This window comes from Triticum urartu, chromosome 3A, assembly GCF_056163025.1.
Source record: "Triticum urartu cultivar PI428250 chromosome 3A, HENAU_Tu73, whole genome shotgun sequence".
NCBI classification, from domain to species: Eukaryota; Viridiplantae; Streptophyta; class Magnoliopsida; order Poales; family Poaceae; genus Triticum; species Triticum urartu.
In genome coordinates this window covers 545,337,639-545,481,817 of record NC_141875.1, presented here as the reverse complement: position 1 = coordinate 545,481,817, position 144,179 = coordinate 545,337,639, and positions in this window count along the sequence as shown.

The following is a 144,179-nucleotide window of genomic DNA, read 5'->3' as shown; positions in this document are numbered from 1 at the left end:
CGTGGCCGAAAACCGCACCTCATTTGGACTCTCCTAGCTCCCTCTACTTCTATTTAAAGCCCCCTCCCAAAATTCGCGGATCTCCTCTCTCCCAAACCCAAAAAATCCCCTCGCCGCCGCCGGACCAAATCCTGCCGATGGACGTGTCCGCCTCGCTCCCCCGGCCTGTCTCCGCCTGCCACGTGGCACTCGGCGCTCGCCGCCGTCGCGGCCCGCACGGGCCCGAGGCCGGCCCTCCCGCGCTGCCTCCCGGGCCGCGCCTCGCGCCGCCGTCCTCCTCCAGCCCGCGCCGCCCCTCTCCTCGCCCGCCGGCCGCCGCCCGCCGGATCTTCGCCGGCGCCGACCTCCGCTGTCGCCCGGCCCACTCCGCCGCCCGGCCGGCCTCGCCTCCACACCGCCGCCCGAGCTCCGGTGGCCGCCGCCCCCTCCATGCCGCCTTGCCCTCGCCTTCTCCTCGCCGGCCCCGGCCACCAACGAGCTCGCCGGAGCTACAGTGCGCGCCGCCGCCTCGGTTCGCGCGCCGGGTCAAACCCTAGATCTCGGGGTGATTTTTTTCGTCTATGTCCCGAAATTCCAGATCCAAGTGCTCTTGTTCGTAGCTCCATAACTTTGCATCCGTAGCTCCGATTCATGCATATAGCATATCAAAATGTTCATCTCAGAGAGTACATCATTTCATTCCATTGCATAATTTTCATTTGAGTTCATCTTGATGCCCGAAATGCTTCTAGAAGAGGGGTACTTGAGATTATTGTCAGATCTACTACTCCATTTAGGTTTTTGTCATTTTTGCCATGATTAATGTGTGCATGATATGCCCTGATGTTCTACATATGTTTTGTTAAGGGTTTTGTCATCTTTCCAGAGGTGCAACCCATGTATTTTTGTGATGAGTGTGGTGACTAGTGCAAGCTTGCAAAGTGGTGCACTTGTTAATTCTGATTTCAGGGACTTAGCAATTCCACAAAGTCCTGGAGCAGTTTATCTCATATGGCCTTATGTTCATGTTGTTTCCTAGTGATCCGTGCCTATTTTGAGGATGATCAGTAAGGATGTTTTGTTAATCTTGTAGTGATCTATCCATCCATTTCTTTTTTTGCATTTATGGAGCAACCTAGCTTGAGTCAATCGAGCTCTACTTTTGCTACTTTGTGAATCTAGGCAGATTGTCAACTTGTTTGCAATTTTGCCGATGGTGTTGTAGTTGATCCGTGCAGGATATGCTATAGTTCTTGCCATGTCTAGCTTGCATTTTGTGCCTTCTTAATGGTTGTATGCTTGTCTTGCCATGACATGCACCATAGCGAGTGCGTCGAGCTCGTGAACATGCCTACTTGATATCTGTGTCAGCATGTGCCAGTTTTCACTAAGTCTGAAAACTGATTATGTTTTTTGCGATGTTCACGCGCTTGTTATTATATTTTCTGATCCCTTTTGGCTCAAGGTCACTAAGGGACTTTTGTTAAGCTATTTGAGTAGCTCCATGCCATGTTTTACTTTGCCATGTTCAGGTCCTGTAGCATGTAGTTTTGTTGCTCCGAAGAGAGCTACCTGATCTGAAATTCCAGACAAGTGTTAATTTCACTAAGTCTGAAATCTGTTTGCCATATGCATTTTTGCCATGCTTGTTTGAACCTGTTAATGGATGAATTGGCCTTAGTTCACTGCTAGACTTTTGTTAAGCATCTTGAAGTCATCCCTGCCATGTATTTTTTTTGTCATGTTTGAGTGTTGTAGCATGTTCATCTCAGTGCATTTAGGTGCCTACTTGCTGTAAATCGCAGACCGGTGTCATATTTGAATCGCTTGCCATTTCCAAACCGTAACTCCGATTCCGACGTTCTTTATATCGTTTTCAAGCGATTTCATCTCATATTTCCATTGGCACACTTGGATTTCCATGTAGAGGCCAGGTTCTTGCATTTCCTGTCACATCTTGCATTTTGCATCCCGCATAGCATATCATCATTGCATCATATTGTTTGTCCTTACACGTGGTTGATTGTGTCTTTGTTGCTTGTTTGTCTTGTTTGGGTAGAGCCGGGAGACGAGTTCGCTAACGAGGAGCCCGTTGAGTTTGCTTTCGAGGATCCAGTCAACTCTGACAACTGTGCAGGCAAGATGATAATACCCTCGAAATCACTACTATCTTTGCTATGCTAGTTTTGATCGCTCTTTTGCTATGCCATTGCTACGATGCCTACCACTTGCTTTCAAGCCTCCCAAATTGCCATGTCAAACCTCTAACCTACCTTGTCCTAGCAAACCGTTGATTGGCTATGTTACCGCTTTGCTCAGCCCCTCTTATAGCGTTGCTAGTTGCAGGTGAAGATTGAAGGCCTTTCCTTGTTGGAAAATTTATTTACTTGTTGGGATATCATTATATTGCTATGTTATCTTAATGCATCTACATACTTCGTAAAGGGTGGAAGGCTTGGCCTCTCGCCTAGTGTTTTGTTCCACTCTTGCCGCCCTAGTTTCCGTCATATCGGTGTTATGTTCCCGGATTTTGCGTTCCTTACGCGGTTGGTTTATAATTGGAACCCCTTGTTAGTTCGCCTTGATTAAAGCTTTTCCAGCAATGCCGAACCTTGGTTTTACCATTCGCCACCTAGCCTCTTTTTCCCTTGGGTTTCCGGAGCCTGAGGGTCATCTTATTTAAACCCCCGCCCCCGGGCCAGTGCTCCTCTGAGTGTTGGTTCGACCGAGTAGACTGCGGGCCCACCTCGGGGCAACTTGAGGTTTGGTTTTACTCGTAGGATGTCTCATCTGAGTGTGCCCTGAGAACGAGATATGTGCAGCTCCTATCGGGATTTGTCGGCACATTCGGGCGGTGTTGCTGGTCTTGTTTTAACCTGTCGAAATGTCTTGAAGAACCTAGATACCGAGTCTGATCGAAACGTCTTGGGAGGAGGTCTATTCCTTCGTTGACCGTGAGAGCTTGTCATGGGCTAAGTTGGGACTCCCCTGCAGGGATTTGAACTTTCGAAAGCCGTGCCCGCGGTTATGGGCAGATGGGAATTTGTTAATGTCCGGTTGTAGATAACTTGAACCTTAACTTAATTGAAATGAATCAACTGAGTGTGTTACCGTGATGGCCTCTTCTCGGCGGAGTCCGGGAAGTGGACACGGTGTTGGAGTAATGTTTGTGCAGGTTGTCCTCTAGTTTCTCGCTCGTGCTTTGCCTCCTCTTCTCGCTCTCTTTTGCGAATAAGTTAGCCACCATATATGCTAGTCGCTTGCTGCATCTCCACATATATTTACCTTGCCTTTCCTATAAGCTTAAATAGTCTTGATCGCGAGGGTGCGAGATTGCTGAGTCCCTGTGGCTCACAAATTACTATTACACCAGATGCAGGGCCTGATGATTCCGCTCCAGGAGACGCGCTTGAGCTCAAGTGGGAGTTCGACGAAGACTCTCAACGTTACTATGTTTCCTTTCCCGATGATCAGTAGTGGTACCCAGTTGGGGGTGATTGGGACCATGTCGCATGTTGGGTTATCTTTTATTTTGGCGCCGTAGTCGGGCCATGAGTGCTTTGGATGATGTAATGTTATTTATGTACTTGATTGATGTGGCGAGTGTAAGCCAACTATGTTATCTCCCCTTTTTATTATCTATATTACATGGGATGTTGTGAAGATTGCCTAACTTGCGACATATGCCTTCAATGCGATTATGCCTCTAAGTCGTGCCTCGACACATGGGAGATATACTCGCATCGAGGGTGTTACACCCCTAGTCTGGGAAGGTCCTTTAGGACGCAACCTCATCATCACCCTTGGGTGAGGCAGAGTGAGCGGGCAGTGGAGAGATGCTAGCCATCGCCTTTGAGTCTAGCGAACCCTCTGTCGGGGATCGCAGGAGCCGTCGCGGGCCGGACTGTAATGGCATAGTTTAAACATATTAATATTATAAACTGGAAAGGCCAGGTATTGGGAGGTGCATAGGGTTTTGGTACTTACGAGGCAGCCCGAGGCTTGGTCCGGGGCATTCGCTCCGGACTGCTTTCGACATCCCATGTGGAGTTATCCGCAAGGGAGCCCTTCCCCCTCTTAGGCGCCTTCGCCTCCAGATTCATGGAGGCCTCTCTTTTCTTCTTTCCCCCCTCCGGGGGAAGCCGCCTTCTTCTTCCTCCTCGCCGTCTTCTTCAGCGACCGAAGAGTCAGTATCGTCTTCGGACGATATATCCGAAGCACCCTTTCGGCGAAGGCCACTCCTGCTCCCTTTGGCCATCTTCTTGGCGTTCTTCTCCGGCACATCATAAGACGCCGGAAATAGCATCTTTGTTAGGAGTGGGGTTTCCTCATCTTCGAGAAGTGGAGCTGAACAATTAATCCACCCCGCTATGTCAATCTAGGCCTGAAAATTGATAGGAAGGCTTAGACTCCTTCCAAAAATATGGCATTAAAGGCTATACATTGAATACATGAAAGAGCTTACCGAATTTGCATGGCGCTTTAAGCTGCGCCCACGATCTTTGGTCATGGGCAGTGGTGTCTCGCCGGCCCTGAAGAGCACTTTCTAGATATCTTCGTGCATTGTGCTGAAGAGCTCTAGTAGTGTCTGGTGCTTGGCTGGATCGAACTCCCACAAATAGCAAGTCTGGTGTTGGCACGGAAGGATCCAGCGAATGAGCATAACCTGGATCACGTTGACAAGTTTGATCCTCTTGGTTATCATGTTCTGAATGCACGTCTGGAGCCCAGTCAGCTCGCTCGAAGAGCCCTAAGCGAGGCCCTTCTCTTGCCAGGAGGTGAGCCGTAGCGGAGCTCCGGATCGAAATTCGGGGGCCGTCGCCTAGTTGGTGTCGCATGGCTCGGTGATGTAGAACCACCCTGACTGCCACCCATTCACCGTCTCCACAAAGGATCCTTCGGGCCATGTAACGTTGGGTATCTTGCTCACCATGGCGCCTCCGCACTCTGCTTGTTGGCCTCTAACCCCCTTCGGCTTTACATTGAAAGTCTTCATCCATAGGCCGAAGTGAGGCGGGATACGGAGGAAGGCCTTGCAAACAACTATGAATGACAAGATGTTGAGGATAAAGTTGGGGGCTAGATCATGGAAGTCTAGCCCGTAGTAAAATATCAGTCCGCGGATAAACGGGTGGAGGGGGAATCCCAGCCTATGGACAAAATGTGCGAGAAACACAACCGTCTCATGGGGCTCTAGGGTAGGGACGATCTGTTCTTCAGCCGGGAGACGGTGAACGATCTCCTTGGCCAGGTATCCGACCTCTCGAAGCTCCTTGATGTCTTTCTTCCTAACAGAAGAATCCATCCACTTGCCACCAGCTCCGGATCCAAACATGGTTGGAGTGTTTTCTCCAGCGGGGGAAGCTAGGGCTTGGGTGCTGGAGCTCTAGAATGGATGGGCAGAGGAAGGAGAAGGCAGGGGTGAGTGAGGATGAATCCTTATCCCCTTATAAAAGCCGCGAATATCAAACACCTTCCTGCTCGCCTTAAAACTCGCCTATTCCCGAGGGCTGTGTAAACGACACGGTTGGGTTACCCATGCCCGTATTGATGAGAATCCTGTAATAAGGGGACACGATCTTTGCTTAGACAAGACGTGCCAATGGAAACCGCATCTCGAAACACGGGATGGCAGAAAAAATGGTTCGATATAGTGACCGGGCAGACGTGATGTCCTATTGTAAAAAAGTTGTCAGCAGATTGGTTTCATAAAATATCATATTCTCTCTACGATTGTGTGTGGTGTGTGTTACAGGTCCGGACACGATCAATTCGTCCGAAGACTATTTTGGAGTTCGGAAGGAGGAACCTGCCTTGCAATGCCGAAGACAGAACTACGCGCCGGATATCTTGTCATTGAAGCCAGGTTTAGGGGCTACTCAAGGAGTCCTGGACTAAGGGGTCCTCGGGTCTCCGGCCTATCAACCATGGGCCGGACTGATGGACTGTGAAGATGCGAAGACCGAAGACTGTACCCGTGTCCGGATGGGACTCTCCTTGGCATGGAAGGCAAGCTTGGCGACCGGATATGTAGATTCCCTTCTTTGTAACCGACCTTGTGTAACCCTAGATCCTTCCGGTGTCTATATAAACCGGAGGAGTTAGTTCGGATAGGGCAGATTCATTATCATAGCCATACCAGCTAGACCTCTAGGGTTTAGCCATTACCATCTCGAGGTAGATCAACTCTTGTAATACTCGTATTCATCAATATCAATCAAGCAGGACGTAGGGTATTACCTCCATAGAGAGGGCCCGAACCTAGGTAAACATCGTGTCCCCTGTCTCCTGTTACCATCGACCTTAGACGCACAGTTTGGGACCCCCTACCCGTGATCTGCCGGTTTTGACACCGACACCAGCCCCTTGTGACAATTGCGGCAATATGATATCGGCAGGTATCCGCGACCACCTATGGGATCGGGTGGCCCTTTGCTGGTACGGCTGGGGGACGTCGCGTTGCACAAAGAGCAGATTAGCGCACGGCAGCATGGCAGAGAGCACACAAGCAATTTACGCAGGTTCAGGCCGCTGCGAGGCGTAAGACCCTACTCCTGGTTTGGTGGATTGATGGTGGAATGGGTGTGGTGGTGCCTAGTACACTTTCCCCGCAAGGTCTCCCTCAGGGCCGCAGTGACTACACGCATATGGTGGCTTGGGTTTGTCAACTTTCCAACCTTCTAACCCTTCCTACGAGTGCTAAGGGGCCGAGTAGGGTGCGCCCTCCACCCTTGTGGTCTCCTGGTGGGTGATACGTTTCCAACGTATCTATAATTTTTGATTGTTCCATGCTATTGTATTATCCGCTTTGGATGTTTATATGCATTAATATGATATTTTATATTATTTTTGGGACTCACCTATTAACCTAGAGCCCAGTGCCAGTTCCTGTTTTCCCTGTTTTGGAGTTTCGCAGAAAGGAAATACCAAACGGAGTCCAAATGGAAAAAAACCTTCGCGGTGATTTTTCTTGGACCAGAAGACAACGAGGAGACTTGGAGATGAAGTCGGAGGATCCACGAGGCGACCACAAGGACAGAGGGCGCGCCCCCACCCTTGTGGGGCCCTCGTGTGCCCCCTGGCCTAATTTCTGTGCCTATATATTCCCATATATCCCCACACCAACAGAGGCATCCACAAAGCACTTTTCCACCGCCGCAACCTTCTGTACCCGTGATATCCCATCTAGGGACCTTTTCCGGCACCCTACCGGAGGGGGATTCGATCACGGAGGGCTTCTACATCATCTCTATTACCCTTCCGATGAAGGGTGAGTAGTTTACCATAGACCTACGGGTCCATAGCTAGTAGCCAGATGGCTTCTTATCTCTCTTTGATTCTCAATACCATGTTCTCCTCGATGTTCTTGGAGATCTATTCGATGTAATACTTTTTGCGGTGTGTTTGCCGAGATCCGATGAATTGTGGATTTATGACCATCTTATCTATGAATATTATTTGAATCTTCTCTGAATTCTTATATGCATGATTTGATATCTTTGTAATTCTCTTCGAACTATCAGTTTGGTTTGGTCAACTAGATTGGTTTTTCTTGCAACGGGAGAAGTGCTTAGCTTTGGGTTCAATCTTGCGGTGTCCTTTCCCAGTGACAGTAGGGGCAGCAAGGCACGTATTGTATTGTTGCCATCGAGGATAAAAATATGAGGTTTTCATAATATTGTTTGAGTTAATTCCTCTACATCATGTCATCTTGCTTAATGCGTTACTTCGTTCTTTATGAACTTAATACTCTAGATGCATGCTGGATAGTGGTCGATGTGTGGAGTAATAGTAGTTGATGCAGAATCATTTTAGTCTACTTGACATGGACATGATGCCCATATTCATGATCATAGCCTTAGATATCATCATAACTTTGCGCTTTTCTATCAATTGCTCGGCAGTAATTTGTTCACCCACCGTATTATTTTCTATCTTGAGAGAAGCCTCTAGTGAAACCTATGGCCCCCAGGTCTATTTTCCATCATATAAGTTTCTGATCTACTATTTTGCAATCTTTACTTTTCATTCTATAAACCAAAAATACCAAAAATACTTACTTTACCATTTATCTATCTCTATTAGTTCCCACTTTTGCAAGTAACCGTGAAGGGATTGACAACCCCTTTATCGCGTTGGGTGCAAGTTGTTTGATTGTTTGTGCAAGTATTCGGTGACTTGTGCATTGTCTCCTACTGGATTGATACCTTGGTTCTCAAACTGTGGGAAATACTTATCTCTACTTTGCTGCATCACCCTTTCCTCTTCAAGGGAAAACCAACACAAGCTCAAGAAGTAGCAGGAATAATTTCTGGTGTCGTTGCCGCCGAGATCTACGCCATGTTAAGACATACCAAGTACCCGTCATAAACTCTCATCTCTTGCAGTATATTATTCACCATTCGCCTCTCGTTTTCCTCTCCCCCACTTCTAAAATGATTTTCGAAAATATTTTCCTTTTCTTGGCCTCTCTTCTGTTCGTCTTCTTTGCTTGCTTTTTGTGTGCTCATGTGTTGGATTGCTTGCTTTGTACCGATGGCTCAAGAGAATACCAAATTGTGTGACTTTTCCAAAACCAATAATAATGATTTTATTAGTACATCGTTTGCTCTTGCTACTAATGTGGAATCTTGTGACATTAATGCCGCTTTGCTGAATATTGTTATGAAAGACCAATTTTCCGACCTTGCTAGTGAAGATGCCGCATCCCATCTAAACAATTTCGTTGATTTGTGTGATATGCAAAAGAAAAAATATGTTGATAATGATATTGTTCAATTGAAGCTATTTCCGTTCTCGCTTCGAGATCGTGCTAAAACTTGGTTTTCATCTTTGCCTAAAAATAGTATTGATTCATGGAATAAGTGTAAAGATGATTTTATTTCCAAGTATTTTCCTCCCGCGAAGATCATCTCCCTTAGGAATGATATTATGAATTTTAAGCAACTTGATCATGAACATGTTGCACAATCTTGGGAGAGGATGAAATTGATGATACGAAATGGCCCTACTCATGGTTTGAATTTGTGGATGATTATACAATTTTTTATGCCAGGTTGAATTTTGCTTCTAGAAATCTTTTAGATTCGGCTGCGGGAGGCACTTTTATGGAAATTAATTTAGGATAAGCTACTAAACTCCTAGACAATATTAAGGTTAATTATTCTTAATGGCATACCGAAAGATCTTCCACTAACAAAAAAAGTGCATGCGATTGAAGAGATTAATGTTTTGAGTGGAAAGATTGATGAGCTTATGAAATTATTTGCTAGCAAGAGTGCTCCTATTTATCCTAATGATATGCCTTTGTCTACTTTGATTGAGAATAATAATGAATCTATGGATGTGAATTTTGTTGGTAGGAACAATTTTGGTAATAACGCGTATAGAGGTAGTTTTAATCCTAGACCGTTTCCTCTTAACTCCTCTAATAATTATGGTAATTCCTACAACAATTCTTATGGTAATTATAATAATATGCCCTCCCATTTTGAGAATAGTGTTAAAGAATTTATGAGTTTGCAAAAGAATTTCAAGGTTTTGATTGAAGAAAAATTTCTTAAGATTGATGATTTGGCTAGGAACGTGGATATAATTTCTGTTGATGTCAAGGTTGTCAGAATCGCCATTCTGTTATACGATTCTACGACTTTACGTTCCAAACTAACCCCTATGATTCTACTATTTTAGTTCATAGAATCTGCGTTTCTACGATCCTGATAGTGAAGATTCTATGATTTGCGATCCTACCATCAGTGCTCCGATCCGATTCAAAATCGCGATTCTGACAACCTTGGTTGATGTTGATTCTTTCAAACTTAGATCTATTCCACGAAAGCATGATATCAATGAGTGAGGGAGTCTTGGACTAAGGGATCCTCGGGTGTCCGGCCTGTTATCTATGGGTCAGACTGATGGGCTGTGAATAAACCTGAGGATGGTTTAGAAACTAAACCATTTCTGGACCTAACCCGAACAAATAAATATGGCAGCCCAACCTGAACTAAACTGTTTGATAGTTTCCTTAGCCCAACTAAAACCAAACCTGTTTCATCTTTTCACCCAAACTGAACCAAACCTAATGGCAACCTGTGGGTTGGAACCATCAGCTGAAATTGGTTAAAATTGTTCGCTCAAATTCGTTGAGCGCTGGGCTGTGGTCAACTTGTGAATTACTAGAGGTTGGTAAAGCATACAGTACATACTCATCAAATTTACAAGAGCAAGCCAACTCGTGGTCACCACACACACGGACACGAGCAATGTCAGTCAGATGCTCTGTGGTTGAGGAGCTGGGCGACATGGGCCGCTACGGCAGCACCAACATGACCTGCTCCAGCCACCCCTCTGTGCCCTCTTGCACGCCTCGCTCTGTCTCCCTTATCGCCGTCCCGATGACCACCGTAGCCGTTGCTCATCATCAGGCGCTCTGTTGTGGCCTCCACGAACAGGCGCCCCCTGCCAAGAGGGGCAAGCCGCCCGTGCCGGTGACCTCTGTCTATCCAGAGGCACCGGACAACCTGCTGGGAGCGCTTCGCGGCGCTTCCATCGACGAAGAGCACCGCACTATTATGAGTGCGGTGATCAAGAAGGTTTAGTCCGCCAAGAGTGGACGGACTGAAGCATGTGCTAGCCTTCTAATAGGCTTTGAGGTAAGTATTTAAAATATAGGAAAGTATTACCGCATAGGCAGTTGCCCCAGATGCTCTGTTTGGTGTTCACAAAGAAAAGCCAAATAGAGGATCAAATAATATCTGCAGGAGTCTAATACAAGTATGTCTATATGCATATGCAGGCTTCGCTGCTGACCTTTGCCGCACTGACTGCGAGGTCGCCGCACTGAAGCAGAACCTCGAGCGGTCCGAGAAAGAACTTGGCCTTGCCAAGAGGCAGCTCGAGGAGAACAAAGGTAAGTAATACCTTGTCTATATATATATATGTATATATATATAAAGATGTGGTTGCAAAATGATAGGATCATCATGGATGTGCCAGGGGCCACGACCGAAGTGGCGACCCTGAAGCGAGCACTGTCCGAGGCCGAAAACAAAGCGGCCGAGGAGCGCACCGAGCGGGAGAAACAAGAGGCACGGGTGGGCGAGGTGCAGCAAGAGCTCCAGGCTCTCGTGAAGAAGCACGAGACTTTGGAGCTTGACTCGAAGACGCGAGAGTCCGAGCTTGCCGCGGCCCTCGAGAGCACAGAGCATGGCAAGGCTGAAGCCCAAAAGGCCCTCTAGGAAATCGAGGCGATGAGGAAGATACAGCGGGTAAGGAATTCATTATGCAAAGCAAGCATGTGAAAGTAAATTACTTGTTACTTACCCAAGTACGGAGCTCTCCAGGAGCATTCGCAGATTTGCCCCGCAGCGTGTCGGATGCCGCAAAGTACTACCAGGCCAAGGAGGGAAGCTCGACAGAGAAGTTGTTCTGGTCTCAGTATACTGGGACCGAACACCCAATGCGTGTGAGTGACCAGCTGAAGCAACTGGTCGAGCTGCATAAGGCGACCGAACAGGCCATGAGGGGCCTTATAGTCCGGATGTGGCCTGGCGACTCCCTTCCCAACAGCTACTTCGGCCTGGTGAGGCGTCTTGTGGATGCCTGCCCACAGCTGGAAGTCATAAAGCGGTCTGTCTGCATCGAAGGTGCACGTCGGGCTTTTGCCCGTGCGAAGGTGCACAGGGCCAAGATGGACGCCGAGAAGCTGGTGAAGGAGGGGCTGCCGCAGGGCAAGGAGCATCGCCACCCTAAAATGTATTATGAGGGTGTCCTGAAGGGTACCCGTCTTGTGGCGGACGAGTGTGCGAAGGATGTAATTTTTGAATGAACTTGCTCGTGTGATCCTGTATTATGAAAACTTGTTCATGTCCGCTATGCAACGCTTGTTTGAATTTAAAATATTGCCTTCTGTGCGGCTGTTTATCAAATCTAAGAGATGGCCAGTCGTCGGCTTCTACCCCCATGCCACGAGTGCTGGGGTGTTTGGGATAAATCTGAGCACTCTTTTTCCCATTGTTGGGTCCTTCGAGGGAGGTGCTCAGCACAACGAACAAGGCAATCGGATTATAATGCTTTATCACTCTCACTTAGACATAGAAGTCTACAATCTTAAATTTTGGCGAAGCCCCTAGTATTCGGAAGGCCGAATTTGGGGCACTATACACGCCTAAGCCGGACAAAGCCGACTCCTCACCCTACGCGGCATAAGTCTTTAGGGACTCGAGACCTCTCGAACAGCGACCAGCTCTCGCCTTATCATGACAGTCAGTTTTAGCTTTCTCTACTGAGGTGCTTGCCCAGATGAACCGGGGCACAATCGTAGTAGTTCTCCCAGTGCTACCTTAGCCGATATAGTAGAACATAAGGTACCAAACCATGGGAGCCGGGCAAACCCAACTATTGACCCAAGACATGATTCGGAGCTAATGCATATAATGCTATAAGTTCGGGGTGCCGCACTGTCGAAAGTGTTCGGACTTCTCACGCCGTATTATGGGGTACGCTTAAGCTCCTGGCGTATTTGTCGTACTAGAGTTTACCGGTGCTGAATGTTATGAATGAACATATATATATATATATATATATATAAAAGAATAGAGAATGCGATAATAGTCTAGTGCTATGCATTGTTTATTCAAAAAGGTGCGTCGAAGCAGAATGATACAAGTAGTGCGATAAGCAAAAAGTAGGACTATTTGACATGTCCCCTCCAAGGGCAAGCTGAGTAATGGTATTTAAAGCATGTATTTCACTCGTTATCAGAGACCACCTGGAGTTCCATGGTGCGACATAGCTTTCTGCCTCCTTGGTTGCTGTATCGTGTGTCCGGCAATCGTACTACCGGACGGGGTTTCCAGAGAGTAAAGTCCTGAAAGAGAGAAAAAATAACAAAGCGGGAAGCCCCTAGTGCGGTTGAGCCACGTTTTAGGGCGGTCCATAGTCGTGCCCCCACCTATGCCCATGGTATTTTCAATGCGTAATTATGTATGTGTGGCACAGATTTCGCCGTTTGGCTGGGACTGGGTGGGGGCCGCATTGCTATGCGAGCTTGGAACGTGCCAGGCGGTCTTGTTGCAGATTACTTCGGGCTCGCTTGATGGTGTCCGGGTGTTTAATCACCGAACTGGTGGATTGCCTGAAGAGGCTGCTTTGTGCTTCTGCTGCGAGGGCTGCAGTGTGCTCCTCCGTGCGGAGAGAGCGCTCTGTGTTTCCATTGGCTATGATGACCCCCCCGAGGTCCTGCATCTTGAGCTTGAGGTATGCATAATGCGGTACCGCATTGAATATCGCAAATGCGGTTCGCCCGAGCAGTGCATGATAGCCACTGCACAACGGGACTAAATCAAAGATTAACTCCTCGCTTCGGAAGTTATCCGGGATCCGAAGACCACTTCCAGTGTGACTGAGCCTGTGCAATGGGCCTCTACACCTGGTATGATGCCTTTGTAGCTCGTTTTTGTGGGTTTGATCCTTGAGGGGTCTATACCCATTTTGTGCACTGTGTCCTAATAAAGCAGATTCAGGCTGCTGCCGCCGTCCATAAGGAATTGAGTGAGGTGAAATCCGTCAATGATTGGGTCTAGGATGAGTGCGGCGAATCCGCCATGACGGATACTAGTGGGGTGGTCCCTGCGATCGAAGGTGATCGGATAGGAGGACCATGGGTTGAACTTTGGGGTGACTGGCTCCAACGCATATACGTCCCTTAGCGCACGCTTCCGCTCCCTCTTGGGGATGTGGGTTGCGTATATCTTGTTCACCATCCGCACTGTGGGGGGAACCTCTTATGTCCTTCGGTGTTCGGCGGCCGAGGCTCCTCCTCGTCATCGCTATGTAACCCCTTATCTTTGTTTTCGGCATTTAACTTGCCGGCTGCTTGAACACCCAACATTCCCTGTTGGTGTGGTTGGCTGGCTTGTCGGGGGTGTCGTGTATTTAACACGAGCGATTGAGTATACGGTCCAAACTGGACGGGCCCGGAGTGCTTCTTTTGAATGGCTTTTTCCGCTGACCGGGTTTAGAGCCTCTGAATCCGGCATTGACTGTTGTATCCTTGGTATTGTCGTTGTTGATGCGGAGCTTGTGTTTTTTGCGACATGACCTGCCATTGCTATCCTTGGTATCTAAAGTACCATGGTTCACTACAAAAAAAAAGACACATCTTTGACATTTTGGGCCAAACGAAAACATTTTCTGTCATACATATGACACTTCTATGACGATAATTGTGACAAAACCTGGTATCATCATAGATGTGGTGGGCTCATACTTCTATGATAAAAAATCATGACAGAAAATGGGCTTTTTGTCCTGGGCGGGTCGGAGACACAACTGCATGACATTCTTTGGGCCGTCCATGACGGCAAAAACCGTGGTAGAAGCAAGGGCGAGGAAAATTTCGGGGAGTTCCCGGTTACGGTGTGAGGTCGGGGGCCGAGTGATGCGCGTTTCTCTCGTACACGTACGCGCGTGTGTGAGAGGCGTTGGCTCTAACTGAACCCAAGAGAGGCGTTGGGCTCTAACTGAACCCGAGCGATTGCACTGCAGGCTACGCGTTAATGAACCCGAGCGAGCGATCGATGGCTGTTAACTGAACCCGTTCGAGCGATTCCTTCGCTACTGCTGCTAATTGAAGACGATCGATGCTTTCTCTGGATGAACAGTGAGTGTTGCGGGGGGTGGGGGGGTGGATGAATAGTTCCCGGTGGGGGTGGATGAACATGTCCCCATGGTGTTGCCTCTGGATGAACAGGACCCCGATCGATCGAGCCGGTTGGGGCTGGATGAACAGGACCCCGTGGAGGGTTGGATGAACATGACCACCCCGTGGAGGGCAGGATGAACAGTAGACGGTGGAGGGCAGGATGAACAGTAGCCTGTGGAGGGGTGGTTGAACAGGAGCCCGTGGAGAGGGCTAGTTGAATAGTAGCCGGTGGAGTAGCGCGCGGTGGAGGCTGGATGAACAGGGGCCCGTGGATGAACAGTCACAGGTGGAGGCTGGAGGAGGTCGACGGTGGATGAACAGTAGCTCGTGGAGGCTGGAGGGGGTCGACGGTGGAGATGAACAGTATCCCGCGGAGTCCCGTTTTGCGGTACGCCACACCCCTCCCGATGAACAGGACCCCCGTTTCGACCGTAGTGCTCCAACACAAGTCTGTTTCCTCCGTTTTGTTGTACGCCACACCCCTCCCAATGAACAGGACCCCCGTTTCGACCACAGGAGGTCCGTTTCCTCCGTTTTGCGGTACGCCAGACCCCTCCCGATCAACAGGATCCCGTTTCAAACATGGCCGGTCGAACACAAGGCCATTTCCTCCATTCTGCGATATGCCAGGCCTCGTTTCCATCACCTGTTCCGTCCAAGCCCTCCCGATGAACATGACGCATTCCGTTGCCTCCCCATGAACACGATGCATTCCGTTGCCTCCCCATGAACACGGCGACGACGCTGTTTCTCCGTTCCGACCTAGCCATGTACACGAGCCCTGGCCGTACGTATGCGTGAGTAGGCGTTCGAGACCCCGCCCGTATGTACACATACGTGGCCGTATTTTCTTTCTTGCACCCTGGCCGCTGTACGTACGTGTACATGCTACATGAGCGCCTCTACTACGACATGTGTGCGCCTCTACATCCACCAGTATATATGTATGTACACGTTCGCGACCAGAATGACAACGCTACGTACGCTTCGACCAGGTGGGTCCCGACTGTCAGGCACTTCCTTGCGTGCGAAGATTTAGTTGGTGGGTCCTAGTAGTCAGGGGCAAACATATTTTTCGCAAAATACAGTGGCCCGGCCGGTGGGTCCCGGCTGTCAGGTGGAGGAATAATTATTTTCCACGTAATAAGGAGGCACTTCCTTGCTGCGGACGTGGACCCAGCTGTCAGCCTCTCCACGTACAGTCCACGTTCAATGGAAGCCGTTCCTTGACCACGCCGCGCCGAGAGCACCAGGGCGGTGGACGACGGCGAGGCCTAGGAAGGGGATGACATGGGGCCGGGGAAGACGCGGCAGTGGATGCCCACGCGTAGAGGAGTACGAGGTTTCACTGGTTCGCTGCGGTGTGAGGCTGCCATCGCCGCAGAATAACAGGGGGTGTGGGTGAGTAGAGGGATGGCCTGGCCAGCAGTGGGAGTAGTAGGGGGCGGTGAGGCCTCCGCCGCATCGCAGCCGGCCATGGGAGGCAGGAGCATGAGGCACGACCAGCGCTGGTTTGGGCGGCTGGAGCAAGAAGACCAGAGGTTGAGGAATCACTACGGCCATTGGATGGACATCGTACGGTCACCGGAGCTAGAATCGTGCATATTGCCTAAGTTGACAAAGCCCTCGATCACCGTCAACTTTGTAGAACCACAAGTCAGCCTCCCACCAAGGTGGGTCCCAGCTAGCAGGGGGTATTCATTTTTTTGTGTGTAATGAGGCACTTCCGGTGGGTCCAAGCTGACAGCAGGGGGAACATTTTTTCGTGAAATACGGTGGCCCGTCGGGTGGGTCCCAGCAGTCAGGGGCAAACATTTTTTTCGCGATATACTGGTGGGCGTCTGGTGGGTCCCTGTTGTCAGGTGGAGGAATAATTATTTTCCACGTAATAAGGAGGCACTTCCTTGCGGCTGCCATGGACCCAGCTGTCAGCCTCTCCATGTACAGTATTCTTCCGATGGAATTCGGTCGTTGACCACATTGACCACGCCGCGCCGACAGCACCACAGTGGTGGACGACGGTGAGGCCTAGGAAGGGGATGACGCGGAGCCGGGGAAGACACGGCAGTGCATGCCCACTCCTAGAGGAGTACGAGGGTTCACTGGTTCGCTGTGGTGTGAGGCTGCCGTCGCCGCAGAATAACAGGGGGTGTGGGTGAGTAGAGGGATGGCCTGGCCAGCGGTGGGAGTAGTAGGGGGCGGTGAGGCCTCCGCCGCATCGCAGCCGGCCACGGGAGGCAGGAGCATGAGGCACGACCAGCGCTAGTTTGGGCGGCTGGAGCAAGAAGACCAGAGGTTGAAGAAGCACTACGGCCATTGGATGGACATCGTACAGTCACTGGAGCTAGAATCGTGCATATTGCCTAAGTTGACAAAACCCTCCATCCCCGTCAACTTAGTAGGCCCACAAGTCAGCCTCCCACCAAGGTGGGTCCCAGCTAGCAGGGGGTATTAATTTTTTTGTGCGTAATGAGGCAGTTCCGGTGGGTCCGGGCTGACAGCAGGGGGAACATTTTTTCGCGTAATACGGTGGCCCGTCGGGTGGGTCCCAACGGTCAAGGGCAAACGTTTTTTTCACGATATACCGGTGGGCGTCTGGTGGGTCCCTGCTGTCAGGTGGAGGAATAATTATTTTTCACGTAATAAGGAGGCACTTCCTTGCGGCTGCCGTGGACCTAGCTGTCAGCCTCTCCAGGTACAGTATTCTTCCGATGGAATTCGGTCATTGACCACATTGACCATGCCGCGCCGACAGCACCTCGGCGGTGGATGATGGCGAGGCCTAGGAAGGGGACGACACGGAGTCGGGGAAGACGCGGCAGTGGAAGCCCACGCGGAGAGGAGTACGAGGGTTCACTGGTTCGGCTGCACTATCATCGCCGCAGAATAACAGGGGGTGTGGGTGAGTGGAGTGGAGGGATGGCCTGGCCAGCGGTGGGAGTAGTATGGGGGCGGTGAGGCCTCCACGGCAGCACAACCGGCCACGGGAGGCAGGAGCATGTGGCATGACCAGCGCTGCTTTGGGCGGCTGGAGCAAGAAGACCAGAGGTTGAAGAAGCACTATGGCCGTTGGATGGACGTCGTACGGTTAGTCGAGCTAGAATCATGCATATTGACTAAGTTGACAAAGCCCTTCATCCCCATCAACTTAGTAGGCCCACTATACTGGGTCCCAGCTAGCAGGGGGAGTATTCATTTTTTTGTGCGTAATAAGGAGGCACTTCCTTGCGTGCGAAGATATAGCTGGTGGGTCCGAGCTGTCAGCGGCGGTAACGTTTTTTTCACGAAATACAGAGGCTGTTTCGGTGGGTCCCAGATAACAGGTGGAGGAAATCATTATTTTGCGCGTAATAAGGAGGCATTTCCTTACGTGCGGCCGTGGACCCAGCTGTCAGCCTCTCCACATACAGTCCACTTCAGATGCATGTCGGTCGTTGACCACGCTGACCACGCTACGCCGAGAGCACCATGGCGGTGGACGACGGCGAGGCCTAGGAAGGGAACGACACGGATGCAGGGAAGACTCAGCCGTTGTTTTTGTTTCCCATGCGAAGGGGAGTACGACTGTACGAGGGTTTACTGGTTCGTCTGCCATCGCCGGAGAATAACAGTGGGTGTGGGTGAGTAGAGGGATGGCTAGGCCAACGATGGGAGTACGGTGGGGCGGTGAGGCCTGCATGATAGCACAGCCGGCCGCGGGGAGGAGGGAGCAGGCAGTCCTGCTGGCGCTTGTTTGAGCGGTTGGAGCAGGAAGAGCAGAGATTGAAGAAGCACGACGGCCGTTGGATGGACATCCAACAGTATACAGGCCATCTATGGAAAGCCTCAAATCTGTGGAAAACAGCATACATCCCATCTACCATTATTTCAAATAATTTACAGCCCATTTGCTAATTCTTACGGGTTTTTTTGGAGCCCATATTCTTTATGTTAGCATTACAGCCCATATTGTGGCCACGGTTAAAAAATTATACAAAATTTTGCATATGTCGGTGCGGTCTGAACTGTTTTTAATCCCGAAATTTCGAGTCACATTCAGAATGATTTTAAAAATAAATGTATATCAATATAAAATCCAATAAATTGTCCATGCATAAAAATCAATGCAATTTAAAATCTCGAAATGAAAAAAAGATATTTGAAAATAATTGCCGGTTTGATGTGTTTTAAAAATGTACATCCCATTTCTCATTACTGATAGGCCATTTTCTCGGCCAGCCGAATGAAGCTCTCCTCGTCTTGAAAGATTTGCAGCCCAACAGGCCTAATAAAGCGACTTACTTGACAAATCACAAAAGAACTGGGCTAGCCATTTTCAGAAAGAAAAAAAACAACTGGGCTGGTCTGTCGTAAACATAAAAGAAAAGGCTGTCTAGACAGGCCAGAGTGTCCCGCACAGCCCAGTTGACACCCTGCTTCCGTCTCAAAAACAAATTAGATAAATGCCACTCCAATTATGGCGATCCATAAAAATGCCACTGCAATTTCCAAACTTTGAAAAATGCCACTGCAATTTTTGCAAACTTTGAAAAACGCCACTGCAGTTTGCAAACTTTGAAAAACGCCACTCCAGACTTCGAAAAATGCCACTAGAAATGGCATGAAATGGCATTTTTCAAAGTTTGGAAATTGCAGTGGCATTTCTCGGATACACCAGATTTGGAGTGGCATTTATCAAATTAACCCAAAACAAAAATAATTGGGCAATCTGCTGGGTCCCTGGTGTCAGCCGCTCGTTGTGCAATTCTCTCGTATATTGGCTACGTTGACAATGGCATGGGACCCAGATGTCAAAAAACCACTAGGAGGAGCCATTTTTTATTGGCTTGAAATAAGGAGGCACTTGTTTGCTTACTGCCATGACCTTGGCGGGTCCCTGCTGTCATCCTCTCCACGTACAGTACCAGTTAGTCGTGCTTCAAAACTGATCGGCACGCCATTAAAAAAATAAAGGTCGATAACTAATGTGGCACCTTAGGCCAACGCGGCCAGATCGCATTTTGCACGAGAAATTACACACCATGTTTCGTTGACATGTGGTACTGTTCTAACATATCAGTGAGACGATAGCGAGTAGTAGGAGTATTTCCGAACGGACATGTAGGTCGGGGCGCCTCTTCGTGAACCGTCGCAAACTCGCAACCGTCCACCGACTCTTCTCCTTTCCATCTCGATTTGGAACTGTTGTCGCACGCTCTTCCTCTCCCTCCTCCATTTTCCTTCAGCCCTTCACCCTTTCTTCTGCCATTGTTCGATCGTCTTCTCCATGGAGGGAACAGGCCGGAAACGACCCCGTTATTCTTGCCCCGATCTGAAAGATGACTGATAACCCACAAGTATAGGGGATCAATTGTAGCCTCTTTCGATAAGTAAGAGTGTCGAACCCAACGAGGAGCTAAAGGTAGAACAAATATTCTCTCAAGTTCTAACGACCACCGATACAACTCTACGCACGCTTGACGTTCGCTTTACCTAGAACAAGTATGAAACTAGAAGTACTTTGTTGGTGTTGTTGGATAGGTTTGCAATATAGTAAAGAGTACGTAAATAAAAAGTAGGGGCTGTTTAGATAAAGAAACAATAAAGTAAATATAGCGAGTGTGGAAAAGTGGTGGTAGGAGTTTCGGAATTGCCCCTAAGCAATTGACTACTTTACTAGACCGACAGCAAGTATTATGTGGGAGAGGCCACTGCTAGCATGTCATCCCTGACTTCGAATTCTATGCACTTATGATTGGAACTATTAGCAAGCATCCGTAACTACTAATGTTCATTAAGGTAAAACCCAACCATAGCATTAAGATATATTGGTCCCCCTTCAATCCCGTATGCATCAATTTCTATGCTAGGTTGAAGCTTCTGTCACTCTTGCCCTCCAATACATAGTCCTATCAAGATACAACTAACCCTAGAGTGTGATCCACACGGGCAATCATATGATGGGCACCAAAGGACAGCAACATAACCACAAGCAAATTAAATCAATCATAGCAATTCATCAACCACCGATAGGACAACGAAAATCTACTCAGACATCATAGGATGGCAACACATCATTGGATAATAATATGAAGCATAAAGCACCATGTTCAAGTAGAGGGTACAGTGGGTTGCGGGAGAGTGGACCGCTATAGATAGAGGGGGGAAGGTGATGGAGATGTTGGTGAAGATGGTGGAGGTGTTGGTGTAGATCGCGGTGATGATGATGATGATGGCCACGGCAGCGTTCCGGCACCACCGGAAGAGAAGGGGAGAGGGGGCCCCTTCGTCTTCTTCTTCCTTGACCTCCTCCCTAGATGGGAGAAGGGTTTCCCCTCTGGTCCTTGGCCTCCATGGCATGGGAGGGGTGAGAGCCCCTCGCCCCTCCGAGATTGGATCTGTCTCTCTGTCTCTCTCTGTTTCTGCGTTCCCAGATTCTTCCCTTTCACCGTTTCTTATATTCCCGGAGATCCGTAACTCCGATTGGGCTGAAATTTTGACACGATCTCTATCCGGAAATTAGCTTTCTTGCGGGGAAAGAAGGGCATCAATCTCCTTACGGGGTGGCCACGAGGGTAAGGGGCACGCCTAACACCCTGGGGCGCGCCCCCCTACCTCGTGGGCGCCTCGAGCATCGTCTCGCGTGATTCTTCTTCCCAAAAATCATATATATTCCAAAAAAAACTACGTTAGTTTTTATTCCGTTTGGACTCCGTTTGTTATGGATATTCTGCGAAACAAAAAACATGCAATAAATAGGAACTGACACTGGGCACTGGATCAATATGTTAGTCCCAAAAATAGTATAAAAAGTTGCCAAAAAGTATATGAAAGTTGAATAATATTGGCATGGAACAATCAAAAATTATAGATACGACGGAGACGTATCAGCATCCCCAAGCTTAATTCCTGCTCGACCTCGAGTAGGTAAATGATAAAAAAGAGAATTTTTGATGTGGAATGCTACCTAGCATAATCTTGATCACATATCTAATCATGGCATGAATAGTAGGACACGAGTGATTCAAAGCAATAGTCTATCATTTGACATAAAAACAATAATACTTCAAGCCTACTAATAAAGCAATCATGTCTTTTCAAAATAACATGGCCAAAGAAAGTTATCCCTACAAAATCATATAGTCTGGCTATGCTCCATCTTCACCACACAAAATATTTACATCATGCACAACCTCAATGACAAGCCAAACAATTGTTTCATACTTTTGACGTTCTCAAACCTTTTCAACTTTCACGCAATACATGAGCGTGAGCCATGGACATAGCACTATAGGTGGAATAGAATATGATGATGGGGGTTATGTGGAGAAGACAAAAAGGGAGAAAGTCTCACATCAACTAGGCGTATTAACGGGCTATGGAGATGCCCGTCAATAGATATCAATGTGAGTGAGTAGGGATTGCCATCCAACGGATGCACTATAGCTATAAGTGTATGAAAGCTCAAACTGAAACTAAGTGGGAGTGCATCCAACTTGCTTGCTCATGAGACCTCGGGCATTTGAGGAAGCCCATCATCGGAATATACAAGCCAAGTTCTATAATGAAAATTCCTGCTAGTATATGAAAGTGATAACTCAAGAGACTCTCTATATGAAGAACATGGTGCTACTTTGAAGCACAAGTGTGGTAAAAGGATAGTAGCACTGCCCCTTCTCTCTCTTTCTCTCATTTTTTCGTTTGTTTATTTTTTTTATTTTTTTGGTGGGCTTCTTTGGCCTTTTTTTATTTGGGCTTCTTTGGCCTCTTTTTTTTTGTAAAGTCCAGTGTCTCATCCCGACTTATGGGGGAATCATAGTCTCCATCATCCTTTCCTCACTGGGGCAATGCTCTAATAATGATGATCGTCACACTTTTATTTACTTACAACTCAATATTACAACTTGATACTAGAACAAAGATATGACTCTATATGAATGCCTCCAGCGGTGTACCGGGATGTGCAATGATCTAGCGTAGCAATGACATCAAAAAATGGACGAGCTATGAAAACATCATGCTAGCTATCTTACGATCATGCAAAGCAATATGACAATAAATGCTCAAGTCATGTATATGATGATGATGGAAGTTGCATGGCAATATATCTCGGAATGGCTATGCAAATGCCATGATAGGTAGGTATGGTGGCTGTTTTGAGGAAGGTATATGGTGGGTTATGTGTGATAGAGCGTATCGTATCACGGGGTTTGGATGCACCGGCGAAGTTTGCACCAACTCTCGAGGTGAGAAAGGGCAATGCACGGTACCGAAGAGGCTAGCAATGATGGAAGGGTGAGAGTGCGTATAATCCATGGACTCAACATTAGTCATAAAGAACTCACATACTTATTGCAAAAATCTATTAGTCATCGAAACAAAGTACTACGCGCATGCTCCTAGGGGGATAGATTGGTAGGAAAAGACCATCGCTCGTCCCCGACCGCCACTCATAAGGAAGACAATCAATAAACACCTCATGCTCCGACTTCGTTACATAACGGTTCACCATACGTGCATGCTACGGGACTTGCAAACCTTAACACAAGTATTTCTCAATTTCACAATTACTCAACTAGTATGACTCTAATATCACCACCTTTATATCGCAAAACTATTGCAAGGAATCAAACATATCATATTGAGTGATCCACAAGTTTTATGTAGGGTTTTATGACTAACCATGTGAATGACCAGTTCTTGTCATCTCTCTAAATATATATATAAGTGAAGCAAGAGAGTTTAATTCTTTCTACAAAAGATATGCCCACGCTCTAACAAATATAAGTGAAGCAAAAGAGCATTCTACAAATGGCGGTTGTCTATGTAAAGAGAAACATGTAATCCAAACTTCAAATGATATAAGTGATTCACATGAAGCATTCTATAAAGCCATACTCAAAAGATATAGGTGAAGTGCATAGAGCATTCTATAAATCAGCCAAGGACTATCTCATACCAGCATGGTGCATAAAAGGCAAGTGAAAACTAAAGCAAAAGATGCTCCAAGATTGCACATATCGCATGAACGAAATGTATCCGAAAACATACCGATACTTGTTGAAGAAAGAGGGGATGCCTCCCCAGCATCCCCAATCTTAGATGCTTGAGTCTCCTTGAATATTTACTTCGGGTGCCTCGGGCATCCCCAAGCTTGAGCTCTTGCCTCTCTTCCTTCTTCTCATATCGAGACCTTCTCGATCATCGAACACTTCATCCACACAAAACTTCAACAGAAAACTCGGTAAGATCCGTTAGTATAATAAAGCAAATCACCACTATAAGTACTGTTGCAAACCAATTCACATTTTGTTTTTGCATTTTGTCTACTGTAATATAACTTTTTCATGGCTTAATCCACTGATATAAATTGATAGTTTCATCAAAACAAGCAAACTATGCATCAAAAACAGAATCTATCTAAAACAGAACAGTCTGTAATAATCTGAACATTCACCATACTTATGATACTTAAAAAATTCTACCAAAATTAGGAAAAATAAAAAATTTGTATTGGAAGACAGTGCAAAAAGAATCAGAACCATTTGACGTTCCAGCTAAAAATGTAAAATCGCGCACTACAGCCAAAGTTTCTGTCCTGCACCGTACAAACCATCAAGCAAATGTGAACATCCTAAAGGCAAACCTTGGCACATTATTTTTATAATACAATGGAATTGTACAAGGGGATAATTATTTTTGTTGAAAAGTTTCTGTAATCAAGATTCACAAAGTTTCCGTGAGCATGAACAAAGTTCAAGGCTAGCTCCCACTTCAACAATGCTCGACTTTCTCACTTTCGCTTTTCTTTTTGAAAAAGTTTTGGGTTCCCCTCTTTATTTTTATTTTTTTAAACTATATAAAAGCACTCAACAGAAATAAATGACTCTCTAAAACTTCCGGGTTGTCTCCTTGGCAGCACTTTCTTTAAAGCCATTAAGCTAGGCATATAGTGCTCAAGTAATGGATCCACCCCGATCCCAAGGTATATCAAAGCCGATTTTAATTAACAATGATTTGTAATTTAGTGGTGAGCACAAGGTAACATATATCATGTAATGACGAAGTCTAACTCTCTTCCTATGCATCGGCATGTCATAAAAGAACAATTCATGCACACAAAGTAAAGGCCAATGCATAGTAAAAACAGTTTCTTGCAATTTTATCATATTGGAAACATAGAGAGGTGGAGATATAGTTCCTCTCTCATAATAATTGCAAGTAGGAGCAGAAAGCACATGCATATTATATTCATCAAAATCATCATGTGCAATGGTAAAAGGCAACCCATCAATATAATCATTAATAAGTGCAAACTTCTCTGATATAGTGTAGTTGGGAGAATTCAAAAAGATAATAGGACTATCATGCGTGGGTGCAATAGCAACAACTTCATGTTTAACATAAGGAACTATAGCAAGTTCATCTCCATAAGCATCATTCATATTGTCATCTTGGCCACAAGCATAGCAAGCATCATCAAAAAGGGATATTTCAAAAGAATCAACGGGATCATAACAGTCATCATAGCAATCATCCTTTGGTAAGCATGAAGGGAATTTAAACAATGTATGAGTTGAAGAGTTACTCTCATTAGAATGTGGGCACGGGTAGCTAATCCGCTCTTCCTCCTTTTGTTCTTCGCTCTCCTCCTCATCTTTTTCATCCAATGAGCTCACAGTTTCATCAATTTCTTCTTCCATAGACTCCTGCAAAATATTAGTCTCTTCTTCGACAGCGGAGTAGTACTCAATATATGGTTCAACATAGGCATTAGAAGCATAATTATCATAGCAATATTTAAATATGGCAAAATTTTCAGATTTGTGAAGAGTAGCATCATACTTTTCAATCAAAGAATCAATTTCAAAAGCACCCTTAAAAGCAAAAAATTCTTCAATTTGTTGAACATCATAGTAATTATAAAAACCCTTAGCATATGAAGATAAGATTCCATTATCAATAAACTCACATTGGTAGGGAAGGTGTTTCTTAGGGTTTTCAGAGCAACAAGTAAAATCATATGTTTCACATAAATTCCAAGCATAGCATTGCAAATGTTGAATTTGACCCCATAATAGTTTCCCTTTTTCAGATATACGGTGTCGCACATAACAAGCATGCTCATCTAAACATTTTCCCTCAACTAAGCTAGTTGGGGTTTCGGCACGAGCACAAAGGGATCGAAGATGATCCAAGTAATAAGCTTCACCAGTGTGATAGATTTTGAGTGGTTCTTCAACCATTGGTTCCGTAGGTACAACTAATTTTTTTTGGTATTTTGTGTTTCGTACCCATAACTAAAGATAGAAAACAACTAAGAAAAGCAAATAAAAATTACTTAGTGATAAAGCAAACAAGCACACACGAGAATATTCACCCCACGCTATTGCTCCCCGGCAACGGCGCCAGAAAAAGGTCTTGATAACCCACAAGTATGGGGGATCAATTGTAGCCTCTTTCGATAAGTATGATTGTCGAACACAACGAGGAGCTAAAGGTAGAACAAATATTCCCTCAAGTTCTATTGACCACCGATACAACTCTACGCATGCTTGACGTTCGCTTTACTTAGAACAAGTATGAAACTAGAAGTACTTTGTAGGTGTTGTTGGATAGGTTTGCAAGATAATAAAGAGTACGTAAATAAAAAGTAGGGGATTTTTAGATAAAGAAACAATAAAGTAAATATAGCGAGTGTGGAAAAGTGGTGGTAGGAGTTGCGGAATTTCCCCTAAGCAATTGACTACTTTACTGGACCGATAGCAAGTATTATGTGGGAGAGGCCACTGCTAGCATGTCATCCCTGACTTGGAATTCTATGCACTTATCATTGGAACTATTAGCAAGCATCCGCAACTACTAATGTTCATTAAGGTAAAACCCAAACATAGCATTAAGATATATTGGTCCCCCTTCAATCCCGTATGCATCAATTTCTGTGCTAGGTTGAAGCTTCTGTCACTCTTGCCCTCCAATACATAGTCCTATCAACATACAACTAACCCTAGGGTGTGATCCACGCGCGCAATCATATGATGGGCACCAAAGGACAGTAACATAACCACAAGCAAATTAAATCAATCATAGCAATTCATCAACCACCGATAGGACAACGAAAATCCACTCAGATATCATAGGATGGCAACACATCATTGGATAATAATATGAAGCATAAAACACCATGTTCAAGTAGGGTACTGCGGGTTGCGGGAGAGTGGACCGCTGTAGATAGAGGGGGGAAGGTGATGGAGATGTTGGTGAAGATGGCGGAGGTGTTGGTGTAGATCGCGGTGATGGTGATGATGGCCACGGCAGCGTTCCGGCACCACCAGAAGATAAGGGGAGAGGGGGCCCCTTCGTCTTCTTCTTCCTTGACCTCCTCCCGAAATGGGAGAAGGGTTTCTCCTCTGGTCCTTGGCATCCATGGCATGGGAGGGGTGAGAGCCCCTCCGAGATTGGTTCTGTCTCTCTGTCTCTCTCTGTTTGTGCGTTCCCAGATTCTTCCCTTTCACCGTTTCTTATATTCCCGGAGATTCGTAACTCCGATTGGCCTGAAATTTTGACACGATCTCTATCCGGAAATTATCTTTCTTGCGGCGAAAGAAGGGCATCAACCACCTTACGGGGTGGCCACGAGGGTAAGGGGCGCGCCTGACACCCTGGGGCGCGCCCCCTACCTCGTGGGCCCCTTGAGCATCGTCTCGCGTGGATTCTTCTTCCCAAAAATCATATATATTCCAAAAAAATCTCCGTCCGTTTTTATTCCGTTTGGACTCCGTTTTATATGGATATTCTGCGAAACAAAAAACATGCAACAAACAGGAACTGGCACTGGGAAGTGGATCAATATGTTAGTCCAAAAAATAGTATAAAAAGTTGCGAAAAAGTATATGAAAGTTGAATAATATTGGGATGGAACAATCAAAAATTATAGATACGACGGAGACGTATCAATGACGTGGTGGAGGAACTCATTTATCGGTGCGACGTCATCACCTTGGCTAGCATGGCAGGTTCCTTCAAGCCCATTCTCGACTCAACTAATAACATAATTACAAAGAACCCAAGAGTCAAGGAGCGGTTTGATCTCCCCTATCTTCTTCGCCGTGACCCTGATGACTGGCGCCGGCACGACGGAGGCCTCGCCCTGTGCCAGTTGTTGCCTTTTGATAATGATACGTGTAATGTTAAGATGCCATCGCTTGAGGGCAAGGCTTGGGCGGGCGCAAATGGAGATTGGGTTGTTTACATTGGGTCCAACTGCGAGTGGGAACTTGTGAATGTGTACACTTGTCACCGGGTTCCACTTCCAAAAATCTCAGCACACTGCCCAGAGCTTGAGCACACCGGTAATGTACGCACGTTCAAATACGATCATGGTGACTGTCTTCTACAGAAGATAGCAATTTGTCCAGTTCCCAACCGCTCTTGGAATTACAACAACTATCAAGTTGTTGCTATCTTCGACAAGCTTGTTGCCGTCCTTCGTGGTTCGACTCGATGGATATTGCTCAAACACTACAAGAAATATGTCAACTAGTGACCTTCTATGAGTGACCCTGGAAGGAATGGTCATAGATCTATGACCATTTCAGACCAATTTGTCAAAAGCTATTCGGGGGGCTCCAAACCCTAAACCATTGCGACCATTTTGGTCAGAAAGGTCGTAATTTCCTTACATGAAATGGTCATAAAGCAAACAGCGCTAGTCCACTTCCTTATTTCTAGTTGTTAACGACCAATATAGATGGTCATAGCCTTGTAAATTGTGGTGGGTTGCTATGACTAGGCGCCACCTCATCAGTTTTGCCTATGTGTCATGTCCATGTGGCAGTTTTTGCCCTAGGTTGTGAAGCAACCTATATTTTTGTCATTCCCAAAATTCCCAAAAAAATCTCATAAATTCTTTGGGTCATATCTTCATCAAATATGTAAAAACCTTCCTTCCCTAGTTCAAAAATAATTCAAAAATATTCATTTTCCTATTCTATTCAGAACAACAGTTTGTGAAGGAAGTACCACTTTGGCATGTCCAAATAGTATCCATTTTCTACAGTGCTTTCCTATGCCCAAATAACCATCCTCCACCAAATGCCAGCTCAATCCATTCATTATTTTGAGCCGAGCTTCAACATTCGTATTTATGTCCAGTGTGGTAGTTTGCAAAGAAAGTACCACCTAGGCTCCTCCTTTTGAGCTGAAAATTTGTGAAGACGGTCTTCTTAGTAACTGATCATCCTCAGCCAAAACTCACTCCCATTAGCCATGTACATTTCATGTACCGCTAATCAAACACTTGGCTGCTAATTCATATTTGAGCATCGATTGGTCTCCTCGTGAGAATCTTATGTTGTAATTTTATTCCTAGCACCTACCTGGGGAGTTCCCAACCCACTAGACATGCCTAGGCCACCCAGAACACATGGCAACGCCACGGTCACGCGGTGACCACGCGGCGACATGCGAGTTTACGCACTCTAGAGTTGGGGCCCTCGACCACCGTCCAAACCTCGACGTATTGCCACCAAACCATGTATTTATGATTAAATAGGTACTTATGTAACTATAAATTATTTTTGGAAAAAATAAATAGCAAACTATGAGGCAGTTGCAGTTCAAATTTGACCCCCTTCCTACTGAATCGACGGGAATTTGTCTTTTTCACCAGAGGTGGATCAAAACTTTTGACACCCAACAATTTTGTCAATTGTGCATTAAATATGGCCTAGTATTTTAGAAAAATGATTTGGTCCAATTTTGCAACAATTATTTGGGAGGTCCTTCACAAAAAACCTCCTTTTGGGCACTCGAAAAATGGAAAATGGTTTTTTCGTCCAAAGAAAATGAAAACTTCCTTAGGCAACATTGTTTGCAATTCCAATATGCACCCTTGTGCACAATATGAGATCATTTAAAAAAACTATGCCATGAATGTGGCCATAAGATTGATCATTTGGCTTGAAAGCCATTGATCTCCACACGTGATAGCTCGTTTCTGAGAACACTTTTTTAAACAAATTGCCGTATTACAACTTTGTTATTTTTCCTGGGAACTTGGCCACATATAATGACACAATGCGAAGGTTTCCCAATTTTTTGATTTTTTTGAATTTTTTATGCCTGTTTCAAAATGCGGTCAAAATGGCGGGAATGACCGTTCCTAGCTAGTTGTTGAATCTTGGAATTTTTTTTGGTGTTTCTCTGATAAAATAGATACTTTTGTACCTAAAAATGATTTTTAGAGAAAATAAAAAGCAAACTATGTGGCAGCTGCAGTTCAAATTTGACCCGCTTCCAGCTGAATCGGCAGAAATTTGTCTTTTTCACGAGAGGTGGATCGAATCTTTTGACACCCAACCATTTGGTCAATTGTGCATTAAATATGGCCTAATATTTTATAAAATTGATTTGGTCCAATTTTGCAACAATTATTAGGGAGGTCCTTCATAAAAAAACCTCATTGCAGGCACTCGGAAAATGGAAAATGAATTTTCCGTGCACAAAAAATGAAAACTTCCTTAGGCAACATTGTTTGACATTCCAAGATGCACCCTTTTGCACAATATGAGATCATTTGAACAAACTATGCCATGAATGTGGCCATAATATTGATCATTTGGCTTGAAAGCCATTGATCTCCACACGTGATAGCTCGTTTCTGAGAACACTTTCTTAAAATAATTGTCGTATTACAAGTTTGTTATTTTTCCTGGGAACATGGCCACATATAATGACACAATGCGATGTTTTCCCAATTTTTTGATTTTTTTTGAATTTTTTATGCCCGTTTCAAAATGCGGTCAAAACGGCGGGAATGATCGTTCCTAGATAGTTGTTGAATCTTGGAATTTTTTTGGTGTTTCTCTGATAAAATAGATACTTTTGTACCTAAAAATGATTTTTTAGAAAAAATAAAAAGCAAACTATGTGGCAGCTGCAGTTCAAATTTGACCCGCTTCCTGCTGAATCGGCGAAAATTTGTTTTTTTCACCAGAGGTGGATCGAATCTTTTGACACCCAACCATTTGGTCAATTGTGCATTAAATATGGCCTAGTATTTTAGAAAAATGATTTGGTCCAATTTTGCAAACAATTATTTGGGAGGTCCTTCACAAAAAAACCTCCTTTTGGGCACTTGAAAAATGGAAAATGGCTCTTTTGTGCAATGAAAGTGAAAACTCCCTTAGGCAACATTGTTTGGAATTCCAAGATGCACCCTTGTGCACAATATGAGGTCATTTGAACAAACTATGCCATGAATGCGGCCATAAGATTGATCATTTGGCTTGAAAGCCATGAATCTTCACGCATGACAGCTCATTTCTGAGAACATTTTTTTAAATAAATTTTCGTATTACAAGTTTATTATTGTTCCTGGAAACTTGGTCACATATAATGACACAATGCGAAGGTTTTCCAATTTTTTTATTTTTTTTGAATTTTTATGCCCGTTTCAAAATGCAGTCAAAACGGCGGGCTTGACCATTTGTATCTATGTGTGGAATCTTGCAAAACTATTGGCGCATCTCTGATGAAATATATACTTGTGTATCTTAAAATGATTTATGTAAAAAATAACGAGCAAGATATGGAGTAGGTGTCGTTCCAATTTGACCCAGTCCCAGCTGATTCGGAAGGAACCCATTTAAATGGCCAAAAATAGGTAGAAAGATTGGAAATGCATTAAAGTTGGTGATCATTCATAAAATGTGGTATAATTTGAGTGAAAATTTTAGTGGTGCCATTTTGCAAAATAATACAGGCAGTTGCTTCACATTTTACTATGTTTTAGCACTTAGAAACTATTTTAAATGACAAAAATATCGAACCAATCAGGATCTCTCACACGGATCGCCCCGCTCTATGAAATCTGAGCCGTCCATGGCGGATGGATCCAACGTCCACCCTCTCACCCACCCACACCCACCCACTCTCCCCCGCACACCACTCGTCCCCCGCACGACTTACCCTCCTCTCTCTCCCAGATCCATACGCCGCCGCCGCCATCGCCATCCTCTCCCCTTCCCGCAGATCCAAAACCACGGCGACGGTCGTGTGGATCGGAAAGCCATGGCAGCGGACCTCATGGATCCATCTCCCTCACCCCCTCAGCCCCCACTCACCCACGCCCGCCACCCCCAACCCTCTCCCTCCCTCTGTGATCTCGATCGGCCCTGCTCTCCACCGCCCGCCTCGACTTCGCCGGAGATAGAGGCGTCGCCGCCCAGCAACCACGGTTGTCTTGCTCACCGACGAGCAGGGCGCTCCATCAATCTGGCCGGACCCGGCGTGTGCGTGGCCTGTCTAGGGTCTCCGGCCACCAGGACGGGACAGCGCCATCGGCTCCCTCTACTCCGGCGACTGCGACCGGTGACTGGCAGCGGGCGTCTCTCCCAGGTAATAGATGAGATCCATCTCCCTCCCGCCTTTATCCTTGGTTCATTCTCGCTTGCCGCGTCAGATCTGTTCGTGATATGCACTAGATAGTGATGCCAAGGTCAAGAGTTGGTTAGTGCTCGATGGATCTCTTCCGTAGGTTAGGAGCTAGAGGCTATTTCTTGATGGTGCCTCCAGTGCAGCAACGGTTGACACCCTCCTCGTCTTTGCATAGTTGCAGTCCCCTGAAGCCAACGCATAAATACATGCAAGGTATTTTTGTTTCTTGCGCACGTGAGTTAGTTTCAATTGAACTATAGAGCAGGGCTTACAGACGTAGTTGGGGGGTGTCAAGTGCCTACCAATGTAGCTGAACTTTGTGTAGTCGGAATAGGTTGCATTTTGCATCCGCCTCTTCACTGTCACTACCGTTGAGTCGCTCAGATGCCGAGGTCAGATCTGTTCATGTGGAATTTTGTGTACGTATACACCAGTCTAGTCACCGTCTCCCGCCGTGCACTCAGGGGCAAATTATGCGATCCATGCTCGCCCGTCGGTGATTCAATTTTTTCCGTCGACCTCGTTGTCAGTCGTTGGGGTACTTGGCCATCATACAGCAGTACAGATCGAGTACGGACGTGGTACTGGTAGCGACACTGTGCCTGCAATCAATGCACACTTTCCATCCCGTTTGGTCGTCGGTCGTTCGATCGGCGACTTGGTTTACTTCTTCTGTACTACTCTTGTTATACTAGATAGGAAGCTATTCACTTATTTATTTTTACAAGAAGCTAACTTGTTCATGCGAATAGATAGGCATTGGCATCATACATGGCTTGACTTCGTTCCTTATCAAATGAACCAAACAGGATTCAGTTTCAGAAACTCGACTCAACATATCAGCAGGAACAGTACATCGTTTCCAAAGTATCCCCCCAGTTTTTGGGTCAACAGTGGAGTAGGAGTAGGAGTAGCCCACGCTAGCGGTGTTCACGTAGCATTTCTTACCTTCTTATCAAATTTGCATCACATATTTGTTATACATATATCAGAATGATTAAGAATCTTAATATTTGGCTGTTTTCAGTCATCATGCAGTTTCTGGGACGAGCGGGAGCACGAAGTGCTTTGGCTGTTCGGCAACTCCGAGTGACCACGGTACAGGGCAGGTGCCATGGCGGCATGTACTTGTGTGGTGAGAAGTAACCTCCGACTGATCATCAGGAAAGGCGGCAAGCATGGTTATTAGTATTTCAGTGACGCTGATGCTCGTTGTTGTTGTTGCCCTTTTTAGCTGAAACCCACAAATACGGTTAGAATTTACCTTGAGATATCTATGTGTGAGTGTCAATACAACTTCTTCAAGGGAATTATCCGGGCCTAACTTATGTGGATGTAGATGCATATTACTACTACTCAATAACCTTCATCTAGTCACCGTTACTGTATGAAAGAATTCAGAACTAGGATTTTGTTTAAGTAGCTACTGAATCTGCTTGCTTGGTTATGGCAGACATACATGTCTTACAAATTCGTTATTCTTGTTTGAAGCTAAGCTAGGCTACTATAGTTCCAGCAAAAAACAGGGGAGCCGCTCTTTTTGTTCTTCACTAATAAATTCTTGTTTGAATGCATATCCTGGGGGTGGTGAAGCTGGGAGCCTTTCCTCCCCATAAAAATACTTTGCTCTTCATTATGAGCAATGCCCTTATATAATTAGCTGCTAGGAGTGTTTATATACTTGATCACCACACCTCTACTATTCTGGTTACTTTTGCTTTTTTCTCTGTGTCGCGACCGGCTTTCCAATAAAATATTTATTGAGAAACCAATCTTTTGAGTCCAGTCTGAGAGAAATTCTCCTTACCGGTAGACAAATTCTTGATACAATAAGCCAGTAGCATAAAATATATTACAGGGTCGAGCTACGGCAGCTCAACCAAATTATTACAAGCACGCCAATAATTATACATAATGGCGGACATGACACAGTGGTGTGGAGGCATACTACTGACTCGAGGATAGGGCGGTGGTGGAAAAACACAACGGGGAGTGGGATACATGACTCTAAAATTGGCATCTCATCGAGCGTCGAGGTGAGACTCGATGAATTTATTTGGTAGCGGAAGCGGATATAATACAGTGACCAAATCCAAGGTCGCACGAGACTGACTGGGATTCCTCTAGGCGTCGGACTCGCTATCGAACTCTTCATCCATGAGATCGCCTTCGTCAGCATCTGGCCAAATCAACAAGCCAGTGAGTACTTTGAAAGTACTCGCAAGACAGTTCGGACGTAAGATATAACAAATGCATGCATGAATGCGTCACGATTAATTCACAAATGTACATTCAAAAATTGGCATAACGAAGTAAGGAAAAGGGAAACGGCGGTAGTCCGCCTGAAATCCCAACAACATAAATAAAAACCAATCGGGTGTCTGAAGCGACGCCTCGAAGGGTGGACAAATAAATATAAGGAAATGATGCCACAGTCGGGCGTCTTAGCGACATCACAGAAAGGGCTTTAAAAGAAATGCCACAGTCGGACGTCTGAGCGACATCACAGAAAGGGCTTTTAAAAGAAATGCCACAGTCGGACGTCTGAGCGACATCACAGAAAGGGCTTTAAAAGAAATGCCACAGTCGGACATCTGAGCGACATCACAGAAAGGTCTTTAAAAGAAATGCCACAGTCGGACGTCTGAGCGACATCACAAAAAGGGCTTTAAAAGAAATGCCACAGTCGGACGTCTGAGCGACATCACAGAAAGGGCTTTTATTCACAAGTAAATAATACTCATAATCAACATTCAATTTATGAAGATAAACGGGTTAGTCCATCCACAGGAGTAATCATTTAACCGGAATTAGCACTCATGCGATTCACCGGAGTCTCTGTCATCAAAAATGGCACTTGTCAGGATAAGATGATACTGATCTTGGACATAGAATAGATGATTCAAGGAATATATGACTCTGCAGAGTTTGTACAAAAATTTCCCACAGCCAACGGATTTCCGTAGTCACGAAGGACTAGTTCCGTTTACGGTATTTCGGAAGAAACACAGCTAACCAGTACACACCCATCATACCTCTCGATGCTAGGAATCACCCTAGACATCGTCCAAGAAAAACTTTTGAGACGGGGAGATCACAATCTCGAATAGCATGGGATCAAATTTATATACGCACGCTCTAAGGGGTGCCCCCCTCTCGGTCCCAACCGGAAACACCCATGCCCCCTGACCGGATGACTGGCTTTAATCCAGGGCCATGGAACCATCATCCCGGCCTCTCCTTTTGGTGTGTACCAGGAAAGCGGTTCGCAACTTACTAAACCATATTCCTTGCGGAAAACATGTGGTAGTACAGGGAAGGAAATGGGAGGAACTGGACCGATACGGCTTGACACTGCAGTCACTTAGCCTGGCATAAGACTGGCATGCTACAACACTGCCATCTTACCCATCCTCATGCCAACACATGGCCATTCATATTCGCATCCATCCACTTATGGATCATCGAACTCACTTAACTCATCAATGCATGAAAATAACGTTCATCGGTATGCTCATCAACTTGCCATGAGACTAACTAAATGCAAAACATGCCAAGACACTCATCATATCAAAAGTTCAAACATGCTTGCCTGGTTCGGAGTAGTCGGAGCCTAGCTCGGTGAAGTTTGCGGTCCCGTCACCTCCTTCGGTATCTACGGTATAAAAAAATATATGTGCTATCGTAAATACCGTGAGGTGCACAAAAAGTATTCCAAAATTTTTTCAAATAAATATGATAAAAACTAGACAAAAATCTGAAGAGAACAGAAAAAGAATCAAGCACAAATATTATTCTGTTTAAAAGTTATAAAGGTTTTTGTCCAGGGACTCATCTGTAATGAAACAGAAAGTTCCCAGGGGCTAGCTCATAAAAACAGAAAACGTTCCAGTATTGAATACGCCAGCCCAGAGGGAAAGCGCATTTGGCAGAAGGCATTTTCAGATAACGCTTCGTTTAGAAAGGACAGAGAGGCTGACAGCGGGTCCCACTTGTCATGTTTAAATTTTCAAATGGGAGGGACGAGGCTCGTCGGCGCCCGAGAGCTGCGGTGGTCGCCGGCGGCGGTCCACGGCGAGGCAGGGGGATCGGAGGTTACCAATGTGCTCACCGTGTCCTTCCGCAACGGTGGGTGGTGGTGCTGATCGCCGGTGAGCACCACGTCGACGGCGGTCTCAACTCAGGCGGACGGTGGTTCGGGCGTGGATGGAGCTTGTCGGAGAGGGCTGCAAAGATTAAATTGAGGTGGGGGTTAGAGTACTGGGTGCAAGAGAGGGCTACGGACGAGGTTTGGGCGCCGGAGGTGGCCTCACCGGAGCGAATCGTGGTGGAGGCCGAGGCGGATCGGGGCGGCCGGAGTTGGGGGAGGAGACCTCCTCGAGGTCCTCCGGGTGGCTTGGCAGAGCCTTGGTGAGGTGTGGTGATGATGCGTGCACGAGGGTGAGCTCGGGAGCCCTTTATATAGGCGGTCCGAGGCGGTGGCCGTGAACGGGGGTCTCCGGTGACGATTACGGCGGCGCAGGGCTTGGTCGGGGTAATTAGGACGTTGTGCGTCATCGTGGAGGTCCACGGTTCCGTTTTGGTGCTAATCGAGCTGGAGTTTGGTGCTTTGGGGTGAGTTCGACAGAACGGGGCGGCGCGGGCCCGTCGGCGGCAGGGAGCGCGTCCCGTGCTTGCCGGCCACGGTGGCGGTGCCACGGGCGTGCGCTGGCACGCATGAGGCCACGCGGAGAGCAGAGGGGCAATGGGCGGCGCGGAACGGCGTTGAGCCGCCGTTCTTGTCCCCTGTCGGCTGTAACGGGGTTTCGGCCGCCGCAAGACACGCCGGCGCGGGCGGCCAGGGGTGCCACCGACGCCGGGAAGACGCCAAGCGCGCGTGCGGGGTGCTGGCCAGGGAGAAGAGGCCGCGCGCAACGCGCCAAGCGCACTGTCGACGTGTGAGGGAAGCTGACGGACGAAAAACAACACTGAAATCTGAATTTTCTGAATTTGGAAAGGAACAGTGCAGCTCAGGTGTTCGACAGAATGTTTTTGGCATCTAGGGATTTTTCCTTGAGCTGAAATTTGGTGGAGTGGCTTCTCATTGCTCTAGTAGGCTGCATGATTTTTGGTGGAATTTTTGGAGGAGTGTAGATATGAATTTCACCAAATTTGGCAAACCTGGTCCAAACTTGCAGTGAGTGAAATTTGAAATTTTTGAAAAGAAGAAGAGTGAATCAAGATGGTTCTAGGTTGTGGGTACTAAAGACAATCCAGGAGAGTTGGTTTGAGGTAAAAACTCAAAAGCAAAAGGGTACTTGCTTTGAAAAACACTCAGGCTCCAAATAATTTTCAGAAATGATTTTGAGGGAAAAATAATTAGAATAAAATCCAAAACTTGCTTGGATGAGTTGGGACAATGAACTTAGGTTGATTACAAGGAGGAGGGGAGGTTTTTGGAGGGGTGTTACCAGATGGGCAAAAATACACAGTCATGGGTGGTTTCCAAGATATGAAAATCCCAAATTTTCATAGAGTTACTTTTTAAAAGAAAAAGATTAAACTCCAAAAATAATTTGAGAGGGAACCAACAGAGAAGAAGTTTCAAAAGATCAAACACCATAGTTAAAAAAAAATCCTTGCCAAAGAAAAGGAAGTTTTAAGAGGAAGGATTTTTGGAAAAAGGAATTTTAAATGCCCTTTAAAAAAAATCAACAAAGTTTTTGATGAAAATCCATTAAAAATTTTGGGAGTGTAACAGCACCTACCCCCTTAGGAAAAATCTCGTCCCCGAGATTTCAGCTGATCCATAAATAAGTGTGGATGCTGTCCGAAGAAAATCCTCTCTTTCCCACGTTGCTTCACTTTCGGTGTGATTGCTCCACTGAACTCTGAAAAACTTGACGGTTTTCTGTCGGGTCCTCCTTTCAGACTCTTCTAATATTTTTACTGGGCGTTCCCGATAAGTGAGGTCTGGCTGCACGTCGATGTTCTCATGGGATACTTGCTTCTCTGGTTTGCTTATGCACTTCCTCAATTGAGAGACGTGGAATACGTCGTGAATGTCGGACAAGTCTTTGGGTAAGTCTAGCTGGTAGGCTACAGTGCCTCTTCGTGCCATTATGCAGAATGGTCCAATGAATCTTGGTGCTAGCTTCCCTTTAATCTTAAACCGTTGCAGTCCCCTCATAGGTGATACTCGTAGGTACACAAATTCACCGGGTTCAAAATTGACCCCACGATGTTTCTGATCATAATAACTTTTCTGTCGGCTTTGAGCGGTCTTGAGTCGGTCCTTGATTAGCTTGAATTTTTCCTCGGCTTCTTTGAGCATGTCTGGGCCGAAGATATGGCTGTCTCCGGTCTCTGACCAATTTAGCAGGGTACGACACCTCCGTCCGTATAGGGCTTCAAAAGGTGCCATTTGCAGGCTGGCCTGGTAGCTGTTGTTATATGCGAACTCGGCATATGGCAGACTTTCCTCCCAACTGGTTCCATAGGTGAGGACACATGCTCTCAGCATGTCTTCTAAAATTTGGTTTACGCGTTCAGTCTGTCCATCAGTCTAGGGATGGTAGGCTGTACTGAAGGCCAATTTAGTTCCCAGACCCTGTTGTAAATGATCCCAGAATTTCGAGACAAATTGAGTGCCTCGGTTGGATATTATAGTCTTCGGGACTCCATGTAGACAAACTATACGGGAGAGATAAATCCTGGCAAGCTTCTGAGTGTTGTAGGTTGCCTTCACTGGAATAAAATGTGCCACCTTGGTTAATCTATCGGTGATGACCCATATGGCATCATTCCCGTGTCTTGACCGAGGTAGTCCGACAATAAAATCCATCCCGATTTCATCCCATTTCCACTCAGGTATTTTGTTTGGTTGCAGTAGTCCGGCTGGTCTCTGATGCTCAGCTTTTATGCGTTGACAGGAATCGCAACATGCAACGAATGTGGCTATGTCCCTCTTCATACCGTGCCACCAAAATCTTTCCTGAATATCCTTATACATTTTGGTTCCTCCAGGGTGGATTGAATATGGAGTGGTGTGTGCTTCAGCTAGGATTTGCTGTTTGAGGTCTTCTATGTTTGGCACACAGAGTCTGTCTTCGTACCGTAATATTCCATCCTCGCCTATGATGAACTCCGAGGCCTTGCCCATACTCACCTTTCTTTTAATTCCTTCAATACTGGGGTGACCGGGCTGAGCTTCTTTAATTCTCTCCACAAGGTCGGGCTTTATTTCCAAGTTTGATATGGTGCCTTCCGTGATCATTGACAAGTTGAGTTTGGCAAATTCTTGTTGGAATTCAGGCCTTAAGCTTTGCAGACTATTTTCGTCGGAGCTGGGGTTCCGACTAAGAGCATCGGCCACTACATTTGCCTTTCCTGGATGATAGTGGATACCAACATCATAATCCTTTACCAATTCCAACCAGCGTCGTTGCCGTAAGTTTAGTTCTGGCTGAGTGAAAATATATTTAAGACTCTTATGGTCTGTGTAAATTTCACATCGATTCCCAAGCAAGAAATGCCTCCATTCCTTAAGTGCATGAATAACTGCTGCCATTTCTAAGTCATGAGTGGGATAATTTTCCTCATGCTTGCGGAGTTGTCGTGAAGCGTATGCGACAACCTTGCCTTCTTGCATCAACACGCATCTGAGACCCTTTCTGGACGCATCACAATACACTTCAAAATTCTTGTGTATGTCGGGTACAATTAATACCGGTGCTGTAGTTAGTTTCCGTTTTAACTCTTGGAAACTCTTCTCGCAGGCTTCTGTCCATTCAAATTTCTTGTCTTTCTTGAGTAACTGCGTCATTGGCTTGACTAGGGTGGAGAATCCTTCAATAAATCTGCGGTAATATCCTGCCATTCCCAAGAAACTTCGTACGTCTGTCACGCTGGCTGGTGCCTTCCAGTCAAGTATGGCCCTGACTTTTTCCGGGTCCACTGCGATACCGTCTTGGGTCAGCACGTGGCCCAGAAAGCCTACTTGTCTTAGCCAAAATTCGCACTTGCTGAACTTGGCATACAATTGGTGTTTTCTGAGTTCTCCTAGCACAATCCTGAGATGTTCCGCGTGCTCTTCTGGTGTCTTGGAGTATACTAGAATATCGTCGATGAATACCACAACGAACTTGTCCATATACTTCATAAATACTTTGTTCATGAGGTGAACAAAATATGCAGGGGCATTAGTTAGTCCAAAAGGCATAACTGTGAACTCATATAGTCCATATCTGGAGGTGAAGGCTGTTTTGGGGATATCTTCTGTTCGTACTTTTAATTGATGATATCCTGACCTTAAGTCAATCTTTGAGAATACCTTGGCCTGAGCGAGCTGATCAAATAAATCATTTATTCGTGGCATCGGGTATTTGTTCTTGACTGTGACCATGTTAAGTGCTCGGTAGTCTATGCACAATCTCAGTGTTCCATCTTTCTTTTTGGCAAACAAAATTGGTGATCCCCAAGGTGAGGAGCTGGCTCGAATATATCCCTTGTGCAGTAATTCCTTTATTTGTTTCTTCAACTCAATCAGTTCGGATGGTGCCATTCTGTATGGTTTCTTGTATATGGGGGTGGTTCCTGGTGCTAGCTCAATGCTGAATTCTATTTCTCGGTCCGGTGGCATGCCTGGTAGTTCTTCGGGAAATACATCTGGAAACTCACATACCACTGGAACCTTGCTTAACTCAGAAATGTCCACCTTATCCAACCTTGGTTGCCGGGGTATTTTTCCTTCCTTGGCTGATACTCTTATTGTCTTCCCTTGGTGGTGTGTGAGAATTACGGTCCTGTTGAAATAGTCGATAAAACCTTTGTTGGTGGTTAACCAGTCCATCCCTAGGATGACATCCAGTCCTTTATTGTCCAACACAATAAGATTTGCGTAAAATTTCAATCCTTCGAACTCAATAACCACATTCTGACAGTAACTCTGAGTAACTTGCTGAATCCCAGGGGACTTGATGATCATGGATTTTTCCAAGGGAAACATCGAAAAATTATTTTGCAAAGCAAAACTTTTCGAAATGAATGAGTGAGAAGCTCCAGAATCAAACAAAACCGTTGCAGGTATTGTGTTGATAGGAAACGTACCGAGTACGATATCAGGAGCGTTTTGTGCTTCCTCTTTGGTTACGTGGTTTAGATGACCCTTCCTGTGGTTGTTGTTGGGGTTGAAATTGTTGCGCTTGGGCGCTGAATTATTTCCACCATTGTTTGACTTCGGGGTCGAGTTCCTTGGCTTGGGGCATTGTTTGGCGTAGTGCCCTTCTTCTCCACAAGCGTAGCAAGTAACGCCTGGGCGATATGTGAACTCTTTGTCCCTTGCATGGAAATTCTTGGTTGAGCGTGAGATGTTTGTCGTAGGCTTGTGTGTCCCACCTTTCTGAAAATCTGTCCTGCTTCGGTGGTTGCGCGCAAGAGTAGTCTGGTCTCTTTTTCGCTTGCGTAAATCCTCCAAGCTACGTCTCTCATTTTCCAGAGTGATAGCTTTGTCCACTAGTGTCTTAAAATCTGGAAAAGTGTGAACGACCAGTTGGCATTTTAGCGCGGGCGTCAGACCGTCAAGGAATTTCTCCATCTTCTTGCTTTCAGTCATACGTTCTTCATTGGCGTAGCAGGACAATAGATTAAATTGACTGTGGTATTCTGACACTGTCATGTTCCTTTGTTTGAGGTCATCGAACTCTCTCTTCTTGATTTTCATAATACTCTTGGGAATGTGTGCACCACGGAAACCTTCCTTGAAATCATCCTAGGTTATATCATTTTCGTTGGGGTGCATGTGCAGAAAATTCTCCCACCATGATGCAGCTGCTCCTGTGAGATAGTGCGGAGCATATAATACTTTCTTGAGATCTGAACATTTTGCAATAATTAATTTTCTCTCCATATCTCGAAGCCAATCCTCGGCTTCAAGAGGTTTGTCTGTATGAGAAAATGTTTGGGGACGTGTCTTCTGCAGCTCAGATAACCTGGAGTGTTGCTGATACTGTCCATGGTGATTTCCCATGTTGATGACTTGGTTCATCATTTCCCGATGTTGTTGCTGACTTTGCTCATAAAGGCGGCACATTTGTGAAAGTGCCGATTCATTTCCCTGTTGGCTTGACTGTCCTTGCGTGAAATTGTTGCTGGGTTGTGTATCATAATTTTCCTCTGGTGGGGTTGGCATGGAACGAGTCCAAGGACGAGACATTTTTCACTCTGGGGATATATTTTGTAAAATCCATAAGAAAAGCGAAAAAGTGTCGCAAAAACAATTCCAGAAATGCATAAAACTGGTGATTAAAAATCAAATAACCAAGCTTACTCCGGAAAAACAAATTGGTTTTGCGCACGGAGAAGGACTGCTCATTACATATTTTACACGCGAGCGGTAATTATACAATACATCACTCAAGATATGCGTACATAATCCTGACATGTTATTTAGGCTAGTGCACTTCTCTAGATCCTACATGATGCGCAAACAGGCTACTTCTCACAACCTATGTACATATAAACATATCATACAAAGCAGTACATCGCATGGCGGCTAAGCGTACTCAGGCGGAGATGTTGACGACCTCCTTTGCCCTGCCGAGGGTGAGGCGTAGCGAGGCTGGAGACTCGACCTCCTCCTCGCTAATAGGCTCCAGACGTGAAGAGCTGCGTCGGGTAGATGGAGCGGGTGCCAGGGGCGGAGCAACACGAATAGGAGTAGGCACAACGGGTGGTGCAGTGCGCGCTGGAGTGGGCGCAATGGCCTGGTTGAACTCTTCGGTGGTAGGCAGGCGACGAGTAGGTGCATAAGATGCTGAGGACGAGACCCAAGTCAGTGGCGGTGCGGTGGGTAGGAGCTCCCTCCTGCTGGCAGCACAGCCATGAACTGAGTCCATGCGGGCAGCCACAAAGTCGTCCACCAGGTTGTCGAAGGCTGCCTCCAGGGCCCGGAGATACTCAATAAGCATCTCAAAAGCCTCGTCTCGTTCTCCTCTGGGGCAGGAGAATGCGTAGTGACAGGTGTAAGGCACATGGCATGGAAGATAACGGTAACGACGAGTCTTCATCACGGGGAGGACATCCCTGAGACGAGCTATCGCCTCGCGGGCTGCCATCTGCATAGCATGCTTCTCCGTAGGCATGTCTCTTCCCAAGAAACGGAAGCGGCGTAACTCACCACGCCCTCCCTTGAACTGCACAGCGACCTGGTGCATGGTCAGACTGTCATTGACTTGGTGCTAGCAGAGTGTGAAGACTGGGTGCACAGATGGCCCCATCGCGACCTGAACGATGAAGGAAAGAAGCTTGACGAACCCATCAGGCACGTTGGCGAAGGTCTGAGACTCGCAGCTGTTGTCGGCCATCTACAAAAGTAGGCAAAAATTCTGCATGGTCAGATCATAAATTTATGCTGACTGACAGAAAATGACTACAATTGCAGAAATATAAATTAGCTCTATTATGCTAATAACCGATTAGCGATCGCACCTAGTGGCTTCCTACAGTCAGCCTGGCTCTGGTACCAAGCTTGTCACGACCGGTTTTCCAATAAAATATTATTGAGAAACGAATCTTTTGAGTCCAGTTTGAGAAAAATTCTCCTTACCGGTAGAAAAATTCTTGATACAATAAGCCAGTAGCATAAAATGTATTACAGGGTCGAGCTACGGCAGCTCAACCAAATTATTACAAGCACGCCAATAATTATACATAATGGCGGACATGACACAGTGGTGTGGAGGCATACTACTGACTCGAGGATAGGGCGGTGGTGGAAAAACACAGCGGGGAGTGGGATACATGACTCTAAAATTGGCATCTCATCGAGCGTCGAGGTGAGACTCGATGAATTTATTTGGTAGCGGAAGCGGATATAATACAGTGACCAAATCCAAGGTCGCACGAGACTGACTAGGATTCCTCTAGGCGTCGGACTCGCTATCGAACTCTTCATCCATGAGATCGCCTTCGTCAGCATCTGGCCAAATCAACAAGCCAGTGAGTACTTTGAAAGTACTCGCAAGACAGTTCGGACGTAAGATATAACAAATGCATGCATGAATGCGTCACGATTAATTCACAAATGTACATTCAAAAATTGGCATAACGAAGTAAGGAAAAGTGAAACGGCGATAGTCCGTCTGAAATCCCAACAACATAAATAAAAACCGATCGGGTGTCTGAAGCGACGCCTCGAAGGGTGGACAAATAAATATAAGGAAATGATGCCACAGTCGGGCGTCTTAGCGACATCACAGAAAGGGCTTCAAAAGAAATGCCACATTTGGACATCTGAGCGACATCACAGAAAGGGCTTTTAAAAGAAATGCCACAGTCGGACATCTGAGCGACATCACAGAAAGGGCTTTAAAAGAAATGCCACAGTCGGACGTCTGAGCGACATCACAGAAAGGGCTTTAAAAGAAATGCCACAGTCGGACGTCTGAGCGACACCACAGAAAGGGCTTTAAAAGAAATGCCACAGTCGGACGTCTGAGCGACATCACAGAAAGGGCTTTTATTCACAAGTAAATAATACTCATAATCAACATTCAATTTATGAAGATAAACGGGTTAGTCCATCCACAGGATTAATCATTTAACCGGAATTAGCACTCATGCGATTCACCGGAGTCTCTGTCATCAAAAATGGCACTTGTCAGGATAAGATGATACTGATCTTGGACATAGAATAGATGATTCAAGGAATATATGACTCTGCAGAGTTTGTACAAAAATTTCCCACAGCCAACGGATTTCCGTAGTCACGAAGGACTAGTTCCGTTTACGGTATTTCGGAAGAAACACAGCTAACCAGTACACACCCATCATACCTCTTGATGCTAGGAATCACCCTAGACATCGTCCAAGAAAAATTTTTGAGACGGGGAGATCACAATCTCGAATAGCATGGGATCAAATTTATATACGCGCGCTCTAAGGGGTGCCCCCCTCTCGGTCCCAACCGGAAACACCCATGCCCCCTGACCGGATGACTGGCTTTAATCCAGGGCCATGGAACCATCATCCCGGCCTCTCCTTTTGGTGTGTACCAGGAAAGCGGTTCGCAACTTACTAAACCATATTCCTTGCGGAAAACATGTGGTAGTACAAGGAAGGAAATGGGAGGAACTGGACCGATATGGCTTGACACTGCAGTCACTTAGCCTGGCATAAGACTGGCATGCTACAACACTGCCATCTTACCCATCCTCATGCCAACACATGGCCATTCATATTCGCATCCATCCACTTATGGATCATCGAACTCACTTAACTCATCAATGCATGAAAATAACGTTCATCGGTATGCTCATCAACTTGCCATGAGACTAACTAAATGCAAAACATGCCAAGACACTCATCATATCAAAAGTTCAAACATGCTTGCCTGGTTCGGAGTAGTCGGAGCCTAGCTCGGTGAAGTTTGCGGTCCCGTCACCTCCTTCGGTATCTACGGTATAAAAAAATATATGTGCTATCGTAAATACTGTGAGGTGCACAAAAAGTATTCCAAAATTTTTTCAAATAAATATGATAAAAACTAGACAAAAATCTGAAGAGAACAGAAAAAGAATTAATCAAAAATATTATTCTGTTTAAAAGTTATAAAGGTTTTTGTCCAGGGACTCATCTGTAATGAAACAGAAAGTTCCCAGGGGCTAGCTCATAAAAACAGAAAACGTTCCAGTATTGAATACGCCAGCCCAGAGGGAAAGCGCATTTGGCAGAAGGCGTTTTCAGATAACGCTTCGTTTAGAAAGGATAGAGAGGCTGACAGCGGGTCCCACTTGTCATGTTTAAATTTTCAAATGGGAGGGATGAGGCTCGTCGGCGCCCGAGAGCTGCGGTGGTCGCCGGCGGCAGTCCACGGCGAGGCAGGGGGATCGGAGGTTACCAATGTGCTCACCATGTCCTTCCGCAACGGTGGGTGGTGGTGCTGATCGCTGGTGAGCACCACGTCGACGGCGGTCTCAACTCCGGCGGACGGTGGTTCGGGCATGGATGGAGCTTGTCGGAGAGGGCTGCAAAGATTAAATTGAGGTGGGGGTTAGAGTACTGGGTGCAAGAGAGGGCTACGGACGAGGTTTGGGCGCCGGAGGTGGTCTCACCGGAGCGAATCGTGGTGGAGGCCGAGGCGGATCGGGGCGGCCGGAGTTGGGGGAGGAGACCTCCTCGAGGTCCTCCGGGTGGCTTGGCAGAGCCTTGGTGAGGTGTGGTGATGATGCGTGCACGAGGGTGAGCTCGGGAGCCCTTTATATAGGCGGTCCGAGGCGGTGGCCGTGAACGGGGGTCTCCGGTGACGATTACGGCGGCGCAGGGCTTGGTCGGGGTAATTAGGACGTTCTGCGTCATCGTGGAGGTCAACGGTTTCGTTTTGGTGCTAATCGAGCTGGAGTTTGGTGCTTTGGGGTGAGTTCGACAGAACGGGGCGGCGCGGGCCCGTCGGCGGCAGGGAGTGCGTACCGTGCTTGCCGGCCACGGTGGCGGTGCCACGGGCGTGCGCTGGCACGCATGAGGCCACGCGGAGAGCAGAGGGGCAATGGGCGGCGCGGAACGGCGTTGAGCCGCCGTTCTTGTCCCCTGTCGGCTGTAACGGGGTTTCGGCCGCCGCAAGACACGCCGGCGCGGGCGGCCAGGGGTGCCACCGACGCCGGGAAGACGCCAAGCGCGCGTGCGGGGTGCTGGCCAGGGAGAAGAGGCCGCGCGCAACGCGCCAAGCGCACTGTCGACGTGTGAGGGAAGCTGACGGACGAAAAACAACACTGAAATCTGAATTTTCTGAATTTGGAAAGGAACAGTGCAGCTCAGGTGTTCGACAGAATGTTTTTGGCATCTAGGGATTTTTCCTTGAGCTGAAATTTGGTGGAGTGGCTTCTCATTGCTCTAGTAGGCTGCATGATTTTTGGTGGAATTTTTGGAGGAGTGTAGATATGAATTTCACCAAATTTGGCAAATCTGGTCCAAACTTGCAGTGAGTGAAATTTGAAATTTTTGAAAAGAAGAAGAGTGGATCAAGATGGTTCTAGGTTGTGGGTACTAAAGACAATCCAGGAGAGTTGGTTTGAGGTAAAAACTCAAAAGCAAAAGGGTACTTGCTTTGAAAAACACTCAGGCTCCAAATAATTTTCAGAAATGATTTTGAGGGAAAAATAATTAGAATAAAATCCAAAACTTGCTTGGATGAGTTGGGACAGAGAACTTAGGTTGATTACAAGGAGGAGGGGAGGTTTTTGGAGGGGTTTTACCAGATGGGCAAAAATACACAGTCATGGGTGGTTTCCAAGATATGAAAATCCCAAATTTTCATAGAGTTACTTTTTAAAAGAAAAAGATTAAACTCCAAAAATAATTTGAGAGGGAACCAACAGAGAAGAAGTTTCAAAAGATCAAACACCATAGTTAAAAAAAATCCTTGCCAAAGAAAAGGAAGTTTTAAGAGGAAGGATTTTTGGAAAAAGGAATTTTAAATGCCCTCTAAAAAAATCAACAAAGTTTTTGATGAAAATCCATTAAAATTTTTGGGAGTGTCACACTCTGTAGTTGTCCAGGGCATAACAGTTTTATGTGTGGGTTGTTATTTTATTACCAGCCTACTTTCTTGTGCTCCTGGTCGAGTCTTGTGCAGAAGCAGGGCGAATCGGGCATCATCTCACTTGTGCCTCTGTGGTAAGAATAGAACACCACTCTCGCTTGATGTGCATGTATTAGTACAACAAAGCATTCTTACATGGTGATTGTTAGCGACACAACAATTATCTTGCAACATAGCTTGCCAAATTGCTTGCTTGCTTACTATATAACCTGTACTGCTAAACATGTTATCCTACTCCATGATGTTGTATCATTTGCAAATACTCCTGGACATCAGCTCCCATTAGCTATAATCTGTACCTCTAAAAGTGGAGTATAAACTGGACTAATTTGTACTCTATTATGCTTGAGACTTGATCCAAGCCATATTAATTGTTGCCAGTGATGTTATTATCCACTCTAATGGCTGATGAATCTGTACCTGCCATACCATGTGGAATGACTAATGAATCTGTACCCGAATACCATGTGTAATGATTGTTATTTTTGCATCATTTAAACATTTTTTATGCTATATAGTTTCTCACTCATGATTGATCTACTGCAGGTGAATGAGGTTTTCTCACTCATGATTGATCTTCTATTATGTCTGTTTTAATTTTCTTTGTTGTAGAATAGTTTTGTTTTGCAGTTACTGTTCCTAGGATGTAAAGATATCTTAGATATGTATTGCTGGAATGAATGGTTGTAATATAATAACATTGCACGTTGCCCAAGATAGCTTGTGGTGTGATGTGTTGTAATGTCAATGGCATAATAATTTTTTTTGGATTGGATCAATTTTTTCGGAACTGGGCTAGGCCCAAGTTATATTGGACAATTATTTTTGAGGGAAAAACATGAGAGACCCAGCAAAGAAATGGCCCAGAAAAATACATGATCAAAAAGAAAATATGATGTTAAAAGGGCCACACAAAGAAATCAATAAGGCTGAATTGTTGGGCCAGACCCATGTAGCTAATAAAAGCATAGGAAAAAATACATTAAAAAGGCCAAATTGTTGGGCTAGGCCCATGTAGAAAATCGAATTGGACCGGGCTGATTCTTGTGCCACATCAGATTGCCACGTCGGATACCTACGTGGCCTGGGGAGGCTGCTAGTGACCAAAACAAAACAGTAGGCATATTTTGGTCGTAAACGTCTACGACCTTCTCACAGAGAAGGTCGTTAATTTCAGTTTACGACCGCCAGCTTTTGACCTTCTGTTTTTGGTCACAAAAAGGTCGCAAATGAAAAACAATGACCTTTCAGTGACCAATAGTCAAGGTCACAAGTTGACATATTTCTTGTAGTGAAAAGTCAGTTTCTATACGCGGATGAGTACTGTGATGCAATTCAATAAGAGGGCCTTGTGTTTGCTGCCACCACTTGGGGCACTGTTTTTGCATGGCATCCTAGTAGTTTTGGTACGTTTGTCTTCCACCATAATTATAATTGTTTCATCCACATGCATGCGGGTTAGCAAATTTCCCTTTACTAATTAACCTTCTTCTTGTGTTTCCAAGGTCCTGTGAACATCCCACCACCTATACTTGAAATTTTTTATAACCATGGGGGAGATGCCGATGGTGATGATCACGAGCAGCGCCCATATACTCTATGGCGCCTGGCAACTAATTCCGATGGATCACCTCTTCTTGTGTGTATACAGACCACTGATGATGTTACTGCTAAGGAAGCAGGTGTCTCCCATGGTCGCACTCTCCGGACCTATTCCAACACCCGTTGCATGGTATTCGGGATGGATACTAGTGTGCTAGTGCCAACTCCTTCTCCCTGGCACAGAATTGATAGTCTTGGAGAAAACTCGCTCTTCCTTGGACAAAACTATCCGATGATGGTGAAAGGCGATCCAACTGTTGTTGACACATTTATGAGAAGCAATTGTGTCTATACCTCGGACATTTGGGTGGTTCCCTACCCAGGTACTGATATAGTAGGCCGCTTCAGCCTGGATGATCAGTCCTGCGTTGGTCTCCAGATCGATAACGGATGGCCCGTCCCAGAGAATCACTTGTGGTTCAAAGCAAGCATTTCCAACACTGCGGAATGGTTGAGTTGAAGTTCATTTCATGGCTTGTTATTTGTTGTGTGGTGAAAACTTTAGTATTTATAATGTATCCTCGTTGTCGATGTGGGTTGATGACCTGTTGTATGTAATAAAATGATATGCCTGTGATAAACTTGCTAAATTTATGAATGGCTTTCGAGTCTCTTCTCTGAGTGAGTGGTGCGACGAGGCAAAAAAATATTTTCCGAATACATAATTGTACGTGCATTGCAACAGGTTATCGGATGAGGCCAATCAACAATAGTACACGCCACCACCACGACATCCATTTGACATCATATTATTTCTTGGAGTCCATGCTAGAGCAATCTCTTCAACCTCGTCGTTTCTCTAACTTCAGCCATCGCGCGGCGGGTGAGGTGGGGGTTTGCCGATAATCGGTTTCCTTAACTGCGGTCCCACTTGTAAGGCCAACTCCAACGCACGACCCCAAATGCACCTCCATTTTGCATGAACTCCAACGATAATTTGACTAGAAAAGCAAGACCAAAGAAAACAAGAACCACAAGAATACATTTTACTACTCCTGTAAGTTGGATTTGTGCCTTCTCGATGCATACATTATTGATCTGCGGAGGCTCGATCTTGCGCCTGTGCTAGCTAAAAGTGATAGAACATCTACTAAATTGTGCTCTATCAATATATGGATGTATTCTTCTTCCCAATACAAAAACTTGCATCCATTCTACTCCCTCCGTTGCACAATACATGCCTTCTATTTGTCAAAATATATATGTATCTAGACATGTCTTAGTATATAGGTACATCCATTTTTGGACAAATGGAAGTCAAGTATTTCGGAACGGAGGGAGTACACAATAAAAATTTTAAGTTAGCACAACTAGTCTAATCCGAGAGCAGAACCGAAGATTTGGTCGGGTTCTTCCTCCTTTTGCCGACACGTGGGACATCCAGCATCCAGGTCGTGTCATGAAAGAAAATAGAGTGGTAGTTGAAGCCACGAGATGTGCATCTTGGGTTAAACTGTAAATAGAATCTTACTACTCTTGAGTAACTCCAAAAGCGGCCACCGAAGATCTTTATTGGATTTGTTTTTCATCACCAGCACGTCGAGGTGAAAGATGTGCAGGTTCAGTGGGTCCTCTTACGTTTTCACTGACATGTGGGGCCGCATGTGAGAGAATAGATGATGGGCTCCGCGCATCCGTTGGCTGGCTGAGAAGAGAGATAGAGGAGGGCTGAGCACGGACTGCAGGAAATTTGTTCTACGTACCTCGATATAGTGGGGTGGCATGGGCCATAACTAGCATTCACGTCTAGTAGTACGACACACGCCACCCACACGAGTCCCATCCAACACCAATTTTCTTGGAGTCCGTGCTACATCCATCTCTTCTCCCTCCTGTTTTCTTAGCCATCGCATGGTGGGCGGGGTGGGGGTTTGCCGATAGTCGGTTTGCTCAACTGCTGTCCCACTTGTAAGTGAAAATGCAACGCCGCACGCATTCCCACTTGAGCGGCATGCCGGACCAACCATGTGGGGGTGCGACGCGAACACGGCAGGCTTTTCCTTTTGAACTCGTAACTTGTAAATTTTGGTTCTGCTCCATGGCGCGACCGATAGATAGAAAATAACGATTTTGCCTAGAGTAATGAGAAGTTTGGTTCTAGCGCCGTTCATGCATGGAGTACGTACGAAAATTATGAAGTTGATGCAAAAGGTAAGATAATTACTGTAGTATCATATACTACTACATGGATTTGACGGAAAGATAAAAATACATACGGATCCATCAACGTTCAACGACATCCTCACGCCCTAGTGCGCCGGGTCACCAACCGACATGTGAGGAGCAGCGGCGTTGGCGGCGAGATCAACGTGCTTCTGAATAATGCCGTCCAAGGTTGCCCTGCGCTCCAAGAAGGCCAGCGTCCTATCGTCCTCCTCTTGCATGTAGTAGTCCTTGTGGACGATTTGCGCGTAGACGTGGGTGATTATGTCGATTGTGTCTTGCTGCGCAAGGCGCTGCGCGGCAAGCGCGACCTCGAGGTGGACATTCTTCGGCGCGACGGCGGGCAGTCGCAGGGCCACCAGTGCGTCGAAGAGGTTGTTACCATAGTGGCCATTGAGGGTGGCGGGCATCGCAGAGCCTGGGCGCGTCGGCTGGAGGCTTACGTCAAAGTCGTTTGCAAGCTTCTTGACGATGGTGAACTTGTCGAGGAAACCGATGAGGACCTCGTCAAACAAGGAGATGAAGCTGTCGTCCAAGCGGCCCCTCGCCCTGGCGGCCTCAAGCAATACTACCTGGAGACTTTCCACAGTGCCGGGCCGCAAGCCGGCGTCGTGGACCATCTGGCACAGCCGGCTGATGCTCGCGCTCATCGCCTCCATGGGTCTAGCGTAGCTTCTAGTCAACTAATCTTGCGATTCGAGTGATCACTCAGCCCTTGGTTAGCGTGCGTAGGTGCGTAGGATTTCGTACTACTCCTCGGCCCTCTACTGCACCTGCCTTTGGCTGTATGATAGGTGGGCCAGCTACCCCCTGGGGCCACATGTCATTCACCCAAAGGCAGTTGCCGTAAGTTAATGAAGCTACGTCCCCCTCCGTGCCGGTGTAGTATAGTCATCTCACCGGACCTCTAGTTGGGGCCAAACGAGATAAGTTTGATGTTTACTGGTTTATTGGTCCCCTTTGCATTTTGTGCCAAGTTTTGACCTTTGATTTAACTAATAAAATGTTAATGCATGTAAACAAAAATGTTGTGTAGTCGCCTTACAAAAACCAAATAATCCCAAAATACTTAGGCACGGTGCATTAACTCCCTCCTTGTTTCTTATTTCGTGACATATCAACCAATGAGAGATGTGGGCCATGCATGCTTTCAATGACTTGAGACTACCAAACATGACATGCAGTGTTTAGTTTATTGCATGTAATCCTATTAGTACTCTAGTTAGGAGTAGAAAAAATCATTAAGTTCTCTCGCCGACAGGAATAAAACACCCTGTATTTATTTACAGAGGGAGTAGTACATTTTTGGTGACATGCATTACTAGATATTGCTAGTCAAATACTAAAATCCAGATGGACGTGGTAGTACTCCTAAATCCAGACGGTGGTGCTACTAGTAGTAGTAGTAGTAGTACTACCAATGTAGTAGTAGGAGTACTAGCACTGTACTACCCGTTGGTCAAATTATTACGTGCTGCTCCTCATAGTGAAGTGACAAGACCCTACGCCGGAGATGACACTTGAGTATAGGCGCCGTGTTCGGCATACCATAGTCAGCCTCACCGTCTCCAGTCACTATCATCATGGCTGTAGAGCTAGCCTGCTTACAACTAGCCCTGTTCAACATAAGTTCCCGTGCATAGATGCCCGTGCATTGCACGGAACACCAAGATTGGGGGTGGACGGCTCTGGCAGCGGCCATCGCGCCAGATTTTTCCACGGCCTTCTACTCCTAGATGTGGTGGGGAGGAGATGAGGCTGATTGTGAGAGACAAGGAGTTTTTTGTAAATAGGGAACAAGTGCGGGCATCTTTTTGCAAAAATAGAGAAGCTTGGTTTGTATGCGTCAGATCTAGATCCGACGGCTATTGGTGAAAGATGGGAGGCACAACATCATCACCAACTCAGGACCTGTTTGATTCGCAGGATTTTGAAAACGCAGGAATAGGACACGGCAGTATTACAAGTTTCAAACTGATATTACAAATGTTAGGATTGATGTTGCACCTACGAAGAGGGAATTACTAGGAAGTTTACGTAAGAACTTTCGTTACTTTAGGTGGATGCAGCATTATCGTACAAACTAAAATCCACCACCCTGACAAGTCACTAATGGGCAAATAAGTTTTCGAGTGTCTGGACACTTGATGTTTCAAAAACAAATTCAGCTTTTGCAGAGAAATGAGCTCCACCATGTACCCGCGCGGGTGTGGCTCGGCACGAAGCGTGAGTACGTGCATGGTGCACCTATTCTCTTCTTGTATACGTACACCACCTACGTGGGGTTGTGTGAGAGAGATACAAACCTAGAGAGATATAGTGTGTGGGTTCTTGAGAGTTTTTTTTGTGGGGGGGGGGGGTCAATCAAAAAATTTAACATATGCAATGTGTGTGAAATAGAGTCCTGGATATAACATATATATAGAGGGGGCGGTCCACGAGAAGAGGGTGGAGGTATCATCGGCTTGAGGTGTCCATAGAATCGAAGAGAGGGATGATGTGTGTGTGTGTGTGCGCGCGCGCGATCGATAAAGAGTGCCATCGAATTTGTGTGTGCCCACATCAAAGATATAGAGTGGCTAGCCTACTGGAACGTGAGATGGGACATGTGCAGTTTGTCTCTGTGGCATGGATACCTACCTGCAGCGCTCGACTATCGGTGTGTGGTGGGGGAAGAGGGAGGCCCAATTAACTATAGAGGTACAATGGCTGGTATATGTGTGGAGGACGAGAGAGGCCTACCTCATGTATTAAGGAGATCGATCTGCCTCATGTATTAAGGAAGATCGATCGGCATCCATGCATATGTGCAGGAGATGAATAAGGTTGGGAGAGAGACAGAGCTAGAGTGTTGGAGGGGGTGGTAGTGGAGTTGCTTCTAACAAATGGTGGGATAGGCTTGCTAGACAAACGGAGGGCACGCCCGCAATATCAATAAGAGAGGAGATAGCTGCTTGTTGTCTGTGCACGGGCATGTGAGAGACGGGTCAGGAGGCATGCACGAATGATGAGGGGGGACGATGTGGCTGTGGTAAGCAGACGTAACTACATAGGAAGATCAATCGCCCTTTGTAAGAGAAAGGAGAGACATAACTTGTGATGTATGTCGATCGATGGGGGGGGGTAGTTAAAGTCGATCTAGGTATATGTTGGGAGATCGATCGGTATACATGCATGTGTGTGTTAGAAGCAAATGAGGCACGAGGAGAAGGATAGAGAGAGAGGGATGCATGTAGGAGGTGGTACGAGAGGCATACTATATCGAGGGGGAGGAGTGTGCGAGTACGAGAACGATGAAAAGAGTGGTGGGAGTGAGGCATGGACGGTGACAAGAGAAGAGGGGGAGCTTGTGTTTGTGCTAGGCACACCTGGCTTGAGAGGCATATCGATCGATGTGTGCCGTAAAGAAGGAGCTGGGGGGCCTACACACACCGTGGGTGAACGACCTAAAGTGAAAAGACGAATTTGCGCGATGGAGCTAGAGAATGCTAAGGGAGGGTGAGAGGGATGCGGGCGTGTGCATGCACAAGAGAAAGTTAGCGCTAGGTACAAAGATAAGAGGGTTGTGTGGGTGTAAAAGACGAATAGAGATCATATATACTTCATTATAAAAAGCGAATTCGGATATTTGAAGAATTTATCATAGTGTTTCAAACCGACGGATGTGTGAATATATATAAAGGTGATACACATGGTGTGGTTATGAACATGGTATACTACATTTAATATATTTTATCTCTACTCTTATAAAAAACGGAGTTGTTGATGATGGTGTGCCTGCCATCCTGCATTATAGGCCATCTGATTTATATCTGGCGGATAGCAAGGAAACTATGATGGTTGAAGTTGGCAACAATCATGATTGTAGATTCTTATTGAAATAGAGAAACGAATTCAAATTTAGTTCGAATTGCAGCGGTAGTATAGACATTTGGAATGCACTAAAATGTTGGTATGAGTAGGTAACATGCATTATACAGCAAGCAAAAAAAATTAATCGGACATAACATGGATTCATACTCCCGCCTTCCATCTATATAGGGCGTAGTGAGATTTCTAAGACCGCCTTTGACTATTGACAAGATTAATAGTACATGACATGCACAATGTGAAAATTATATCATTGAAAGAACCTTTCAAAGAAGAATTTAATGGTGTGCATTGTGTAAGTTGCATGTCATATATCATTTCTCTAATATTTGGTCAAAGTTAGCATCGAAAAACGCATTAGGCCCTATATAGATGGAAGGAGGGAGTAGCTTTGAATAGCATTTGTATAGTAAAATGGGGCAAGACTCTCTCTTTGTGTGGTGTGAATAGTTTTATTTTTTTCATTTTCTTTTTGGTTGAGGGAAGTGCGAATTGATTTGGTACGTACAAGTACAATATTACTACACGTTAGGCTTGTCCCTAAAATTCAACCCGCGTCTTGTTATATCCAGAAAATTCAGATATCGTGCTCCCAAAACTGGCGCCTTCACAACCTGCGCCTTGCTATCCCGAAATTACAACGCGCGCGAAAACTCCCTCCAGCTACCAAATCCCGACACGCGAAATCCCCCTTCTAACCCCGAGCCGAAAGGGCTGCTAGTTCAAATCGGTGGGGGGTACTTTTGTAACACACCCTACATTTTGGACAAGCGCATTCCTAAGTCATGCTTCACCCCCTCCCATCGCCCCCTTTTCGCCATTCGAAATCCCAGGCCGCCATAACCTCTCCGCTCCAGCCGCGAAACCCCACCCTCCTCCATCCGCCATGTCACTACTGCCCAGCCGGAGCCTCTTCCCCGACGATGTCGTCCACCGCAACAGCTCGACGTCCCTCGTCCACCTCCCCGGATGAGGATCCGTCGTCCATCTCGCCGTCCCGCCGGTTCAGCCGCCCCATCCTCCACCTCCAAGGAGCTACTCCGACGATCGCCTCGTCTATCGCAGCTGCTCCATCCCCACAGCGCCGCCTTAACCTGCTCCACCGGAACCGCAGCATCCTCACCGACTCCTCGGACGAAGCCGGGGCCCACTCGGCGCCACCAAAGAGGTTGTACACTCATCGCATCGCACCTTCTCCTTAACTCGACCTCCCGGCACCGACGGTGTTCCATCCCGCACCACCATGGAGCGGCTACCTTGAAGCCGATGCCGCGGGCGACATCTCCACGGCGGCTCTCCCCCAGTGCGAGGCCCATTCGGCGGCGGTGTCCATACTAGCCGGATCTGCTGCTGCTGCTCTGGCTCTCGCTCGATCACTCGCTCGCCCAACTGCTGCTGCTCTCCCCCTCGATCGTGCTGCTGCTCTCCCCCTCGCTTGTGCTGCTGCTCTGCTCCGATTAAGCCACACTTCAGTCGACTGAATCAACTTTTGGGTCAGTCGATTTTCAGGGGTTGGGGGGGGCTCCCCGGAGTTAAGGAAGAGCCACTCGCAGCGGGGATGGGGGCTCACCGGAGAGGTACCCCACTATCTATCTTAGGGTTCAAGGTGGGGGCGAGGGGCCTAGAGGGCTGGTCGGGGCAGCGGTGGCGAGTTGTTTCAGGGCGGCGAAGCGGCGCTGGGGCCGGCGGTTCGGCCGGTGGTGGCTGGTGGCTCAGGGGGGTGCAGGTTGAAGATGAACTACAGGCCCTCCCTAAACTACATGTCAAGTGCCTCTCTGCTACCTTTGTGTTCAGTTTCGACAGTAGCATTCAGATTCCACAGTAAATTTCAGTTTCGACAGTTAAGTTCAGAGTCAACAGTTGTAGTCAGGTGGTTTTTGGTGATGTTAATTTTACATCCATTTTACATCATCTATTGGAGATGCTATTAGAATCCCAGTTGAGATTGATGATGTCTGTCTTGTGCTCCTTCAGCCTTGACGTCTTACGGCTCACCCGAGCTGCTCCAACGACAGAACGATCCATCACAACAGAGCAGTGCCCTGGACGCCGTCTACAGATTCCTCAGATCTTCCTCCACACCTCCGACAGCCACCTCTGCCTCAACTGCTTCAGCGACCAACCCAATGATGCTGAGGTCTACACGGCTACGGCAAAGAGGTTGTACACTTGTTGCATCACTTATTACTATACATTCACGTCGATCGATTAGGGCTATTTTGGTTCAACGGAAAAACATCGATCCACTGGTTGTTACCATCACTCTAAATTTTTGCATGCTCTCCTTACATAATCTCACCATATTTTTTTCATATGCATGTCAGATATTGTACACAGTCATGCTGAACATGTAGAGAAAAAGAGAAGAGTTTTACGCGGCAATACAATGTCATGCAGACATCGCTCCATGGTGGGTTCAATGGCAAACCCTCTCCAGATTGTAATCCAGAGGAAGATATCTGTTCTGAGGCGGATTCGGACACCGCTGACTACTCCTATTTACCCCCCAAGGTGTTTGCTCTACCTTGGCATGATGATGTTAGTCATATCATGCATATGTTGCCTTGCAGTGCCTACTTTTGACATCATATATGTCATCTACTTAGTTTAGACATGTTCTGTAATGCCACCCGTTTAGTTTCTATATCATATATGGGAATTATGCAGTCTCATGTCTTTTAGCCAGCCATAATATATGTGAAATGTGCAATGCCATCCTGTTTAACCAGGCATCATATATTTGAATGATATCTTGCCCATCCTTTTCTTCATTACATTTGCATTTGTCGACAATGTTTGTACATTAAACTACTCTTCCTGTGAATCAGCCATTTGGGTGGGAGATGGAAAAATCTGGAGTGAAAACAAGGCCTTAAGAGCAGACAGTGCTACCTGTCGAAGCAGATCTCTTGTTGGGTCCCGATAGCTCCTCAGAGATGGATTCAGAGACAGATGACCAGTCCTATTCCCCCACTGAGGTGTATGCTCTAACTTGGCACGGTTATACTGCTCATATCATGCATACGGTGTCTTGCATTGCATAGTTTAGACATCATATACACAATATTCAACACCATGTTCTTAGTTTAGACATCATATCGAATGCCCTCTGTTTAGCATATAAATCACATATGTGAATTAAATGATGCGATCCTGATTACTTAGATAACATGTAGGTGAATTATGTCATGCGATCCTGTTTAGTTATTCATCATATCTTTGAATTATGTTATGCTATGCTATCCAGTTTAGATATACATCATATATGTGAAATTATGTCATGCTATCCGTTTTAGTTAAACAATATACATGTCAACTATTTCATGCCCTCTTTTTTCCACACTATCTATTGCATCTGTCTCTCATACAATGTCTGTACATTCAACTATGTTTCCTGTTTATCAGCCATTTGATTTGGAGCGGGTGATGCCAGTATCTAGCGGACTAAAAACACGGTCTTCAAATAAAACAGTGCTACCTCTTGGTGGAGATAGCACCCCGGTTGTACATGCACAAGAACCAGCCCTACCACACATAACCCAAACTCTCACAGATTGTACCCCTACTACGATGGACAGAGAACCAGCTTCACCCAATCTAACCCCAACCCCAGCCGATAGTAACCCAGTTCCTGTTGACACAACACCATCTCCACCACAGAGCTCCCAAACTAAGAGCAATTAGTAAGGCAGCTCCAGTGCCCAAAGGGCCAGTACTATCACGGCGAACCCCAACTCCACCAGTTAGTACGCCTATTCCTGTGGAGGAAGCACAACCAGCTAGTCGTAGTTTAGCATCTATCGCATTTGATGTTGTTAAATTGTATGTGTGTATCTTCCCATCTTGGAATTATTATACTGAAGATGAAGGAAAATGCTAGTTGCACGTGTTTATCCAGGAGTTATGTGTAATTAATGTTATTCATGGAAATTACTTTGCTTCGTCCCATACATCCTACCTCCATGATGGTTATAATACAGCAAATTTCCCATTTTTCTCTATAGAGAAGGACCGATTTGGAAACTCAGGATGAGGTAACTTGTGCTAATACCTCTGCTATCATCAAGAATGCTTGGTGGCAGTATTGGAATTACCTAAAGAAAACGTACTTCACCGGCAAAGAAACTCATCAAATTCCCTTACGTTCTCCTGAGACACATTTACTGGACAATGACTGAGAACGCCTTGTTCTGTACGGGTCCCGAACCAAGAATGTGGGAAGGTCTATGAGCTCATTTTCTATTTTTAAGTATTATATTCTTGCGTCTTACTATACTCTGTTCATGTAGAACAAGTGCCTAAACCTGAAGAACAACTATTCTAATTTAAGATTCCATTGCTACCATAGGACATAGATATATGTTTGTTTGATGCTTTTATTATGTACTAGTACTTGGCAATAGAAGACTTGGTAGTTTAATCCTATCCACCTTACTAATGAACTGGTTCACCGAAATGAGTTTCATATACTAGTACATGCTAAACTTGTTATGTGTCTGCTTGTTTCTTCTTTTAGAATGCTGACAGAATATTGGGGAAGAGTGCCTAATTAAGAAACGGTAAAGGAAGTAATGCAGATAAGGTTCAGGATAGTGACACATCCTGTCTTGGTTTAGTGTTGGAGTTACTGGCCACTACCGCTTGCACAAGCTATTCAAACTCACTGTCTGAATCAGTTTGGTTTCTTGAGTCTCAACTACAAGCTGAAAAACATCGATCAGCTGTGCTGTGACAAGAAGCGGAACGACTGCGGAAGTCCCTGGAGCATTCAGATGCATACTTTCTGGTGCAACAGCAAGTGTTGGAGGATTTTAGCGCCAAACAGGACAAAGCTAATCAGCTTGCTAAGCTTATTGCCAGCATGGTGGATACCCAGGATAATATTTCTTGAGCTCTTCTGAAGTTTTTTCAGTTATGCTCTTGTTTTGCTGGCATGTTTATTTGCGCTGGTGGCCAATTTTGACGGCCAGTGTATATGATATGCTGCTTTGTTCCCTATATTTGCACTTGTGGCGAACTTGGATGCCCAGTGGATGTAATATGTGTAATAGCCGTGATAGCCTAGCGTTAGTTGCTTGCTTATTTATTTCCTTGTTGTCTTGTTTATTTGTTTTCTTGTAGTCATTGTAGTTCTTTTTTCGCGGTTAACTAGTGGCTGCAATAACCTATTTTTTAAAACTAGGCCACAATAACCATGGGCTAATATTTACTGTAGTGACACTTGGCCTCCTACGGGCCGTAGAAACAGTGGGCCTTCTACGGGCCGTAGAAACAGTAGGCCTTCTACGGGCCATAGAAACAATGGGCCTTCTACGGGCCGTATCATCAATGGGCCTTATACGGGCCGTATGATCGGTTGGCTAAACATGGGCCAATAACAGGCCGCATTATGGCCGTAAACGGGCTAGAGTTGGAATCGTCCGTTCATGGGCCGACCGTAACAGGCCACCATTAATAGGCCGTATTTGATGACGCTATGAAAACGGCCCAACGTATTAACGGACCACAAACGGGCCGACTGTAACCACGAGCTGAATTTGGCCCACAAGTAGAAAATGACAGTAACGGGCCGTAAGTAAACGAATGCTAGAAATGAGCCCAAGAATAAATGGGTCTGAGAAGGCCGAAAGACAACATGGGCTGGAAACGGCCCAACGGAATAACGGGCCGTTAATGGGTATAAAGTGATACACTGTTCATTACGGGCCAATTTCACCACGGGCCGTTAATGGGTGTAAAGTGATACACTGTTCATTACGGGCCAGTTTCACCACGGGCCGTTAATAGGCCAAGAGTTACATAGGGCCACATATGGGCTGAAAGATGTCATGGGCCATACATGGGCCAGAAGTGAAAACGGGCTGGAATCATATTGGATGGCCCAGATGACGCTACTGGGCCAAATTTGGATAGGGCGTAATGGGCCTTGGGTTAGCGGGCTGTAAATGGGCTATATGCGAACAGGCCGTTAACAGGCTTTCCATGGGCCGGCCCGCCACCTTTTGACCAAGTCAAACGGGCCGGCCTTTTCATAGGAATGGGCCTCTGTTGGGCCGTGCCACGTGTCGACGTATCATAGGCGCCTATCTGACCCACTGACGAGCTGACACGTGTTTCGTCCGGCCAATAAGAATTTTACACATGGAAATTTCCCATTGGTCGGGGCTGTTAACGGGTTATCAGATCCAAAACCCGACCCGATAGCGTAACGGCGTTCCGTTATGGTGGATGCCATATGTCGGTCACCCTTGACGAAAGCACTTCTGTGACGCACGATTTATTGTCATGGAAGTGGACACTTCTGTGATGATAATTTTGGTAATGTCATGGAACACTTCTACGACAGCATAGGTATGACTATCTTGATTCTGTCATAAATTTGTCATGGATGTACATGCATGACAAAAAACGCAACCTAATGTGACAAACACGTATCATCACGGAAGTGTATTTTTTGTAGTGGTTCTTTGATATGTTATTGCTGCGAGCTAGCTAGCTGTCATCTCCCACGCAAAAGCGGGTCATGAGTGTCGTGAGGGCTGCCATAGATTTTGGCTTTTCCTAGCCAAGGTGCCGGGCGAGCCACTCGTCGCGGATGTTGTGCTTAAAGGCTGCTAGGGCCTCTGCATCCGGACAATCGACGATTTGATTTTTCCTTGTCAGGAACCACGTCCAGAATTGCCTGGCTGATTCCTCTGGCTGCTGAATTATGTGGCTCAAGTCATCGGCATCTGGTGGTTGCACATAAGTGATGGAAATATGCCCTAGAGGCAATAATAAAGATATTATTTATTTCCTTATATCATGATAAATGTTTATTATTCATGCTAGAATTGTATTAACCAGAAACATAATACATGTGTGAATACATAGACAAAACAGAGTGTCACTAGTATGCCTCTACTTGACTAGCTCGTTGATCAAAGATGGTTATGTTTCCTAACCATAGACATGAGTTGTCATTTGATTAACGGGATCACATCATTAGGAGAATGATGTGATTGACTTGACCCATTCCGTTAGCCTAGTACTTGATCGTTTAGTTTGTTGCTATTGCTTTCTTCATAACTTATACATGTTCCTATGACTATGAGATTATGCAACTCCCGTTTACCGGAGGAACACTTTGTGTGCTACCAAACGTCACAACGTAAATGGGTGATTATAAAGATGATCTACAGGTATCTCCGATGGTGTTTCTTGAGTTGGCATAGATCGAGATTAGGATTTGTCACTCCGATTGTCGGAGAGGTATCTCTGGGCCCTCTCAGTAATACACATCACTCAAGCATTGCAACTAATAAGTTAGTTGCGGGATGATGTATTACGGAACGAGTAAAGAGACTTGATGGTAACAAGATTGAACTAGGTAATGAGATACCGACGATCGAATCTCGGTCAAGTAACATACCGATGACAAAGGGAACAACGTATGTTGTTATGCGGTCTGACCGATAAAGATCTTCGTAGAATATGTAGGAGCCAATATGGGCATCCAGGTCCCGCTATTGGTTATTGACCAGAGATGTGTCTCGGTCATGTCTACATAGTTCTCGAAGCCGTAGGGTCCGCACACTTAACGTTCGTTAATGATATAGTACTATATGAGTTATGTATGTTGATGACCGAATGTTGTTCGGAGTCCGAGATGAGATCACGGACATGACGAGGAACTCCGGAATGGTCTGGAGATCAAGTTTGATATATGGGATAGTAGTGTTTGATCTCCGGAAGGGTTCCGGAATTCACCGGAAGGGGTTCCAGATGTTTCCCGAAATGTTTGGGCACGAGAACACTTTATCTGGGCCAAATGGGAAAGCCCATGAGGCTTTTGGAAAGTGCAAAAGGAAGTTTTGCGGAGACCAGAAGCTAGACGCCAGGAACCCTGGCGTCTAGGGGGTAGACGCCGGGAACCCTGGCGTCTATCCCTGGAGTCCGAGAAGGACTCTTGCCTTTCAGGTGAAACTGACTTTGAGGAGGCTTTTACTCCAAGTTTCGACCCTAGGGCTCAACATATAAATAGAGGGGTAGGGCTAGCACCAAAGACACATCAAGAAACACCAAGCCGTGTGCCGGCAACCCCGTCCCCTCTAGTTTATCCTCCCTCATAGTTTTCGCAGTGCTTAGGCGAAGCCCTGCGGAGATTGTTCTTCATCAACACCGTCACCATGCCATCGTGCTGCCGGAACTCATCTACTACCTCGCCCCTCTTGCTGGATCGAGAAGGCGAGGACGTCACCGAGCCGAACGTGTGCAGAACTCGGAGATGCCGTGCTTTCGGTACTTGGATCGGTCAGACGTGAAGACGTATGACTACATCAACCGTGTTGATATAACGCTTCCGCGAACGGTCTACGAGGGTATGTAGACAACACTCTCCCCTCTCGTTGCTATGCATCACCATGATCTTGCGTGTGCGTAGGAAATTTTTTGAAATTACTACGTTCCCCAACAGTGGTATCAGAGCCTAGGCTTTATGCGTTGATGTTGTGCACGAGTAGAACACAAGTGAGTTGTGGGAGATACAAGTCATACTGCTTACCAGCATGTCATACTTTGGTTTGGTGGTATTGTTGGATGAAGCGGCCCGGACCGACATTAAACATACGCTTACGCGAGACTGGTTCTATCGACGTGCTTCACACACATGTGGCTGGCGGGTGTCAGTTTCTCCAACTTTAGTTGAACCAAGTGTGGCTACGCCCGGTCCTTGCGAAGGTTAAAACAGCACCAACTTGACAAACTATCATTGTGGTTTTGATGCGTAGGTAAGACCGGTTCTTGCTAAGCCCGTAGTAGCCACGTAAAACTTGCAACAACAAAGTAGAGGACGTCTAACTTGTTTTTGCAGGGCATGTTGTGATGTGATATGGTCAAGACATGATGCTAAATTTTATTGTATGAGATGATCATGTTTTGTAACCGAGTTATCGGCAACTGGCAGGAGCCATATGGTTGTCGTTTTATTGTATGCAATGCAATCACGATGTAATGCTTTACTTTATCACTAAGCGGTAGCGATAGTCGTGGAAGCATAAAATTGGCGAGACGACAACGATGCTACGATGGTGATCAAGGTGTCGCACCGGTGAGGATGGTGATCATGAAGGTGCTTCGGAGATGGAGATCACAAGCATAAGATGATGATGGCCATATCATATCACTTATATTGATTGCATGTGATGTTTACCTTTTATGCATCTTATCTTGCTTTGCTTGACGGTAGCAATATAAGATGATCCCTCACTAAATTATCAAAGTATAAGTGTTCTCCCTAAGTATGCACCGTTGCGAAAGTTCTTCGTGCTGAGACACCACGTGATGATTGGGTGTGATAGACTCTACGTTCAAATACAACGGGTGCAAAACAGTTGCACACGCGGAATACTCAGGTTTAACTTGACGAGCCTAGCATATAACAGATATGGCCTCGGAACACGGAGACCGAAAGGTCGAGCGTGAATCATATAGTAGATATGATCAACATATTGATGTTCACCATTGATACTACTCCATCTCACGTGATGATCGGACATGGTTTAGTTGATTTGGATCATGTGATCACTTAGAGGATTAGAGGGATATCTTTCTAAGTGGGAGTTCTTAAGTAATATGATTAATTGAACTTAAATTTATCATGAACTTAGTACCTGATAGTATCTTGCTTGTCTATGTTTTATTGAAGATAGATGGCTCATGCTATTGTTCCGTTGAATTTTAATGCATTCCTTGAGAAAGCAAAAGTTGAAAGATGATGGTAGCAATTACACGGACTGGGTCCGTAACTTGAGGATTATCCTCATTGCTGCACAGAAGAATTACGACCTGGAAGCACCGGTAAGTGCCAAGCCTGCTACAAGAGCAACACCAGATGTTATGAACGTTTGGCAGAGCAAAGCTGATGACTACTTGATAGTTCAGTGTGCTATGCTTTACGGCTTAGAACCGGGTCTTCAACGACGTTTTGAACGTCATGGAGCATATGAGATGTTCCAGGAGTTGAAGTTAATATTTCAAGCAAATGCCCGGATTGAGAGATATGAAGTATCCAATAAGTTCTATAGCTGCAAGATGGAGGGGAATAGTTCTGTCAGTGAACATATACTCAAAATGTCTGGGTATCATAATCACTTGACCCAACTGGGGGTTAATCTTCCTGTTGATAGTGTCATTGATAGAGTTCTTCAATCACTGCCACCAAGCTACAAAAGCTTCGTGATGAACTATAATATGCAAGGGATGAATAAAACTATTCCTGAGCTCTTCGCAATGCTAAAAGCCGCGGAGGTAGAAATCAAGAAGGAGCATCAAGTGTTGATGGTCAATAAGACCACCAGTTTCAAGAAAAAGGGCAAAGGGAAGAAGAAAGGGAACTTCAAGAAGAACAGCAAACAAGTTGCTGCTCAGGAGAACAAACCCAAGTCTGAACCTAAGCCTGAGACTGAGTGCTTCTACTGCAAGCAGACTGGTCACTGGAAGCGGAATTGCCCCAAGTATTTGGCAGATAAGAAGGATGGCAATGTGAACAAAGGTATATGTGATATACATTTTATTGATGTGTACCTTACTAATGCTCGCAGTAGCACCTGGGTATTTGATACTGGTTCTGTTGCTAACATTTGCAACTCGAAACAGGGGCTACGGATTAAGCAAAGATTGGCTAAGGACGAGGTGACGATGCGTGTGGGAAATGGTTCCAAAGTCAATGTGATCGCGGTCGGCACGCTACCTCTACATCTACCTTCGGGATTAGTATTAGACATAAATAATTGTTATTTGGTGCCGGCGTTGAGCATGAACATTATACCTGGATCTTGTTTGACGCGAGACGGTTATTCATTTAAATCAGAGAATAATGGTTGTTCTATTTATATGAGTAATATCTTTTATGGTCATGCACCCTTGAAGAGTGGTCTATTTTTGATGAATCTCGATAGTAGTGATACACATATTCATAATGTTGAAATCAAAAGATGCAGAGTTGATAATGATAGTGCAACTTATTTGTGGCACTGCCGTTTAGGTCATATCGGTGTAAAGCGCATGAAGAAACTCCATACTGATGGACTTTTGGAACCACTTGATTATGAATCACTTGGTACTTGCGAACCGTGCCTCATGGGTAAGATGACTAAAACGCCGTTCTCCGGTACTATGGACAGAGCAACGGATTTGTTGGAAATCATACATACAGATGTATGTGGTCCAATGAATGTTGAGGCTCGTGGCGGATATCGTTATTTTCTCACCTTCACAGATGATTTAAGCAGATATGGGTATATCTACTTAATGAAACATAAGTCTGAAACATTTGAAAAGTTCAAAGAATTTCAGAGTGAAGTTGAAAATCATCGTAACAAGAAAATAAAGTTTCTACGATCTGATCATGGAGTAAAATATTTGAGTTACGAGTTTGTTCTACATTTGAAACAATGCGGAATAGTTTCGCAACTCACGCCACCCGGAACACCACAACGTAATGGTGTGTCCGAACGTCGTAATCGTACTTTATTAGATATGGTGCGATCTATGATGTCTCTTACTGATTTACCGTTATCATTTTGGGGTTATGCTTTAGAGACGGCTGCATTCATGTTAAATAGGACACCATCGAAATCCGTTGAGACGACGCCTTATGAACTGTGGTTTGGCAAGAAACCAAAGTTGTCGTTTCTGAAAGTTTGGGGCTGCGATGCTTATGTGAAAAAGATTTAACCTGATAAGCTCGAACCCAAATCGGAGAAATGTGCCTTCATAGGATACCCAAAGGAGACTGTTGGGTACACCTTCTATCACAGATCCGAAGGCAAGACTTTTGTTGCTAAATTCGGAGTTTTCTAGAGAAGGAGTTTCTCTCGAAAGAAGTGAGTGGGAGAAAAGTAGGACTTGATGAGGTAACTGTACCTGCTCCCTTATTGGAAAGTAGTACATCATAGAAACCGGTTTCTGTGACACCTACACCAATTAGTGATGAAGCTAATGATAATGATCATGAAACTTCAGATCAAGTTACTAGCGAACCTCGTAGATCAACCAGAGTAAGATCCGCACCAGAGTGGTACGGTAATCCTGTTTTGGAAGTCATGCTACTAGATCATGATGAACCTACGAACTATGAAGAAGCGATGGTGAGCCCAGATTCCGCAAAATGGCTAGAAGCCATGAAATCTGAGATGGGATCCATGTATGAGAACAAAGTGTGGACTTTGGTTGACTTGCCCGCTGATCGGCAAGCAATTGAGAGTAAATGGATCTTCAAGAAGAAGACTAACACTGACGGTAATGTTACTGTCTACAAAGCTCGACTTGTTGCAAAAGGTTTTCGACAAATTCAAGGGATTGACTACGATGAGACCTTCACACCCGTAGCGATGCTTAGGTCTGTCTGAATCATGTTAGCAATTGCCGCATTTTATGATTATGAAATTTGGCAAATGGATGTCAAAACTGCATTCCTGAATGGATTTCTGGAAGAAGAGTTGTATATGATGCAACCAGAAGGTTTTGTCGATCCAAAGCAAGCTAACAAAGTGTGCAAGCTCCAGCGATCCATTTATGGACTGGTGCAAGCCTCTCGGAGTTGGAATAAACGCTTTGATAGTGTGATCAAAGCATTTGGTTTTGTACAGACTTGAAAGTTCGTTATATCGACTAGAGGGCGGGTGAATAGGCGATTTTTATGAAAGTCTTCAATACGTGGAAGTTATGAAGACAAACGATAGAAATAAACCTATTACACTGCAGCGGAAGGTAGACTACACTAGGCAAGCCATAGTCAAGTATTCAATAGAGTGAAAGCACAATGACTTAATAGCAGCAATGTAGTAAGGATCAGGTAGGAAGATATTATGAAGCCAGACAGAACGCGCAGTCACTCAGTGAAGACAAAAGATAGTGCAAACATACAATGATTTCACAAGGAGTAACAGTAAGTAAAGGGAAGGGAAGATGAAACCAGTGACTCGTTGAAGACAATGATTTGTTGGACCAGTTCCAGTTGCTGTGACAACTGTACATCTGGTTGGGGCGGCTAGGTATTTAAACCTTAGGACACACAGTCCCGGACACCCAGTCCTGAACACGCAGCTCAGGACACCCAGTCCTCACCGTATTCCCCTTGAGCTAAGGTCACACAGACCTCGCCCAATCGCTCTGGTAAGTCTTCAAGGTAGACTCCCAAACCTTCACGGACTTCGTTCACTGGAAATCCACAATGTCTCTTGAATGCTCAGAACGCGACGCCTAACCGGCTGGAGGATGCACAATCGTCAAGTGTAATAAGTCTTCAGATCACACAGACAAGAAGACTTAAGTGATGCCTAATTCTCTTTGGCTCTGGGTGGTTAGGGCTTTATCCTCGCAAGGAATTCTCTCTCAAAGGCTTCGAGGTGGGTTGCTCTCAAACGACAAAAGCCGTACTCTCAATCTGAGCAGCCAACCGTTTATGGTTGTAGGGGGTGGGCTACTTATAGCCACTTGGCAACCCGACCTAATTTGTCCGAAATGACCCTGGGTCACTAAGGAACTGACACGTGTTCCAACGGTCAGATTTCAAACTCACACGACAACTTTACTTGGGCTACAAGCAAAGCTGACTTGTCCGACTCTGGACAAGATTCGCTCTCATAGTCTTCACTCGACGACATAGGTTTTGGATAGGCATCACTTCAGTCATTCTGACTGGTTCTCTTGGACCCCACTTAACAGTATGGTGGTTCCTATGACTCAACACAAAATAAAAAGAACTACGAAAGATCTAAGTCTTCGAGCTCCATAGGCTTCATGTGGTGTCTTCTCTTGTCATAGTCTTCAATGTGAATATCTTCATATACCACCTTTGACTTCAATGTCTTCATACATTTTTAGGGGTCATCTCTGGTAGGAAAACCGAATCAATGAGGGACTTCTACCTGTGTTATCCTGCAATTCTCACAAACACATTAGTCCCTCAACTAGGTTTGTCGTCAATACTCCAAAACCAACTAGGGGTGGCACTAGATGCACTTACAATCTCCCCCTTTTTGGTGATTGATGACAAACTAGTTGAAGTTTCCAACGGGGAATATAAATTGTGGAATTGTAAAGGATAAGGAATTGTCTTCATAAGTTGCAAGGGCTCCCCCTGAAGATGTGCATATAAGTAATTTGCTTTTGGAATGCAAATGCACATGGCAGGTTGTACTTGTGGAGATCCACTTCAACTTATACTGACAATCCACTATGCATGTGAAAGTATATGAAGATAATGACATGCATAATGGAAAATGGACGTCTGCAGAATGATCTAAGTGCGGAATTTATCGTCGCACATGCGGAATTTATCATCGCAAAACAAGGTGGCAGATAAGTAGCAGACGACCATCGAGTTTAAGTGTTACAACTCAAAGAACCAAATGTAGCAAAACGAGAGTTGTAAGCACGAAGCAAAATATAAAGCACCCGCCCATATGGACACGCTTGAAGACTATCAACCTCATATGCTTCTCCCCCTTTTTTCAGTAAGGACCAAAAAGGTTTGAAGACATAGAGCATCTACTCGTTCCCATGAGGAGTAGGTGAAGTAGCAGGGTCGTTGGTGGTGTTTGGCGGTGCTGAAGAGCTTGGAGCAGAGTTGAAGCGTGCTGAAGGAGGTGGCGGTGAAGTAGCATCGTCTTCATCCTCAATAACTCTGGCAGACACTGTTGTAGCAGAGGAAGAGAACTCAGAGTCTTCAAGGGATGGAGTTCCTCGCAGCACAGCCCTTCCAGGAGGTGTGGAGTCAAACTTGAAACGCTCAGTGAAGCCATCCTCTTGAAGATCATCTTCAGAACACATCATCGTTAGCCCTTTCCATGTGCGGCGACAGGTTTCATGGGCAACGAAAGCATTCCTTGTGGCAACATTGCGAATGCGATTAACATCCACCAAGAGGCTTTTCATCTGACGCTTCAGCCAGTCATGATGCCTATCCTGTTTCTGATGAAGAGCCACAAGAAGATCTCGGTCGTTGAGAACACGAGTGCGCTTCTTGGGTCATGGAGCAGTTGTACTATCAGTGGCTTCAGTGGAAGCAGGGTGTGGTGCACGTGTAGTGCCAGCCAAAGGATACACCCGAGTGACTGCTTCAACTCCTTCAATGTTCTGAGAGAAACTCTGATGCTCTGCATTCTGAAGACTTAGAGGTTCCTTTGCAGGCTCAGGATAGATGGCTTCAATAGAGATATCCACATCAGGCAGAAAAATCGGATGATTGCGAGCAGATGGCTGATATGAGATATCGGAGTGAAGTTTGATTAGCCGCATTACCCATGGGGCGTAGAACTTCAAGCCAAACAGATCAGAGCCTGATGCAGCAAGTTGGCGAATGAAGAAGTCCTGTGCATTGAAGCATTTTCCATGGAGTATATAGAAGACCAAAGTCTTCATTGCACCCTCAAGCTTGGCATTTGGAGAGTGCCCTTTGATGGGCCATAGAGTTCGCCTGATGATGTGATAGATGGTTCTTGGCAGATACTCAAGGTCTTCAATGAAGAACTCCGTGGGATAAGCAGCATCTTGGGGCAATGGCTTCATCATGCTGAGCATCTGACTCATATCAGGTTCAGACTTCTGAAAGATGCTCTCAATAGCTTCACTATGCACCTGACAGCCATGCTCGTAGAGATCGCCAGGAGTGGGCATGCCAGTGAGCTCAATGATGTCAAAGGCTTTGGCTTCATGATGAACGTTTCCAGTCATCCACTCCAGGACCCAAGTCTTCGAATCTCTGCTATACCCGCGGATGTGAAGTGTGGCATAGAATTGGAGCAGCAGCTCTTCATTCCAATGCTCTTGGTCCGTAACGAACAGCAGCAGTCCAACTTCCTTGATGCAATCCAAAGCTTCTTCCAGACAGGGCAGACCAGCTATAGCTTCAATGTCAAGGCGCTTGTGTGGGAAGATGTGACCTTGGTTGTAAATAATGCATGAGTAATAGCTTCACTGAGGATAGCTCCAGAACCGATCAGATGATATCCTTTCCCTTGAGTAGGGGTTCCTGGAGCTATCGAAGAATGTGTTGTCTGCCCCGAAGCCATTGATATTGAAGGAGCCAGGTGTTGATGCAGGACCTGGGAACCTTGGCAATCTTGGGATTGGCTTCTGTACTTGAGGCCTATGCTCAACATGATAGTCGAACTGGGGACCGACAGCAGACTCGGGAACAGAAGTGGCAGGATCAGTGGCTTCGCTGTGTTTTGATGCTTTTGCTGGGGAGGGCTCCACATTAGCTTCATTGGTGGTTGTGGCAGCCTCAAGATTTTCATCCTCCACTTGACGAGCTGGAGGGTCGGTCACAAGCATGTTCTCCTTGAGAACTACTTCTTGGTGGGACGGGGGAGTGGGAACTTGTGGGACTACTTCTTCCGCGGCTGATGCAGCCGGATTGTCTTCAGCAGAGACTTGAGGCCTTCGACCTTTGCGAAGCCTGCGCAATGCGGGCGACGCCTGTGGAGTTGGAGTGGGCTGGGCCTCATAGTCTTCTTCCCCTTGTGGGCGATCCGCCCATGTAGCATCCTGTGCAATTGGCGTCAGTGGACGACCAATGCTGATGAGTTCGCTATTCTCAAGCTGACGAAGGACTGCACCATCTTCTACATGGTCATGTTGACCAATGTCTTCAGCAGCGATGGGGTCAGCTGCTGGAAAGTCTTCAGCTTCATCAGCCTCTGTGGAAGCAGGCTCATGGATAGTCAGTTGGTGTTCAGCTTCAGGATAGACCTTAGAAATGGGTTCAACTATCAAGGGCTCTGTGGGAGCAGCCCGATCTTTCTTGGTCTTCCTCTTCTTCTTGGAGGGGGCAGTAGGAGAGGCTTCAGAATGTTTCCTCTTCCTGGCTTCAGCCTCAACAGTCCTCGTCTTCTTGAGCTCTGTAGCGGTTGACCGGCTTTTTGGCTTCGAGCCAGTCATTCTAGTTGGGAATACAATAGGAACTGCTTCCTGCCTTGGTGCATCGGGTTCAGCCGTAGCAGGCTTCTTCTTCTTCTTTGCGGCCATCCTGGGGTCGATGCTAGGACGCCCAAGGGCCTTGCACTTCTCAGCCTCATTGTAGGCTTGCACACACCTGTCAGCCAGAGCCTTCATGCGCTCACACGAGCCCTGAGCTTCTGCATGTTTCTTCAGAAAGGCTTCCTTGAGCTCGTGCATCATGATCTTGAAGTTCTTCACTTCTTGCACACTAAGCTTGGCCATATGCTTCTTGAACTGAGCCTTTTCATAGTTAATCTTTTGCTTCAGTTCAACAATGCGCTGGGCGACAGCTAGCTCTGAAGCAATGGAGCCTTGGAAGGCGACACTGAGGCCAATGGGTAGCTGCAGATCTTCAAAGCTGATGTTTGGCGTGTCAAACCACTCGTCAATGAAGTTGTGGATGATGGTTACATCAAAGAGAGGCAGATCATTGAAGATTTCTGCTTCTTCTTTGCTCTTGATGAGTTGCTCAAGAGCGTCATCTGCAAGATCTTAATCACTTGACAGATCGATGGCGTCATTGCGCAGAATGGCAGCAGCAGTTAGCTCTTGGCCGGTGTGAGGCAGAGGCATCTTGGCCTTCTGGGGCTTGGAGATGCGTGATAAATCTTCGGACTGCACACTGTCTTCAGGAGGTGCAGTTGCCAGTGGCTTCGCCCGTGAGATTTTTGGTGAAGGGGCAGGCTTTGAAGCTTTAGGCTTCTTCATCTTCTTTGGCTTCAGCACTGCAGGCGTTTCATCTGATTCAGCATCAGCTGCAGGCTCATTCACTGCAGTCCCGTGAACCAAGATACGGGTGATGAGGCCTTCAAGGTTATAGAAGGGACCGATGATATTTGGTTCTACATCTCGTGTGCCATCAGCCCTTGGAGCTGAGGGACCATGGTTGAAGTCTAGTCCCAAAGTCTTCTTGTTTTGCTTCGCTGAGTTCTGGGCAAACTGGAAGTTGCGCTTGAACAGATTGTCGTCACGACACCATAGTAGTGACGATGGGTGTGCTTCAGCAGGCTGTGGCCCACGGACCATGCAGGGATAGAAGCCCTGTTCAATGGCTTCATCTCTGGACCTGGGTAGAAGATTCTTGTATAGGATGTCTCCCCACGGTCTCTTGATGGCGTTTTTCTCAGCATATTCCTAGGTTACAAATCGGTATTTGAACCATTGTTCTGCCCAATATCTTCGAATCCATTGGATTCGGGTCTTGCGCTGATTGTAATCCTCTTCAGGATCTGTCTTATATAGTTCTGAGAGGTCATCTGGCAGATCTCTGGATGTTTCTCCATGGCGCTTTCTGCCACCCTTCCTTACTGATTTCTCTGAAGCCATAAACTTTAACCTGAAAGGCTTCAACACGTTCAAAGGCTTCAAAGGTTTTCGCTTGCTGGACCAACAGGAACTGGCTTCGGGAGAATTTATGTGATGCTGTAAGAATTCTGCAAATGAATGCAGACTATGAGAACCAAAGGATTCTCCCACGGACATGTACCTGTGACAGCATTAAGGTGCGAGGGAAGGGGAAGAGGTCATATGCATTCTCAGAAGATTTTGAAGATAAATCAGTTTAGAAGACATTAACCTCATCATGCGAAGACATTCACTCATAGATAAGGAGTTGATTCCAGATTTGTACGAATCCAGAGATCAGTACAAGTGAGGAATCTAACTACTTTATGAAGCATAAGTGAATATACTAGGCATGTTATGAGATGCGGTATGAGAGAGATCTAACTTGTGTGAATAGAAACTGCTTGTGGTAGAAAGTGACAAATCCATAGGATCAACGGTGCTGTAAAAAGGAAGTTTTATTTACCACACTAAGAACTGCTAGACGGAGTGGAAGATGAGGCCGAGCAGTTCGATCTTCCGTGCCCTAACTTGGCGACAGAGGACACCTACGGCGACGGCGGAGAGCACGATGTCCGCGGTCGGCGTGAAGACGGCGTCGGAGAGGTTGCGGCAGCGAAGCGCTTCGTCGCCGGCATCGTCGAGGGCTAGCGGTGGCGCTAGGGTTCGTGCGAGAGTGGAAGAAGAGATAATGACCGCCGTGAAGTGTGTATTTATAGGTACATGGGTGGCACTGCGCTATTACACAGGTGCCCCTGGCGATTCGCATCTGAGGAACACGTGGCCCTTATGCCGAATTTTGGGGTTTGTTCCACGTCCCACGCACGCCTGGATTGTCGGGTGGTCGTTCCTACTTCTCCGGGTTTCATGTGGAGGAATGAGCATTGAAAATGGACTTAATGGTTGTCTCTGTATCTTCTTCTGACAAGGACGCAGAGAAGACATTCGACAGTTTCAATAGAATGCATATGATTTGGAGAGATAGAATTTGAGATAGAAAGCATAGAGAGATTAGCGTCCGATCACATTCACTTAGTTCAAAAGATTAAACAAGAAGACATAGCCATAAGTGAATGCTGTAGAGGACAGAACACTAGTAGATATATATATATATCTACATAATCAACATAGTGAAGATAATCATGAAGCTATGTTGAGATCGAAGCCAAACCAAATGTGAAGACATTGCAAGGTAACGCCATGAATGAAACACTTCAAAAATAGAACGTTTGGTGGTGGCGTTACCCACCGTATAGGAAGTATTAGACCCAGACACGGCGCACAATTATCGTGGCGCTCCGAAGTCAAATTCCACATTAATGTATTCACACTTAGAATGTATGTCTTCATTGATTGAATATATACTTTACTTCGTGTGTTGCACATCTAAGTCATCAATATGCATAAGGGTTAGGATGTGTGCCTGATCACAGGACATTTGAGGATTCCAGGATATTTAGCTCACACCGTAACTTGCAAAATCTCTTCTCATCCAAGGGCTTGGTGAAGGGTTAGGATGTGTGCCAATTGCTCTTCAGTGTTAACGTGTATGATATCAATATCTTCCTTCACAACATGATCTCTGAGAAAGTGATGACGAATTTCAATGTGCTTTGTCTTCGAGTGCTGAACTGGGTTGTTGGCAATCTTGATGGTGCTTTCGTTGTCGCAGTAAAGTGGCACTTGCTTTAGATGAATGCCATAGTCCTTGAGTGTTTGCTTCATCCACAGAAGCTGAGCGCAGCAAGATCCAGCAGCAATGTATTCAGATTCAGCAGTGGAGAGAGATACACAGTTCTGCTTCTTTGAAGACCAACATACAAGTGATCGTCCCAGAAAGTGACATGTCCCTGATGTAGACTTGCGATCAACTTTGTCACCAGCATAATCAGCATCCGAGAATCCAACCAGATCAAACTCTGAGCCCTTTGGATACCATAATCCTAGAGTTGGGGTGTGAGCCAAATATCGAAGAATTCGCTTCACAGCTAAGTGATGCGACTCCTTTGGTGCCGCTTGAAATCGAGCACACATGCAAACACTAAGCATAATATCTGGCCTAGATGCACATAAATAAAGTAATGAACCAATCATGGAGCGGTATACCTTTTGATCGAACTCTTTACCATTGTCGTCGGGGCCCAGATGATGTTTGGCTGGCATTGGTGTTGTGAAGCCTTTGCAGTCTTGCATACCAAACTTCTTCAGGCAATCTTTGAGATACTTCTCTTGAGATATGAAGATGCCGTTGCGTTGTTGTCGTATTTGAAGACCGAGGAAGAACTTCAGCTCTCCCATCATGGACATCTGATATTGCTCTTGCATCATATATCCAAACTCTTCACTGTACTTCTGATTGGTGCATCCGAAGATAATGTCATCCACATATATTTGGCACACAAACAGTTCATCATATGTCTTCATGAAGAGAGTGGGGTCTAGGGAACCAGGTATGAAGCCTTTGCTCTTCAGGAAGTATTTGAGTGTGTCATACCAGGCCCGAGGGGCTTGTTTGAGGCCATACAGTGCCTTGTTGAGCTTGTATACCATGTCAGGATGTTTTGGATCTTCAAAGCCTGGTGGTTGTGCAACATACACTTCTTCTTCAATCTTGCCATTGAGAAAAGCACTCTTCACATCCATTTGATATAGAAGTATGTTATGATGATTTGCATAGGCCAGCAGTATGCATATGGCTTCAAGTCTAGCCACAGGAGCAAATGTTTCATCGAAGTCAATGCCTTCCACTTGAGTATATCCTTGAGCAACGAGACGAGCTTTGTTTCTGACAACTTGACCATGCTCATCTTGCTTGTTGCGGTATATCCATTTGGTGCCTATTATATTGTGCTTCCGTGGATCAGGATGCTTAACCAGTTCCCATACATTATTCAGCTCAAACTGTTGAAGCTCTTCTTGCATAGCTTGAATCCATTCAGGTTCCATGAAGGCTTCTTCAACTTTCTTGGGTTCTGTTATTGAGACGAATGCAAAGTGCCCATAGAAATTTGCTAGCTGAGTTGCCCTTGAACGAGTGAGTGGACTGGTGCATTGATGCTATCAATTATTCTTTCAATCTGCACTTCATTGGCAACGCGAGGATGTACAGGGCGAAGATTTTGCTCTTGCTGATCATTGTCGTTGTTAGAAGGAATGTCTTCAGGCTGAGCATTGTCTTCATGTTGATCAGGTGCTGAGATGATAAATTCTTCTTCAGGATAAGCTTCAGAAGGTATAATTTCTCCAGTTCCCATTAGCTTGATTGATTCACTGGATGGAACTTCATCTAGCACATTTGGCAGTTGCTCTCTTTGTGAACCGTTGGTCTCATCGAACCGCACATCCACTGTTTCAACCACTTTGTAATGAAAGAGATTGAAGACTCTATAGGAGTGCGAATCCTTTCCATATCCAAGCATAAAACCCTCATGTGCTTTTGGTGCAAACTTTGAGGTGTGATGTGGGTCCTTGATCCAGCACCTTGCGCCAAATACTCTGAAGTAACTTACATTTGGCTTCTTGCTAGTAAGGAGCTCATAGGATGTCTTGTTCAGAAGCTTGTGAAGATAAACACGATTGATTGTATGGCATGCAGTATCAATGGCTTCAGGCCAGAATTTTCTTGGGGTCTTGTATTCATCTAGCATCGTTCTGGCCATCTCAATGAGTGTTCTGTTCTTGCGTTCGACGACACCATTCTGCTGTGGCGTGTACGGGGCTGAGAATTCATGTGTGATGCCCAAGGTATCAAGATATGTATCAAGGCCAGTGTTCTTGAATTCAGTGCCATTGTCACTTCTGATGTGCTTTATCTTGGCGCCATAATTGTTCATAGCTCTATTGGCGAAGCGTCTGAAGACATCCTGTACTTCAGTCTTGTAAAGGATTATGTGCACCCAAGTATATCTAGAATAATCATCAACAACAACAAAGCCATAGAGGCAAGCAGTAGTAGTAAGAGTTGAGTAATGAGTGGGACCAAAAAGATCCATGTGAAGCAGTTCGAAGGGTCGAGTAGTGGTCATGATTGTCTTCGAGGGATGTTTGGCCCTCGTCATCTTCCCTGCTTCATAGGCACTGCATAAGTGATCTTTCTTGAACTTGACGCCCTCGATGCCTATGACATGCTTCTTCTTTGCCAGGGTGTGGAGGTTCCTCATGCCAGCATGCCCAAGCCTCCGATGCCAGAGCCAGCATTCTGAAGCTTTTGCTAGAAGACATACGGCCAGCTGTGGTCCTGCTGAGAAATCTACCATGTACAAATCATCTTTTCGATACCCTTCAAATACTAGAGACTTGTCAGATTCCATTAGTATGAGGCAACGATATTTTCCAAATATTACGATCATGTTCAAATCGCAAAGCATTGAGACGGACATTAAGTTGAAGCCAAGGGATTCGACAAGCATGACTTTATCCATGTGTTGATCCCTTGATATTGCAACTCTACCTAGACCCAATACCTTACTTTTACCAGTGTCAGCAAATGTGATGTGGCTCTTGTCGGATGGACGTAAGGTTGAGTCCATAAGAAGGCTTCTTTTGCCAGTCATGTGATTTGTACACCCACTATCAATAATCCATTCTGAAGACGCTGGTGTCGTACCCTACAGTGCAGTTAGGGGGATAGGCTTCACCAAGAGCATTGTGAAGCAAAAACATTTGACGAACCAATGCGTTATGAAAGCTTAGATCTAGATTAGGACTAATAGGGAGATTAGCAAGCGATTCAGGAATGAAGTACATAGTAAGACCATTCGGGCATTTGATCTTGCGCCCTACAAGATGTTTAAGGTCCCCAGCAATAGCGTTAGACGATTTTGGTTTTCTGCTGGAGACCTTTCCCTGCAAAAGGGAGTTAAGCTTTCTTAGCCACCCACATCTTCAAGGGTGGCTTAGAAGCAATAAGTCTAAGTGCAGCATCTGAGAATTTTGGCTTTGGAGCCCTAGAAAACAGTCTGGCAGGAGGACAATAGTACTCATAAGAATAAGCAGAATAGTTCTTGGTCTTATGAACATGGCGGTTTGACGAACCGCTCTCATATTCATATGCCTGAGTATGGTTTCCCTGCAAAACATTTGCGTTGGTGCGACTCAGGTGAGTCCTCTATTTGTATGAAGCCTTTGGACTGTATGAAGCCTTTGGTCTGAAGTTTGTCTTCTTCACGTGAGGTTTCATGATGACATTCACAGGAAGATTCTCCAGACACCTTTTCGGAACCCAGATCTTCTTCATAGGCGGTCCATTCCTGCAGTTAGTACCAATGTACCTGGCAAACACTTCACCATTCTGATTCTTAAACAGTATATAGTTTCCATCAAAGGATTCATCAATTATAATGGGGTTAGCACAAGTGAAGCCAGATAGATTGGATGGATCTGCTGAAGGCTCCTTTGCAGCAACCCACATGGTTTTGGGGTACTGCTCAGGTTTCCAGTAAGAGCCATCAGCATTCATTTTCCTTACGAACCCAACACCCTCTTTCCTCGGGTTTCGGTTCAGAATCTGCTTTTTGAGGACATCACATAGTGTCTGATGCCCTTTAAGACTTTTGTACATCCCTGTTTCAAGCAATGTCTTCAACCTGGCATTCTCATCAGCAATAGCGGTGGTATCCTCAGCAGAGGGGTTAGTTACCACATCAATAGTTGAAGATATTGCAACAGCAGTAGCAGTAGAACATTCAGCAACAGAAGTAGCATTATCACGCTCAATGCATTTAATACATGGTGGTTCAAATCCTTCCTGAGCGGGACTGATCTGTTTGGCGCGAAGTGACTCGTTTTCCTTTTGAAGATCTTCATGAACCGCTCTCAATTTCTCAAGATCTTGCTTCCTTTGAAGATAATCATAGGAAAGCTTTTCATCAGTTGTTGAGAGAGTTTCATGACAACTTTCAAGTTCCTGATACTTAACGTGAAGATTTTTTATGTCTTCAATTAAGGATTCAGATCGAGTCATTTCAGCACCTAACAATGTCGGTGTAAAAACCGGCGGATCTCGGGTAGGGGGTCCCAAACTGTGCGTCTAGGCGGATGGTAACAGGAGACGGGGGACACGATGTTTTTACGCAGGTTCGGGCCCTCTCGATGGAGGTAAAACCCTACTCCTTCTTGATTGATCTTGATGATATGAGTATTACAAGAGTTGATCTACCACGAGATCGAAGAGGCTAAACCCTAGAAGCTAGCCTATGGTATGATTGTTTTCTTGGTCCTACGGACTAAACCCTCCGGTTTATATAGACACCGGAGGGGGCTAGGGTTACACAAAGTCGGTTACAAGATAGGAGATCTACATATCCGTATTGCCAAGCTTGCCTTCCACGCCAAGGAGAGTCCCATCCGTACACGGGACGAAGTCTTCAATCTTGTATCTTCATAGTCCGACAGTCCGGCCAAAGGATATAATCCGGCTGTCCGGATACCCCCTAATCCAGGACTCCCTCAGACTCCGTTTGATATTCCTTTTCTTCGAAACCCTAAAATAGGCAAAAAAAACAGCAATTCTGGGATGGGCCTCCGGTTAGTAGGTTAGTCCCAAAAATAATATAACAGTGGATAATAAAGCCCAATAATGTCCAAAACAGAAGATAATATAGCATGGAGCAATAAAAAATTATAGATACGTTGGAGACGTATCAAGCATCCCCAAGCATAATTCCTGCTCGTCCTCGAGTAGGTAAATGATAAAAACTGAATTTTTGATGTGGAATGCTACTTGGCATATTTTCAATGTAATTCTTCTTAATTTTGGCATGAATATTCAGATCCGAAAGATTCAAGATAAAAGTTTAACATTTACATAGAAATAATAATACTTCAAGCATACTAACTAAGAAATTATGTCTTCTCAAAATAACATGGCCAAAGAAAGTTCATCCCTACAAAATCATGTAGTTTAGTCATGCTCCATTTTCGTCACACAAGAATGCTCTCATCATGCACAACCCCGATGCAAGCCAAGCAATTGTTTCATACTTTAGTAATCTCAAACTTTATAAACCTTCATGCAATACATGAGCGTGAGCCATGGATATAGCACTATGGGTGGAATAGAGTATAGTGATGGGGGTTATGTGGAGAAGACAAAAAGGAGAAAGTCTCACATCAATGAGGCTAATCAATGAGGTATGGAGATGCCCATCGATTGATGTTAATGCAAGGAGGAGGGATTGCCATGCAACGGATGCACTAGAGCTATAAATGTATGAAAGCTCAACAAAAGAAACTAGTGGGTGTGCATCCAACTTGCTTGCTCACGAATACCTAGGGCACTTGAGGAGGCCCATTGTTTGAATATACAAGCCAAGTTCTATAATGAAAAATTCCCACTAGTATATGAAAGTGACAAAACAAGAGACTCTCTATCATGAAGATCATGGTGCTACTTTGAAGCACAAGTGTGGAAAAAAAGGATAGTAGCATTGTCCCTTTTAATTTCTCTTTTTTGGGCCTTCTTTTTTTATTTGGACTTTCTTTTTTTTGGAACAATGCTCTATTAAATGATGATCATCACACTTCTATTAATTTACAACTCAATGATTACAACTTGATACTAGAACAAGGTATGACTCTATATGAATGCCTCCGGCGGTGTACCGGGATATGCAATGAACCAAGAGTGACATGTATGAAAGAATTATGAATGGTGGCTTTGCCACAAATACTATGTCAACTACATGATCATGCTAAGCAATATGACAATGATGAACGTGTCATGATAAACATGATGGTGGAAAGTTGCATGGCAATATATCTCGGAATGGCTATGGAAATGCCATAATAGTTAGGTATGGTGGCTGTTTTGAGGAAGATATAAGGAGGTTTATGTGTGAAATAGCGCATCATATCACAGGGTTTGGATGCACCAGCGAAGTTTGCACCAACTCTCAATGTGAGAAAGGGCAATGCATGGTACCGAAGAGGCTAGCAATGATGGAAAGGTGAGAGTGCGTATAATCCATGGACTCGACATTAGTCATAAAGAACTCACATACTTATTGCAAAAATCTAAAAGTCATCAAAAACCAAGCACTACGCGCATGCTCCTAGGGGGATAGATTGGTAGGAAAAGACCATCGCTCGTCCCCGACCGCCACTCATAAGGAAGACAATCGAAGAACACCTCATGTTTCAAATTTGTTACATAATGTTTACCATACATGTATGCTACGGGACTTGCAAACTTCAACACAAGTATTTCTCAATTTCACAACTACTCAACTAGCACAACTTTAATATCACTACCTTCATATCTCAAAACAATCATCAAGCATCAAACTTCTCTTAGTATTCAAAACACTCATAAGAAATTTTTTACTAATCTTGAATACCTAGCATATTAGGATTATTTAAGAAAATTACCATGCTATTTAAGACTCTCAAAATAATCTAATTGAAGCATGAGAGATCAATAGTTTCTATAAAACAAATCCACCACCGTGCTCTAAAAGATATAAGTGAAGTACTAGAGCAAAACTATATAACTCAAAAGATATAAGTGAAGCACATAGAGTATTCTAATAATTTCCGAATCATGTGTGTCTATATCAAAAGGTGTGTACAGAAAAGTTGATTGTGGTAAACTGAAAAGCAAAGACTCAAATCATACAAGACGCTCCAAGCAAAACACATATCATGTGGTGAATAAAAATATAGCTCCAAGTAAAGTTACCGATGGAAATGGACGAAAGAGGGGATGCCTTCCGGGGCATCCCCAAGATTTGGCTTTTTAGTGTCCTTAGATTATCTTGGGGGTGCCATGGGCATACCCAATCTTAGGCTCTTGCCACTCCTTGTTCCATAATCCAGCAAATCCTTACACAAAACTTGAAAACTTCACAACACAAAACTTAAAGTAGAAAATCTCATGAGCTCCGTTAGCGAAAGAAAAAAAAACACCACTTAAAGGTACTGTAATGAAATAATTATTTATTTATATTGGTGTTAAACCTACTGTATTATAACTTCTCTATGGTTTATAAACTATTTTACTAGCCATAGATTCATCAAAATAAGCAAACAACACACGAAAAACAGAATCTGTCAAAAACAGAATAGTCTGTAGTAATCTGTAGCTAGAGCAAGATCTGGAACCCCAAAAATTCTAAAATAAATTTATGGACCTGACTAATTTATCTATTAATCATATGCAAAAATAATTAACTAAATAGCACTTTCCAAATAAAAATGGCAGCAGTTCTTGTGAGCGCTCAAGTTTCTGTTTTTTACAGCAAGATTAACAAGACTTTCCCCAAGTCTTCCCAACGGTTCTACTTGGCAAAAACACTAATTAAACACAAAAAACACAACCAAAACAGAGGCTAGATGAATTATTTATTACTAAACAGGAGCAAAAAGCAAGGAATAAAAATAAAATTGGGTTGCCTCCCAACAAGCGCTATCGTTTAACGCCCCTAGCTAGGCATAAAAGCAAGGATAGATCTAGGTATTGCCATCTTTGGTTTTAGGGAAGAAAAGAGCAAACTTGCTATCTATGGAATTAATCTTTCTATTTTGATAAAGCACATGGCTATTAATGGTAGAAGAAAGATTAAGTATGTTACGGAAATTTGTATCTAAGCTAGCCTTCATCTCTTCGATAGATTCATTTTGGTAAGAGATCAAAAGAGATGTAGATTCAAATTTCTCATTCATGGGGTGCCCAAATATGGTTTTCATCTTCTCATAAGTGTCTACAGCATCCCCTTCAAGAAATCCTTCTTCAAATATATAATCTAAGACATGCTTAAAAGAAGAAGGAAGGGCAATATAAAAGCTTTTTAAGTAAATTTCTATTTGGTATTGAGGCACATAGCTAGCCCTGATCCTTAATAGTCTATACTAAGCATCTTTCAAAGATTCATCAAGTAAATAATGAAAAATTCCGGAATCATCTTCATCAAAATTATTAAGATTCTCATTGATAACTCCGGTAGGTTTTTCCATAGTATACTTATTTATGAGCTTAGCGAGAATAGAAGGGTTTTCCAAAGTACTAAAACTCGGGAGAGAACCCCCAACCCTTTTTGATTCAGACATGGCGGAAGAAAGGCGAGCGAGAAAAAGAGAGGGAAAATAAAACGGCAAGGGTTAAGTGGGGGAGAGGAAAATGAGAGGCAAATGGCAAATAATGTAATGCGGGAGATAAGGGTTTCTGATGGGTACTTGGTATGTTGACTTTTGCGTAGACCTCCCCGGCAACGGCGCCAGAAATCCTTCTTGCTACCTCTTGAGCACTTGCGTTGGTTTTCCCTTGAAGAGGAAAGGGTGGTGCAGCAAAGTAGCGTAAGTATTTCTCTTAGTTTTTTAGAACCAAGGTATCAATCCAGTAGGAGGCTACGCGCGAGTCCCTTGCACCTACAGAAAACAAATAAATCCCCGCAACCAACCCGATAAGGGGTTGACAATCCCTACACGGTCACTTACGAAAGTGGGATCTGATAGATATGATAAGATGATATTTTTGTTATTTTTATGATAAAGATGCAAAGTAAAATAAAAGCAAAGTAAAAAAGCAAAGGAAATAACTAAGTGTTGGAAGATTAATATGATGAAGATAGACCCGGGGCCATAGGTTTCACTAGTGGCTTCTCTCAAGAGCATAAGTATTTTACGGTGGGTGAACAAATTAATGTTGATCAATTGACATAATTGAGCATAGTTATGAGAATATCTAGGTATGATCATGTATATAGGCATCACGTCCAGGACAACTAGACCGACTCCTACCTGCATCTACTATATTACTCCACACATCGACCGCTATCCAGCATGCATCTAGAGTATTAAGTTCAAGAGAACAGAGTAACGCTTTAAGCAAGATGACATGATGTAGAGGGATAAATTCATGCAATATGATAAAAAACCCATCTTGTTATCCTCGATGGCAACAATACAATACATGCCTTGCTGCCCCTACTGTCACTGGGAAAGGACACCTCAAGATTGAACCCAAAGCTAAGCACTTCTCCCATTGCAAGAAAGATCAATCTAGTAGGCCAAACCAAACTGATAATTCGAAGAGACTTTCAAAGATAACCAATCATACATAAAAGAATTCAGAGAAGATTCAAATATTGTTCATAGATAAACTTGATCATAAACCCACAATTCATCGATCTCAACAAACACACCGCAAAAGAAGATTACATCAAATAGATCTCCACAAGAGAGGGGGAGAACTTTGTATTGAGATCCAAAAAGAGAGAAGAAGCCATCTAGCTAATAACTATGGACCCGAAGGTCTGAGGTAAACTACTCACACTTCATCGGAGAGGCTATGGTGTTGATGTACAAGCCCTCCGTGGTCGATGCCCCCTCCGATGGAGCTTCGGAACAGGCCCCAAGATGGGATCTCGTGGATACAGAAAGTTACGGTGGTGGAATTAGGGTTTTGGCTCCGTATCTGATCATTTGGGGGTACGTAGGTATATATAGGAGGAAGGAATACGTCGGTGGAGCAACAAGGGGCCCACGAGGGTAGAGGGCGCGCTTGGAGGGGAGGTAGGCACGCCCCCTACCTCATGGCTTCCCTGTTGGTTGCTTGACGTAGGGTCCAAGTCTCCTGGATCTTGTTCGTTCCAAAAATCACGTTCCCGAAGGTTTCATTCCGTTTGGACTCCGTTTGATATTCCTTTTCTTCGAAACCCTAAAATAGGCAAAAAAAACAACAATATAGAAGTGGATAATAAAGCCCAATAATGTCCAAAACAGATGATAATATAGCATGGAGCAATCAAAAATTATAGATACGTTGGAGACGTATCAGGGCACTACGCCGCAGCTCGGGCCCTTATTAGCAAGGCTTTCCGTACAGGGTTTTATTGGCCGACGGCCCGAGCGGATGCATAGGACCTTGTCCAACATTCTGTTGGATGCCAACTCTTTACCAATGAAAGCCATATGCCCCCACTGCCCTACAAGCAATCCCCATCACTTGGCCTTTCGCGGTCTGGGGACTTGACATGGTCGGACCCCTTAAAGGGGGAAGCCATAAGAAAAAATATCTGCTAGTTATGGTGGACAAATTCACTAAGTGGATAGAGGGTAAACCGGTCAAAACGGCTGAGTCCGGCCAGGTGATAGACTTCATATCCGATGTTGTGCACCGTTATGGTGTCCCACACAGCATCATCACTGACAACGGCTCCAATTTCAAAACCGACGAGGTAAAAACCTGGTGTACTAATCTGGGTATTAAACTAGATTACGCCTCCGTCTACCACCCACAAACCAACGGTCAAGTCGAACGCGCCAACGGTCATATTATGAGCGGCATCAAGCCCAGACTAGTGCGTTCTTTAAAAGAATCAGACAAGCACTAGGTTGAGGAGCTCGACTCCGTACTCTAGGGGCTGCGGACCACGCCCAACCGTACTATCGGATACACACCTTTCTTCATGGTGTACGGTGCAGAGGCCGTATTGCCCTGCGATATTATTCACGACTCACCTAGAGTGCGTATGTACGAAGAGAGAGAAGCCGAGCTAGATCGGCAGGACAACCTAGATGCCCTGGAGGAGGAACGCGATGTCACGAAAGCCCATTCAGCAGTTTATCAACAGCAGGCTCGAAGATATCAAAGCAGAGAAGTACGGGCCAAGACTTACAATGTTGGCGAACTCGTTCTACGGCTCCTGGAGAAGAAAAAGGACAAACTCAAGCCCAAATGGGAGGGTCCCTTCATAATTGAAGAAGTTCTCACCGGAGGAGCATACCGTCTTTGTAATGCATCAGACAATCGCCTCGAGCCGAACCCTTGGAACGCGGCCAGACTCTGGAGATTCTACGCCTAGCGCTACACCCTTTGTTCATCTACTCCTCCCCTGTAGTTCCCATTATATTTCCTCTCTTTTCCGATTACTTTCTTCTTTTTCCCTTTAAGCTTCGATGCGGCTAGACCGCACACCATTGGCACATACATCTTTCAACATGTACGCCACTTATACCTGGGGGCTTCTCGGACAGAAGTTCTTGTCATTACTTGAGCATCAAGCTCCTCACATATGATGTTTTTTCCATATGTACCTTTTCTTTTCCATTATATGCATCGATATGACTTAAGTTTTGGCCAAGCTGGGTTGCCTGGCTCCTATGCTTATGCCCTACGTTCCCATTAGTTCGGCTAGGGCATAAAGGGAGCACCTCTGCGATTGTTACTGTCGGGTCATCCGGATGTGTACCTCAGACTGGGTGAAGCCGAAAGCTAGCGTTCTTAAGGGAATATTCGGTCGGTGAATTAAAGATGTGTTTTACACTCACTCCGTTGTGCACCCCAGAAGTTATACAAACTGTGTTACTCACACCACACTTTGGACATGCACACTAAACGCATGCACACCCAGGGAAAGGAACCGAGGGAGTCCTGGATTAGGGGGTGTTCGGATAGCCGAACTATAACTTCAGCCGGACTCCTGAACTATGAAGGTACAAGATTGAAGACTCCGTCCCATGTCCAGAAGGGATTTTCCTTGGCGTGGAAGGCAAGCTTGGCGATACAGATGTTCAGATCTCCTACCATTGTAACCGACTCTATGTAACCCTAACCCTATCCGGTGTCTATATAAACCGAAGGGTTCTAGTCCGTAGGACAACAGACACATCAACAATCATACCATAGGCTAGCTTCTAGGGTTTAGCCTCTCTGATCTCGCGGTAGATCAACTCTTGTATTACCCAGATCATCAATATTAATCAAGCAGGACGTAGGGTTTTACCTCCATCAAGAGGGCCCGAACCTGGGTAAAACTTCGTGTCCCCGGCCTCCTGTTACCATCTAGCCTAGACGCACAGTAAGGGACCCCCTACCCGTGATCCGCCGGTTTTTACACCGACAGGAACCCTTAACGGAACTATTCTCTCTGGAAGATGTTTTTTACGATATCAATGTAATATAACATAGCTAGCCGGATACAACTTGACTGTTCAAGCAACGATGACCCCCTATGCCTAGTTTTCCAGGCATACCCTGGCCTATTCGGCTGCTAGGGTATTCGGAAACACTCCGCACCTTCAGGACCGGAGGTTGAAGCGAAAAGGTCTGCCATGACAAATGATATATAATTCGGCTAGATGAGGAAAGTACACAGTCACTTGGACTCGAACACCTCCTGCTCTATACCTTCCAATAGGCCATCTAACTTACAATCCTGTTGGGAGTATTTGGCGGCCACCTCTACTTGGTTATACACTAAACTAACGGGAATTTCTTCCCCATTCGACCCTAGCAGTCCGACGCGAGCCATGTGATTAGGATCCAGCTTGGTATATCGAGTCTACACCATGGCCTAGGCCTCGCGTGCACCCTCTCGGCATGTCGATATCTTCCACAGCTGGATACGCCGCCGCGCTCCCTTGAATAGCTCCACCAGCTGCTCCATGCTTCCTGGAGGGGAGTCGGATGGCCATAAAGCCTTGGCTACACTCCGCATCGCTTGCCGAGCTTGCTCGTGCAACTGTGACAGCCCTTGCAGAAGATCACTCGATGATCCGGACACCTCCTCTTCGGAGCGGTTCATCAAAACACCTGCAATTACAGCTATATCAGCTACCGTTGCCTCCAAAACTGTTATAAAACAAAAGTGGCTACATACTGAATATGCCGCCTCGCAGCTTCTTGTTCTCCTTCACGGAGTCAGCTAGCTGAGCTCGCACATCTTTCAGTTCTTCGCCCAGTTTGGCGTTCGAGTCCTGGAGTTTCTTCTTCTGTTGGACGACCTTTGTCAATACACGCTCGCCCGCTGCTAGTTGATTTTTGGCTCCGCGTTCTTTGCTTCGAGCGGTGTCCAGCTGCTCTCGTACTTGGTCTAACAGCCGAACACAAAGATTAACACCCAGATCCGCACTGTCGGCATATCATTCTAAATTTTTGATAGAAGGAAACATTACCGGGAGATGCCTTGTATTTCTCCAGTTCGGCATTGGCAGCAAGCAGCCGGCACTGACACTTTTCCAGCTCCTGAGCTAGCTGGGTGTTCTTCTCTGTAAGCACCTGGTAACAAATTGATCCTTAAATCAGTTGTTTCAACTCCTTTAAGTCTGGGGGGCTACTGGTTCTCATAGTCAGACAAAATAAATTTACTTGCACATCTTTCAAATGTTCCTTTGTGGCCCTGTTAATCCCATCTCGAGCAGCTCAGATATATGCATCGGCCAAGTTGAAGGCGTTAAACGACTCCTCTGAAAAGCTAGGGTCCTGTAAAATGGCCCAGCGGCGCCGATGATTCATCGCACTTTCCACTACCGAGTTGCTAACGGATACATCATCCAAGTCCTCGGTTGGAGGACAGTCCGGCTTAGCCTCCGTATCGGCCCCCGTCTTCATGGTAGGATTTGAATCCTGGCTGCGGGAAGTACGGCTGCTCGAACCTCTGAATATAGTCCGGCGCATGGATAACACATGGATAACAGGAAGGTCATGGTTGGGCGTGACAGCTTAGGTGCAGGTTGGCAGATTCATACCTCTTCGATGAAGGCATGGCCGTATCTTTGTTTGCCTTCCTATTGGAAGGCTCGCCTGGCATGGGGGACGCACTCTTCGGAGGTACCCTGGGAGTAGTATGGCGCGCCGAACCCTTCCCCTTTGGAGCACAAGACGGTGCGGTGGGTAAGAAGGAAGGAGAAATCTCTTTTTGAATAAGGTGCGTTTGGATCACTTACGTGTGAAGCTGGAAGAAAACCGGGGTAGTCGGCGATGATGGCCACCTCTGTGCCATCATAGCTCGTCTGGTAAAACACCCCCTCCGCAAGCACCACAAATATCTTCGGGTCCTCTTCGAACCTGGGATCAAGCTCCTGGTTGTGATCCTCCGGTTCTAGGGCGGGACTACAAAATCCCTCGGTGACTTTTTGCCAGTGTTGTCATAGGCAGACAAAGTTAAAAAGTTTATCAAAGGCAATCCGGAGAGGGAAGGAGTAAAAACAGAGGGCTCGGGCCTTACCCACCTGGGAGGGTTGTACATAGAATACCCATCTATGCATTTGATGTGGAGAAATTCCTTTTCCTCCCCTTCGAACAGTTCGGCTAATGTTTTAGCCAAAGCGGCAGGGGTATCCGGACCTTTCCGGCCGCAGCGAGAGGCATCGTCCTCCCCATTGAAGTGACACATTGGAAGCCCTGTGTATTGGAGTGGTTGAACCCCTCGCGTTATGGAAATCGCAATAACCTCAATTATTGTGAGTCTGGATTGAGTGAGCTCTTTCATCCTCCTCATCAGCTGACAAACCTCCGCGCCATCTTCCTCTTCGAGACTCCGGGGACGCCAACTGTGGCGTTTCTTCAGTGGGACGCGCGCAAATTCGGGAAGACCCTTTCGAACCGAGTCGGGAAGCGCAACGTCCTCTATATAAAAGCATTCAGAGGGCCAGTCATCATGTGCCTTCCTTGGTGTACCGGATGGGTATCCAGTATCGGCGACACGCCATACTTCGGCACCGCCCACTTCAAATATTGACCCTTCATGATTACGCGGGACGAGACAAAACAGCTTCCTCCACAACTCGAAATGAGCCTCAACGACTAGGAAAAGTTTGCATAAAGCAACATAACCCGCAATGTGCAGAATAGAGGCCGGAGTGAAGTTGTGCAGTTGGAGGCCGTAGTACTCCGGGAGCCCTCGGAGGAACGGATGGATAGGAAATCCAACGCCTCTTAACAGGTAGGGGACAAAACACACTCGCTCTCCCCCGGACGGATTGGGGACGTCCTCTGCCTGAGTCCCCTCATTGAAGGAATCTAGCCCTGCTCGAACAGGGACTAGATCTGCGTGGGGAAGGTATCCCTGCGTTTGCAACTTCGTCAAACGGCTATAAGACACGGAACACTTCTCCCACTCGCCTATCTCTGGGCTGGGACGAGCGGAGGAGCTGGGGACCCTAGCCATGCTGGAATGGTTTCTCCTAAGCAGTCTCTGGGGATTTCTTCTTCGCAGCACTGAATGGATCTAGGATCCAATCTCGTTAAGTAGGCGCTCTTCCTCGCATGGATGAGGTGTTATTCGCAAAAAACACCCTGACTTTCCACATTCACTCGACACGTGGAGGATGAAGATTATTCAACGCACGGAAGCCAAGGAGGCGACATTAGAGTCAAATGTCCGAATACATTACTTGGAGACCATTGAAGGGGGAACCCGCCTTGCAGTGCCGAAGACAACATATGTGCCGAGTACTTCGCTATTGAAGACTGGTTCGTGGGCTACTGAAGGAGTCCTAGACTAAGGGGTCCTCGGGCGTCCGGCCTGTTATCTATGGGCCGGACTGATGGGCTGTGAAAACATCAAGACCGAAGACTGCACCGTGTCCGGATTGGACTCTACTTGGCGTGGAAGGAAAGCTTGGCGACCGAAGATTCCTTGTTATGTAACTGACTCCATGTAAACCCTAGATCCCCTCGGTGTCTATATAAACCGTAGGGGGTAGTCCGGAAAGGACAACGCATATACTCATTACCATATTCATAGGCTAGACTTCTAGGGTTTAGCCATTACGATCTCATGGTAGATCAACTAGTGTAATACTCATATTCATCAAGATCAATCAAGCAGGAAGTAGGGTATTACCTCCATAGAGAGGGCCCGAACCTGGGTAAACATCATGTCCCCTGTCTCCTATTACCATCGATCCTAGACGCACAGTTCGGGACCCCCTACCCGAGATCCGCCGGTTTTGACACCGACATTGAGTCTCTCAAAGCTATGAGAATTTCCATTGATGAGTGCAAAGAAAGAACCACTAAGATGCATGCAGAAAAGGATTGGTTTGTAAAAACATGTTCTTCTAGCTTTCATGAAAATAATGATGAAGATCTTAAAGTGATTGATGTGACTCCTATTGAATCTTTGTTTCCCAATATAAGTCTTGATAAAGATGGGACTGGAGATGAGTCAACTTTAGTTAAAAGGCGTCCTAATGATTCAGAGTTTTTAGATCTTGATGCAAAAATTGATAAAAGTGGGATTGGAGAGGTCAAAACTTTAAGTAGCAATGAACCCACTCTTTTGGGTTTCAAGGAATTTAATTATGATAATTGTTCTTTAGTAGATTGTATTTCCTTGTTGCAATCCATGTTGAATTCTCCTCATGATTATAATCAAAACAAAGCTTTTACTAAACATATCGTTGATGCTATGATGCAATCTTTTGAAGAAAAGATTGAATTGGAAGTTTATATCCCTAGAAAACTTTATGATGAGTGGGAACCTACTATTAAGATTAAGATTTAAGATTATGAGTGCCATGCTTTGTGCGATTTGGGTGCTAGTGTTTCCATGATTCCAAAAACTTTACGTGATATGTTAGGTTTCTGTGAATTTGATGATTGTTCTTTAAATTTGCATCTTGCAGATTCCACTGTTAAGAAACTTATTGGAAGGATTAATGATTTTCTTATTGTTGAAAACAGGAATTATGTGCCCGTAGATTCATTGTTCTTGATATAGACCTTTCCTTAGAATGATTGGTGCAATTATTGATATGAAAGAAAGAAATATTAGATTTCAATTTCTGTTAAGGAAGGGCATGAAACACTTTCAAAGAAATAAAATTAAATTGCCTTATGAATCTATTATGAGAGCTACTTATTGATTGCATAGCAAAGATGACAATAGCTAGATATATTCGCGTTTTATGCCCAGCTAAGGGCGTTAAACAATAGTGCTTGTTGGCAAGCAACCCAATTTTATTTTTGTTTTTGCTTTTTAGGTTCTTTTTTGCAATAAATAATTCATCTAGCCTCTGGTTAGACGTGGTTTTGTCTTTTAATTAGTGTTTGCGCCAAGTAAGACCTTTGGGATAGCTTACGGTGATAGTTGATTTGATCTTGCTGAAAAACAGAAACTTTTATGCCCAGTCCCAGAATTTTTAAAAGTCACAGAAGCGTGAGAAAAATTCTGAATTTTTAAAACATGATTGATATAAAATTTCTTCTGTTTTCCTAATTTTTAAGAATTTTTGGAGTTACAGAAGTATTCGAAATATCCAGATTGCTACAGACTGTTCTGTTTTTGACAGATTCTGTTTCTATGTGTTGTTTGCTTATTTTGATGATTCTATGGGTAGTATCGGGGGGTATGAACACTGGAAAAGTTGGAATACATTAGATATTACACTAGTATAAATAAAGAATGAGTTCACAACAGTACCAAAAGTGGTGATTTATTTTCTTATACTAAGGGAGCTTATGAGATTTTCTGTTGAGTTTTGTGTTGTGAAGTTTTCAAGTTTTGGGTAAGGATTTGATGGGCTATGGAATAAGGAGTGGCAAGAGCCTAAGCTTGGGATGCGCAAGGCACCCCGAGGTAATATTCAAGGACAACTAAGAGCCTAAGCTTGGGGATGCCCTGGAAGGCATCCCCTCTTTTGTATTTGTCTATCTGTAACTTTACTTAAGGCTATATTTTTATTCACCACATGATATGCATTTTGCTTGGAGCGTCTTGTATGATTTGAGTCTTTGCTTTTTAGTTTGCCACAATAATCCTTGCTGTAGACACATTTTGAGAGAGACACGCATGAATCATGATTTATTAGAATACTCTTTGTGCTTCACTTATATCTTTTGAGCTACGCAATTTTGCTCTAGTGCTTCACTTATATCTTTTTAGAGCATGGCAGTGGTTTTATTTTATAGAAATTGATGAACTCTCATGCTTCACTTATATTATTTTGAGAGTCCTTAAACAGCATGGTAAGTTGCTTTGGTTATAAATTTAGTCCTAATATGGTAGGCATCCAAGAGGGGTATAATAAAAACTTTCATATAAAGTGCATTGAAAACTATGAGAAGTTTGATTCCTTATGATTGTTTTGCGATATAAAGATGGTGATATTAGAGTCATTCTAGTGAGTAATTGTGAATTTGAGAAATACTTGTGTTAAAGTTTGTGATTCCCGTAGCATGCACGTATGGTGAACCATTATGTGATGAAGTCGGAGCATGATTTATTTATTGATTGTCTTCCTTATGAGTGGCAGTCGGGGACGAGCGATGGTATTTTCCTACCAATCTATCCCCATAGGAGCATGCGCGTAGTACTTCGTTTCGATAACTAATAGATTTTTGCAATAAGTATGTGAGTTCTTTATGACTAATGTTGAGTCCATGGATTATACACACTCTCACCCTTCCACCATTGCTAGCCTCTCTAGTGTCGCGCAACTTTTGCCGATGCCATAAACCCACCATATACCTTCCTCAAAACAGCCACCATACCTACCTATTATGGCATTTCCATAGCCATTTCGAGATATATTTCCATGCAACTTTCCACCGTTTCGTTTATTATGACACGCTCCATCATTGTCCTATTGCTTTGCATGATCATGTAGTTGACATTGTATTTGTGGCAAAGCCACCACTCATAATTCTTTCATACATGTCACTCTTGATTCATTGCACATCCGGTACACCGTCGGAGGCATTGATATAGAGTCATATTTTGTTCTAAGTATCGAGTGGTAATTCTTGAGTTGTAAGTAAATAAAAGTGTGATGATCTTCCTTATTAGAGCATTGTCCCATGTGAGGAAAGGATGATGGAGACTATGATTCCCCCACAAGTCAGGATGAGACCCAGAATGAAAAAATAAAAGAGCCAAAAAAATGAGAGAAGGCCCAAATAAAAAAATGAGAGAAAAGAGAGAAGAGGCAATGCTACTATCCTTTTACCACACTTGTGCTTCATAGTAGCACCATGATCTTCATGATAGAGAGTCTACTATGTCACTTTCATAAACTAGTGGGAATTTTTCATGATAGAACTTGGGTTGTATATTCCAATGATGGGCTTCCTCAAATTGCCCTAGGTCTTCGTGAGCAAGCGAGTTGGATGCACACCCAATTAGTTTTCTTTTGAGCTTTCATAAACTTATAGCTCTAGTGCATCCGTTGCATGGCAATCCCTACTCACTCACTTTGATATCACTGGTGCACGTCGGTCCTAAACAAACACTTTTTTACCCCTTTCCGTGACGACATTTGGAACCGTCGCCAAGTGAGTGTGTGTGATAGGGTGTCCTTCCCACACGACTCATAAATCATCGGGGATAGGCCCTCCTGGGACCCAGGCTGGGGCCGTGTGCGATCGGGCGAGGCATCGAAACCCAATCATTTCCATAGGTATGTACATCCCACACGGTGAATCCCAGAAATCATTTCCGTAGGTATGTACATCCCACATGGTGAATCCCAGAAATTATTTTCGTAGGTATGTCCATCCCACACGGTAATCCGAGAAAATCATTTCCGTAGGTATGTACATCCCACACGATGAATCCCAGAAAAACATTTCCGTTTGTATGCATATCACACATAGTCAATCCAAGGAATACGTTTCCGTTCTTATGTACATCCCACACAGTCAATCCAGGGAGAACATTTCCGTTTGGACGTAAATCCCACACAGTTTTATGTGTAGGCTCGTGTGTGAAAGGTGTAACTATCACACATGGTCTTCCTTGGTTAATTGTTTGCTTTTATCAACTATATCACACATGATTTCATGAAGAAAATTGTGTGTCATTGGGCTATCCATCGCAACCGCTTTTACTGCTAGAACCGTTTGCAAAGGTCCACGACACATTTAGCAGGTTTATTAGTTTACAATTAATAATTCCAGTATTATGCAAATTCACATTTCATATGGAACAACTATTTGCCAATTTCATATGAGGCACATAATTATATTATAACATCAAAGTACTGTAGCTACATGAAAATAGCACAGTACAACATATATCTAGTTCAAGTTCATAAGAACAATATATTCATTTCCCTAATCGAGATCATCCAGGCTCGTCTTATCCACCTCTGCTTTCAGTTCAGTAAGAACCCATTTTGCACAGGCCAACTAGGAAAGTGCCTCCTCCGTAGCCAACACCATCTTAGCAAAGTCTTTAAAAAAATCTGAGCTCATTCTCCACCTTCAACTTTTTATCCTGCATCTTGAAATATGCTTCAACGTTGACAAGACTTTCTCTAAGCTTAGTTGTGTTCACTTCCTCATACATGCTCCAGAGCTTCGTTAGACACATCTTCAAAGACTATGGCCACTCTTGATCAACCCACTCCAAGTAAGAACACTTCCGTTCATCCTATAATATTTAAAACTAGATCAGTAACAATTGTAAGGGAAATGGTTTTATAGCAACATAGAAAATCACCAATGCTTATTTTGAAAAACTGAAGAAACATGTTAATTATGACATATCTTCTCAAAAAGATCAATGTGCAAATGAAATAATTGGTACTAAGACAACAACCAAATTCTGGAACATCAGAAGCTATAATTAACTACAACGACGCTACAAGTTCTTCCTCATGTACAATAAATAACAAATTGAACATTTTATGAGGAAGGTAAATATAACTACAACAGCATAGCAACAGTATTTGGATGACAGAAAATTGATACTAACAGGTGTGTACATGCACAAATTTAGTAACATAGAACTAATAGCACTAAGGCCGTCCACTATGTATGCCAAAACTGGTGTAAAGACAATTGTTGCTACATCTCGCACTGGTGCCCTGAACTAGCAAGCCGATGCAGCGGAAAAAAATCAGGGACCCGGACTCCGGAGCACGTAGTTGCTCCTATGCCCAGTTCCTTTGTGCCATAAAGATTTAGAATTTTACTGCTTGGCTGCTCGGATGTGTGGACCAAAGTTTGCTGCACAAACTACTGAAGCAGTGCCAAATAATTTTCTAATGGCACCGCTGATGAGATGGCAACAATTTAAGATACTAGGTACAAAACGTGACACTGTCTTAGGATGTGTTTGGTTGAAGGTGTGGTATGAATGGGTTGAGACCGCGACAGTGTCTGAATCACATCTAACAAATGATTTGTAACAACGGAAGAGGGTCTAACCTTCTCTGCACATGCCAGAAACATCCTCCTAGTGTCCACAGAATCAAACACAAGTAGCTTCACGCATGGAGATTGATGGTGACAACGAGCAGATAGGTCTTCAGCCACCCCGCTCCATTCGTTGCCACTGATGGTCTTAGGGAGCTACAAGAGGAAGAAACGACTCAAATCGACCTTCGGGTAAAAATCCTTCATTCCAAGTCATAGCCCGAGAGAGAGAGAAGAGAGGCATACCTGGTCATGAAGGAGTAGTCGCCAGAGGAGGAACCGCTGGAGATGTCTTTGAAGAAGACCATGGCGACCCCGGCGGTAGGATGCGAGACGGCGAGAGTGAGGAAGCGGCTATAGTTTAACAAGGAAGGAAGGAAGGAGGAAACAAGGGAACTATGACTTGTGGTCGGGGAGAAAAGGGGTGGGGAAGGGGGAAGGGGGGCGGGGTAGATATTTTGGCGGTAGGCCAATATTTTGGAAATGTGGAGGGAAACTTTACGCGCGGTGCCGCTGAGACATTCACTTTGAACGATTGTGTGCATCGCAAATGATTCTTCTGCTTTACGAGCAAGGGATGAGTTTGATAATTCAAATTTTAGTCTCAAGGCATGGGCACATTCACTTTGAACGAGCGCGGTGCCGCCGGACCATTCACTTTGAACGATTGTGTGCATCGCAAATGATTCTTCTGCTTTACGTGCATGGAATGAGTTTGATAATTCAAATTTTGGTGGAAATTTCCCCGGGTACATCATTGCATAATTTAACATCGCTTGCTAATTTGGGCACACAAAAGAGCGTACAGCAGACAGACCACTTACTGAATCGAGCAATTTCAGTAATTACACAGAGCCAGTTGACCTAAACATTGGTCTAACAAAAGACCAGCATTAAAAACAAAGCCTAAGTACGCATAATTAAAAATCTGCCGCCGCGCCGGCCTATGCATCACCGGTGTGAGATGAGATGTCGATGACTTATCCTGGCGACATACTGCCGTTGGTGGACTCCGCGTCCCCCTACCGAAGTCGACTGTGTCCTTGTCCTCGTCCTCATCCTCGGTGCCGCACTCAAGGTTGTAGTTCTCATAGTAGTGGTTGCGCCAGAGCTCGCGTTGGTACTCCACCGCCGATTCCTTGACGGACAGACTCTTCGCTACCTTGACCTCGGCCACACGCAACTCCTCCTCCCGACGCTCCTCGATCTCTGCTGCCTCCTGCATCTCCAGCTCCTGCTCGGCGACCTCATGAGGAAGCAGGTGCTCCAAGGCCACCGCCGCCGTTTTAGATGTGGGTTGCAGCTGCCTCGGTCTTGGCGTGGATGGCCTCGACCCGAGCTAGGGCGTGTGCATCCTCGATCTTGGCGTGGATGGCCTTGACCCGGGACAGGGCGACATCAGTGACATGGACGACAGCTTGAGCACTTTCGGCATTTGCAGCCACCGTCGCAGCAGCAGCTGCAGCCGTCTCGACTGCTGCAGCTGCCCTGTCGGCTGCAGCAGACGCCCTCTCGGTGGAAGCGGCAGCGCTTAATGTGGATGCAGCGACACTCTCAGCGTAGGCGGCGGCGCTCCTGGCGCAGGCCGCGGCGCTCGGGGGGACGCGGCCATCGTATGGGCCTTCAGGAAGTGTTTCGACGGCGTCATCTTTGCAAGAAGGGGGTGCGGGAATGGGGATCGGGATTCATGTATTCGGGGGTTGCCGGCACTAGAGCAGACGAGCCGGCGAAGCTTAAGGAGGGAGACTTAAATAGACCAAGATATTTTCATCGCAAACGGTTCCTAGAAAACAACTGTGTGTGATGTTGTAGATATTTTTTATTAGCTGTGAAAGACGAATTTGGAATAAAGTGCCAATGGATGGTGTTTTAAATGAACGAGAAATTTTGTAGTACTAATACACCTGTCATGTCAAATTTTTGAAAATTTCAGGGGTCATTTGACCTTCTAAGACACTTAAGTGATTTTCTAGCCATTGAATGACCGTAATTGAAATTTGAACTACATGTACATGCAACAGCTAACCATAACGGTTTGAAAACTCATATTTCGTGTACTTGTGTGTGATTTAAATCCATGTGCGGTAAATTGGAAGGAATTTTCAAATATATTGGTCTAACAGCTATGACACAATTAAGCATGGTGTGACATGGCATTTTAATTCCAAAAAAAATCAGAAACACATGAAACCTTGGTTGATCTAATGTCATGCCACCAAGATGATGTGGTAAAAAATTGGCATGTTTGACCAAAGTTTGGACACACAACCCTCACAAACCGGAGCAACTCACTAGAAGGCTCGTGGTTGCGAGAGGGAACATTGCATGTTTGATGACGAACGGGAGATATCTTCCTCTTACGGCCTTCAAATTTTTTTCTACGTCTAACATGCACTACTACAACTGTAATGTGAAATTTTTGAAAATTCTAGGGGTCATTTGACCTTTTAAAGACATTTAAGTGATTTTCTAGCAATGTAATGATCGTAATTCAAATTTGAACTACATCTACATGCAATGCGTAACCGAAACGGTTTGAAAAATCATATTTGTGTACATGTGTGCGAGTTAATCCATGTGCAGTAAACTAGAAGGAATTTTCAAACATATTTGTATCATGACATGGACACATATGCATGAATACGTATGCATGGAGTGGCATGGCATTTTAATTCCAAAAAAATCAGAAACACATGAAACCTTGGCTGATATAATGTCATGCCACAAAGATGATGTGGTAAATAAATTGGCATGTTTGACGAAAGTTTGAATACACACCCCTCACAAACCGGAGCAACTCGCTAGAAGGTTCGTGGTGCCGAGAGGGAACAATGCATGTTTGATGACGAACGGGATATAGCTTCCTATTACGGCCTTCAAATTTATTATACGTCTAACATGCACTACTACAACTGTAATGTGAAATTTCGGAAAATTCTAGGGGTCATTTGACCTTTTAAAGACATTTAAGTGATTTTCTAACCATTTAATGACCGTAATTCAAATTTGAACTACATCTACATGCAACGCCTAACCAAAACATTTTGAAAAATCATATATGTGTACCTGTGTGCGAGTTAATTCCATGTGTTGTAAATTAGAAGGAATTTTCAAACATATTGGTCTCACGACATGGACACATGCATACGTATGCATGGAGTGACATGGCATTTTAATTCAAAAAATAGAAATATGATGAGAAACACATGAAACCTTGGTTGATTTAATGTCATGTCACCAAGATGATGTGGTAAAGAAATTGGCATGTTTGACGAACGTTTGGACACGCACCCCTCACAAACCGGAGCAACTCGCTAGAAGGTTCGTGGTTCCAAGAGGGAACAATACATGTTTGATGACGAACAGGAGATAGCTTCCTCTTACGGCCTTAAAATATTTTCCTACGTTTAACGTGCACTAATACAACTGTCATGTGAAAATTTCGTAAATTTCAGGGGTCATTTGACCTTTTAAAGACATTTAAGTGATTTTCTAACCATTTAATCACCGTAATTCAAATTTGAAGTACATCTGCATGCAACGCCTAACCATAACGGTTTGAAAAAACATATTTTTGTGTACTTGTGTGCGAGTTAATTCCATGTGCAGTAAATTCGAAGGAATTTTCAAACATATTGGTGTCAAGGCATGAGCACATGCATGGAGTGCATGCCATGGCATTTTAATTCCAAAAAAATTAAAAAATGATCAGAAAAACATGAAACCTTGCTTGATTTATTGTCATGCCACGAAGATGATGTGGTAAGAAATTGGCATGTTTGACGAAAGTTTGGAAACACACACACACCCCTCACAAACCAGAGCAACTCGCTACAAGGTTCGTGGTTCCGAGAGGGAGCAATGCATGTTTGATGACGAACGGGAGATAGCTTCTGTCGGATTTTGGGTTCCGGCAGACCCTCGAGCGGCACCCCTGCTGCCAGACCAGTTGGTGGAATGGTTCGTTCCATAGGGCACCTCGAGCCTGCGCGCCCACTGTCCTTTCTTCATGAGGCCTCCTGGGGCACATCTGGCTTGCCCCACATTCCTCCTCTGGTCATAGATGGTGGATGGCTGAAGTCTTTCTTTGGCTCCTCCTCCATGGGTGGACCGACACCAGGCCGGATTCCCAAAGAGGTCCGTTTGGTGATGGCTAGGGCGCTAGCCCCCAGCCCTGCGCCGGAAGGGGGCTTGCCGCCTCGGGGCCCTGCGCATGCCCCGGTGGAAGAGGGTGATGTAGGAGATGTGCTCAGGCGCGCTCGGGAGCGATGCGCCCTTCGCGAAGAGTTCGTCCAGAGGGCGGAGGATGCGGTGAGCCGGATTAGGGCAGAGCTTGCTGACGAGGATGTGCGCCTCGAGCCCGAAGGCTTGCTCCTTGCTGAGGAGAGGCGCAAACTAAGGGTAGCCATCGCCCTCGCGCATCACCAACGTTATCTCGAAAACGCGAAGGCTGAAGCATCGCTGGCAGCTTCGCGGGAAGCCTGCTCCCAGGCCATCGAGGGGCTCGGGAAGCAGACCGATAGCGCAAAGATGCGGAGGAGCGCGCATGGGAGCTCCAGGGCTGGAGCAACTCCCTGGAGCAGCAAGTGGAACTGCGCCAGGTGGCCCTTGAGTCGATGGAGGGGGCCCCTGTTGACCGGGCGGAGCTTCTAAAGCACGAGGGGGCGCTGACACTGGAGGCCGCCGAGCGCAAACTTGATCTTGAGCGTTTGAGACGAGGGAGCGCCTGGTGGCTTGGGCGGAGGATGACGTTGCCGCGCGCGAAGCCCGGCCCAAGGAAGAAGTCGATCGCCGCATGGCGGAAGCTCACTCCGCCTTCGAGCGTGAATACGAGATGAGGTTGGGTCTGATCAAGGCCGAGACTGAGGGCAGGACCGCAGCCCTCAGGGCCAAACTGGTCGAAGTGACGCGGCGTGCGGACTCCTCCGCAGCCGCCCTCAGCACAGCACGGGCGGAGCTGTCCTCTTCCCAGGCCGAGCAGCTTCTTCTCCAACAGAGGGTGGATGACGCCGAGGCCGTCGCGCAGCGGAATGAGGACGAGATCCGTCGGCGGCGGGTTCTGGAGCGCGAGCATGCCCCCATGCTTCAAATGCTCAGAGAAAGGGACAACACAGCTTAGGGCAACATCTGCGAGGTTGTCGCCAAGGATCCGCACGAGGTTAACTACGCCGGCAACCTCCAGTTTTTCACTGATGTGGTGACGCTTCTAGAGAGCCGCTCCAAAAGGTCCTGTTGGCTTGTCGAAGAGAGGAGCCGAGCCTTGCTCGGGCATGCATTCTCCCGCATCTTTAGCTATCTACTGGGCAAGGACACCCACTTCGACATCGACGCTACCATCGCACCCGTGCCCATAGCCGTCCAGGGCGACCTGGCGCGATGGGTGGAGGACAATGTGGACGCCCTCGTCAGGGCCTTTGAGTCTGATGATGACGGCGTGGTCATAGCCGCCAATGAAGGCGGTGTTGTGGACGAGCTTGGCGGTGACGGAGATGCTGGCGACGGCGGCGGCAATGTCAACGACGCCAGTGATGCCTTCGAGGATGCCCAAGAAGACGCGGTGAGTGATATGACCGACTGACCGCATGTCACTGCTGTTTATCCTGCACAAAGAAGCTTCGGGCTTGGCCCTGAAGAATGTAAGAGCATTTTGGGAGGGGAAGCCCCTCATGTAAAGGTTTGCAATTAGTACCCTGGTAAGTATAACGTTGCGTGTGAACTTAGCCGCTGGCCCGGTGATGAGTCAGCTGACTTGTGTCCCTTCCGACCCCGACGAGTCCTGAGGGGGCCTGCGGGAGCCGTCGTACCTCGGGTGTCGCCTGATTAACTTGTAGATTCCGCGATGAGGACCTCCGGAAAGGGTGCGGCAACAGCGGTCCTGGCTGTAAAACGTGCCTGGCCCGGCCCGGCTCGCGAGGGGCTCGCGAGGGGGGCAGTCAACGCTAACTTTGGACGCAAAGCCAAAACCAGAACGCGAGAGATTGCTCGAACGAGACTAAACACCCCTTCCCCCAAACACACGCAAGCATCAAGCTCAAATCCAACTTAAATCCAAATCGAAGAACTTTGTCAACAAGGAAAGGCAAAAGCAAAGGCCGCGTCCGGCACCTAGTCTAGTCTTCGACGTCTTCTCACCAGCGCGGAGCTAATTGCTGCCACTGGGCGTGGGCGGGAGCCCCTGAGGCTCAAGGGCGGCTCTCCCGAGACTCCGGGGCGTGTACAGCCCCACTCAGTATTACGTGAGAGTGTCACGGGCGGCGAGCTTCACAGGCACTGGGCCTTCTTCACAAGTACTGGCCTTGCTTCATATCGCCAGATGAGGGCCCCGCCTTGCGCCTCACTCTGCCGCCATTGACGGCGACCGAAAACCAAGGACGACGCCAATGGGGCAGTGCGGTCGCCAGCGGTTCCCCCGACGACCACGGGTCCCCTGCCGGGGGCAGGCCCTGGGGCACCTCCCCGGCAGAGGGCCTACCTCCTGAGAACGCCTTGCTCCGGCCGCCGCGGGGACGAACCCGAATCTCGGCCCCTCTCCTGCAGCCCCCTGTGCCCTCCCCTTGAGGGGTACGAGGCTGCAGCATTGGGGCAGCCATCTGCTGCGGCGACCTGTATCTCCTGCGACCCATGGTTAGCATAAGCTTGCTCCTCAGGGATGAATGGTACCCGATAGTTGCTGCTGCCGGTGCAGTTGTCGAGGCTCTCTTGGGGTTCCCGAAAGAGCTCGGCTTCTGGCGTCTCCTCGCCCCAGCCTGGCTCGAGGAATGAGCCATGATCTTCTTCCAGTGCGCACCCCTGACCCACCAAGCGGGGAACATAAGCTTCTGGGGCCATCGCCTCGTGGGCCTCGCCGTAGCGCCCCGCATGCCTCGCAGTCTGGCTTGGAGCGCCATCTTGGGGGTGATGGCGCGGCGGTCCGCCGAAGCCCAAGGCCGCGGCGTGCACCCCTTCGTTGGCCTGAGAGGGGGCCGGCGTGACTTGTCGCCCGGTGCCGGCGGAGGTGTTGGCGCTGGACGGGCCCTGGAGTCCGCTGGAAGTTGCGTGCGTGCGCACGATGCCGCCATACGGCCCGCCTTGGGTCTGGGGTGGCAGCTGAACGCAGAAAGGTGGTGTTCCTGAGGCAGCGGCATCCAGGAGCTTGGCTACACGCTCCGACAACACGTCGCGGCCGCCCTCCAACAGTCGGCACCGTAGCAGCTCTCGGGCCACCATGAGCGCGGCCCTGGAATTCACTTGCTCCCGTCGGGTGTACGGCGCTGTGGCCGTGGCCTGGTTTGAGGCCCTTGCTGCGGCCCGCACCTGCAGTGGTGTGAGGGCAGACGGCGTCTGGCCGCGTGGCCCGCGCCCCGCAGCGCCCTGCGGAGCGCGGGCTTCCTGAGGCGCAAGGTTGAGGTCGCCCTGGGCTGGTGACACGGCATGGGCGGGCCACACGGCCCAGCGGTCGGCGCTGGCAACCGGGTCGCTTGACATCTGAACGGCGAGGCGACGGAATGCGATGCGGAGGAAGAAGGATTCCGGCGCAACCCTACCTGGCACGCCAAATGTCGGATTTCGGGTTCCGGCAGACCCTTGAGGTTTGAACACTGGGGTGCGCGCGGAGATCCCTCCCCTACTGATCTACGTCCAATCTCCTCGCGTGATCTAAACTAGAAACAACGAACAACACAAGGGACATGAGGTTTATACTGGTTCGTGCCACAGTTGTGGTGTAATACCCTACTCCAGTGTGCGGCGTGGTGGACTGCCTCAGGGGCTGGTGATGAACAGTACAAGGGAAGAACAGCCTCGCGAGAGGTGTTCTTGAGATGGTGCGATGAACCATTTGGGTGAGTTCAGTCGCCTCTCTCTCTCTCTCTCTCTGCTAGAGCTCTACCAGGTCTCCCCCTCTCTCTCCCCCTGTGGTGGCTAGCTCTATTTATAGAGGCCCTGGGCCTCTCCCCAAATAATGAGCGGGAAGGGTGCCAACAATTGGCCATTCTGAAGGGGAACATCTAGTAAAAGTTATCCTGACCAAAGGTGGTCTTCGGCTGCCAAAAGCACTGGTGATGATGCCGTCTTGGGCTCCACGGTGACCTCCATCCTGCCGCTCTGTTGGTCTTGGTTTCGTTGCACCGGAATGGTAACCTTTGCCCGATGCCTTGGCCTGTGCTTGCCCCCTTTGCACCAAAGGGGAAACAAGGACACTGCGCAGGCAGGCGCCCGTCTGGAGCCCGCCTGGTCTCGATCGTCATGGCTTGCGTCACGGGCTCCTCGCGAGGTACCCCTGCCTTGATCTCTCCGTCTCCTCGCGAGCCTGCCTGATGAGGCTGCCTCTGAGGAAGCTTCTGGTCGTCTGCCCCGCGAGGCTTGGCCCCTCGCGAGGCTCTTGAGCTTGAGCTGATGAAGATGGGCCGCGCTGGGCCCCCACTTGAGCCACGCCGCAGGCCGCAGGCAGGCAAGTCTGGGGACCCCCGTTCCCAGAATGCCGACAGCTTCCTCTTATGGACTTCAAATTTTTTCAATGTCTAATGTGCACTACTACACCTGTAATGTGAAATTTTGGAAAATTCTAGGGGTCATTTGACCTTTCAAAGACATTTAAGTGATTTTCTAACCATTTAATGACCGTAATTCAAATTTGAAATACATCTACATGCAACGCCTAACCAAAGCGGTTTGAAAAATCATATATGTGTACCTATGTGCGAGTTAATTCCATGTGCAGTAAATTAGAAGGACTTTTCAAACATATTGGTCTCACGACATGGACACATGCATACGTATGCATGGAGTGATATGGCATTTTAATTAAAAAAATAGAAAAATGATCAGAAACACATGAAACCTTGGTTAATGTAATGTCATGCCACCAAGATGATGTGGTAAAGAAATTGGCATGTTTGACGAACGTTTGGACACATGCCCCTCACAAACCGGATCAACTCGCTAGAAGGTTCGTGTTTCCGAGAGGGAACAATGCATGTTTGATGACAAACGGGAGATAGCTTCCTCTTACGGCCTTCAAATTTTTTCCTACGTTTAACGTGCACTAATACAACTATCATGTGAAAATTTGGTAAATTTCAGGGGTCATTTGACCTTCTAAAGACATTTAAGTGATTTTCTAACCATTTAATGTCCGTAATTCAAATTTGGACTACATCTACATGCAACGCCTAACCAAAATGGTTTGAAAAATCATAGGTTTGTGTACTTGTGTGCGAGTTAATTCCATGTGCAGTAAATTCGAATGAATTTTCAAACATATTGGTGTCAAGGCATGGGCACATGCATGGAGTGCATGCCATGGCATTTTAATTCCAAAAAAATTTAAAAATGATCAGAAAAACATGAAACCTTGCTTGATTTTATGTCATGCCACCAAGATGATGTGGTAAAAAAATGGCCTGTTTGACGAAAGTTTGGACATGCACCCCTCACAAACCAGAGCAACTCACTAGAAGGTTCGCGGTTCTGAGAGGGAACAATGCATGTTTGCTAATGGACGGGAGATAGCTTCCTCTTACGACCTTCAAATTTTTTCCTACGTTTAACGTACACTAATACAACTGTCATGTGAAAATTTGGAAATTTTCAGGGGTCATTTGACCTTTTAAAGACATTTAAGTTATTTTCTAACGATTTAATGACCGTAATTCAAATTTGAACTACATCTACATGCAACGCCTAACCTAAATGGTTTGAAAAATCATATTTTTGTGTACTTGTGTGTGAGTTAAAAATCATCAGATGATGTAAATATCTGGTGTTCAAAAAAGAAAATGTAAAGATCTGTCAAGACAACCGGCCCCCACACGATTGGCAGTCTATCTCGCGGCTCGAGGTTTGGTAGGTGAATGGCGAGGATCATTAGTCATACATAGTTCTGCATTGGAAACCGTCAGCTATTATGTTCACACACGGATTTTGGCTATTATGTTCACACACGGATTTTGTTGCAGGAATCGTGTGTAATTCAAACTACAGTACTCATAAATTCCGGCGACCAGTGTTTGTACTGTCCCCGTCGATCTATATTCCGACCGCCAATAAATACTAGCTTGCTCACGTTGTCCCGCCTGCATTCTCATCTACATCCTCTCCTCGCTAGCCCTCTCTCTCTCAAATCTCTGCCATGGCGCCGCCGGTCTACGCACGTGCCGACGAGGAGTCGCCGCCCCCCGAGGACGCTCACTCGATTAGCAGCGACGAGGACCCCTACGCGCCGCCTGACGAGGTTGCGCCGGACCCCCCAACTTTGGATTGGTTTTGGGGCCAGTATAATCTTTGTCTATGGAAGTCGCTGCCGCGGGCTGAGAAAGGAGGTGGCATTCAAGAAGGAGATGGAGGAGGAGGAAGCCAGGTACTAGGCGGCCTATGAAGCCCATGATGCCGCCTGGAAAAAGGAGGCGGCGGAGTTTTTGGGGGCAGGCGCATCGTCGTGCGGAGGAGGTGTACGGAGACGGGTACTTCGTGAGGAAGGTCATAGGAAGTGGGTGCCTCATCGCTACTTGGAGGTGGGCCGATAAGCTCCAGCGTGCTACCGATGGGGAGCTCCGGTGGGTGCCCAACGAAATGGCAAGATCGGCCACGCGCGTCCGCCAGCAAGAGGAAGATCGGTACGTAAAGCACTGCGAGGCGGAGGAGTCGGAGTACTGCCTCCGCACTGGGAAGACGCTACGCACCAGGTTGCTGCTGGCGAGGGGCTGCTGGAATACTGTCCCCAGGAGGGATTATTAGTTTAGTATTGTTCGTTTTCAATTTTATGCATCGTACCTAGTAGTTAAGTATCATCACGTATATGTGATGATATTATATATATATATATATATATATATATTCTATGATGATCTAATGAACAATCAATATATATATTATGAATTCCATTTTCTATCTGTTTTTGTATACTAATTTGAATCTAGCTGTTATCATCCACACAAACAGAATGGAAAGCGTATATAGACACATTGAAACAGAACATATAAGAATGGAAAACAGAGTACACACATTGAAACAGAGTAATAAACAGAGCAATACTATGATTCTTGTGAATACAAAGCTATCCACATCGAAACAACTTTTCAAAATAAAACGCGTCCGTGAGACCATGACCAGCAGCCTTGCCTAGGGTAGCTCTTGGCTTTGCCTGAACTCGTGCAGGCGTTCGTCCAAGCGGTCGACACGCTCGAGGTATATATGGAGCGCAATCTCGAGCTCCAAGTTGGCTATTTCATCGGAGATCACCAGCTCGAGGATGCGACAGCATGTTCCTCTACTGCGCCCAGGTGGACACCTGGGCCAAGGAGGCGGTCGAGCCTATGGACCAGCGCGTTGGCATCCAGCGAGTCGCGGACAAGGCGAACGGCGGTGTCGGGGATATACCCCGCGGCGTAATCCGGCCGGAAGTATAACCAGGCCGGACTTGGCGCTTCATCGATAACCCGCCGGAGGACTGACGGCTCACTGGTCTGGCGATTCACTAGTCTGCCGACTCATTGGTGACTCGGTGGGTGTTTTAGATGGATGACAAGGCCCAAGGCCCAGAAGGCCAGTTCATGCAATGGTGGGCCGGTTTATGAGGAAAGGCATAAGGAATATTCCCTTACAAAGGAAGCAAGACTAGGACTCCACTTGTAATAGAGTAATCCTAATCCTACTAGGACTAGTCATGTGACCCGCCCCTTCAACATATATAAGGAGGGGCAGGTCTCCCCAAAAAAGGGAGAGGGAAGAAGAAACAATCTCTAGGGCTAGACACAAAGAACCGGTTTACCGACGACTCTCTCACGAGCATAACGATATCTAGCCACAAACAACATGTAGGGCTATTACCGGACGATGTTTCCCAGGGCCTGAAGCTGTCTAAATCCTTGTCTTGTGTTGCATCTCTCGATTCCGCTCAACCCCTCTCAAGCTACCACAAAGATGCGTTGGCCTCATGACTAAGTCCTCACACTAGTACATCTGCCGTGACAATTCCACGACAGTTGGCGCCCACCGTAGAATTGTCACGGCAGATGTCGTAGCAAAAGGACTTAGTCGTAGGGCCATCGCAACTAGGAAGCTTAAAGGGGTTAATCATGACAAAGGACATGAGAGGTTTTATACTAGTTCGGCCCCTTGCGATGAAGGTAAAAGCCTACATCTAGTTGTGTTGATATTGCTGGGGTTTCGATCACCAAGAGGCTAGTTCGCCGGCTTGGTTATTGATCTCTTGTTTCTTTCCCTAAGCCGCCACCGGATCGTCCCCTTATATACACGGGTTGACGCCTGGTGGCCTACAGAGTCCCGGTCGGCTCATAAATCGTGTCCGGCTCAGTGACTTCTTTTACATTCCTTTCCTTACAAGTCGTTCCTTACATATGATGGTTTAAAATATTGGGCCTTAAGCCGCTGCTAGGCCTTTAGGCCTTCTATAAGGTTTAATAACCTATCGCCTTGAATGTCTATTGGGCTTCCTTTGTGACCCTCCATTGGGGCTGACCCGGCCCCTCCTGGGCGGGTCATAACTGATAGCTGTATCCCCAACATTAGGCCCCAGGTTGATTCGAACTTTGTTCTTGTCAATCTTTAATACTTAGAAAAAAATCCATCTATTATTGTTTTGCGAAAGCTTTGTAACCCGCCATGACGTCACCTCCGGATTTTTTGGGAACCCGCCACCATGTCATCTTTTTAACGGATCTTTATATTTAATGCCTTCCCGAAAATCGAGGCGCCTGGGTAGCTGGATAATCATGTTATGGTCTCCTCATTTTTCGTGCCCACTTATCAGTCTTCTCCTTATAAATATGCACGACTAGCCTTTCTTCATTCTCTCCCTTTTCCATCGTCTTCTTCCTCTCTCGCAACCCTTCTGTCGCTCAAGCTCCGCCGCCGCCGTAGCCCTCATCGTCATCCTCAAGCTCGGCTGCTACATCACTCTGAACTATCCAGAGAAACAGCGACGACCCTCCGCAACAGATCCGCATTCGTAAGTTCTTGCCTTCTCACACCTTTAGATCTGCATTAGGGTTTGCGAGTTCATCGGTGTTCTACGTTGTTCATCATGAATCTTCTGGTAGTTCTTCCACCACAGCCTCTCTTGATCAAAGAGGAACACCTAGCTCGTGCGGTAGTGGTTTTACACCCATTTTAGATGTTAGTAGATCCCCTTCCTTTGCACATATACCTTCTTAGAACTAATGAATTCATCTGGGCCATATTTTTAGGTCTAAGAAATTTTTAATTTTGAACGGCCATTTGATCCATAGTAATATCCAGAAGTTAAGAAACATGTTTGTCTCCATATTTAACCAATTCTGCCATTGGTATTTCTCAAATGTCTGTAGTCATGGTGGCTTACTGTGCCGGCTTACTTTTCCTTATATGACATTAGCCCTTATTTAAGCCGCCATTACTCCCCTGTATCATCATCATTTACTTTCACCATATTTATTGAATTGAACCGGCATGTTGCCTTCCTTTTAGTTCGTTTTTGAACACCATGCCGTCCAAAGCGCTGACTGTCTGCAACTGGGTTCCCTCAACCATAACTGAGAAAAATTTGAAGGAGTTCTTCTCCATAGGATTTTTACCAGGAAAAAATGTCATGTCTTACCGTGCACCTGACCCGGACGAAGAACGGCCAAATCCAAGAGATGGTGAAGTCATTGTCTTTACTGACCACATGAACCGTGGCTTTTCACCGCCCAGCTCAAAGTTCTTCAGAGATGTCCTCCATTTTTTCAAACTCCACCCTCAAGACATCGGGCCCAATTCCATATCCAATATCTACAACTTCCATGTACTCTGTGAGGTGTACCTTCAGGAAGAGCCGACCATGGAACTCTTTAGAGAGTTTTTTTATCTGAACCATCAGAATGAGTGCACCAACGGCCCTAGCCTGGAACTTGGAGGTTTCTCAATTCAGCGTCGGCAAGGCGCCGTCTTCCCCATTATAGTCTTGCCAAGTCATCCCAAGGACTGGAATCAGACTTGGTTTTATTGTCAAGATAATTCACCAGCAAATGAGCATCCACTGTCGGGTTACCGAACAGAGCGTCTTGACTCCAAATTTGCACTCCCTGACAAACTCACTGCCACTGAATGCAAGAAGCTAATACCATCCATTAAAATGATAAATGCTTTATTGGGAAACAACTTAACCGGAGTTGACTTGACCCGTTGCTGGGTTGCATGGCGGGTCATCCCTCTAAGCCGTCGATCAAAATTGATGTACGAGTATGGTGGAGGCCCAGATGACTCTCTTCGTCACAGCTCCGTTCAATTAACTGAAGAGGACATTGTTTCAATGTCAACCCTTCTGGTGAACGCAAAATACGAAGACTACAGTAAAGTCGGGTTAAACCCCTTCTGCAAGCTTAACCCGGTGCCAGAGGTAAAGAAAACTCCGATCTCTCTCTTTTGTATTTTTCCCAGCCGTGTTTTTTCAATACTTGCCTGACCTTTCATCTTGTTTTTACTTATTTACAGGCCAAATCTGATTTCTGGAAAGCCAAATATGACCACGAAACTGCCAAGAAGGCGAGAGTCGCTGCCATAAACGCCAAGAAGACGACTCGAAGGTCTAAAAAGAAGAAGAGTACCGCTGAGGATCTGTTGAAGCTTGATGATACTTCTGAGTCGGAGGTAGCCCTTGACTCCCTTGGCCAACTTTTTAATAATCTTATTAACACTGATCATTGCCAGGACGACACAAGGGCCATTCAGGCCGTGGAAGAAGAGGTAACTATTTTCTCCGACTCAGCCCATTTGCCAAGACAGAAACTTCGAGTCGTAACCCAGAAACTAAGGTTTTCACACCCTTTGGCTTATCTGGATCCTCATTTTCTTTTGAAAAAGCAGCAACATGAGAGCTGCCGTCAGACCTGGAATGATGATGAACCGCCTACTATTCTTCAACAGACTCCTCAAAAATGCCAGAATGAGGTTTATTTCTTTGTCTTGGACTTGCTGTTAATGGATCTTCTCCTGTGCATTACTTACTTTATTTTGTCTTTGCAGGAGGTGTCTCGCTCTTCTGGCGACTCGTCTCAGACCCAATTTCCGGCCTTCAAGACTGCCCCTGGGTAAGGAAAAAATCCTCTTTCCTCCATATTTTTCAAATTGTATCATTGTACTGACAGTCCCATAACATTTCTCTTAGTGGTCAAGCTAAGTCCAAGAAGGCCAAGGTAACTAAGCCGGTGGAAGACCCGCCAGTTCTTGCACCTGAACCGGCCATGCCATCTTCTCCTCCATTAACTGAAGCTCCAGAAGACCCGTTTGTCAATGCTTAAGTAAATCCTCCTGAGCAGTCAGTTGACGATACCACCGTTAATCCTTCTGCAACTGGACCATCCAGCTCGGCCAACCCACCATCACCGTCTGCGCAAGACGTTCTGATCACCGGAAGCTGCTTTATTGAGCTGGGGAATCCCACTGTGTTGGCTCGTCACACGGTGAAACAAGAGGCGTTGGAGAGACAGAAAGTGCATTTTGATATTTCGCATTACGGCCATCTGAATGCCAATGACATATTATCCGGCTATCTCAGCCATGTGCACTCCAGCCGTGACTCAGAGATCGAAATTGTCAAGAAGTTGCAGCTGAAGTATGAGGTATATTCTTCCGGCTTACTTATATTCTGCCAGCCCCCAAGTCTTTAGGTTATGAGAAGACCGGAATGATCTGTAGACTTTATGATATAGGCTAAAACTGTACATTTAGATTTCTCTGAAGTCCAATAAATTAGAATAAACTTCACCTATAGTCCCCAAGGGCCGGTTCACTTGACCCTGAATGAGCCGGTACTTTGAATTTCATAACTGTCTTGTGCCGAACTCAACAAATATTGTAATCCGGTTTACCCTTGAGATACTTGCTGAATATCATACATTAGCCCCCAAGTGTCAGGTGTTGTTACTTTGTAAAGTACTTGGGACTTGAAGTATAGTAAAGTCATAAGAATTTGTTTTGGCATACATTAGCCCCCAAGTGAAGTGGTTTTGCAGTGCAAAGGCACTTGAGACTTGAATCTTGAATTTTGAGCTTTGATACACCTGTATATGTTTTGCAGAACGCCCTATCCGAATTGGGTTCGCAATTGACTGAAGCCAAGACCCGGCTGGCGGATCAGGAGGTAGAAATCAAGGCTGCCGACTCCAAGATTCAATTAAGTCTTGCTGAGACAGAAAAACTGAAAAACAGCTTGACTACCAAGAAGAAAACCTGGGCTGAAGAGAAAACACTGCTGACACAACATGCCAAAAAAGCGGAAACAGCTCTTGAGGAGGTTACTACAAAGCTGACCGGTTTAAAGAACCGGGTATCTCAAATGGTGTCCGCCATATTTGGTAAGCCATCTATACTGACCTTTTGTACCTTATGCTGACTCGGAATATAAACCGCTAGCTGACCCATTGTTTACAAAACATGTGGAGGCCCACGAAGCAAGAATCTGAGCCAAGACAACGTGATTAAATTGAAGGCAGTATATACCTTAGTAGAGCAATTGTACATTGGCGCACAACGGGCACTTGCCACTATTTCTCCTACCAATCAAGGACCCAACCGGCTCAATGATGTCTTAAAAAAGCTGTCAATCTTACCCGCCAGATTCCAAGAAGTTAAGTGATCATGTGCCAGAGCCGGAGCTTTGACTGCCCTGAGCCGCTCCAAGGCTTGGGTGTCAGATCTAGACCCGACGGATCTAGCCAGAGGATACCCCACGGTAAAGGAAGACGGGTCTCTGTTTGAACAGGATGACTTTGTTGCTTGCATGAGGGAGGTGCGACCTCAGGCCACCATTCTCGGAGATCAAACAAATATCGATAAATACCAGCCGGGTTTTGATTTGGACAATAAGAAGATGGCGACTCCCTCCTACAAGGTGACCGACCTTATCTCGCCGGTTCGTGAACATACATTTGCTCCGGATGTTGATCCAGCCGTCTTGATTGATGACGAAGCAGAATTTATTGTTGTGAACGGTTTGACTGGTCAAAACCCAGCTTCCAATCAACAGAAGGCGGTGAGCCGACGAGGGAGTTGTGAAGACCATCTTCATGGGTTTTTTAAAAGCCTTGTAATAGATTAGCTGTGAAAACACTGCATAATTTGCCTATGCCATCGCGCATAAGACACTGTGTGTGATTCCGTGTTTTGCTGATGTCAATATATGCATCATATTTATGGTTGTCCCCGCAATATTTCTGCTCTGTTCCTGTAGATAAAAAAGGAAAAATTGGCTTGGCGGCTTAGTACGAATGGGTTAGAACACCCGGTTTACAGCCAATATTTTTATCATAGTAGAAAACAGAACCAGACGTAAAAAGAAAACAAGGTTGAAATAACCTTTGATTAATACAGAAGGAACTGTTCATAGCCATACCTGTATCTTTGATCTCCAGACCACCGGTTTATATGACCCGGGTGATGAGGTTGATAATCAAGTCTTTACGAGAAATCAATGCTTCTAAATACTTGAGGATTATCATGCCCTGGCGGCTTGTTGTCAAATAGTCAAGCCGGTGAAAAGACCATGACTGATTATTTTGAAATTGAGACAACAAAAACCAATAAGACAAATAACAGATGGTAACCAAAATTAGCCTTGTAACTAAAGATTGGGGGTTTTTCTGATTTGATTGCGATCAGTAAATCAGACCAAAGGGGTTAAGCTAACATTCGAATACGATCATATAGCCCCCAGTGGCTTTGGCGTTGCGCCGATCAAAAGAGTACCGACGGCTATGTTCTCTTTGGTTCGAATACGACCTATGTTTGAACAGGAAGCCCCAAATGACCTTGAGAGGTTTTTAACGACCCTGATTCAAATACGATCCAAGTCGGACCCAAAAGGGGTTAAGCCGTGATTCGAATACGATCAAGAAACCCCCTAGTGAGTTTGGCTTTGAGCAGATCGGGAGGGTTATGATAGCTATGTTCTCTTTGGTTCGAATACGACCTATGTTTGAACAGGAAGCCCCCGAGTGACCATGAAAGTTTGCAGCTAGATTCGAATACGATCATAAGCCGGACCAAAAAAGGTTAGACTTGATTCAAATATGATCAGCTCCTTAATAATCATTTGAAAATAGTAGTAAAGAATAGTAAAGATGCATAATCTTTGAAAAGAAAAGAGACCGGTGGTCCTGCTTTATTACTTATCATAGTATATACAACCTCAAAATATGTACATTATGAGAGCCGGTGGCTCAGGTGTAGTATGGCCGAAGTTGAGCAATGTTCCACAGCCGGCGGGTCTCCTCTTCCGACTTACGTGAGTCTTTGTGCTCTCGAACCTCAATGAGGTAATATGACCCGTTGTTTAAGTTCTCGCTGACCACAAAGGGTCCTTCCCAAGGTGGGGATAGCTTGTGTGCATCTGACAGATCCTGGATGAGCTAGAGCACCGGGTCACCTTCTTGAAAAGTCCTGGACTTAACCCGGCGGCTGTGATAACGGCGCAGGTCCTATTGATAAATTGCTGATCGAACCACTGCTAAGTCTCTTTCCTCATCTAACAAGTCAAGTGCATCCTGTCTGGCTTGTTCATTGTTAGCTTCAACATAAGCCGCCACACGGGGCGAGTCATGACGGATGTCACTAGGCAACAGTGCTTCCGCTCCATAAACCATGAAGAAAGGTGTATAACCTGTAGACCTGTTAGGGGTGGTGTTGATACTCCATAGCACCGATGGCAACTCCTCTACCCAACAACCTAGCGTTCGCCGCAAGGGAACCATAAGCCAGGGCTTGAGACCTTTTAAGATTTCCTGATTTGCTCTCTCAGCCTGACCATTGGATTGAGGATGGGCTACAGAAGAAACATCAAGCCAGATGTGCTTGCACTGACAGAACTCCTCCATAGCCCGTTGGGATAGATTAGTGCCATTGTCAGTGATAATGTTGTGTGGAAAACCAAAACGAAAAATCAACGTTTTCATGAACTGAACCGTTGTGGTCGCATCACACTTACTCACTTGTTCTGCCTCAACCCACTTTGTGAATTTGTCAACTACCACTAAAAGATGTGTCTTTTTATCCTTAGACCTTTTGAAAGGTCCAACCATGTCAAGCCCCCAGAACACAAACGGCCAAGTGATGGGAATCATCCGCAGCTCTTGAGCCAGCACATGTGCTCGTCATGCAAATTTTTGACATCCATCACATCTACTGACCAGATCTTCTGTATCAGCGTGAGCCGTCAACCAGTAAAAACCATGACGAAAAGATTTGGCCACCAGAGATTTTAACCCGGCATGATGACCACAATCGCCTTCATGGATCTCACGAAGTATTGCTTGGCCTTCTTCAGGGGAAACACACCGCTGAAAGGCTCTAGAGACGTTGCGATGGTATAGTTCTCCGTCAGAAATCGTCATTGACTTAGACCGCCGGGTTATCTGTCGGGCCAGGGTCTCATCTGCTGGCAGCTCGCCCCAGGTCATGTAAGCCAAGAACGACACTGTCCAATCTAGGATGACATGAAGAGCCGCTACCAACTGCGCCTCCGGGTCAGGAACGGCTAGATCTTCTTCTGTAAGTAACTTAACAGACGGGTTATGCAAAATATCCAAAAAGGTGTTAGGTGGCACCGGCTTACGCTGAGATCCCAACCGGCTTAAAGCATTAGCCGCTTTGTTCTTCCTATGGTCAATGTGCTCCACCTGATAACCTTTAAAATTCCCTGCAACAGCATCAACTTCACGGTGATAAGCCGCCATGAGAGGATCTTTGGAATCCCACTTGCCCGACACCTATTGAGCTACCAAATCTGAGTTGCCAAGACACCGGACCCGCTCAGGCTCATCTCTTTAGCCATTCGAAGACCATGGAGCAACGCTTCATATTCCGCTGCGTTGTTAGTGAAGGAAACATCAGCCGCAACACATCACAAAATTTGTCACCTCGAGGGAAGGTTAAAACAACTCCAGCCCACGAGCCTTCCAACTGTCTGGACCCATCAAAGTGAATAGTCCAATATGTGTTGTCTGGTTTCTCCTCCGGCATCTGCATCTCTGTCCAGTCATTAATAAAGTCAACCAGTGCTTGAGACTTAATCGTAGTACGTGGTACATACTTTAACCCATGAGACCCAAGCTCAATGGCCCACTTGGCGACTCGTCCAGTGGCTTCTCTATTTTGAATGATGTCCCCCAAAGGAGCATAGCTAACCACAGTGATTGGGTGACCCTGAAAGTAATGTTTGAGCTTCTGGCTCGCCATGAACACTCCATACACGAGCTTCTGCCAATGTGGATATCTTTGTTTAGATTCAATCAACACCTCACTGACGTTGTAAACCGGCCGTTGAACCGGATGTTCCTTGCCAACCTCCTTGCGCTCCACCACAATTGCCACAGTAACAGCTCATGAATTCGCGGCTACGTATAACAATAGCGGCTCTTTCTCAACTGGAGCAGCAAGGACCGGCGGCTGGGCAAGCTATTTCTTCAGATCCTCAAAAGCAGAGTTCGCACCATCGCTCCAAACAAAATCATCCGTTTTCTTCATCATCTGATACAAAGGCATCGCCTTCTCCCCTAACCGGCTTATGAACCGGCTCAAAGCAGCAACACGACCCGCCAGCCGCTGAACGTCATTGATGCATGTTGGTTTGGCCCGGGATGTGATTGCCTTAATCTTCTCCGGGTTAGCTTCAATACCACGGTTGGACACCAAAAAACCCAAGAGTTTGCCAGCTAGAACTCCAAAAACACACTTGGCCGGGTTAAGCATCATTTTGTAGACTAGGAGGTTATCAAAGGTCTCTTTCAGATCTGTGACCAAGGTTTCCTCTTTCCTGGACTTTACCACTATATCATCCACATAAGCATGAACATTACGCCCAATATGATTGTGAAGGCAATTCTGCATACACCATTGATAAGTTGCCTGGGCACTCTTGAGCCCGAAGGGCATAGACACATAGCAGAAGGCCCCAAACGGAGTGATGAAAGTTGTCTTCTCCTGGTCCTTGACTGCCATCTTGATCTGATGATAACCTGAATAGGCGTCCAGAAAACTCACACTTTAACAACAACGTGTAGCCTCCAAGGGCCGGCTCAGTAAGATAATACTAAGCTGGTACTTTATATATACTTCATTGGAAATAATATCATATGATTTAACTCCCATCATGGGGCTTGAACCCACGTCCACAAGGTTAAGAGCTTTGTGCTTTACAAACTGAGTAGTGGACCCTTTAATATAATGGATTAAGACTAGTGTACCTTGAATTGTTGATAGGAGCAATTGGTAGCCCCCAAGGGCCGACTCATTATAATGTGATGAGTCGGATCTTCAATAAAGTGAGCCAAAAAATGACTTTGCATTAGCCCCCAAGTGCCATGGTGCCATCCGGCAGTGACATGCACTACAAAAAAATACACTTCCGTGATGATACGTGTTTGTCACAGTAGGTCGCGTTTTCTCTCATGCATGTACATCCATGATGATTTTATGACAGAATCAAGATAGTCATACATGTGTTGTCGTAGAAGTGTTCCATGAAATTACCAAAATTATCATCACGGAAGTGTCCACTTCCATGATGATAAATCGCGCGTCACAAAAGTGCTTTCGTCAAGGGTGGCCGACACGTGGCATCCACCGTAAAGGAACGTCGTTAAGCTATCGGGTCGGGTTTTGGATCTGATAACCCGTTAACAGCCCCGACCAATGGGGATTTTCCACATGTAAAATCATCATTGGCTGGAGGAGACACGTGTCAGGTCCACGTTGGCACAGGTGTCACTCATCCAATGGGTGAGACGCCCTATGATATGTTGACACGTGGACCGGCCCATCAAGTTTAAATGGGCCGGCCCAACTGAAGGCCCACAAGATTTTGTGGACCATGATGGGCCGGCCCAGCTAAAGGCCCACGAGATTTTGCGGACCATAATGGGCTGGCCCAGCTAAAAGCCCACAAGATTTTGCGGGCCATAATGGGCCGGCCCAGGTAAAGGCCCACAAGATTTTTGTGTGCCATAATGGGCCGGCCCATGTAAAGGCCCACAAGATTCTTGCGGATCATAATGGGTCGGCCCAGCTAAAGGCCCACGAGATTTCGCCGACATTAATGGGCCGACCCAGCTGTAGGCCCACAAGATTTTGAGGACCCTAGTAGGCTGACCCATTAACTGGCTGCCATGTTTTGGGCCAAATGCCGACCCATATTTGATCCGGTCCATTAATGGCCTGCCACGCTCCAGGCCTAATAGTAGCCCATATGAGATCCGTCCCGTTAAAAGCCTACCACGTTCTGGGCCAAATTATGGCCCAGATCAGGTCCGGCCCTTTAAGAGGCTTTGGGCTCAATTATGGCCCATATCAGATTCGGCCCGTCAACTGGACACTATGCTTTTGGGCCCACTTGCTAAAGACCCACTTAGTAATTCGGCCTGATATTATTTTTGTCCTATTAAGGGCCCATTTAACATTTCGGCCCTATATTAATTTCGGCCTGTTAAAAGCCCGTCATATAGTTGGGCCTAACTACGGCCCGGTTTGCATCCAGCCTGCTCGTAGCCGATATCTGATTGGGACAAACAAGGACCGAGACAATTTTGGCATATTAAAAGCCCGTGATTTGATTCGCACAAGCATGGTCGGGGTTCATTTTGGGCTGCTACCGGCCCGTGAACTGTTCGGCACGTTTCAGGCCCAACCTACATCGTGATTGCATGACGGCCCGACTATGTACCGTAATTTTATGGTTTGGCCGGTTTACTACGAAGACAGGATATATATATATATATATATATATATATATATATACAGTAAAATAACTGCAGCATCGTGAATAAGAAAAAAAACTAGACTATACAATAAATAAATTACGGCATATTACATCCACTGGGCATCAAAGTTCGCCACTATGATAATAAAGCACAAGCAGACATCAGATTACATACACTGGGCATCAAAGATCGCCACCAGTGCAAATAAACACGCCGACAAAATAATATACAAAACCGACAGCACTTCAATAGAGTTCAAGAAAGGTTAGCCCTGCTGGGGAGCTGCAGCGCAAGCAGCTGAGCAAGATGATGAGACTGCGCTTGTTCAACACTTATATCTTCCTCACTCTGAAAGATAAACAAGCAGACAGATGACAGGTTTTGCACATAAAAGTATCAGTGCTAACAATTCATCACATTTCTTACTGACGAATAAAGTGACATAGTTTAAAATTGCATTAACACAATATGGTATTGTTTAAGTCAAGACATGGCAGGAGATGACATTGTGAAGGAGTTGGCACCTTCACGACACCACTGGATTATGGATCAAGAACTTATAAGTATCAATGGTTAGTGTGCTGTCAATTTATACCATTTCAGATTGGCAAATAAAGAGACGGTTTAAATAATAGTAGAATGATATGACATTGTTCATAGTTAAGACATTGCAGAATATGACATTGTGCTGTAGTGGTTAGGTTCACCACACCACTGGATTACGGATGAAGAACAAAAGCATACATGCAGTGCAAAAGAAGATCACCTGCTCTGTATTGTTTAATTTACATGGTATGAAGAAGGAACTTGGTTGTATAACTGAAAACTTACATTGAGAAAGGACAAAATTTTGTTTATGAACTACATAATGAACTTTAAACAAGCAATTTGATGCAAACACCAAAAATAAATAGCCGTTGCGGTCATGCCTAACCAAATATATACAACAAAGTTTGAAGGCTTGAGATGGACAAACTTACATTATTGGTGAAGACAGGCTCTATAAAGGCCTTGTCCATGCTGATGGGGGGCAATTCAAGAAGTTTACCACAGAATCTTCTTCAAAAGCATTGCCTTTATTCTACATTTTGTTAAGAGTAAATATAGATGTGATAATATACGAAAAAATGGAGAATATTTAAGATAATATGAAGAGTGATGCTACATAACCAAGTAGCTATAAATGTAAGTGCAGCGATACATGCAAAAGTTACAACCAAGAGCAATGCACAGCTAAACTTCTTCAGTACCAACCTTATGGTAAGAGTAAATATAGATCTGATGTGTAGAAAATGGAGGGCAAAGGAAAATAAGCTGCAGAGTGATGGTACATGAACAACTACCTGTCATTATAAGTACACTGATAAAGGACATCATGTACTTACAAGAACAATGCAGAGCTAAAAAAACATTGGCATTGGATATATTCTACACTAATGTAACCATTCATACATATCAGATAATTTGGAGCGAACAATTGATAAGCAAGCTATCATGGATACTGCTATCACATAATGAACCAGATATGTATGCAAGTACAGTGATATAGGACAACATGTACTAACAAGAGCAAAGCAGCGGGCAGCATATTTGCGATATCCTGTCGTTCTTGTCAAACCGGAATTCTTCTTCGAGCAGATTTCCTGCAAAAAAGATCCCTAAGGCACATGCGGAAAACTAGAGGTTCAAATTGTCATGTGATTTCATAGACAGTACCTCATCCTGGGAACGAGACCAGTGCATAACAAGGTTTTTCCATTGAATGTCTTCTAAATTTAGCATAGGAGACCAGTGCAAAGTGTGATTTCCTCAGGTAACACCGATACTGCTGCAATGCTTCCTTGAAAAGCACAAGCAAGCTTTGCTCGTCATGACTATCCATATTGACCCTCGCCTAGTTACAACAATGTAATGTAAATCATTGATGTGTTCAATCAGCAGAAAATAGGAAAATAATAACCATGAATAATCGCACTTACACGTAAGTTGGACAGGAAGATGTGAAAATGGTGTTTGTCTTCACAATAATCTTCCCATGACGGGAATATATGCACGTAGTCCCTAACAACATTGAAAGCATTATCTTTTAAACTGGGAATAAATGGAATGGGGTTCCAATCTGCAGGAATTGGCCGTCTCTGTAGTTGGGATAGGTCTTTGGCCGGTGGACTTGCTGTACTTTTTGCTGGAGTGGGATTTTTTTCTGTGGTACAGCTGGTGCTATGGCAAATGAAATCGATTTACCTTTTGCTGGAGTGCAGGTCCTGTGTGGTGGGGCTAGTGGTGTGGCCAGTGAAGTATGGGTACAGTCTGCTGGAGTCGGTCCTACGTTTTGTGTCACTGGTTGTACAACCAATATAAGTGGGGTGTTGTCTGATTTCTCCGGCACCACCACGTTTTTCAAGTACTTTGCTGGTGCTCCGTCAAGTTCGGCAATCACCCTCTTCCTTTTTGATGTCTGATGCACAAGAACAGCATTTGAGTGGAAAAACATGGTATGATGACAGATGTAATATGTATTGATAATGGATGGGCATGGCATCTCGACATATATGATGAGTAAACTAAGCAGATGGCGGTGCAACAAAGTAGAAGAAATGCAAGACAGCATATGCAAGATACCCGCAATCAATAAAACATTGCCAAATTAGAACAAGCACCTTGATGGGTGAACAGGACAGGCCATCTTCCTTTGACTCCTTGAGGTTAGAATAGTCATTAGGATCATATTCTGAACAAGAATCAACAGGTGGGTGATACGTCTCCAACGTATCTCTAATTTTTTTATTCCTCCATGCTATATTATCTACTGTTTTGGACTATATTGGGATTTATTTTCCACTTTTATATTATTTTTGGGACTAACCTATTAACCGGAGGCCCAGCCCAGAATTGTTGTTTTTTGCCTATTTCAGTGTTTCAAAGAAACAGAATATCAAACGAAGTCCAAACGGAATAAAATCTTCGGGAACGTGATTTTCTCACCGAACATGATCTAGGAGACTTGGACCCTTCTCCAAGGAACAAAAGAGGCGGTCACGAGGGTGGGCGGCGTCCCCCCTAGGGCGCGCCCCCTGCCTCGTGGGCCCCTTGTTGCTCCTCCGGTGTACTTCTTCCTCCTATATATACACACGTACCCCCAAACGATCAGACAGGTGCCCAAAACCTAATTCCACCGCCGCAACTTTCTGTATCCACGAGATCCCATATTGGGGCCTGTTCCGGAGCTCCGCCGGAAAAGGGCCGTCATCACGGAGGGCTTCTACATCATCATAGCCTCTCCGATGAAGTGTGAGTAGTTTACCTCAGACCTTCGGGTCCATAGTTAGTAGCTAGATGGCTTCTTCTCTCTTTGAATATCAATACAAAGTTCTCCCGCTCTCTTGTGGAGATCTATTCGATGTAATCTTCTTTTTGCGGTGTGTTTGTTGAGATCGATGAATTGTGGGTTTATGATCAAGTCTATCTATGAATAATATTTGAATCTTCTCTGAATTCTTTTATGTATGATTGGTTATCTTTGTAAGTCTCTTCGAATTATCTGTTTGGTTTGGCCAACTAGATTGGTAGTTCTTGCCATGGGAGAAGTTCTTAGCTTTGGGTTCGATCTTGCGGTGTCCTTTCCCACTGACAGAAGGGGCAGCAAGGCACATATTGTATCGTTGCCATCGAGGATAACAAGATGAGGTTTATTTCATATTGCATGAATTTATCTCTCTACATCATGTCATCTTGCTTAAGGCGTTACTCTATTTTTAACTTAATACTCTAGATGCATGCTGGATAGCGGTCGATGAGTGGAGTAATAGTAGTAGATGCAGAATCATTTCGGTCTACTTGTCACGGACGTGATGCCTATATACATGATCATGCCTAGATATTCTCATAATTATGCTCAATTCTGTCAATTACTCAACAGTAATTTGTTCACCCACCGTAGAATACTTATGCTCTTGAGAGAAGCCACTAGTGAAACCTATGGCCCCCGGATCTATTCTCATCATATCAATCTCCATCACTTTAATCTTGCTTTGCTTTTTACTTTGCCTTTACTTTTTACTTTGCATCTTTATATCAATAATACCAAAAATATTCTATCTATCAGATCTCACTCTCGTAAGTGACCATGAAGGGCTTGCCAACCCCTAATCGCGTTGGTTGCGAGTAGCTATCGTTTTGTGCAGGTACGAGGGACTTGAGCGTAGCCTCCTACTGGATTGATACCTTGGTTCTCAAAAACTGAGGGAAATACTTACGCTACTCTGCTGCATCATCCCTTCCTCTTCGGGGAAAACCAACGCAAGCTCAAGACGTAGCAAGAAGGATTTCTGGCACCGTTGTCGGGGAGTCTACGCAAAAAGTCAACATACCAAGTACCCATCACAATCCCTATCTCTCGCATTACATTATTTTCCATTTGCCTCTCGTTTTCCTCTCCCCCACTTCACCCTTGCCGTTTTATTCGCCCTGTCTCTCTCTATCCTCCCTCTCTGTTTGCCTCTTGTTTGCTCGTGTGCTAGTTTGTTTTCTTGTTTGTCGCGATGGCTCAAGATAATACTAAATTGTGTGACTTCACCAATACCAATAATAATGATTTCCTTAGCACTCCGATTGCTCCTCTTACCGATGCTGAATCTTGTGAAATTAATACTGCTTTGTTGAATCTTGTTATGAAAGATCAATTCGCCGCCCTTCCTAGTGAAGATGCCGCTACTCATCTGAATAGCTTCGTTGATCTATGTGATATGCAAAAGAAAAAAGATGTCGATACTGATGTCGTTAAATTGAAGCTATTTCCTTTTTCGCTTAGAGATCGTGCTAAATCTTGGTTTTTGTCTTTGCCTAAGAATAGTATTGATTCATGGAACAGGTGCAAAGATGCTTTTATCTCTAAGTATTTTCCTCCCGCTAAGATCATCTCTCTTAGAAACGATATTATGAACTTTAAACAACTTGATCATGAACATGTTGCACAAGCTTGGGAGAGAATGAAATTAATGATACGTAATTGCCCTACTCATGGTTTGAATTTGTGGATGATTATACAGAATTTTTATGCCGAATTGAATTTTGCTTCTAGAAATCTTTTAGATTTGGCCGCAGGAGGCACTTTTATGGAAATCACTTTAGGAGATGCTACTAAACTCCTAGATAATATTATGGTTAATTATTCTCAATGGCATACTGAAAGAACTTCTAGTAAAATAGTGCATGCGATAGAAGAAATTAATGTGTTGAGTGGAACGATGGATGAACTTATGAAATTATTTGCTACTAAGAGTGTTTCTTATGATCCTAATGATATGCCTTTGTCTACTTTGATTGAGAATAACAATGAATCTATGGATGTGAATTTTGTTGGTAGGAACAATTTTGGTAACAACACTTATAGAGGGAATTTTAATCCTAGGCCATATCCTAGTAATCCTTCTAATAATTATGGGAATTCCTACAATAACTCTTATGGAAATTATAATAAGATACCCTCTGATTTTGAATCTAATATTAAAGAATTTATTTCTTCGCAAAAGAATTTTAGTGCTATTATTGAAGAAAAATTGCTTAAGATTGATGATTTGGCTAGGAACGTTGATAGAATTGCTCTTGATGTTGATTCTTTGAAACTTAGATCTATTCCACCTAATCATGATATCAATGAGTCTCTTAAAGCCATGAGAATTTCAATTGATGTGTGTAAAGAAAGAACCGCTAGGATGCGTGCTTCCAAAGATGCCTTTATTAAAGCGTGTTCTTCCAATTCCTATGAAAATAATGATGAAGATCTAAAAGTTATTGATGTGTCTCCTATTAAATCTTTGTTTTGCAATATGAATCTTGATGAAACTGAATATGATCTTCCTTTATCTAGAAGGCATTCTAAAAATTCGGAGTATTTAGATCTTAATGATGAAATTGATGAAAGTGGTATTGAAAGAAATAAAAATATACATGTTGCTAAACCCACTATATTGGATTTCAAGGAATTTAATTATGAAAGTTGCTCTCTAATTTATTGTATTTCCTTGTTGCAATCCGTGCTAAATTCTCCACATGCTTATAGTCGAAATAAAGCCTTTACCGAACATATTGTTGATGCCTTGATGCAATCTTACGAAGAAAAACTTGAGTTGAAAGTTTCTATCCCTACAAAACTCTATGATGAGTGGGAACCAACAATTAAAATTAATATTAAAGATCATGAGTTTTATGCTTTGTGTGATTTGGGTGCTAGTGTCTCTACCATTCCCAAGACTTTGTGTGATTTACTAGATTTCCGTAATTTTGATGATTGCTCTCTAAACTTGCATATTGCGGATTCCACTATTAAGAAACCTATGGGAAGAATTAATGATGTTCTTATTGTTGCAAATAGGAATTATGTGCCCGTAGATTTCATTGTTCTTGATATAGATTGCAATCCTTCTTGCCCTATTATTCTTGGTAGACCTTTCCTTAGAACGGTTGGTGCGATTATTGATATGAAGGAAGGGAATATTAGATTTCAATTTACATTAAAAAAGGGCATGGAACACTTTCCAAGAAATAAAATAAAATTACCATATGAAACTATCATGAGAGCCACTTATGGATTGCCTACCAAAGATGGCAATACCTAGATATATCCTCGCTTTTATGCCTAGCTAGGGGCGTTAAACGATAGCGCTTGTTGGGAGGCAACCAAATTTTATTTTCATTCGTTGCTTTTTTCTCCTGTTTAGTAATAAATAAATTATCTAGCCTCTGTTTTGGTTGTGTCTTTTTTGTGTTTAATTAGTGTTTGTGCCAAGTAGAACCATTGGGAAGACTTGGGGAAAGTCTTGTTGAACTTGCTGTAAAAAACAGAAACTTTAGCGCTCACGAGAACTGCTGTCATTTTTATTTAAAGAGAGATATTTAGTTAATTATTTTTGAATATGATTAATAGATAAATTCCTCACGTCCATAAATTTATTTTAGAATTTTTGGGGTTCCAGATCTTGCACTAGCTACAGATTACTACAGACTGTTCTATTTTTGACAAATTCTGTTTTTCGTGTGTTGTTTGCTTATTTTGATGAATCTATGGCTAGTAAAATAGTTTATAATCCATAGAGAAGTTGGAATACAGTAGGTTTAACACCAATATAAATAAAGTATGATTTCATTACAGTACCTTGAAGTGGTCTTTTGTTTTCTTTCGCTAACGAAGCTCACGAGTTTTCTATTTTGAGTTTTGTGTTGTGAAGTTTTCAAGTTTTGGGTAAGAATTTGATGGATTATGGAACAAGGAGTGGCAAGAGCCTAAGCTTGGGGATGCCCATGGAACCCCCAAGACAATCCAAGGACACCAAAAAGTCAAAGCTTGGGGATGCCCCGGAAGGCATCCCCTCTTTCGTCCACTTCCATCGGTAACTTTACTTCGAGCTATATTTTTATTCACCAACATGATATGTGTTTTGCTTGGAGCATCTTGTATTATTTGTGTCTTTGTTTGTTAGTATGCCACAATCATTCTTGCTGTACACACCTTTTGAGAGCCATATATGAATTAGAGTTTGATAGAATACTCTATGTGCTTCACTTATATCTTTTGAGCTAAGTAGTTTTGCTCTATGCGCTTCACTTATATCTTTTGAGTGTTATAATTTTGCTCTATGTGCTTCACTTAGATCTTTTAGAGCACGGTGGTGGATTTGTTTTAAATAAACTATTGATCTCTCATGCTTCACTTAAATTATTTTGAGAGTCTTAATAGCATGGTAATTTGCTTAATAATAACATGCTTGGTATTCAAGATTTGTGAAACTTTCTTTTGACTGTGTTGAATACTAAGAAAAGTTGGATGCTTCATAATTGTTTTGACATATGGAGGTGATAATATTAAAGTCATGCTAGTTGAGTAGTTGTGAATTTAAAGAATACTTGTGTTGAAGTTTTTGATTCCCGTAGCATGCACTTATGGTGAACCGTTATGTGATGAAGTCGGAGCATGATTTATTTATTGATTGTCTTCGTTATGAGTGGCGATCAGGTACGAGCGATGGTCTTTTCCTACCAATCTATCCCCCTAGGAGCATGCGTGTAGTACTTTGCTTTGATAACTTCTAGATTTTTGCAATAAGTATATGAGTTCTTTATGACTAATGTTGAGTCCATGGATCATACGCACTCTCACCCTTCCACCTTTGCTAGCCTCTCTAATACCGTGCACCTTTCGCCGGTATCATACACCTACCATTACCTTCCTCAAAACAGCCACCATACCTACCTATTATGGCATTTCCATAGCCATTCCGAGATATATTGCCATGCAACTTTCCACCGTTCTGTTTATTATGACACACTTCATCATTACCATATTGCATATCCCGGTACACCACCGGAGGCATTCATATAGAGTCATATTTTATTCTAAGTATCGAGTTATAATTGTTGAGTTGTAAGAAAAATAAAAGTGTGATGATCATCATTATTAGAGCATTGTCCCAGTGAGGAAAGAATGATGGAGACTATGATTCCCCCACAAGTCGGGATGAGACTCCGGACGAAAAATAAAAATATATATATAATAAAAAAAGAGGCCAAAGAAGCCCAAATAAAAAAAGAGAAAGGCCATAAAAAAAGAGAAAGGCCATAAAAATGAGAGAAAAAGAGAGAAGGGACAATGTTACTATCCTTTTACCACACTTGTGCTTCAAAGTAGCACCATGATCTTCATAGTAGAGAGTCTCTCATGTTATCACTTTCATATACTAGTGGGAATCTTTCATTATAGAACTTGGCTTGTATATTCCAATGATGGGCTTCCTCAAATTTCCCTAGGTCTTCATGAGCAAGCAAGTTGGATGCACACCCACTTAGTTTCTTTTTGAGCTTTCATATACTTATAGCTCTAGTGCATCCGTTGCATGGCAATCCCTACTCACTCACATTGATATCTATCGATGGGCATCTCCATAGCCCGTTGATACGCCTAGTTGATGTGAGACTATCTTCCCCTCTTTTTGTCTTCTCCACAACCACCATTCTATTCCACCTACAGTGCTGTGTCCATGGCTCACGCTCATGTATTGCGTGAAGATTGAATTTTTTTTAAAAAAGTTAGAGTATGAAACAATTGCTTGGCTTGTCATCGGGGTTGTGCATGATTTAATACTTTGTGTGGTGAAGATGGAGCATAGCCAGACTATATGATTTTGTAGGGATAACTTTCTTTGGCCATGTTATTTTGAGAAGACATAATTGCTTTGTTAGTATACTTGAAGTATTATTATTTTTATGTCAATATAAACCTTTGTCTTGAATCTTTCTAATCTGAATATTCATATCACAATTAAGAAGATTTACATTGAAATTATGCCAAGTAGCACTCAGCATAAAAAAATTCTTTTTATCATTTACCTACTCGAGGACGAGCAGGAATTAAGCTTGGGGATGCCTGATACGTCTCCAACATATCTATATAATTTTTGATTGCTCCATGCTATATTATCTACTATTTTGGACTATATTGGGCTTTATTTTCCACTTTTATATTATTTTTGGGACTAACCTATTAACCGGAGGCCCAGCCAGAATTGCTGTTTTTGCCGATTTCAGTGTTTCAAAGAAACGGAATATCAAATGGAGTCCAAACGGAATAAAATCTTCGGGAACATGATTTTCTCACCGAACGTGATCCAGGAGACTTGGACCCTGCTCCAAGGAATAAAAGAGGCGGTCACGAGGCTGGGGGCGCCCCCCCTAGGGCACGCCCCCTGCCTCGTGGGCCCCCCGTTGATCCTCTGGTGTACTTCTTCCTCCTATATATACACACGTACCCCCAAACTATCAGAACAGGAGCCAAAAACCTAATTCCACCACCGCAACTTTCTGTATCCACGAGATCCCATCTTGGGGCCTGTTCTAGAGCTCCGCCGAAAGAGGGCCGTCATCACGGAGGGCTTCTACATCATCATAACCTCTCCGATGAAGTGTGAGTAGTTTACCTTAGACCTTCGGGTCCATAGTTAGTAGCTAGATGGCTTCTTCTCTCTCTTTGAATCTCAATAAAAAGTTCTCCCCCTCTCTTGTGGAGATCTATTCGATGTAATCTTCTTTTTGCGGTGTGTTTGTTGAGATCGATGAATTGTGGGTTTATGATCAAGTCTATCTATGAATAATATTTGAATCTTCTCTGAATTCTTTTATGTATGTTTGGTTATCTTTGCAAGTCTCTTCGAATTATCCGTTTGGTTTGGCCAACTAGATTGGTAGTTCTTGCCATGGGAGAAGTGCTTAGCTTTGGGTTCGATCTTGCGGTGTCCTTTCCCAGTGACAGAAGGGGCAGCAAGGCACATATTGTATCGTTGCCATCGAGGATAACAAGATGAGGTTTATTTCATATTGCATGAATTTATCTCTCTACATCATGTCATCTTGCTTAAGGCGTTACTCTGTTTTTAACTTAATACTCTAGATGCATGCTGGATAGCGGTCGATGAGTGGAGTAATAGTAGTAGATGAAGAATCGTTTCGGTCTACTTGTCACGGACGTGATGCCTATATACATGATCATGCCTAGATATTCTCATAATTATGCTCAATTCTGTCAATTGCTCAACAGTAATTTGTTCACCCACCATAGAATACTTATGCTCTTGAGAGAAGCCACTAGTGAAACCTATGGCCCCCGGGTCTATTCTCATCATATCAATCTCCATCACTTTAATATTGCTTTGCCTTTTAGTTTGCCTTTACTTTTTACTTTGCATCTTTATATCAAAAATACCAAAAATATTCTATCTATCGGATCTCACTCTCGTAAGTGACCGTGAAGGGCTTGACAACCCCTAATCGTGTTGGTTGCGAGTAGCTATCGTTTTGTGCAGGTATGAGGGACTTGAGCGTAGCCTCCTACTGGATTGATACCTTGGTTCTCAAAAACTGAGGGAAATACTTACGCTACTCTGCTGCATCATCCCTTCCTCTTCGGGGAAAACCAACGCAAGCTCAAGACATAGCAGTGGGGAGCGTATGAGTTTCATTGCATCCAGAATGGCACTCAATGCCTTGGTGCCAATTTTGTAAGTCATTGCAGTGTTTAGCTTCAAGAGTGGACTGCTGCTAGTGCGACACAAAGTAGCTACACAGATCATTGTGTAGATATAACGGGAAAACCTTAAGCATCAGAGTAAAATAAGCAAAGTGGAACTTGCTGGAATATATGTGCTAGTATTGCCGGTACGGCTAGAAAGGCTTCGGATAACAGCTCTCTTCAAGTGAAGGTGCGGTACTGTTAATATAAGTGTAACACTTAAAGGCGACACAGCTCCCCGCATTTCCTTGCTATTCTTATAGGATTCAAGTGGGCAGGCCACTACAAATCCTATTCCTATGTTTACAAGATCCTACGAATCAAAGAGGCTCAAAGTGTCCATCACAACCGACCGTATAGACCTCTACACTGCAAATGTCCCTGCTCATCTTCAGTACAAGGAACATACTGTACTACTATCATACTCCCTCCATTCCAAAATATAAGTCTTGGTAGAGATTTCCACTATGGATCACATACAGATGTATCCAGATACATTTTAGAGTGTAGATTCACTCGTTTTGCTCCATATGTAGTCCATGGTGGAATCTATACAAAGACTTGTATGTAGGAACGGAGAGAGTACATATTAAGGAAGAACGGAAGAGGAACATGGTAAAGAAGAGCAAGCAGATTTTGGATAATAAAATGTTGGTTGCGTAGTCCCACACATGATGAACCAGAGCGCATTAAGAATGCAACTCCCAGCTGTCTCTCGACCATTTCAGGCGGTTGGATGAAGATCCTACGTCTCCTAACCCTTCTTCTTCCTCGTCTCTGATTCTTCCCAAAGAGAATACCGCACGGGCCACCGGTCGGACCACCAGCCCCCACCGCCTGTGTTCCTCCGCCACCCCCACCCCCCACCCCCGGCCCAACCCCCACCCGCGTCGAGTTTTCTTCGTTCGGCGAGGCCCCACAACCACCCGAGCCCCTTCGATCGCACCGGCGAACTCCGGCGAGCTCTGTAAAATCGACTGACCCAATTTTGAAATTTAGTCTACTATGATTTAACTAGTGTGGAATATAAAAGGGGAAAACCATAAGCATTGGGAGTATAGTGTTGAGCGTGCCATGGCAGATCTGAAGGTGCAAACCGGACAAAGGCAACTTCGCAACCAAGAAAAGAAATCAGAGTAAAGCAGTGGCGATCTATTTTCTTGCTGCGATAAATAAGTTGAGCAGATACGAAAGAGTACCGCCTCTAGTGCGGCGCCGTGTATGCATCTGCTGAGAATTTGACGGTGTTGCGGTAGCGATGGCTGTCGGTGGCGTGGAAGCAGATCTAGGAGGGTAGGCAGTGGCGGCGAGGCGCGGTGGACGAGACAGTCGTAGGAGCGGCGCCGGGAAGGTGGACGGCGGCGGGGATGAAGCGAGAGGACGGGATTCAAGGATCCCGGTCCGAAGCCGTGGATGAGAGAGGTCGATCTCTTGTAATGGACGGCAGCGTCGGGGTATCAGCTCCGGCATGGTGGAGGAGGACGGCGGTGGATGGGGTGGCGAACGGCGGCGGACGGAGGAGGGTGGGGTGGAGAGGGTGTTTTGGCGCCCACGGAGTACGAATGGGGAAAATGAAGGTAGAGAGGAAGGGGGGACCATGTATTCAGGGCGCGCTTGTCTCAAATGCGAGGAAATTTACAAACTTAGCCCTCGTTTCAAATTTCTACTACATCACAGCAACATTAGTCGGTTGGGGATAGGATGGCAATCTCGCATACACCGAATATTTGCTGACGAGAGTTTGTTTTTGGCGCCCACCATGTATGAATATGAATCGGGGAGGGAGTCGATTTGGGCTGAGGACACACTGTGTTTTGGCGCACACAGTGTATGAATCCGGGAGAGAGGCGGTTACGTCACGTTTGGGTGAAATTACAAACCTACCCCTATCGAAACCTATAGAAATCCAGCAGATAGGCTTTGCGTGGCAGGGATAGGCAGTAGTGATTTCCATCTCGCAGATTTTGGTTTCGAGCGGTTACTACGACTTTCCCCGCTTTGTTCAAATTTTGCAGAGTGCACGTTTACCATGCCAACTCAATTCGAATCCCGTTTGTATTCTATTTTTTTGGGCGGGATCCATTTTCAATTGGAACTACATTCTATATACATCATTTTTTTATATATACTTTCAAAAGCACAACAAAGAATTCTGCTCCTTTATATGTATAATATGATTTACAAATACAATGATCTCGAAATCTTAAGGTTGAATTCGAAAAAATTTAACCAAATTATGTTCTACTAAAATGTATGGATCAGTAATATCTACATATTAAATAACATAGATGTGCGTGAATTCATATGAGTATGCATGTTTGATAGATCAATTTTGGTTCGAGTATGGATTACATGTATCATCATCTTGAATTCAAATATTTGAATCCCTTTTTTTCACTCCTTTCACGCCCATCTCTCTCGCATGCATGCTCCTTCAGGTAGCTATCACTCTCTTTTCTCCAACTCACCCGCATGCTCACTTCATGTTTCTCCTATCCTTGCAAACATGGTCTCTCAACGCCTCCCTTGAGAAGTGTCACACTCTCCCTATCATTATACATTACACGGTTTTCATTATCTCTCTGGTCTCTACTGTTCTCTGGTATCACTCGGTACCTAAGCTTTCTTTTTCACGGCCACACACACAGTCTCCACTTGTCTTTCAGTTTGTCTTTCTCTCTACGGGATTCTCTCACACACCCTATATGTCTCTACATATGACGTTGCGGTCTCCTTTTCATCTCCATCCCAGACTGACATTATTCATTTGTTTACCGATCAGACAACCCCGACTACCGTCTCCTCTCTCTCTCTCACAGACACACACACAACTCCTGCTTCCACTCCCCTTCCCGACTACCGTCTCTCTCTCACACACACAAAACTCTTGCTTTCGCACCCCGACTCGTATTTCTCTCACAAACATTTATCGACTAGCTAGACTCTAGATAGGTTTATACACCCGCACACTCGTGCTTCCACCATCGCATTCATGTCTCTCTCCCGCTCCTTGTATCTATGTAGATTTTTCTTCCCTTCTTGAGACACGCCCTCTTGATCGTGCACACACACACACACTATCGCCTCATTTTAAGTTGATACCTATCGCACACACACTCCTTGTGTCTTTGTCACACATGCACTCTGTCCTCCTCCACTCTCCCTCTCTCTCACACACACATGGGCTTTTTGCAACAACTAGCAAGATGCCCATGCGTTGCATGGAACATTAAGATGCATTTGTATGAGTAGTTTATCTTGTGGGGGGAAAGGGTGAACGAGGGAAGGCCTTATTTGCAAATGTGGAGAGGGGTGTGGGTATCTTTTTGCAAAATTGCCATAGTTTCCTTCCTATCCGTCAGATATAGATCGGACGGCCTATATTGCAGGATGGCAGGCACACGATCTTCACCGACATTGCTTTTTATAAGAGTAGGGATAAAAAATAGAGTTGGTGATGATGGTGGGCCTGCCATCCTGCAATGTAGGTCGTCCGTTTTATATCTGACGGATAGGAAGGAAAATATGGCAATTTACCCGCACTCTTCACCACATTTGCAGATAAGGCCTTCCCTCGTTCATCCTTTTCTCCCACAAGATCTTGATGTTCCGTGCAACGCACGGGCATCTTGCTAGTAAGAGTAGAAATCAGACATATACCACTTCTCGAATCTTGAAACCAACAACATTCCTCCCTTATCTCATCAAAACCACCAAAGGAATATATTTTGAGTGAAACATAACATATTTTTAGTGATATACGTATTTCAAAACTAGACTTTTTTTCTATCAAATCGGTGAATATGTTTTAATCTACTTTGATCGTGTGGCAACGCATTGGCACATTGCTAGTAGTTATTATAATTTTTTGGACACCATACAAATGGTGGAGTACATATACAAAGAGAAGAGGCGCACGCACGCAGTCGGTCTCTCGCTGTCTCGCACACATGAGTGTTACGTAAAGGCGACATTAACAAATAATCCCTAAAACCCTAGGTGCACGATTGCTGCATTCGCGGGTACCGGGTACGTGGTGGACCACCTTTGTAGGAATAGTCAGCTCGTGTGATAATTTGATCCGTAGGAGTTGATGGTCGGGACCACAGGTGAACGACTTGGAGTGCAGTGGCTCACCAGTTGCCACGGATCGAGTAGCCACGTTTAAAATATCATTTTTTAGCGGGGTTAAGAGTTCCGATTTTCAATGGCGCGTTATAAGTAGTAAGTAGTTTTTAGAACGATTGGTATGGAGCGAAAATGGAATTCATAGTACTACGTACCTCCTTGGCGTATGGTTGTATGTTTTTTTTGTGATGGAGGTTGTATGGGTTTATGTTGCGAGATGTTGAACCTGGTAGTTCTAGGGCAAATACTATGGTTTAGATTTAGATGCCGGTTTTCAATAATGAAAATCGGAAGGGGAAACCCTTCTTTGATTAAAAAAACTACTACCTCCATTCTGGTTTACTAGTCCCCATCGTACTTTGGGTCAAAGTTTGTCCATGAATTTTACATGTAAAATGCGAATGGAAAACGAGATTTTGTTATACCCAAACAAAAAGGACTGGAGGGAGTGATTGCTCTGACACGGACGCGACCTCTCATAGCGCAGGCATTGAACCGGCGCGCCGGACAAGAGGGCCACACTCGCTGCAGGCCCGGCTGACAACGCCTCCTCACAGCGTGCAACCAGCTTAAGACTGCCCCGCCTGCCTTCAGTGAATCCGCGCGTGTGCCGGCAACACATCCTTCAACGAGCCGGCATGCATTTTAGAACACAAAAATGACTAAAATATAATTAATTTACGCATGGTCTTGACTTGTTGTGCTTGCACTGGTAGCAGGAACTAGTAGAGGATTTTCTTTATTTATAACTCTCCTCACATTTTTTTGGCTTTGAAGTGAATCATGGTTGTGGACATTATGTATGAATGTGCAGATATCTGTGAACATGAGTTTGATGTGGAAGTTGAACTTGGAATGTCGGGCTTGTGTGTGAACTATACCATGTCCAATGCTTCGTCTGTTATTGTTTGGAAAGTAATTGCTGTTATTACATGACCCAAAAAAAACATTTTGTGCCACATCAGTAGATGCACGGACATCACAACAGGCATGCTGACTGGATAAACATTTGAACCTAGCTATTATGAAGGAAATTTTGTATTGACAATAGTTTTAGATAGCAGGAGACACCTAGCCTGCTCTGCCTCTTCTAGCTTATTTCTGGCTTCTTCCATCTCTTCTTTGGCTTGGGTGAAGAGAGTATCTAATTGCTCTTTTCGCTTCTTCAGGAACTCAGCTACATTCTCAAGGGCTGCCACACGCTTTCTTTCAGCCTTTACTAATGCCACGAGGACACGAACAGCTGCCGACTCCACCTGGCTTGTGCGTAATCCAGCATCATCCGGGAATTTGCACCTTGTGTCTAATCCAGCATCATTAGGGAATTGGCACCTTGTGTGTAATCCAGCCTCATTTTGGAAACATGATCTCGAGGTTGACCATACTTCCCTCCTTGTAGGAACTGCATCCTGACATGAACTTACTTCTTCTTTAGATCAATACTCAGAGCAACCTAGATCCATTTAGTAGAAGCCAGATAAACAGAACTCGGAGAAGTGAATTCAAAAGGAAAAAAATAAAAACAGACTACAAGGTGAGAACACCCACTTCCTACATCAAGCTAAAAACAAAAGCATTATGACGATTAAGACTCTTCTTATTACACATCGAAGAACACCAGGCTTAAGAGAAACAGAAACTACAACATATACACATCGAAGAACACGAGGCTACACAAAAGTAATTGAAAGGGTGTTACTTACCAAAGCTCGTTTTACAGGTTCGGTGCAGCTCCTCTTTAACTTGCCACGCTCCTTGAAGATGTCCCGAATATCCCGTGTTTGGTCTTCATTGCTCCTCTGCATGTTCGCACTCGTGGTTTTAAAATCTCAACATGGCAAGAAAAATATACTACTAGTAATACTCGCGCATCTTGTGGGCAACATTAAAGCACTCGTCTGCCATGTTAGAGCATCTCCAACAAAAATCTCAACATGCTATCTCTACTCTCTTCTCTACTGTTATATTTATTTAATATTTAATATTTATCTCTACTTCCTTTACTGTCTACTTTTTTCTCTATACTTTTTTTCTTGTAATATAGGCCATCTAATTTATATCTGACAGATAGGAAGGACACAAATGGGAATTTTGCAAAAAGATACCCATACCCCTCTCCTGATTTGCAAATAAGGCCTTCCCTCATTCATCTTTTTCTCCCACAAGATAAACTACTCATACAAATGCATCTTGATGCGTGCAACGCATGGGCATATTGCAAGTTCTAAAAACCTTTCCATCATTTGCCACACTACTGGTTGCAGATGAAAAACCTACCCAAGCACAGCGCGATATAGGAGCGACGCCCAATTACAAGCTGATATTCTGATGGACAATGGAGGCTATAACCAATTACTTTTACGGGAACAATAGCACCCAGGAAATTTGAAGGGTAGGTATGAACAAAATTGGAACTGCACATGTACTGCTAAGTGATTCAATACACACATTACCAATCGAGGAGGAGAACGATGGTCGCAGCAGCCTCTGTGAGTCATGGTCGGCAACGGGAGTCAGTTCATTGTCCACAACAGTGGTACTTCTGCGCTTGGCGTCGTCTTCCAGGAAGCAGATCCGAGACCGCGAAAGACGATGCCGGGGAAGAGGCTCAGTGTATGACAACGACGGTGGACCGGCTCCAGTGCGGCGTACGAGGTCGTCGATGAGGCAGATGCGCTGCGGTGGACGAGTGCGCCGATGTAAAGGGGAGGAGCACGAAGGCTGCGGTGCCGTGGAGAAGTCTATTTTGCGCTGGGGATAGAAAATGGGGAGTATTCAGGTGTACTACTCTGGGTGCCGGGGTGGGGTTGGCTGGGTAGGGTGAACCTGAAGTTACAAAAACAGCCCCCTACTAAGCGTCATCCGTAGGCCTGTTCCCAAGGCTATGATGGTAATTTCCCACTGCTCGAATCAGGGTCGCGGGAGATTTTCCCGCCGACCTCAAACTTTTGTGACACTCGACTCCCCGTGTGGCGTGTTGAGTGGTTCGGCTAAGCAACTAGCAAGTAGTAGTAGTAAACTCTGCATATTAGGTTTGGGCCGAAGTCAAACTTCCTAAAGTTTGACCAAGTTTATAGAAAAATATAAACATTTACCATAACAAATACGTATGATGTGAAAGTACATTCAATAATGAATCTAATGGTATTTATTTGTTATTGTATATGTTAATATTTTTTGTTATAAGCTTTCTGAGCGTTTACAAAACGTGACTTTGACCAATGCTAATACACGGACTTAAATAAAAACGGAGGGAGTACACATTGGTTTTCTTACTTTATAGTGAACTAATCATTTGTTGAAATTGTGAAATAAATATATTAGGCTATTGACTTCGAATGTAATGGTCTATACAATTCAATAGTTATAATCATTGTCGAATCCCAAGATGTATACAAGGTCTATAGTACTTCACAACATGCTCAAACTCACATAACCCGGTCAAATGAGAATCTAAATGCATTTCATAGTTATTACTTTGTAGGATGCAACAAAAACAACCATAACTCTACATCAGCCATTATAGAAGCAACATTTTGATATATCCCAATGTGTGAATGAAACATGCAGAGAGAGCTTTTGAAGATGGAGCAGATAGGGCGGGAAAGATTGTATGTATGTGGACGAGAGAGTAGGAGACAAACCTAACGAGACAGAGAGAGATAGAGAGACAAAGAGAGAGGAAGAAGTTAGGTCTGTGAGAAATATGGATACATGTAATATACATGAGATGCGTGTGCATCTGGATTATATATACGTGGAAGGAGAAGAGACAACATGTTTGATGAGAGAGCTGGAAAAACATGGATGAGAGGGGAAGGATCTCGTGGGTTGAGGGATTGACAATTTTGTGTGGGGGAGAGAGGGATTGGTAATTTTGTGCAAGAGAAAGAGGGTGGGGGAGGAGTCAGTCAGCCGTCGTCACATCACCCTGCTTCCAAATGACCCTGCATTCTCTAGCGTGGTGTGGTCGCCGTCTTCGATCTGCTCGATGCCCTCTTTGAAGATTGAGGTGTTGTGCATGTTGGGGTGCAAAGAAGCACAAGCGAGAGTGGTCGCCGTATAACCTTGGATGGGGATGAATTGTGTGCTTGGGGGAGTGTGTGTGTGTGTGTGTGTGTGTGTGTGTTGTGCTGCGTGTGTGTGTGTATCAGATATTGAGAGAAAACAAACCTAAGGAGAGAAATGGGTATTCACGAAGAGATTGTGCGGGCCTTGAGGTGTGTAGGGGCCGGGTGAGGGTGTCAAAATGTGCGCGTTGATGCATGTGTTGCATGCGACCGTGTGAGGGACGGACGAATCGAGAGAGATGGTTGTTGTGTTACGGATGCTCCTCTCTCTGTCTCTGTCTCTCTCTCTCTCTCACACACACACACATAAGTAAACTAGAAGACCGTTCTCTCATGTATACACAACGTATCGGCATCTGTCTATGTCTCACTCATGCATGATCATTTACACATTCACACCTCTCTATGTCTGTATCACACGCACACCGTCTCTACATTGCCCTTCCGCCACAACACACATATGGACACATACACACGTTCTCTCTCAGTCACACACACAAAATCAGTATTAAAAAAACTAGGGCGCACCTAAAATGTCCAAATCCAAATAAACACGAACGGGAGCTAAATTCAAATATATGGAAATATTGCAGCATCAAGAACTTTCACAGGAAAAAGAGTTGAGTAATATTCGAGGATTGTTTTCACACACACAAAAAGGTTCGGTGGATGTCCTTCGAGCACGACACGGTGACGCACCGTTTGATCGATCGCGCGACCGCGGTTCACGCGCTTGCATAGGATTCCGTATCGTGGCTGTGGTACTAACTAATAAAAGCGCTGCCTAAGTCTAATGTTTACGTGTACTAGTACGGTTTTCTTTTAAGTTTGACCAACCTTATATATAAAACTAAAGTAAGCTCCCACACGCGCACTCATCAATATGCCGCCGCCGCCGTTGCGCATGCCGGCGCCCGCCTGCTCCGACCAACAATTTCTCGCCCATCACCGCCGTGTCGCCGCCATCCCTATGCCATGAAGCCGAAGGCTCGCCCGCTCACGTCGTCCGCAGTCCCTCCTCACGATGCCGCCGCGCTGCCAAGCATGCGAGCAGCTGGTGGAGCCGCGTCTATGCACGCAGCGTACGAAGAGGAGGAGGAGCGCATGCTCCAGCACGCCGGCGAGGAGGAACTAGCGTGTCATTGTCGTCTCCGCCCGCGCGGAGGAGGCGCGCATGGTGGCTGTCGTGGCGGAAGCCGGTCGCGCGCGCGTCGAGCCCGCAAACTGGGTGCGGACGCAGAATCTACCTTCGAGACCTTGAATGCCACGTGGATCCTGTGATCTGAAGGAGCAATTTGGGTCAGTCGACTCATGTGAGCCGTTTGATGCAACATGGATGTCTAGAAGGCCTTCTTCCACCTCTTCTGACGTCTTCTTCCTTCGCTCCATCAAACTTCTTTCACAAATCGACTGACCCAAATTATACTACTAGTACGAACGTATTAAGTACAGTAGGAACACGAAGATACGAGCAGTAGTACCAACTGCAAGAAGAACAATAGTAAGACATAGTACTAGTACTACTGTACGTACTAAAGAGTTCAAATAACGAGATAGAACATAAACATAGTTCTGCTGGGGCCTCAGCACAACACACCCTGGAAAATAAACTAATCAACTAGTCCACTTGACACTGCAGTAGAACCAGCATGAGCGACGGCACTGCCACCTATTCGGAGTCCGAGTCCACATCCTCGACTTCGTCCTCGTCCCTCTTCCTCTTCCTCTTCGCCGACGCTTCTTTGCTTGAACCGGGCACTGGGCTCTGCTTCTTCATCCAACTCTTGTAGATATTTAAACAAAGGTAGGCATCCATTGCTGCGTACAGGATGTGATCTTCATCTAATGTCTTTGACTCCCATGCATGATGAAACTCGTGATGAGGTTTCTTTAGTTTAGCGTACGAAGGATCAATCATGGATGCTGCCAGGGTCAGCATTCAAGGTTGAGAGGAGGACACCAGGCTTGCCTTCTGGAGATCGAAGGGCTGGCCTACAATGAGACCTATCCGACGCAGGACATCCCTGTCGTTCTTAAAGCCTACAGTAACAAATTTCACTCTTTTGTCCTTGAGGAAGTTCTTAAAATCCTAGCACTAAACGTCAGCATGGCATATGTGGTAGACCAAGCAAACGTTATGTACACAAACCTGGATCACGGCGGGCTTCTTCCTCTCTTCGTCCTTTAGATCCTTCTCTCGTCCCAGGACTATGGTGTACTCAACATCTAGCCCAGCGACCCACTCATCCATTGAACTGTTGAACATGCATAGGAAGCGAGCAAGCCATGCTTTCATCGTCTCGGATCCACGTGTGTAGATGACGATGAACTGATCGCCGGTGATGGCTCTAACCTGGTACTCAGCAGCGACCATGGAGATTTGGGAGGCCATGGATTTTGGAGGAGCGTTGGGAGAAGTTGAACTGTTGTACCCCGCAAAAAAAACTGGGAGCGAACTAATGTGAAAGGATGGGACGACTGGGAGCGAACTGTTGTAAGGTAGAAGACGGGGACGAGTAGGGCGTGCGAACGGCGTGGGGTTGCTGGCTTGCCCGGTGGATAAACGGCTGCAAGCCCCCAAAGAGTTCTCGAGAACTATGCGGGACCCACTAGATGTCATGTCTACTAGACCCATATCGTAGGCTTGACGGTATAGCTTCTCCCTGTTCGCACGCCATGCCGATGCGTGGATGTAACTTCACTTAATTCCGTCAAACGTCGCGCCTCCCACGACCTTCGCCTCCCTCGTGCGGTCGCGCCCTTTGAGACTTTGACCGGCTATAAATGAGCAATTTTTTGCCTTTTTTAGGCAAGCAATTTTTTTGCCTACTCCACATGCATGATACTCCCTCTGGTCCTTTTTACTCCCGTCAACCGTTTGCGAAGTGTTTGACCAAATTTATACTTTTTTAACACCACCTTATATTAATTAACCAGCCACACCAGTACACTCATTCGATACAATATTCACCACACAGGGCGGCACGTTATTTACAAGAATATCATCTAATCTATTGTCAAAGCTATACTTAGCGATTAAGTGTGCCACCTTATTGGCCGAATGGATAATCTTTGACAATTGAAGATTGTTGATTAACTTCGAGATGCTCAACGCTTTCATCTTCAGGTCATGTATAGCAGACCTGTCATAGTCCCCCGATGCAAGAGACGCTACCACAAAAGCGCAATCAGTCTCTAAAATTACAGGATTATGAAGAGAAATACCTATGTAGAGACCGTCAATGCAAGCCCTAAGCTCCGCTTCCTCCATGCTTTGACAGGCATCAATGAAATCCCACGACCAAATTTATACTAAAAATATCAATATCTACAATACTGATTATAATGAGTATAAGAACTACGTTTTATAATGAGTGTAAAAATATTGATTTGACATTGTGAATGTTGACACATTTTTCTATAAGTCTGGTGAAAGTAGAGGTACATTGACTTCAGACAGAACTTAAATGCATAATGCAGAATAGTTCCTCCGTCCAGGTGTGTGCCATGTCCTATCTTGTCATCACAACAAGGTTAGCTATGTTAGTACCACTACCTCCCTTCTAGTTTAAAGGGCTCGATTCGAAATTTTCACCTACTCTTAGCAAGATAGTAGAGGCGGTGGAATAGTTTTTGAAGTCTGCAAAAGTACTCAACTAGTGTTGTCGTTCTTCACAAAAAAAATGTGTTTACCAATGCATGCATGAACACTAGTTACTCTAACCCCCCCTCTCTTATTTAATTCTTTGCCACATCAGCATGTTTTCTATTCCCGTGTGCATGATACCAGCTAAGATACCACCATTATGGACAGCCTTAATCATCGCATGCAATAATTTAGTGCACCTTGAAATATGAACATGTGTGGGGCGTGTATGTTTTTAATGACTTGAGACTATACCTAGCCCGGTATGCAAGATGACTTATTATGCACCATTCCCCATACCTGCAGGAAGCCCGTGTGAAAAAATCTGCATGCATGACTCTCCTCCCCCCACGCTCGTCCAATCCGTTATCAGTGCAGCTCAGTCCATATCTTACATAGGTGTGCCATTGCTCGCTATAAATACTGCACCTCCCACGACATCGCTATCTCCTCCCCCTCACGTTCACGTTCATCGCTATCTCCTCCCCCTCCCTCTCACGTCGACCACCATGGCATCGCCCCTCCCAAGCCCTAGGAGCCCCTCGCTGCACCGCACGGACGGTCACGCGTCGCCGTTCCGTTCCTCGCCGCCACTAGTCGAGGAGGACGCATCGGTGTTCCGCTCCTCGCCGCTACGCGACACGTCGTCGTTCTGTTCCTCCCCGCCACTAGTCGAGGAGGACGCGTCGCCGTTCCGCTCCTCGCTGCGACGCGACGCGTCGCCGTTCCGTTCCTCGCCGCCACTAGTCGAGGAGGACGCGTCGGTGTTCCGCTCCTCGCCGCGACGCGTCGAGGTGGACGCGTCGGCGTTCCCAATCTCTCCAGCACGAGCGCCGGAGGATGCGTCGGCTCCCCGCTACGAGGAGAACGCTGCGCCGCCCGCCGACCCCCCCAGCCTTGAGGAGCTTTGGAAAGAAATGGATGTCGCCTTGTGGGAGGCTTTGCCTCCAGCAGAGCGCGCCAAAATAGAGGCGGAGAAGAAGGCTGAGGAAGAGAAGCGCACCGCGGAACAAGCTGCCTGGGAGGCCTATGCCGCCTCCGAGAGAGTCAGGCAATTGTCTCTTTGGCAGAAGGCTCGTGCGAGGGCCTTGAGGGTGGCGGAGGACGCCCGTGCCGATGCCCTGAGTGCAGTCAGGCCCAAGCGCCCTCATCTACGCTTGGCGGTACGTGGACCGAGTGCACGCTTCCAGCAAGGAGGAGTACCTGTTGGCGCCTGATCACCACACCGGTGAGATCGCACTCGCCCGCTGGCAAGCCGCCAATCAGCACCTCACGAGTTGCGAGGCTGAGGAAGAGGCGTTGTGTCAGCGCGCTGGGAAACTGACGCGCACCAGGGCACTCGTGGCGCGTCGCAAGTGCTCCTGCGAGCGTCGTGGCTTTTAGGAGGAGTATAATTTTTGTTTCGTAAGGCGATCTCATTAGTTTTGGGACGCAAATGATAAATCCCGAACGTTCAGGAATTTTTAGCGTCCTTAATTAAGTATGTAAAAGGGAAAGTTTGTAAACCTTGTGTATTCGTACGCATTTTGCAAGTACGTGCATATAGCACAAACTTTACTATATACTATCGCACTACACATCTCTCTCGATATATGCTTGCAGACTGTGCTACTCCCTCCGTCCAGGTCAACAAGTCATCTTTGGTTGTGCACCGTGACCAAGAAGGAGGGAAGACTTATACACCTAGACGGAGGGAGTACTACTATTACTTAGTACGTGCAAATGCACGTTTTAACATTATGATGCGGTTTTTGTAAAAGTAGAAAAACAACACTAGTCAAGCTTGTGAAACGATTCAATGCAAAACAAATGCAAAAATGCTCGTTTGATTGTTTACTTTTAGCTTCCTTCTCTATGGTTATTTCTCTGTCGTACTTTGTACAGAGTATCTCACTGGTTGGAAAGGCATGCAAATTCCCAAACCGCTTCCTACACCCTATATCGAATTTTTTGCCTAACAAGTTGTGCCGTGCAATTGGAATTCCAACTTGAGTACTACTACTAGTAGGAGTACCAGGGCCAGTTCTTTTAGGCTTTTAGATTAGTAATCCCATAACTACTACCTCCATCCT